The sequence below is a fragment of the Dendrobates tinctorius genome, unplaced genomic scaffold (assembly GCF_039654945.1).
Source record: "Dendrobates tinctorius isolate UK_male_01 unplaced genomic scaffold, ASM3965494v1 ptg000331l, whole genome shotgun sequence".
Classification (NCBI taxonomy): Eukaryota; Metazoa; Chordata; class Amphibia; order Anura; family Dendrobatidae; genus Dendrobates; species Dendrobates tinctorius.
This window is the reverse complement of record NW_027361997.1, coordinates 358,803-502,981: the sequence shown is the minus strand read 5'-3', so window position 1 is coordinate 502,981 and position 144,179 is coordinate 358,803.

Genomic DNA, 144,179 nt, shown 5'->3' with positions numbered 1-144,179 from the left:
ATTCCTCTATTATCTACATATATTTCATGCTCATTCCCCACCTATAAAGCACAGGGAATATAATATACACCTGTTTATATGGGATATGTGTTCATTCCCCTATTATCTACATATATATTCCATGCTCATTCCCCACCTATAAAGCACAGGGAATATAATATACACCTGTTTATATGGGATATGAGCTCATTCCTCTATTATCTACATATATATCATGTTCATTCCTCACCTATAAGGCTCAGGGAATATAATATACACCTGTTTATATGGGATATGTGTTCATTCCTCTATTATCTACATATATTTCATGTTCATTCCCCAGCTATAAAGCTCAGGGAATATAATATACACCTGTTTATATGGGATATGTGTTCATTCCCCTATTATCTACATATATTTCATGTTCATTCCCCACCTATAAAGCACAGGGAATATAATATACACCTGTTTATATGGGATATGTGCTCATTCCCCTATTATCTACATATATTCCATGTTCATTCCCCAGCTATAAAGCTCAGGGAATATAATATACACCTGTTTATATGGGATATGTGTTCATTCCCCTATTATCTACATATATTTCATGCTCATTCCTCACCTATAAAGCACAGGGAATATAATATACACCTGTTTATATGGGATGTGCTCATTCCCCTATTATCTACATATATTACATGTTCATTCCCCACCTATAAAGCACAGGGAATATAATATACACCTGTTTAAATGGGATATATGTTCATTCTCCTATTATCTACATATATTTCATGTTCATTCCTCACCTATAAAGCACAGGGAATATAATATACACCTGTTTATATGGGATATGTGTTCATTCTCCTATTATCTACATATATTTCATGTTCATTCCCCACCTATAAAGCACAGGGAATATAATATACACCTGTTTATATGGGATATGTGTTCATTCCTCTATTATCTACATATATTTCATGTTCAGTCCTCACCTATAAAGCACAGGGAATATAATATACACCTGTATATATGGGATATGTGCTCATTCCTCTATTATCTACATATATTTCATGTTCATTCCTCACCTATAAAGCACAGGGAATATAATATACACCTGTTTATATGGGATATGTGTTCATTCCCCTATTATTTAAATATATATTCCATGCTTATTCCCCACCTATAAAGCGCAGGGAATATAATATACACCTGTTTATATGGGATATGTGTTCATTCCTCTATTATCTACATATATTCCATGTTCATTCCTCACCTATAAAGCACAGGGAATATAATATACTCCTGTTTATATGGGATATGTGCTCATTCCCCTATTATCTACATATATTACATGTTCATTCCCCACCTATAAAGCACAGGGAATATAATATACACCTGTTTATATGGGATATGTGTTCATTCCTCTATTATCTACATATATTTCATATTCTTTCCTCACCTATATAGCACAGGGAATATAATATACACCTGTTTATATTTGATATGTGCTCATTCCTCTATTATCTACATATATTTCATGTTCATTCCCCACCTATATAGCACAGGGAATATAATATACACCTGTTTATATGGGATATGTGCTCATTCCTCTATTATCTACATATATTTCATGTTCATTCCTCACCTATAAAGCACAGGGAATATAATATACACCTGTTTATATGGGATATGTGTTCATTCCCCTATTATCTAAATATATATTCCATGCTTATTCCCCACCTATAAAGCGCAGGGAATATAATATACACCTGTTTATATGGGATATGTGTTCATTCCTCTATTATCTACATATATTCCATGTTCATTCCTCACCTATAAAGCACAGGGAATATAATATACTCCTGTTTATATGGGATATGTGCTCATTCCCCTATTATCTACATATATTACATGTTCATTCCCCACCTATAAAGCACAGGGAATATAATATACACCTGTTTATATGGGATATGTGTTCATTCCTCTATTATCTACATATATTTCATATTCTTTCCTCACCTATATAGCACAGGGAATATAATATACACCTGTTTATATGGGATATGTGTTCATTCCTCTATTATCTACATATATTTCATATTCTTTCCTCACCTATATAGCACAGGGAATATAATATACACCTGTTTATATGGGATATGTGCTCATTCCTCTATTATCTACATATATTTCATGTTCATTCTTCACCTATAAAGCTCAGGAAATATAATATACCCCTGTTTATATGGGATATGTGTTCATTTCCCTATTATCTACATATATTCCATGTTCATTCCCCACCTATAAAGCACAGAGAATATAATATACACCTGTTTATATGGGATATGTGCTCATTCCCCTATTATCTATATATATTTCATGTTCATTCCCCACCTATAAAGCACAGGGAATATAATATACACCTGTTTATATGGGATATGTGTTCATTCCTCTATTATCTACATATATTGCATGTTCATTCCTCACCTATAAAGCTCAGGGAATATAATATACACCTGTTTATATGGGATATGTGCTCATTCCTCTATTATCTACATATATTTCATGCTCATTCCCCACCTATAAAGCACAGGGAATATAATATACACCTGTTTATATGGGATATGTGCTCATTCCACTATTATCTACATATATTTCATGTTCATTCCCCATCTATAAAGCACAGGGAATATAATATACACCTGTATATATGGGATACGTGTTCATTCCTCTATTATCTACATACTGTATATTTCATGTTCATTCCCCACCTATAAAGCTCAGGGAATATAATATACACCTGTTTATATGGGATATGTGTTCATTCCCCTATTATCTAAATATATTTCATATTCATTCCCCACCTATAAAGCTCAGGGAATATAATATACACCTGTATATATGGGATGTGTGTTCATTCCCCTATTATCTACATATATTTCATGTTCATTCCCCACCTATAAAGCACAGGGAATATAATATACACCTGTTTATATGGGATCTGTGTTCATTCCCCTATTATCTACATATATTTCATGTTCAGTCCTCACCTATAAAGCACAGGGAATATAATATACACCTGTATATATGGGATATGTGCTCATTCCTCTATTATCTACATATATTTCATGTTCATTCCTCACCTATAAAGCACAGGGAATATAATATACACCTGTTTATATGGGATATGTGTTCATTCCCCTATTATTTAAATATATATTCCATGCTTATTCCCCACCTATAAAGCGCAGGGAATATAATATACACCTGTTTATATGGGATATGTGTTCATTCCTCTATTATCTACATATATTCCATGTTCATTCCTCACCTATAAAGCACAGGGAATATAATATACTCCTGTTTATATGGGATATGTGCTCATTCCCCTATTATCTACATATATTACATGTTCATTCCCCACCTATAAAGCACAGGGAATATAATATACACCTGTTTATATGGGATATGTGTTCATTCCTCTATTATCTACATATATTTCATATTCTTTCCTCACCTATATAGCACAGGGAATATAATATACACCTGTTTATATTTGATATGTGCTCATTCCTCTATTATCTACATATATTTCATGTTCATTCCCCACCTATATAGCACAGGGAATATAATATACACCTGTTTATATGGGATATGTGCTCATTCCTCTATTATCTACATATATTTCATGTTCATTCCTCACCTATAAAGCACAGGGAATATAATATACACCTGTTTATATGGGATATGTGTTCATTCCCCTATTATCTAAATATATATTCCATGCTTATTCCCCACCTATAAAGCGCAGGGAATATAATATACACCTGTTTATATGGGATATGTGTTCATTCCTCTATTATCTACATATATTCCATGTTCATTCCTCACCTATAAAGCACAGGGAATATAATATACTCCTGTTTATATGGGATATGTGCTCATTCCCCTATTATCTACATATATTACATGTTCATTCCCCACCTATAAAGCACAGGGAATATAATATACACCTGTTTATATGGGATATGTGTTCATTCCTCTATTATCTACATATATTTCATATTCTTTCCTCACCTATATAGCACAGGGAATATAATATACACCTGTTTATATGGGATATGTGTTCATTCCTCTATTATCTACATATATTTCATATTCTTTCCTCACCTATATAGCACAGGGAATATAATATACACCTGTTTATATGGGATATGTGCTCATTCCTCTATTATCTACATATATTTCATGTTCATTCTTCACCTATAAAGCTCAGGAAATATAATATACCCCTGTTTATATGGGATATGTGTTCATTTCCCTATTATCTACATATATTCCATGTTCATTCCCCACCTATAAAGCACAGAGAATATAATATACACCTGTTTATATGGGATATGTGCTCATTCCCCTATTATCTATATATATTTCATGTTCATTCCCCACCTATAAAGCACAGGGAATATAATATACACCTGTTTATATGGGATATGTGTTCATTCCTCTATTATCTACATATATTGCATGTTCATTCCTCACCTATAAAGCTCAGGGAATATAATATACACCTGTTTATATGGGATATGTGCTCATTCCTCTATTATCTACATATATTTCATGCTCATTCCCCACCTATAAAGCACAGGGAATATAATATACACCTGTTTATATGGGATATGTGCTCATTCCACTATTATCTACATATATTTCATGTTCATTCCCCATCTATAAAGCACAGGGAATATAATATACACCTGTATATATGGGATACGTGTTCATTCCTCTATTATCTACATACTGTATATTTCATGTTCATTCCCCACCTATAAAGCTCAGGGAATATAATATACACCTGTTTATATGGGATATGTGTTCATTCCCCTATTATCTAAATATATTTCATATTCATTCCCCACCTATAAAGCTCAGGGAATATAATATACACCTGTATATATGGGATGTGTGTTCATTCCCCTATTATCTACATATATTTCATGTTCATTCCCCACCTATAAAGCACAGGGAATATAATATACACCTGTTTATATGGGATCTGTGTTCATTCCCCTATTATCTACATATATTTCATGTTCATTCCCCACCTATAAAGCACAGGGAATATAATATACACCTGTTTATATGGGATATGTGTTCATTCCCCTATTATCTACATATATTTCATGTTCATTCCCCACCTATAAAGCACAGGTAATATAATATACACCTGTATATATGGGATATGTGTTCATTCCTCTATCATCTACATATATTTTATGTTCATTCCCCACCTATAAAGCACAGGGAATATAATATACACCTGTTTATATGGGATATGTGTTCATTCCCCTATTATCTACATATATTTTATGTTCATTCCCCACCTATAAAGCACAGGGAATATAATATACACCTGTTTATATGGGATATGTGTTCATTCCCCTATTATCTACATATATTTTATGTTCATTCCCCACCTATAAAGCACAGGGAATATAATATACACCTGTTTATATGGGATATGTGTTCATTCCCCTATTATCTACATATATTTTATGCTCATTCCCCACCTATAAAGCTCCGGGAATATAATATACACCTGTATATATGGGATATGTGTTCATTCCCCTATTATCTACATATATTTTATGTTCATTCCCCACCTATAAAGCACATGGAATATAATATACACCTGTTTATATGGGATATGTGTTCATTCCTCTATTATCTACATATATTTCATGTTCATTCCCCTCCTATAAAGCACAGGGAATATAATATACACCAGTTTATATAGGGTATGTGTTCATTCCTCTATTATCTACATATATTTCATGTTCATTCCCCACCTATAAAGCACAGGGAATATAATATACACCTGTTTATATGGGATATGTGTTCATTCCCCTATTATCTACATATATTTCATGTTCATTCTCCATCTATAAAGCACAGGGAATATAATATACAACTGTATATATGGGATCTGTGTTCATTCCCCTAATATCTACATATATTTCATGCTCATTCCCCTCCTATAAAGCACAGGGAATATAATATACACCTGTTTATATGGGATGTGCTTATTCCTCTATTATCTACATATATTACATGTTCATTCCCCACCTATAAAGCACAGGGAATATAATATACACCTGTTTATATAGGGTATGTGTTCATTCCCCTATTATCTACATATATTTTATGTTCATTCCCCACCTATAAAGCACAGGGAATATAATATACACCTGTTTATATGGGATATGTGTTCATTCCTCTATTATCTACATATATTTCATGTTCATTCCCACCTATAAAGCACAGGGAATATAATATACACCTGTTTATATGGGATCTGTGTTCATTCCCCTATTATCTACATATATTTCATGCTCATTCCCCTCCTATAAAGCACAGGGAATATAATATACACCTGTTTATACAGGGTATGTGTTCATTCCTCTATTATCTACATATATTTCATGTTCATTCCCCACCTATAAAGCACAGGGAAAATAATATACACCTGTTTATATGGGATATGTGTTCATTCCCCTATTATCTACATATATTTTATGTTCATTCCCCACCTATAAAGCACAGGGAATATAATATACACCTGTTTATATGGGATATGTGTTCCTTCCTCTATTATCTATATATATTTCATGTTCATTCCCCACCTATAAAGCACATGGAATATAATATACTCCTGTTTATATGGGATATGTGCTCATTCCCCTATTATCGACATATATTTCATGTTCATTCCTCACCTATAAAGCACAGGTAATATAATATACACCTGTTTATATGGGATATGTGCTCATTCCCCTATTATCTACATATATTTCATGATCATTTCCCACCTATAAAGCACAGGGAATATAATATACACCTGTATATATGGGATATGTGTTCATTCCTCTATTATATACATATATTTCATGCTCATTCCCCACCTATAAAGCTCCGGGAATATAATATACACCTATTTATATGGGATATGTGCTCATTCCCCTATTATCTACATATATTTCATGCTCATTCCCCACCTATAAAGCTCCGGGAATATAATATACACCTGTTTATATGGGATATGTGCTCATTCCCCTATTATCTCCATATATTTCATGTTCATTCCTCACCTATAAAGCACAGGGAATATAATATACACCTGTTTATATGGGATATGTATTCATTCCTCTATTATCTACATATATTTCATGCTCATTCCCCACCTATAAAGCTCAGGGAATATAATATACAACTGTTTATATGGGATATGTGTTCATTCCCCTATTATCTACCTATATTCCATGTTCATTCACCACCTATAAAGCTCAGGGAATATAATATACACCTGTTTATATGGGATATGTGTTCATTCCTCTATTATCTACATATATTACATGTTCATTCCCCAGCTATAAAGCTCACGGAATATAATATACAACTGTTTATATGGGATATGTGTTCATTCCTCTATTATCTACATATATTACATGTTCATTCCCCACCTATAAAGCACAGGGAATATTGTATAATATACACCTGTTTATATGGGATATGTGTTCATTCCTCTATTATCTACATATATTCCATGCTCATTCCCCACCTATAAAGCACAGAGAATATAATATACACCTGTTTATATAGGGTATGTGCTCATTCTCCTATTATCTACATATATTCCATGTTCATTCCCCACCTATAAAGCACAGGGAATATAATATACACCTGTATATATGGGATATGTGTTCATTCCTCTATTATCTACATATATTCCATGCTCCTTCCCCACCTATAAAGCACAGAGAATATAATATACACCTGTTTATATGGGATATGTGCTCATTCCTCTATTATCCACATATATTTCATGTTCATTCCTCACCTATAAAGCACAGGGAATATAATATACACCTGTTTATATGGGATATGTGTTCATTCCTCTATTATCTACATATATTTCATGTTCATTCCTCACCTATAAAGCACAGAGAATATAATATACACCTGTTTATATGGGATATGTGCTCATTCCTCTATTATCTACATATATTTCATGTTCATTCCCACCTATAAAGCACAGGGAATATAATATACACCTGTTTATATGGGATCTGTGTTCATTCCCCTATTATCTACATATATTTCATGCTCATTCCCCTCCTATAAAGCACAGGGAATATAATATACACCTGTTTATACAGGGTATGTGTTCATTCCTCTATTATCTACATATATTTCATGTTCATTCCCCACCTATAAAGCACAGGGAAAATAATATACACCTGTTTATATGGGATATGTGTTCATTCCCCTATTATCTACATATATTTTATGTTCATTCCCCACCTATAAAGCACAGGGAATATAATATACACCTGTTTATATGGGATATGTGTTCCTTCCTCTATTATCTATATATATTTCATGTTCATTCCCCACCTATAAAGCACATGGAATATAATATACTCCTGTTTATATGGGATATGTGCTCATTCCCCTATTATCGACATATATTTCATGTTCATTCCTCACCTATAAAGCACAGGTAATATAATATACACCTGTTTATATGGGATATGTGCTCATTCCCCTATTATCTACATATATTTCATGTTCATTTCCCACCTATAAAGCACAGGGAATATAATATACACCTGTATATATGGGATATGTGTTCATTCCTCTATTATATACATATATTTCATGCTCATTCCCCACCTATAAAGCTCCGGGAATATAATATACACCTATTTATATGGGATATGTGCTCATTCCCCTATTATCTACATATATTTCATGCTCATTCCCCACCTATAAAGCTCCGGGAATATAATATACACCTGTTTATATGGGATATGTGCTCATTCCCCTATTATCTACATATATTTCATGTTCATTCCTCACCTATAAAGCACAGGGAATATAATATACACCTGTTTATATGGGATATGTGTTCATTCCTCTATTATCTACATATATTACATGTTCATTCCCCAGCTATAAAGCTCACGGAATATAATATACACCTGTTTATATGGGATATGTGTTCATTCCTCTATTATCTACATATATTACATGTTCATTCCCCACCTATAAAGCACAGGGAATATTGTATAATATACACCTGTTTATATGGGATATGTGTTCATTCCTCTATTATCTACATATATTCCATGCTCATTCCCCACCTATAAAGCACAGAGAATATAATATACACCTGTTTATATAGGGTATGTGCTCATTCCCCTATTATCTACATATATTCCATGTTCATTCCCCACCTATAAAGCACAGGGAATATAATATACACCTGTATATATGGAATATGTGTTCATTCCTCTATTATCTACATATATTCCATGCTCCTTCCCCACCTATAAAGCACAGAGAATATAATATACACCTGTTTATATGGGATATGTGCTCATTCCTCTATTATCCACATATATTTCATGTTCATTCCTCACCTATAAAGCACAGGGAATATAATATATACCTGTTTATATGGGATATGTGCTCATTCTCCTATTATCTAAATATATTTCATGGTCATTCCCCACCTATAAAGCACAGGGAATATAATGTACAACTGTATATATGGGATATGTGTTCATTCCTCTATCTACATATATTTCATGCTAATTCCCCACCTATAAAGCACAGGGAATATAATATACACCTGTTTATATGGGATATGTGTTCATTCCTCTATTATCTACATATATTCCATGCTCATTCCCCACCTATAAAGCACAGGGAATATAATATACACCTGTTTATATGGGATATGTGCTCATTCCTCTATTATCTACATATATTTAATGTTCATTCCTCACCTATAAAGCACAGGGAATATAATATACACCTGTTTATATGGGATATGTGATCATTCCTCTATTATCTACATATATTTCATGTTCATTCATCACCTATAAAGAACAGGGAATATAATATACACCTGTTTATATGGGATATGTGATCATTCCTCTATTATCTACATATATTTCATGTTCATTCCTCACCTATAAAGCACAGGGAATATAATATACACCTGTTTATATGGGATATGTGATCATTCCTCTATTATCTACATATATTTCATGTTCATTCCCCACCTATAAAGCACAGGGAATATAATATATACCTGTTTATATGGGATATGTGATCATTCCTCTATTATCTACATATATTTCATGTTCATTTCCCACCTATAAAGCACAGGGAATATAATATACACCTGTTTATATGGGATATGTGCTCATTCCTCTATTATCTACATATATTTCATGCTCATTCCTCACCTATAAAGCACAGGGAATATAATATACACCTGTATATATGGAATATGTATTCATTCTCCTATTCTCTACATATATTCCATGTTCATTCCCCACCTATAAATCACAGGGAATATAATATACACCTGTATATATGGGATATGTGCTCATTCCTCTATTATCTACATATATTTCATGTTCATTTCCCACCTATAAAGCACAGGGAATATAATATACACCTGTTTATATGGGATATGTGTTCATTCCTCTATTATCTACATATATTCCATGCTCATTCCCCACCTATAATGCACAGAGAATATAATATACTCCTGTTTATATGGGATATGTGTTCATTCCTCTATTATCTACATATATTTCATGTTCATTCCCCACCTATAAAGCACAGGGAATATAATATACACCTGTTTATATGGGATATGTGCTCATTCCCCTATTATCTACATATATTTCATGTTCATTCCCCACCTATAAAGCACAGGGAATATAATATACACCTGTTTAAATGGGATATGTGATCATTCCCCTATTATCTACATATATTACATGTTCATTCCCCACCTATAAAGCACAGGGAATATAATATACACCTGTTTATATGGGATATGTGTTCATTCCCCTATTATCTACATATATTTCATGTTCATTCTCCACCTATAAAGCACAGGGAATATAATATACAGCTTTATATATGGGATCTGTGTTCATTCCCCTATTATCTACATATATTTCATGCTCATTCCACCTCCTATAAAGCACAGGGAATATAATATACACCTGTTTATATAGGGTATGTGCTCATTCCTCTGTTATCTACATATATTTCATGTTCATTCCCCACCCATAAAGCACAGGGAATATAATATACACCTGTTTATATGGGATATGAGTTCATTCCTCTATTATCTACATATATTTCATGTTCATTCCCCAACTATAAAGCACAGGGAATATAATATACACCTGTTTATATGGGATATGTTTTCATTCCGCTATTATCTACATATATTTCATGTTCATTCCCCACCTATAAAGCACAGGGAATATAATATACACCTGTTTATATGGGATATGTGTTCATTCCTCTATTATCTACATATATTTCATGTTCATTCCCCACCTATAAAGCACAGGGAATATAATATACACCTGTTTATATGGGATATGTGTTCATTCCCCTATTATCTACATATATTTCATGTTCATTCTCCACCTATAAAGCACAGGGAATATAATATACAGCTGTATATATGGGATCTGTGTTCATTCCCCTATTATCTACATATATTTCATGCTCATTCCCCTCCTATAAAGCACAGGGAATATAATATACACCTGTTTATATAGGGTATGTGTTCATTCCTCTATTATCTACATATATTTCATGTTCATTCCCCACCTATAAAACACAGGGAATATAATATAAACCTGTTTATATGGGATATGTGTTCATTCCCCTATTATCTACATATATTTCATGTTCATTCTCCATCTATAAAGCACAGGGAATATAATATACACCTGTATATATGGGATCTGTGTTCATTCCCCTATTATCTACATATATTTCATGCTCATTCCCCTCCTATAAAGCACAGGGAATATAATATACACCTGTTTATATAGGATATGTGTTCATTCCCCTATTATCTACATATATTTTAAGTTCATTCCCCACCTACAAAGCACAGGGAATATAATATACACCTGTTTATATGGGATATGTGTTCATTCCTCTATTATCTACATATATTTCATGTTCATTCATCATCTATAAAGCACAGGGAATATAATATACACCTGTATATATGGGATCTGTGTTCATTCCCCTATTATCTACATATATTTCATGCTCATTCCCCTCCTATAAAGCACAGGTAATATAATATACAACTGTTTATATAGGATATGTGCTCATTCCTCTATTATCTACATATATTTCATGTTCATTCCCCACCTATAAAGCACAGGGAATATAATATACACCTGTTTATATGGGATATGTGTTCATTCCCCTATTATCTACATATATTTTATGTTCATTCCCCACCTACAAAGCACAGGGAATATAATATACACCTGTTTATATGGGATATGTGTTCATTCCTCTAATATCTACATATATTTCATGTTCATTCCCCACCTATAAAGCAGAGGGAATATAATATACTCCTGTTTATATGGGATATGTGCTCATTCCTCTATTATCTACATATATTTCATGCTCATTCCTCACCTATAAAGCACAGGGAATATAATATACACCTGTTTATATGGGATGTGCTCATTCCTCTATTATCTACATATATTACATGTTCATTCCCCACCTATAAAGCACAGGGAATATAATATACACCTGTTTATATAGGGTATGTGTTCATTCCTCTATTATCTACATATATTTCATGTTCATTCCCCCTCCTATAAAGCACAGGAAACATAATATACAGCTGTATATATGGGATCTGTGTTCATTCCCCTATTATCTACATATATTTCATGCTCATTCCCCCTCCTATAAAGCACAGGGAATATAATATATACCTGTTTATATAGGGTATGTGCTCATTCCTCTATTATCTACATATATTTCATGTTCATTCCCCACCTATAAAGCACAGGGAATATAATATACACCTGTTTATATGGGATATGAGTTCATTCCTCTATTATCTACATATATTTCATGTTCATTTCCCACCTATAAAGCACAGGGAATATAATATACACCTGTTTATATGGGATATGTTTTCATTCCGCTATTATCTATATATATTTCATGTTCATTCCCCACCTATAAAGCACAGGGAATATAATATACACCTGTTTATATGGGATATGTGTTCATTCCTCTATTATCTACATATATTTCATGTTCATTCCCCACCTATAAAGCACAGGGAATATAATATACACCTGTTTATATGGGATCTGTGTTCATTCCCCTATTATCTACATATATTTCATGCTTATTCCCCTCCTATAAAGCACAGGGAATATAATATACACCTGTTTATATAGGGTATGTGTTCATTCCTCTATTATCTGCATATATTTCATGTTCATTCCCCACCTATAAAACACAGGGAATATAATATAAACCTGTTTATATGGGATATGTGTTCATTCCCCTATTATCTACATATATTTCATGTTCATTCTCCATCTATAAAGCACAGGGAATATAATATACACCTGTATATATGGGATCTGTGTTCATTCCCCTATTATCTACATATATTTCATGCTCATTCCCCTCCTATAAAGCACAGGGAATATAATATACACCTGTTTATATAGGATATGTGTTCATTCCCCTATTATCTACATATATTTTATGTTCATTCCCCACCTACAAAGCACAGGGAATATAATATACACCTGTTTATATGGGATATGTGTTCATTCCTCTATTATCTACATATATTTCATGTTCATTCTCCATCTATAAAGCACAGGGAATATAATATACACCTGTATATATGGGATCTGTGTTCATTCCCCTATTATCTACATATATTTCATGCTCATTCCCCTCCTATAAAGCACAGGGAATATAATATACACCTGTTTATATAGGATATGTGCTCATTCCTCTATTATCTACATATATTTCATGTTCATTCCCCACCTATAAAGCACAGGGAATATAATATACACCTGTTTATATGGGATATGAGTTCATTCCCCTATTATCTACATATATTTTATGTTCATTCCCCACCTACAAAGCACAGAGAATATAATATACACCTGTTTATATGGGATATGTGTTCATTCCTCTAATATCTACATATATTTCATGTTCATTCCCCACCTATAAAGCACAGGGAATATAATATACTCCTGTTTATATGGGATATGTGCTCATTCCTCTATTATCTACATATATTTCATGCTCATTCCTCACCTATAAAGCACAGGGAATATAATATACACCTGTTTATATGGGATGTGCTCATTCCTCTATTATCTACATATATTACATGTTCATTCCCCACCTATAAAGCACAGGGAATATAATATACACCTGTTTATATAGGGTATGTGTTCATTCCTCTATTATCTACATATATTTCATGTTCATTCCCCACTTATAAAGCACAGGGAATATAATATACACCTGTTTATATGGGATATGTGTTCATTCCTCTATTATCTACATATATTTCATGTTCATTCCCCACCAATAAAGCACAGGGAATATAATATACACCTGTTTATATGGGATATGTGTTAATTCCCCTATTATCTACATATATTTTATGTTCATTCCCCACCTATAAAGCACAGGGAATATAATATACACCTGTTTATATGGGATATGTGTTCATTCCTCTATTATCTACATATATTTCATGTTCATTCCCCACCTATAAAGCACAGGGAATATAATATACACCTGTTTATATGGGATATGTGTTCATTCCCCTATTATCTACATATATTTCATGTTCATTCTCCACCTATAAAGCACAGGGAATATAATATACAGCTGTATATATGGGATCTGTGTTCATTCCCCTATTATCTACATATATTTCATGCTCATTCCCCTCCTATTAAGCACAGGGAATATAATATACACCTGTTTATATGGGATATGTGTTCATTCCCCTATTATCTACATATATTTTATGTTCATTCCCCACCTATAAAGCACAGGGAATATAATATACACCTGTATATATGGGATATGTGTTCATTCCCCTATTATCTACATATATTTTATGTTCATTCCCCACCTATCAAGCACAGGGAATATAATATACACCTGTTTATATAGGGTATGTGTTCATTCCTCTATTATCTACATATATTTCATGTTCATTCCCCACCTATAAAGCACAGGGAATATAATATACACCTGTTTATATGGGATATGTGTTCATTCCTCTATTATCTACATATATTTCATGTTCATTCCCCACCTATAAAGCACAGGGAATATAATATACACCTGTTTATATGGGATATGTGTTCATTCCCCTATTATCTACATATATTTTATGTTCATTCCCCACCTATAAAGCACAGGGAATATAATATACACCTGTTTATATGGGATATGTGTTCATTCCCCTATTATCTACATATATTTCATGTTCATTCCCCACCTGTAAAGCACAGGGAATATAATATACACCTGTTTATATGGGATATGTGTTCATTCCCCTATTATCTACATATATTTCATGTTCATTCTCCACCTATAAAGCACAGGGAATATAATATACAGCTGTATATATGGGATCTGTGTTCATTCCCCTATTATCTACATATATTTCATGCTCATTCCCCTCCTATTAAGCACAGGGAATATAATATACACCTGTTTATATGGGATATGTGTTCATTCCCCTATTATCTACATATATTTTATGTTCATTCCTCACCTATCAAGCACAGGGAATATAATATACACCTGTTTATATAGGGTATGTGTTCATTCCTCTATTATCTACATATATTTCATGTTCATTCCCCACCTATAAAGCACAGGGAATATAATATACACCTGTTTATATGGGATATGTGTTCATTCCCCTATTATCTACATATATTTTATGTTCATTCCCCACCTATCAAGCACAGGGAATATAATATACACCTGTTTATATAGGGTATGTGTTCATTCCTCTATTATCTACATATATTTCATGTTCATTCCCCACCTATAAAGCACAGGGAATATAATATACACCTGTTTATATGGGATATGTGTTCATTCCTCTATTATCTACATATATTTCATGTTCATTCCCCACCTATAAAGCACAGGGAATATAATATACACCTGTTTATATGGGATATGTGTTCATTCCCCTATTATCTACATATATTTTATGTTCATTCCCCACCTATCAAGCACAGGGAATATAATATACACCTGTTTATATAGGGTATGTGTTCATTCCTCTATTATCTACATATATTTCATGTTCATTCCCCACCTATAAAGCACAGGGAATATAATATACACCTGTTTATATGGGATATGTGTTCATTCCTCTATTATCTACATATATTTCATGTTCATTCCCCACCTATAAAGCACAGGGAATATAATATACACCTGTTTATATGGGATATGTGTTCATTCCCCTATTATCTACATATATTTTATGTTCATTCCCCACCTATAAAGCACAGGGAATATAATATACACCTGTTTATATGGGATATGTGTTCATTCCTCTATTATCTACATATATTTCATGTTCATTCCCCACCTATAAAGCACAGGGAATATAATATACACCTGTTTATATGGGATATGTGTTCATTCCCCTATTATCTACATATATTTCATGTTCATTCTCCACCTATAAAGCACAGGGAATATAATATACAGCTGTATATATGGGATCTGTGTTCATTCCCCTATTATCTACATATATTTCAAGCTCATTCCCCTCCTATAAAGCACAGGGAATATAATATACACCTATTTATATAGGGTGTGTGTTCATTCTTCTATTATCTACATATATTTCATGTTCATTCCCCACCTATAAAGCACAGGGAATATAATATACACCTGTTTATATGGGATATGTGTTCATTCCCCTATTATCTACATATATTTTATGTTCATTCCCCACCTATAAAGCACAGGGAATATAATATACACCTGTTTATATGGGATATGTGTTCATTCCCCTATTTTCTACATATATTTCATGTTCATTCCTCACCTATAAAGCTCAGGGAATATAATATACACCTGTTTATATGGGATATGTGTTCATTCCTCTATTATCTACATATATTCCATGCTCATTCCCCACCTATAAAGCTCAGGGAATATAATATACACCTGTTTATATGGGATATGTGCTCATTCCCCTGTTATCTACATATATTTCATGTTCATTCCTCACCTATAAAGCACAGGGAATATAATATACACCTGTTTTTATGGGATATGTGTTCATTCCTCTATTATCTACATATATTTCATGTTCATTCCCCACCTATAAAGCACAGGGAATATTATATACACCTGTTTATATAGGGTATGTGTTCATTCCTCTATTATCTACATATATTTCATGTTCATTCCCCACCTATAAAGCACAGGGAATATAATATATACCTGTTTATATGGGATATGTGTTCATTCCCCTATTATCTACATATATTTTATGTTCATTCCCCACCAATAAAGCACAGGGAATATAATATACAGCTGTATATATGGGATCTGTGTTCATTCCCCTATTATCTACATATATTTCATGCTCATTCCCCTCCTATAAAGCACAGTGAATATAATATACACCTGTTTATATAGGGTATGTGTTCATTCCTCTATTATCTACATATATTTCATGCTCATTCCCCTCCTATAAAGCACAGGGAATATAATATACACCTGTTTATATGGGATATGTGCTCATTCCCCTATTATCTATATATAATCCATGTTCATTCCCCACCTATAAAGCTCAGGGAATATAATATACACCTGTTTATATGGGATGTGTGTTCATTCCCCTATTTTCTACATATATTTCATGTTCATTCCTCACCTATAAAGCACAGGGAATATAATATATACCTGTTTATATGGGATAGGTGTTCCTTCCTCTATCATCTACATATATTACATGTTCATTCCCCACCTATAAAGCTCAGGGAATATAATATACACCTGTTTATATGGGATATGTGCTCATTCCCATATTATCTACATATATTTCATGTTCATTCCCCACCTATAAAGCACAGGGAATATAATATACACCTATATATATGGGATATGTGTTCATTCCTCTATTATCTACATATATTTCATGCTCATTCACCACCTATAAAGCTCCGGGAATATAATATACACCTGTTTATATGGGATATGTGCTCATTCCTCTATTATCTACATATATTTCATGCTCATTCCCCAGCTATAAAGCTCCGGGAATATAATATACACCTGTTTATATGGGATATGTGCTCATTCCCCTATATCTACATATATTTCATGTTCATTCCTCACCTATAAAGCACAGGGAATATAATATACACCTGTTTATATAGGGTATGTGCTCATTCCTCTATTATCTACATATATTTCATGTTCATTCCCCACCTATAAAGCACAGGGAATATAATGTACACCTCTTTATAAAGGGTATGTGCTCATTCCTCTATTATCTACATATATTTCATGCTCATTCCCCACCTATAAAGCTCAGGGAATATAATATACACCTGTTTATATGGGATATGTGTTCATTCTATTATCTACATATATTTCTTGCTCATTCCATACCTATAAAGCTCAGGGAATATAATATATACCTGTTTATATGGGATATGTGATAATTCCCCTATTATCTACATATATTCCATGTTCATTTCCTACCTATAAAGCTCAGGGAATATAATATACACCTGTTTATATGGGATATGTGTTCATTCCCCTATTATCTACATATATTTCATGTTCATTCCCCACATATAAAGCTCAGGGAATATAATATACACCTGTTTATATGGGATATGTGCTCATTCCTCTATTATCTACATATATTTCATGTTCATTCCCCACCTATAAAGCACAGGGAATATAATATACACCTGTTTATATGGGATATGTGCTCATTCCCCTATTATCTACATATATTTCATGTTCATTCCCCACCTATAAAGCACAGTGAATATAATATACACCTGTTTATATGGGATATGTGTTCATTCCTCTATTATCTGCATATATTGCATGTTCATTCCTCACCTATAAAGCTCAGGGAATATAATATACACCTGTTTATATGGGATATGTGCTCATTCCTCTATTATCTACATATATTTCATGCTCATTCCCCACCTATAAAGCACAGGGAATATAATATACACCTGTTTATATGGGATAGGTGCTCATTCCTCTATTATCTACATATATTTCATGCTCATTCCCCACCTATAAAGAACAGGGAATATAATATACACCTGTTTATATGGGATATGTGCTCATTCCCCTATTATCTACATATATTTCATGTTCATTCCCCATCTATAAAGCACAGGGAATATAATATACACCTGTATATATGGGATATGTGTTCATTCCTCTATTATCTACATACTGTATATTTCATGTTCATTCCCCACCTATAAAGCTCAGGGAATATAATATACACCTGTTTATATGGGATACTGTATGTGTTCATTCCCCTATTATCTAAATATATTTCATATTCATTCCCCACCTATAAAGCTCAGGGAATATAATATACACCTGTTTATATGGGATATGTGTTCATTCCCCTATTATCTACATATATTTCATGTTCATTCCCCACCTATAAAGCACAGGGAATATAATATACACCTGTTTATATGGGATATGTGCTCATTGTCCTATTATCTACATATATTTCATGTTCATTCCCCACCTATAAAGCACAGGGAATATAATATACACCTGTTTATATGGGATATGTGCTCATTCCCCTATTATCTACATATATTTCATGTTCATTCCCCACCTATAAAGCACAGGGAATATAATATACACCTGTATATATGGGATATGTGTTCATTCCCCTATTATCTACATATATTTCATGTTCATTCCCCACCTATAAAGCACAGGGAATATAATATACACCTGTTTATATGGGATATGTGTTCATTCCCCTATTATCTACATATATTTCATGTTCATTCCCCACCTATAAAGCACAGGGAATATAATATACACCTATTTATATGGGATATGTGTTCATTCCTCTATTATCTACATATATTTCATGTTCATTCCCCACCTATAAAGCACAGGGAATATAATATACACCTGTTTATATGGGATATGTGTTCATTCCCCTATTATCTACATATATTTTATGTTCATTCCCCACCTATAAAGCACATGGAATATAATATATACCTGTTTATATGGGATATGTGTTCATTCCTCTATTATCTACATATATTTCATGTTCATTCCCCACCTATAAAGCACAGGGAATATAATATACAGCTGTATATATGGGATCTGTGTTCATTCCCCTATTATCTACATATATTTCATGCTCATTCCCCTCCTATAAAGCACAGGGAATATAATATACACCTGTTTATATAGGGTATGTGTTCATTCCTCTATTATCTACATATATTTCATGTTCATTCCCCACCTATAAAGCACAGGGAATATAATATACACCTGTTTATATGGGATATGTGTTCATTCCCCTATTATCTACATATATTTCATGTTCATTCTCCACCTATAAAGCACAGGGAATAAAATATACAGCTGTATATATGGGATCTGTGTTCATTCCCCTATTATCTACATATATTTCATGTTCATTCCCCACCTATAAAGCACAGGGAATATAATATACAGCTGTATATATGGGATCTGTGTTCATTCCCCTATTATCTACATATATTTCATGCTCATTCCCCTCCTATGAAGCACAGGGAATATAATATACACCTGTTTATATAGGGTATGTGTTCATTCCTCTATTATCTACATATATTTCATGTTCATTCCCCACCTATAAAGCACAGGGAATATAATATACACCTGTTTATATGGGATATGTGTTCATTCCCCTATTATCTACATATATTTCATGCTCATTCCCCTCCTATAAAGAACAGGGAATATAATATACACCTGTTTATATAGGGTATGTGTTCATTCCTCTATTATCTACATATATTTCATGTTCATTCCCCACCTATAAAACACAGGGAATATAATATAAACCTGTTTATATGGGATATGTGTTCATTCCCCTATTATCTACATATATTTCATGTTCATTCTCCATCTATAAAGCACAGGGAATATAATATACACCTGTATATATGGGATCTGTGTTCATTCCCCTATTATCTACATATATTTCATGCTCATTCCCCTCCTATAAAGCACAGGGAATATAATATACACCTGTTTATATAGGATATGTGCTCATTCCTCTATTATCTACATATATTTCATGTTCATTCCCCACCTATAAAGCACAGGGAATATAATATACACCTGTTTATATGGGATATGTGTTCACTCCCCTATTATCTACATATATTTTATGTTCATTCCCCACCTACAAAGCACAGGGAATATAATATACACCTGTTTATATGGGATATGTGTTCATTCCCCTATTATCTACATATATTTCATGCTCATTCCCCTCCTCTAAAGCACAGGGAATATAATATACACCTTTTTATATAGGGTATGTGTTCATTCCTCTATTATCTACATATATTCCATGCTCATTCCTCACCTATAAAGCACAGGGAATATAATATACACCTGTTTATATGGGATATGTGTTCATTCCCCTATTATCTACAAATATTTCATGTTCATTCCCCACCTATAAAGCACAGGGAATATAATATACACCTGTTTATATGGGATATGTGCTCATTCCTCTATTATCTACATATATTTCATGCTCATTCCTCACCTATAAAGCACAGGGAATATAATATACACCTGTTTATATGGGATGTGCTCATTCCTCTATTATCTACATATATTACATGTTCATTCCCCACCTATAAAGCACAGGGAATATAATATACACCTGTTTATATAGGGTATGTGTTCATTCCTCTATTATCTACATATATTTCATGTTCATTCCCCACCTATAAAGCACAGGGAATATAATATACACCTGTTTATATGGGATATGTGTTCATTCCCCTATTATCTACATATATTTTATGTTCATTCCCCACCTATAAAGCACAGGGAATATAATATACACCTGTTTATATGGGATATGTGTTCATTCCTCTATTATCTACATATATTTCATGTTCATTCCCCACCTATAAAGCACAGGGAATATAATATACACCTGTTTATATAGGGTATGTGTTCATTCCTCTATTATCTACATATATTTCATGTTCATTCCCCACCTATAAAGCACAGGGAATATAATATACACCTGTTTATATAGGGTATTTGTTCATTCCTCTATTATCTACATATATTTCATGCTCATTCCCCTCCTATAAAGCACAGGGAATATAATATACACCTGTTTATATAGGGTATGTGTTCATTCCTCTATTATCTACATATATTTCATGTTCATTCCCCACCTATAAAGCACAGGGAATATAATATACACCTGTTTATATAGGGTATGTGTTCATTCCTCTAATATCTACATATATTTCATGCTCATTCCCCTCCTATAAAGCACAGGGAATATAATATACACCTGTTTATATGGGATCTGTGTTCATTCCCCTATTATCTACATATATTTCATGCTCATTCCCCTCCTATAAAGCACAGGGAATATAATATACACCTGTTTATATAGGGTATATGTTCATTCCTCTATTATCTACATATATTTCACGTTCATTCCCCACCTATAAAGCTCAGTGAATATAATATACACCTGTTTATATGGGATATGTGTTCATTCCCCTATTATCTACATATATTTCATGTTCATTCCCCACATATAAAGCTCAGGGAATATAATATACACCTGTTTATATGGGATATGTGCTCATTCCTCTATTATCTACATATATTTCACGTTCATTCCCCACCTATAAAGCTCAGTGAATATAATATATACCTGTTTATATGGGATATGTGATAATTCCCCTATTATCTACATATATTCCATGTTCATTTCCTACCTATAAAGCTCAGGGAATATAATATACACCTGTTTATATGGGATATGTGTTCATTCCCCTATTATCTACATATATTTCATGTTCATTCCCCACATATAAAGCTCAGGGAATATAATATACACCTGTTTATATGGGATATGTGCTCATTCCTCTATTATCTACATATATTTCATGTTCATTCCCCACCTATAAAGCACAGGGAATATAATATACACCTGTTTATATGGGATATGTGTTCATTCCTCTATTATCTGCATATATTGCATGTTCATTCCTCACCTATAAAGCTCAGGGAATATAATATACACCTGTTTATATGGGATATGTGCTCATTCCTCTATTATCTACATATATTTCATGCTCATTCCCCACCTATAAAGCACAGGGAATATAATATACACCTGTTTATATGGGATAGGTGCTCATTCCTCTATTATCTACATATATTTCATGCTCATTCCCCACCTATAAAGAACAGGGAATATAATATACACCTGTTTATATGGGATATGTGCTCATTCCCCTATTATCTACATATATTTCATGTTCATTCCCCATCTATAAAGCACAGGGAATATAATATACACCTGTATATATGGGATATGTGTTCATTCCTCTATTATCTACATACTGTATATTTCATGTTCATTCCCCACCTATAAAGCTCAGGGAATATAATATACACCTGTTTATATGGGATATGTGTTCATTCCCCTATTATCTAAATATATTTCATATTCATTCCCCACCTATAAAGCTCAGGGAATATAATATACACCTGTTTATATGGGATATGTGTTCATTCCCCTATTATCTACATATATTTCATGTTCATTCCCCACCTATAAAGCACAGGGAATATAATATACACCTGTTTATATGGGATATGTGCTCATTGTCCTATTATCTACATATATTTCATGTTCATTCCCCACCTATAAAGCACAGGGAATATAATATACACCTGTTTATATGGGATATGTGCTCATTCCCCTATTATCTACATATATTTCATGTTCATTCCCCACCTATAAAGCACAGGGAATATAATATACACCTGTATATATGGGATATGTGTTCATTCCCCTATTATCTACATATATTTCATGTTCATTCCCCACCTATAAAGCACAGGGAATATAATATACACCTGTTTATATGGGATATGTGTTCATTCCCCTATTATCTACATATATTTCATGTTCATTCCCCACCTATAAAGCACAGGGAATATAATATACACCTATTTATATGGGATATGTGTTCATTCCTCTATTATCTACATATATTTCATGTTCATTCCCCACCTATAAAGCACAGGGAATATAATATACACCTGTTTATATGGGATATGTGTTCATTCCCCTATTATCTACATATATTTTATGTTCATTCCCCACCTATAAAGCACATGGAATATAATATATACCTGTTTATATGGGATATGTGTTCATTCCTCTATTATCTACATATATTTCATGTTCATTCCCCACCTATAAAGCACAGGGAATATAATATACAGCTGTATATATGGGATCTGTGTTCATTCCCCTATTATCTACATACATTTCATGCTCATTCCCCTCCTATAAAGCACAGGGAATATAATATACACCTGTTTATATAGGGTATGTGTTCATTCCTCTATTATCTACATATATTTCATGTTCATTCCCCACCTATAAAGCACAGGGAATATAATATACACCTGTTTATATGGGATATGTGTTCATTCCCCTATTATCTACATATATTTCATGTTCATTCTCCACCTATAAAGCACAGGGAATAAAATATACAGCTGTATATATGGGATCTGTGTTCATTCCCCTATTATCTACATATATTTCATGTTCATTCCCCACCTATAAAGCACAGGGAATATAATATACAGCTGTATATATGGGATCTGTGTTCATTCCCCTATTATCTACATATATTTCATGCTCATTCCCCTCCTATGAAGCACAGGGAATATAATATACACCTGTTTATATAGGGTATGTGTTCATTCCTCTATTATCTACATATATTTCATGTTCATTCCCCACCTATAAAGCACAGGGAATATAATATACACCTGTTTATATGGGATATGTGTTCATTCCCCTATTATCTACATATATTTCATGCTCATTCCCCTCCTATAAAGAACAGGGAATATAATATACACCTGTTTATATAGGGTATGTGTTCATTCCTCTATTATCTACATATATTTCATGTTCATTCCCCACCTATAAAACACAGGGAATATAATATAAACCTGTTTATATGGGATATGTGTTCATTCCCCTATTATCTACATATATTTCATGTTCATTCTCCATCTATAAAGCACAGGGAATATAATATACACCTGTATATATGGGATCTGTGTTCATTCCCCTATTATCTACATATATTTCATGCTCATTCCCCTCCTATAAAGCACAGGGAATATAATATACACCTGTTTATATAGGATATGTGCTCATTCCTCTATTATCTACATATATTTCATGTTCATTCCCCACCTATAAAGCACAGGGAATATAATATACACCTGTTTATATGGGATATGTGTTCATTCCCCTATTATCTACATATATTTTATGTTCATTCCCCACCTACAAAGCACAGGGAATATAATATACACCTGTTTATATGGGATATGTGTTCATTCCCCTATTATCTACATATATTTCATGCTCAATCCCCTCCTCTAAACCACAGGGAATATAATATACACCTTTTTATATAGGGTATGTGTTCATTCCTCTATTATCTACATATATTCCATGCTCATTCCTCACCTATAAAGCACAGGGAATATAATATACACCTGTTTATATGGGATATGTGTTCATTCCCCTATTATCTACATATATTTCATGTTCATTCCCCACCTATAAAGCACAGGGAATATAATATACACCTGTTTATATGGGATATGTGCTCATTCCTCTATTATCTACATATATTTCATGCTCATTCCTCACCTATAAAGCACAGGGAATATAATATACACCTGTTTATATGGGATGTGCTCATTCCTCTATTATCTACATATATTACATGTTCATTCCCCACCTATAAAGCACAGGGAATACAATATACACCTGTTTATATAGGGTATGTGTTCATTCCTCTATTATCTACATATATTTCATGTTCATTCCCCACCTATAAAGCACAGGGAATATAATATACACCTGTTTATATGGGATATGTGTTCATTCCCCTATTATCTACATATATTTTATGTTCATTCCCCACCTATAAAGCACAGGGAATATAATATACACCTGTTTATATGGGATATGTGTTCATTCCTCTATTATCTACATATATTTCATGTTCATTCCCCACCTATAAAGCACAGGGAATATAATATACACCTGTTTATATAGGGTATGTGTTCATTCCTCTATTATCTACATATATTTCATGTTCATTCCCCACCTATAAAGCACAGGGAATATAATATACACCTGTTTATATAGGGTATGTGTTCATTCCTCTATTATCTACATATATTTCATGCTCATTCCCCTCCTATAAAGCACAGGGAATATAATATACACCTGTTTATATGGGATCTGTGTTCATTCCCCTATTATCTACATATATTTCATGCTCATTCCCCTCCCATAAAGCACAGGGAATATAATATACACCTGTTTATATAGGGTATATGTTCATTCCTCTATTATCTACATATATTTCACATTCATTCCCCACCTATAAAGCTCAGTGAATATAATATACACCTGTTTATATGGGATATGTGTTCATTCCCCTATTTTCTACATATATTTCATGTTCATTCCTCAACTATAAAGCTCAGGAAATATAATATACACCTGTTTATATGGGATATGTGCTCATTCCCCTGTTATCTACATATATTTCATGTTCATTCCTCACCTATAAAGCACAGGGAATATAATATACACCTGTTTTTATGGGATATGTGTTCATTCCTCTATTATCTACATATATTTCATGTTCATTCCCCACCTATAAAGCACAGGGAATATAATATACACCTGTTTATATAGGGTATGTGTTCATTCCTCTATTATCTACATATATTTCATGTTCATTCCCCACCTATAAAGCACAGGGAATATAATATACACCTGTTTATATGGGATATGTGTTCATTCCCCTATTATCTACATATATTTTATGTTCATTCCCCACCTATAAAGCACAGGGAATATAATATACAGCTGTATATATGGGATCTGTGTTCATTCCCCTATTATCTACATATATTTCATGCTCATTCCCCTCCTCTAAAGCACAGGGAATATAATATACACCTGTTTATATAGGGTATGTGTTCATTCCTCTATTATCTACATATATTTCATGCTCATTCCCCTCCTATTAAGCACAGGGAATATAATATACACCTGTTTATATGGGATATGTGCTCATTCCCCTATTATCTACATATAATCCATGTTCATTCCCCACCTATAAAGCTCAGGGAATATAATATACACCTGTTTATATGGGATATGTGTTCATTCCCCTATTTTCTACATATATTTCATGTTCATTCCTCACCTATAAAGCACAGGGAATATAATATATACCTGTTTATATGGGATAGGTGTTCCTTCCTCTATCATCTACATATATTACATGTTCAATCCCCACCTATAAAGCTCAGGGAATATAATATACACCTGTTTATATGGGATATGTGCTCATTCCCCTATTATCTACATATATTTCATGTTCATTCCCCACCTATAAAGCACAGGGAATATAATATACACCTGTATATATGGGATATGTGTTCATTCCTCTATTACCTACATATATTTCATGCTCATTCCCCACCTATAAAGCTCCGGGAATATAATATACACCTGTTTATATGGGATATGTGCTCATTCCCCTATTATCTACATATATTTCATGCTCATTCCCCACCTATAAAGCTCCGGGAATATAATATACACCTGTTTATATGGGATATGTGCTCATTCCCCTATATCTACATATATTTCATGTTCATTCCTCACCTATAAAGCACAGGGAATATAATATACACCTGTTTATATAGGGTATGTGCTCATTCCTCTATTATCTACATATATTTCATGCTCATTCCCCACCTATAAAGCTCAGGGAATATAATATACACCTGTTTATATGGGATATGAGCTCATTCCTCTATTATCTACATATATTTCATGTTCATTCCCCACCTATAAAGCACAGGGAATATAATATACACCTGTTTATATGGGATATGTGTTCATTCCTCTATCATCTACATATATTTCATGCTCATTCCCCACGTATAAAGCTCAGGGAATATAATATACACCTGTTTATATGGGATATGTGATCATTCCCCTATTATCTACATATATTTCATGTTGATTCCCCACCTATAAAGCACAGGGAATATAATATACACCTGTTTATATGGGATAGGTGCTCATTCCCCTATTATCTACATATATTCCATGTTCATTCCCCACCTATAAAGCACAGGGAATATAATGTACACCTCTTTATATAGGGTATGTGCTCATTCCTCTATTATCTACATATATTCCATGTTCATTCCCCACCTATAAAGCTCAGGGAATATAATATACACCTGTTTATATGGGATATGTGTTCATTCTCCTATTATCTATATATATTTCATGTTCATTCCCCACCTATAAAGCACAGGGAATATAATATACACCTGTTTATATGGGATATGTGTTCATTCTATTATCTACATATATTTCATGCTCATTCCCTACCTATAAAGCTCAGGGAATATAATATACACCTGTTAATATGGGATATGTGATCATTCCCCTATTATCTACATATATTCCATGTTCATTCCCTACCTATAAAGCTCAGGGAATATAATATACACCTGTTTATATGGGATATGTGCTCATTCCTCTATTATCTACATATATTTCATGCTCATTCCCCACCTATAAAGCACAGGGAATATAATATACACCTGTTTATATGGGATATGTGCTCATTCCCCTATTATCTACATATATTTCATGTTCATTCCCCACCTATAAAGCTCAGGGAATATAATATACACCTGTTTATATGGGATATTTGTTCATTCCTCTATTATCTACATATATTGCATGTTCATTCCTCACCTATAAAGCTCAGGGAATATAATATACACCTGTTTATATGGGATATGTGCTCATTCCTCTATTATCTACATATATTTCATGTTCATTCCCCACCTATAAAGCACAGGGAATATTATATACACCTGTTTATATGGGATATGTGTTCATTCCTCTATTATCTACATATATTGCATGTTCATTCCTCACCTATAAAGCTCAGGGAATATAATATACAGCTGTTTATATGGGATATGTGCTCATTACTCTATTATCTACATATATTTCATGCTCATTCCCCACCTATAAAGCACAGGGAATATAATATACACCTGTTTATATGGGATATGTGCTCATTCCCCTATTATCTACATATATTTCATGTTCATTCCCCATCTATAAAGCACAGGGAATATAATATACACCTGTATATATGGGATATGTGTTCATTCCTCTATTATCTACATACTGTATATTTCATGTTCATTCCCCACCTATAAAGCTCAGGGAATATAATATACACCTGTTTATATGGGATATGTGTTCATTCTCCTATTATCTAAATATATTTCATATTCATTCCCCACCTATAAAGCTCAGGGAATATAATATACACCTGTTTATATGGGATATGTGTTCATTCCCCTATTATCTACATATATTTCATGTTCATTCCCCACCTATAAAGCACAGGGAATATAATATACACCTGTTTATATGGGATATGTGCTCATTGTCCTATTATCTACATATATTTCATGTTCATTCCCCACCTATAAAGCACAGGGAATATAATATACACCTGTTTATATGGGATATGTGCTCATTCCCCTATTATCTACATATATTTTATGTTCATTCCCCACCTATAAAGCACAGGGAATATAATATACAGCTGTATATATGGGATATGTGCTCATTCCTCTATTATCTACATATATTTCATGCTCATTCCCCACCTATAAAGCACAGGGAATATAATATACACCTGTTTATATGGGATATGTGTTCATTCCTCTATTATCTACATATATTTCATATTCATTGCCCACCTATAAAGCACAGGGAATATAATATACACCTGTTTATATGGGATATGTGATCATTCCTCTATTATCTACATATATTACATGTTCATTCCCCACCTATAAAGCACACGGAATATAATATACACCTGTTTATATGGGATATGTGTTCATTCCCCTATTATCTACATATATTTCATGTTCATTCCCCACCTATAAAGCACAGGGAATATAATATACACCTGTTTATATGGGATATGTGCTCATTCCTCTATTATCTACATATATTTCATGCTCATTCCCCACCTATAAAGCACAGGGAATATAATATACACCTGTTTATATGGAATATGTGTTCATTCCTCTATTATCTACATATATTTCATGTTCATTCTCCATCTATAAAGCACACGGAATATAATATACAACTGTTTATATGGGATATGTGCTCATTCTCCTATTATCTACATATATTTCATGTTCATTCCCCACCTATAAAGCACAGGGAATATAATATACACTTGTTTATATGGGATATGTGCTCATTCCTCTATTATCTACATATATTTCATGCTCATTCCCCACCTATAAAGCACAGGGAATATAATATACACCTGTTTATATGGGATATGTGTTCATTCCTCTATTATCTACATATATTTCATATTCATTCCCCACCTATAAAGCACAGGGAATATAATATACACCTGTTTATATGGGATATGTGATCATTCCTCTATTATGTACATATATTACATGTTCATTCCCCACCTATAAAGCACAGGGAATATAATATACACCTGTTTATATGGGATATGTGATCATTCCTCTATTATCTACATATATTACATGTTCATTCCCCACCTAAAAAGCACAGGGAATATAATATACAACTGTTTATATGGGATATGTGCTCATTCTCCTATTATCTACATATATTTCATGTTCATTCCCCACCTATAAAGCACAGGGAATATAATATACACCTGTTTATATGGGATATGTGCTCATTCCCCTATTATCTACATATATTTCCTATCATTCCCCACCTATAAAGCACAGAGAATATAATATACACCTGTATATATGGGATATGTTCTCATTCCCCCATTATCTACATATATTTCATGTTCATTCCTCACCTATAAAGCACAGGGAATATAATATACACCTGTTTATATGGGATATGTGATCATTCCTCTATTATCTACATATATTACATGTTCATTCCCCACCTATAAAGCACAGGGAATATAATATACACCTCTTTATATGGGATATGTGTTCATTCCTCTATTATCTACATATATTTCATGTTCATTCTCCATCTATAAAGCACACGGAATATAATATACAACTGTTTATATGGGATATGTGCTCATTCTCCTATTATCTACATATATTTCATGTTCATTGCCCACCTATAAAGCACAGGGAATATAATATACACCTGTTTATATGGGATATGTGCTCATTCCTCTATTATCTACATATATTTCATGCTCATTCCCCACCTATAAAGCACAGGGAATATAATATACACCTGTTTATATGGAATATGTGTTCATTCCTCTATTATCTACATATATTACATGTTCATTCCCCACCTATAAAGCACACGGAATATAATATACACCTGTTTATATGGGATATGTGTTCATTCCCCTATTATCTACATATATTTCATGTTAATTCTCCATCTATAAAGCACAGGGAATATAATATACAGCTGTATATATGGGATCTGTGTTCATTCCCCTATTATCTACATATATTTCATGTTCATTCCCCACCTATAAAGCACAGGGAATATAATATACACCTGTTTATATGGGATATGTGCTCATTCCTCTATTATCTACATATATTTCATGCTCATTCCCCACCTATAAAGCACAGGGAATATAATATACACCTGTTTATATAGGGTATGTGCTCATTCCCCTATTATCTACATATATTTCATATTCATTCCCCACCTATAAAGCACAGGGAATATAATATACACCTGTTTATATGGAATATGTGTTCATTCCTCTATTATCTACATATATTTCATGTTCATTCTCCATCTATAAAGCACAGGGAATATAATATACACCTGTTTATATGGGATATGTGATCATTCCTCTATTATGTACATATATTACATGTTCATTCCCCACCTATAAAGCACAGGGAATATAATATACAACTGTTTATATGGGATATGTGCTCATTCTCCTATTATCTACATATATTTCATGTTCATTCCCCACCTATAAAGCACAGGGAATATAATATACACCTGTTTATATGGGATATGTGCTCATTCCCCTATTATCTACATATATTTCCTATCATTCCCCACCTATAAAGCACAGAGAATATAATATACACATGTATATATGGGATCTGTGTTCATTCCCCTATTATCTACATATATTTCATGTTCATTCCCCACCTATAAATCACAGGGAATATAATATACACCTGTTTATATGGGATATGTGCTCATTCCTCTATTATCTACATATATTTCATGCTCATTCCCCACCTATAAAGCACAGGGAATATAATATACACCTGTTTATATAGGGTATGTGCTCATTCCCCTATTATCTACATATATTTCATATTCATTCCCCACCTATAAAGCACAGGGAATATAATATACACCTGTTTATATGGAATATGTGTTCATTCCTCTATTATCTACATATATTTCATGTTCATTCTCCATCTATAAAGCACAGGGAATATAATATACACCTGTTTATATGGGATATGTGTTCATTCCTCTATTATCTACATATATTTCATATTCATTCCCAACCTATAAAGCACAGGGAATATAATATACACCTGTTTATATGGGATATGTGATCATTCCTCTATTATGTACATATATTACATGTTCATTCCCCACCTATAAAGCACAGGGAATATAATATACAACTGTTTATATGGGATATGTGCTCATTCTCCTATTATCTACATATATTTCATGTTCATTCCCCACCTATAAAGCACAGGGAATATAATATACACCTGTTTATATGGGATATGTGCTCATTCCCCTATTATCTACATATATTTCCTATCATTCCCCACCTATAAAGCACAGAGAATATAATATACACATGTATATATGGGATATGTGCTCATTCCCCTATTATCTACATAAATTACATGTTCATTCCCCACCTATAAAGCTCAGGGAATATAATATACACCTGTTTATATGGGATGTGCTCATTCCCCTATTATCTACATATATTTCATGTTCATTCCTCACCTATAAAGCACAGGGAATATAATATACACCTGTTTATATGGGATATGTGATCATTCCTCTATTATCTACATATATTACATGTTCATTCCCCACCTATAAAGCACAGGGAATATAATATACACCTGTTTATATGGGATATGTGATCATTCTCCTATTATCTACATATATTACATGCTCATTCCCCACCTATAAAGCACAGGGAATATAATATACACCTGTTTATATGGGATATGTGCTCATTCCTCTATTATCTACATATATTTCATGCTCATTCCCCACCTATAAAGCACAGAGAATATAATATACACCTGTTTATATGGGATATGTGATCATTCCTCTATTATCTACATATATTACATGTTCATTCCCCACCTAAAAAGCACAGGGAATATAATATACACCTGTTTATATGGGATATGTGATCATTCCTCTATTATCTACATATATTACATGTTCATTCCCCACCTATAAAGCACAGGGAATATAATATACACCTCTTTATATGGGATATGTGTTCATTCCTCTATTATCTACATATATTTCATGTTCATTCTCCATCTATAAAGCACACGGAATATAATATACAACTGTTTATATGGGATATGTGCTCATTCTCCTATTATCTACATATATTTCATGTTCATTGCCCACCTATAAAGCACAGGGAATATAATATACACCTGTTTATATGGGATATGTGCTCATTCCTCTATTATCTACATATATTTCATGCTCATTCCCCACCTATAAAGCACAGGGAATATAATATACACCTGTTTATATGGAATATGTGTTCATTCCTCTATTATCTACATATATTACATGTTCATTCCCCACCTATAAAGCACACGGAATATAATATACACCTGTTTATATGGGATATGTGTTCATTCCCCTATTATCTACATATATTTCATGTTAATTCTCCATCTATAAAGCACAGGGAATATAATATACAGCTGTATATATGGGATCTGTGTTCATTCCCCTATTATCTACATATATTTCATGTTCATTCCCCACCTATAAAGCACAGGGAATATAATATACACCTGTTTATATGGGATATGTGCTCATTCCTCTATTATCTACATATATTTCATGCTCATTCCCCACCTATAAAGCACAGGGAATATAATATACACCTGTTTATATAGGGTATGTGCTCATTCCCCTATTATCTACATATATTTCATATTCATTCCCCACCTATAAAGCACAGGGAATATAATATACACCTGTTTATATGGAATATGTGTTCATTCCTCTATTATCTACATATATTTCATGTTCATTCTCCATCTATAAAGCACAGGGAATATAATATACACCTGTTTATATGGGATATGTGTTCATTCCTCTATTATCTACATATATTTCATATTCATTCCCAACCTATAAAGCACAGGGAATATAATATACACCTGTTTATATGGGATATGTGATCATTCCTCTATTATGTACATATATTACATGTTCATTCCCCACCTATAAAGCACAGGGAATATAATATACAACTGTTTATATGGGATATGTGCTCATTCTCCTATTATCTACATATATTTCATGTTCATTCCCCACCTATAAAGCACAGGGAATATAATATACACCTGTTTATATGGGATATGTGCTCATTCCTCTATTATCTACATATATTTCATGCTCATTCCCCACCTATAAAGCACAGGGAATATAATATACACCTGTTTATATAGGGTATGTGCTCATTCCCCTATTATCTACATATATTTCATATTCATTCCCCACCTATAAAGCACAGGGAATATAATATACACCTGTTTATATGGAATATGTGTTCATTCCTCTATTATCTACATATATTTCATGTTCATTCTCCATCTATAAAGCACAGGGAATATAATATACACCTGTTTATATGGGATATGTGTTCATTCCTCTATTATCTACATATATTTCATATTCATTCCCAACCTATAAAGCACAGGGAATATAATATACACCTGTTTATATGGGATATGTGATCATTCCTCTATTATGTACATATATTACATGTTCATTCCCCACCTATAAAGCACAGGGAATATAATATACAACTGTTTATATGGGATATGTGCTCATTCTCCTATTATCTACATATATTTCATGTTCATTCCCCACCTATAAAGCACAGGGAATATAATATACACCTGTTTATATGGGATATGTGCTCATTCCCCTATTATCTACATATATTTCCTATCATTCCCCACCTATAAAGCACAGAGAATATAATATACACATGTATATATGGGATATGTGCTCATTCCCCTATTATCTACATAAATTACATGTTCATTCCCCACCTATAAAGCTCAGGGAATATAATATACACCTGTTTATATGGGATGTGCTCATTCCCCTATTATCTACATATATTTCATGTTCATTCCTCACCTATAAAGCACAGGGAATATAATATACACCTGTTTATATGGGATATGTGATCATTCCTCTATTATCTACATATATTACATGTTCATTCCCCACCTATAAAGCACAGGGAATATAATATACACCTGTTTATATGGGATATGTGATCATTCTCCTATTATCTACATATATTACATGCTCATTCCCCACCTATAAAGCACAGGGAATATAATATACACCTGTTTATATGGGATATGTGCTCATTCCTCTATTATCTACATATATTTCATGCTCATTCCCCACCTATAAAGCACAGGGAATATAATATACACCTGTTTATATGGGATATGTGTTCATTCCTCTATTATCTACATATATTTCAGATTCATTCCCCACCTATAAAGCACAGGGAATATAATATACACCTGTTTATATGGGATATGTGCTCATTCCTCTATTATCTATATATATTTCATGCTCATTCCCCACCTATAAAGCACAGGGAATATAATATACACCTGTTTATATGGAATATGTGTTCATTCCTCTATTATCTACATATATTTCATGTTCATTCTCCATATATAAAGCACACGGAATATAATATACAACTGTTTATATGGGATATGTGTTCATTCCCCATCTATAAAGCACAGGGGATATAATATACACCTGATTATATGGGATATGTGTTCATTCCCCTATTATCTACATATATTTCATGCTCATTCCCCACCTATAAAGCACAGGGAATATAATATACACCTGTTTATATGGGATATGTGCTCATTCCTCTATTATCTACATATATTTCATGCTCATTCCCCACCTATAAAGCACAGGGAATATAATATACACCTGTTTATATGGGATATGTGTTCATTCCTCTATTATCTACATATATTTCATATTCATTCCCAACCTATAAAGCACAGGGAATATAATATATACCTGTTTATATGGAATATGTGATCATTCCTCTATTATGTACATATATTACATGTTCATTCCCCACCTATAAAGCACAGGGAATATAATATACACCTGTTTATATGGGATATGTGCTCATTCTCCTATTATCTACATATATTTCATGTTCATTCCCCACCTATAAAGCACAGGGAATATAATATACACCTGTTTATATGGGATATGTGCTCATTCCCCTATTATCTACATATATTTCCTATCATTCCCCACCTATAAAGCACAGAGAATATAATATACACCTGTATATATGGGATATGTGCTCATTCCCCTATTATCTACATATATTTCATGCTCATTCATCACCTATAAAGCTCAGGGAATATAATATACACCTGTTTATATGGGATATGTGCTCATTCCCCTATTATCTACATATATTTCATGCTCATTCCTCACCTATAAAGCTCAGGGAATATAATATACACCTGTTTATATGGGATATGTGCTCATTCCCCTATTATCTGCATATATTACATGTTCATTCCCCACCTATAAAGCACAGGGAATATAATATACACCTGTTTATATGGGATATGTGCTCATTCCCCTATTATCTACATATATTACATGTTCATTTCCCACCTATAAAGCACAGGGAATATAATATACACCTGTTTATATGAGATATGTGGTCATTCCCCTATTATCTACATATATTACATGTTCATTCCCCACCTATAAAGCACAGGGAATATAATATACACCTGTTTATATGGGATATGTGTTCATTCCTCTATTATCTACATATATTTCATGTTCATTCTCCATCTATAAAGCACACGGAATATAATATACAACTGTTTATATGGGATATGTGTTCATTCCTCTATTATCTACATATATTTCATGTTCATTCTCCATCTATAAAGCACACGGAATATAATATACACCTGTTTATATGGGATATGTGCTCATTCCTCTATTATCTATATATATTTCATGCTCATTCCCCACCTATAAAGCACAGGGAATATAATATACACCTGTTTATATGGAATATGTGTTCATTCCTCTATTATCTACATATATTTCATGTTCATTCTCCATATATAAAGCACACGGAATATAATATACAACTGTTTATATGGGATATGTGCTCATTCTCCTATTATCTACATATATTTCATGTTCATTCCCCACCTATTAAGCACAGGGAATATAATATACACCTGTTTATATGGGATATGTGCTCATTCCTCTATTATCTACATATATTTCATGCTCATTCCCCACCTATAAAGCACAGGGAATATAATATACACCTGTTTATATGGGATATGTGTTCATTCCTCTATTATCTACATATATTTCATATTCATTCCCAACCTATAAAGCACAGGGAATATAATATACAACTGTTTATATGGGATATGTGCTCATTCCCCTATTATCTACATATATTTCATGCTCATTCCCCACCTATAAAGCACAGGGAATATAATATACACCTGTTTATATGGGATATGTGTTCATTCCTCTATTATCTACATATATTTCATATTCATTCCCCACCTATAAAGCACAGGGAATATAATATACAACTGTTTATATGGGATATGTGCTCATTCCCCTATTATCTACATATATTTCATGCTCATTCATCACCTATAAAGCTCAGGGAATATAATATACACCTGTTTATATGGGATATGTGCTCATTCCCCTATTATCTACATATATTTCATGCTCATTCCTCACCTATAAAGCTCAGGGAATATAATATACACCTGTTTATATGGGATATGTGCTCATTCCCCTATTATCTGCATATATTACATGTTCATTCCCCACCTATAAAGCACAGGGAATATAATATACACCTGTTTATATGGGATATGTGCTCATTCCCCTATTATCTACATATATTACATGTTCATTTCCCACCTATAAAGCACAGGGAATATAATATACACCTGTTTATATGGGATATGTTTTCATTCCCCTATTATCTACATATATTACATGTTCATTCCCCACCTATAAAGCACAGGGAATATAATATACACCTGTTTATATGGGATATGTGTTCATTCCTCTATTATCTACATATATTTCATGTTCATTCTCCATTTATAAAGCACAGGGAATATAATATACAACTGTTTATATGGGATATGTGCTCATTCTCCTATTATCTACATATATTTCATGTTCATTCCCCACCTATAAAGCACAGGGAATATAATATACACCTGTTTATATGGGATATGTGCTCATTCCTCTATTATCTACATATATTTCATGCTCATTCCCCACCTATAAAGCACAGGGAATATAATATACACCTGTTTATATGGGATATGTGTTCATTCCTCTATTATCTACATATATTTCATGTTCATTCTCCATCTATAAAGCACACGGAATATAATATACAACTGTTTATATGGGATATGTGCTCATTCCTCTATTATCTATATATATTTCATATTCATTCCCCACCTATAAATCACAGGGAATATAATATACACCTGTTTATATGGGATATGTGATCATTCCTCTATTATCTACATATATTACATGTTCATTCCCCACCTATAAAGCACACGGAATATAATATACACCTGTTTATATGGGATATGTGTTCATTCCTCTATTATCTACATATATTTCATGTTCATTCTCCATCTATAAAGCACAGGGAATATAATATACAGCTGTATATATGGGATCTGTGTTCATTCCCCTATTATCTACATATATTTCATGTTCATTCCCCACCTATAAAGCACAGGGAATATAATATACACCTGTTTATATGGGATATGTGATCATTCCTCTATTATCTACATATATTACATGTTCATTCCCCACCTATAAAGCACAGGGAATATAATATACAACTGTTTATATGGGATATGTGTTCATTCCTCTATTATCTACATATATTTCATATTCATTCCCCACCTATAAAGCACAGGGAATATAATATACACCTGTTTATAAGGGATATGTGATCATTCCTCTATTATCTACATATATTACATGTTCATTCCCCACCTATAAAGCACACGGAATATAATATACACCTGTTTATATGGGATATGTGTTCATTCCCCTATTATCTACATATATTTCATGTTCATTCTCCATCTATAAAGCACAGGGAATATAATATACAACTGTTTATATGGGATATGTGTTCATTCCCCTATTATCTACATATATTTCATGTTCATTCCCCACCTATAAAGCACAGGGAATATAATATACACCTGTTTATATGGGATATGTGCTCATTCCTCTATTATCTACATATATTTCATGATCATTCCCCACCTATAAAGCACAGGGAATATAATATACACCTGTTTATATGGGATATGTGTTCATTCCTCTATTATCTACATATATTTCATGTTCATTCTCCATCTATAAAGCACACGGAATATAATATACAACTGTTTATATGGGATATGTGCTCATTCTCCTATTATCTACATATATTTCATGTTCATTCCCCACCTATAAAGCACAGGGAATATAATATACACCTGTTTATATGGGATATGTGCTCATTCCTCTATTATCTACATATATTTCATGCTTATTCCCCACCTATAAAGCACAGGGAATATAATATACACCTGTTTATATGGGATATGTGTTCATTCCTCTATTATCTACATATATTTCATATTCATTCCCCACCTATAAAGCACAGGGAATATAATATACACCTGTTTATATGGGATATGTGATCATTCCTCTATTATCTACATATATTACATGTTCATTCCCCACCTATAAAGCACACGGAATATAATATACACCTGTTTATATGGGATATGTGTTCATTCCCCTATTATCTACATATATTTCATGTTCATTCTCCATCTATAAAGCACAGGGAATATAATATACAGCTGTATATATGGGATCTGTGTTCATTCCCCTATTATCTACATATATTTCATGTTCATTCCCCACCTATAAAGCACAGGGAATATAATATACACCTGTTTATATGGGATATGTGTTCATTCCTCTATTATCTACATATATTTCATGCTCATTCCCCACCTATAAAGCACAGGGAATATAATATACACCTGTTTATATGGGATATGTGTTCATTCCTCTATTATCTACATATATTTCATGTTCATTCTCCATCTATAAAGCACACGGAATATAATATACAACTGTTTATATGGGATATGTGCTCATTCTCCTATTATCTACATATATTTCATGTTCATTCCCCACCTATAAAGCACAGGGAATATAATATACACCTGTTTATATGGGATATGTGCTCATTCCTCTATTATCTACATATATTTCATGCTCATTCCCCACCTATAAAGCACAGGGAATATAATATACACCTGTTTATATGGGATATGTGTTCATTCCTCTATTATCTACATATATTTCATATTCATTCCCCACCTATAAAGCACAGGGAATATAATATACACCTGTTTATATGGGATATGTGATCATTCCTCTATTATGTACATATATTACATGTTCATTCCCCACCTATAAAGCACAGGGAATATAATATACACCTGTTTATATGGGATATGTGATCATTCCTCTATTATCTACATATATTACATGTTCATTCCCCACCTATAAAGCACAGGGAATATAATATACAACTGTTTATATGGGATATGTGCTCATTCTCCTATTATCTACATATATTTCATGTTCATTCCCCACCTATAAAGCACAGAGAATATAATATACACCTGTATATATGGGATATGTGCTCATTCCCCTATTATCTACATATATTACATGTTCATTCCCCACCTATAAAGCTCAGGGAATATAATATACACCTGTTTATATGGGATGTGCTCATTCCCCTATTGTCTACATATATTTCATGTTCATTCCTCACCTATAAAGCACAGGGAATATAATATACACCTGTTTATATGGGATATGTGATCATTCCTCTATTATCTACATATATTACATGTTCATTCCCCACCTATAAAGCACAGGGAATATAATATACACCTGTTTATATGGGATATGTGATCATTCTCCTATTATCTACATATATTACATGCTCATTCCCCACCTATAAAGCACAGGGAATATAATATACACCTGTTTATATGGGATATGTGATCATTCTCCTATTATCTACATGTATTTCATGTTCATTCCCCACCTATAAAGCACAGGGAATATAACATACACCTGTTTATATGGGATATGTGCTCATTCCCCTATTATCTACATATATTACATGCTCATTCCCCACCTATAAAGCACAGGGAATATAATATACACCTGTATATATGGGATATGTGTTCATTCCTCTATTATCTACATATATTTCATATTCATTCCCAACCTATAAAGCACAGGGAATATAATATACAACTGTTTATATGGGATATGTGCTCATTCCCCTATTATCTACATATATTTCATGCTCATTCCCCACCTATAAAGCACAGGGAATATAATATACACCTGTTTATATGGGATATGTGTTCATTCCTCTATTATCTACATATATTTCATATTCATTCCCCACCTATAAAGCACAGGGAATATAATATACAACTGTTTATATGGGATATGTGCTCATTCCCCTATTATCTACATATATTTCATGCTCATTCATCACCTATAAAGCTCAGGGAATATAATATACACCTGTTTATATGGGATATGTGCTCATTCCCCTATTATCTACATATATTTCATGCTCATTCCTCACCTATAAAGCTCAGGGAATATAATATACACCTGTTTATATGGGATATGTGCTCATTCCCCTATTATCTGCATATATTACATGTTCATTCCCCACCTATAAAGCACAGGGAATATAATATACACCTGTTTATATGGGATATGTGCTCATTCCCCTATTATCTACATATATTACATGTTCATTTCCCACCTATAAAGCACAGGGAATATAATATACACCTGTTTATATGGGATATGTTTTCATTCCCCTATTATCTACATATATTACATGTTCATTCCCCACCTATAAAGCACAGGGAATATAATATACACCTGTTTATATGGGATATGTGTTCATTCCTCTATTATCTACATATATTTCATGTTCATTCTCCATTTATAAAGCACAGGGAATATAATATACAACTGTTTATATGGGATATGTGCTCATTCTCCTATTATCTACATATATTTCATGTTCATTCCCCACCTATAAAGCACAGGGAATATAATATACACCTGTTTATATGGGATATGTGCTCATTCCTCTATTATCTACATATATTTCATGCTCATTCCCCACCTATAAAGCACAGGGAATATAATATACACCTGTTTATATGGGATATGTGTTCATTCCTCTATTATCTACATATATTTCATGTTCATTCTCCATCTATAAAGCACACGGAATATAATATACAACTGTTTATATGGGATATGTGCTCATTCCTCTATTATCTATATATATTTCATATTCATTCCCCACCTATAAATCACAGGGAATATAATATACACCTGTTTATATGGGATATGTGATCATTCCTCTATTATCTACATATATTACATGTTCATTCCCCACCTATAAAGCACACGGAATATAATATACACCTGTTTATATGGGATATGTGTTCATTCCTCTATTATCTACATATATTTCATGTTCATTCTCCATCTATAAAGCACAGGGAATATAATATACAGCTGTATATATGGGATCTGTGTTCATTCCCCTATTATCTACATATATTTCATGTTCATTCCCCACCTATAAAGCACAGGGAATATAATATACACCTGTTTATATGGGATATGTGATCATTCCTCTATTATCTACATATATTACATGTTCATTCCCCACCTATAAAGCACAGGGAATATAATATACAACTGTTTATATGGGATATGTGTTCATTCCTCTATTATCTACATATATTTCATATTCATTCCCCACCTATAAAGCACAGGGAATATAATATACACCTGTTTATAAGGGATATGTGATCATTCCTCTATTATCTACATATATTACATGTTCATTCCCCACCTATAAAGCACACGGAATATAATATACACCTGTTTATATGGGATATGTGTTCATTCCCCTATTATCTACATATATTTCATGTTCATTCTCCATCTATAAAGCACAGGGAATATAATATACAACTGTTTATATGGGATATGTGTTCATTCCCCTATTATCTACATATATTTCATGTTCATTCCCCACCTATAAAGCACAGGGAATATAATATACACCTGTTTATATGGGATATGTGCTCATTCCTCTATTATCTACATATATTTCATGATCATTCCCCACCTATAAAGCACAGGGAATATAATATACACCTGTTTATATGGGATATGTGTTCATTCCTCTATTATCTACATATATTTCATGTTCATTCTCCATCTATAAAGCACACGGAATATAATATACAACTGTTTATATGGGATATGTGCTCATTCTCCTATTATCTACATATATTTCATGTTCATTCCCCACCTATAAAGCACAGGGAATATAATATACACCTGTTTATATGGGATATGTGCTCATTCCTCTATTATCTACATATATTTCATGCTTATTCCCCACCTATAAAGCACAGGGAATATAATATACACCTGTTTATATGGGATATGTGTTCATTCCTCTATTATCTACATATATTTCATATTCATTCCCCACCTATAAAGCACAGGGAATATAATATACACCTGTTTATATGGGATATGTGATCATTCCTCTATTATCTACATATATTACATGTTCATTCCCCACCTATAAAGCACACGGAATATAATATACACCTGTTTATATGGGATATGTGTTCATTCCCCTATTATCTACATATATTTCATGTTCATTCTCCATCTATAAAGCACAGGGAATATAATATACAGCTGTATATATGGGATCTGTGTTCATTCCCCTATTATCTACATATATTTCATGTTCATTCCCCACCTATAAAGCACAGGGAATATAATATACACCTGTTTATATGGGATATGTGTTCATTCCTCTATTATCTACATATATTTCATGCTCATTCCCCACCTATAAAGCACAGGGAATATAATATACACCTGTTTATATGGGATATGTGTTCATTCCTCTATTATCTACATATATTTCATGTTCATTCTCCATCTATAAAGCACACGGAATATAATATACAACTGTTTATATGGGATATGTGCTCATTCTCCTATTATCTACATATATTTCATGTTCATTCCCCACCTATAAAGCACAGGGAATATAATATACACCTGTTTATATGGGATATGTGCTCATTCCTCTATTATCTACATATATTTCATGCTCATTCCCCACCTATAAAGCACAGGGAATATAATATACACCTGTTTATATGGGATATGTGTTCATTCCTCTATTATCTACATATATTTCATATTCATTCCCCACCTATAAAGCACAGGGAATATAATATACACCTGTTTATATGGGATATGTGATCATTCCTCTATTATGTACATATATTACATGTTCATTCCCCACCTATAAAGCACAGGTAATATAATATACACCTGTTTATATGGGATATGTGATCATTCCTCTATTATCTACATATATTACATGTTCATTCCCCACCTATAAAGCACAGGGAATATAATATACAACTGTTTATATGGGATATGTGCTCATTCTCCTATTATCTACATATATTTCATGTTCATTCCCCACCTATAAAGCACAGAGAATATAATATACACCTGTATATATGGGATATGTGCTCATTCCCCTATTATCTACATATATTACATGTTCATTCCCCACCTATAAAGCTCAGGGAATATAATATACACCTGTTTATATGGGATGTGCTCATTCCCCTATTGTCTACATATATTTCATGTTCATTCCTCACCTATAAAGCACAGGGAATATAATATACACCTGTTTATATGGGATATGTGATCATTCCTCTATTATCTACATATATTACATGTTCATTCCCCACCTATAAAGCACAGGGAATATAATATACACCTGTTTATATGGGATATGTGATCATTCTCCTATTATCTACATATATTACATGCTCATTCCCCACCTATAAAGCACAGGGAATATAATATACACCTGTTTATATGGGATATGTGATCATTCTCCTATTATCTACATGTATTTCATGTTCATTCCCCACCTATAAAGCACAGGGAATATAACATACACCTGTTTATATGGGATATGTGCTCATTCCCCTATTATCTACATATATTACATGCTCATTCCCCACCTATAAAGCACAGGGAATATAATATACACCTGTATATATGGGATATGTGTTCATTCCTCTATTATCTATATATATTACATGTTCATTCCCCACCTATAAAGCTCAGGGAATATAATATACACCTGTTTATATGGGATGTGTGATCATTCCCCTATTATCTACATATATTACATGTTCATTCCCCACCTATAAAGCTCAGGGAATATAATATACACCTGTTTATATGGGATGTGTTCATTCCCCTATTATCTACATGTATTTCATGTTCATTCCTCACCTATAAAGCACAGGGAATATAATATACACCTGTTTATATGGATATGTGTTCATTCTCCTATTATCTACATAGATTCCATGTTCATTCCCCACCTATAAATCACAGGGAATATAATATACACCTGTTTATATGGGATGTGTGATCATTCCCCTATTATCTACATATATTCCATGTTCATTCCCCACCTATAAAGCACAGGGAATATAATATACACCTGTTTATATGGGATGTGTGATCATTCCCCTATTATCTACATATATTACATGTTCATTCCCCACCTATAAAGCACAGGGAATATAATGTACACTTGTTTATATAGGGTATGTGCTCATTCCTCTATTATCTACATATATTTCATGTTCATTCCTCACCTATAAAGCACAGGGAATATAATATACACCTGTTTATATGGGATGTGTGATCATTCCCCTATTATCTACATATATTACATGTTCATTCCCCACCTATAAAGCACAGGGAATATAATATACACTTCTTTATATAGGGTATGTGCTCATTCCCCTATTATCTACATATATTACATGTTCATTCCCCACCTATAAAGCACAGGGAATATAATATACACTTGTTTATATACGGTATGTGCTCATTTCTCTATTATCTACATATATTTCATGTTCATTCCTCACCTATAAAGCACAGGGAATATAATATACACCTGTTTATATGGGATATGTGATCATTCCTCTATTATCTACATATATTTCATGCTCATTATCCACCTATAAAGCACAGGGAATATAATATACACCTGTTTACATGGGATATGTGTTCATTCCCCTATTATCTACATATATTTCATGTTCATTCCCCACCTATAAAGCTCAGGGAATATAATATACAACTGTTTATATGGGATATGTGATCATTCCTCTATTATCTACATATATTTCATGTTCATTCCCCACCTATAAAGCACAGGGAATATAATATACACCTGTTTATATGGGATATGTGTTCATTCCTCTATTATCTACATATATTCCATGTTCATTCCCCACCTATAAAGCACGGGGAATATAATATACACCTGTTTATATGGGATATGTGCTCATTCCTCTATTATCTACATATATTTCATGCTCATTCCCCACCTATAAAGCTCAGGGAATATAATATACACCTGTTTATATGGGATATGTGATCATTCTCCTATTATCTACATATATTTCATGTTCATTCCTCACCTATAAAGCACAGGGAATATAATATACACCTGTTTATATGGGATATATGATCATTCCTCTATTATCTACATATATTTCATGCTCATTCCCCACCTATAAAGCACAGGGAATATAATATACACCTGTTTACATGGGATATGTGTTCATTCCCCTATTATCTACATATATTTCATGTTCATTCCCCACCTATAAAGCTCAGGGAATATAATATACAACTGTTTATATGGGATATGTGATCATTCCTCTATTATCTACATATATTTCATGTTCATTCCCCACCTATAAAGCACAGGGAATATAATATACACCTGTTTATATGGGATATGTGTTCATTCCTCTATTATCTACATATATTTCATGTTCATTCTCCATCTATAAAGCACACGGAATATAATATACAACTGTTTATATGGGATATGTGCTCATTCTCCTATTATCTACATATATTTCATGTTCATTGCCCACCTATAAAACACAGGGAATATAATATACACCTGTTTATATGGGATATGTGCTCATTCCTCTATTATCTACATATATTTCATGCTCATTTCCCACCTATAAAGCACAGGGAATATAATATACAACTGTTTATATGGGATATGTGTTCATTCCTCTATTATCTACATATATTTCATATTCATTACCCACCTATAAAGCACAGGGAATATAATATACACCTGTTTATATGGGATATGTGATCATTCCTTTATTATCTACATATATTACATGTTTATTCCCCACCTATAAAGCACAGGGAATATAATATACAACTGTTTATATGGGATATGTGCTCATTCTCCTATTATCTACATATATTTCATGTTCATTCCCCACCTATAAAGCACAGGGAATATAATATACACCTGTTTATATGGGATATGTGCTCATTCCCCTATTATCTACATATATTTCCTATCATTCCCCACCTATAAAGCACAGAGAATATAATATACACCTGTATATATGGGATATGTGCTCATTCCCCTATTATCTACATATATTACATGTTCATTCCCCACCTATAAAGCTCAGGGAATATAATATACACCTGTTTATATGGGATGTGCTCATTCCCCTATTATCTACATATATTTCATGTTCATTCCTCACCTATAAAGCACAGGGAATATAATATACACCTGTTTATATGGGATATGTGATCATTCCTCTATTATCTACATATATTACATGTTCATATCCCACCTATAAAGCACAGGGAATATAATATACACCTGTTTATATGGGATATGTGATCATTCTTCTATTATCTACATATATTACATGCTCATTCCCCACCTATAAAGCACAGGGAATATAATATACACCTGTTTATATGGGATATGTGATCATTCTCCTATTATCTACATATATTACATGCTCATTCCCCACCTATAAAGCACAGGGAATATAATATACACCTGTTTATATGGGATATGTGATCATTCTTCTATTATCTACATATATTACATGCTCATTCCCCACCTATAAAGCACAGGGAATATAATATACACCTGTTTATATGGGATATGTGCTCATTCCCCTATTATCTACATATATTTCATGCTCATTCCTCACCTATAAAGCTCAGGGAATATAATATACACCTGTTTATATGGGATATGTGCTCATTCCCCTATTATCTACATATATTTCATGCTCATTCCTCACCTATAAAGCTCAGGGAATATAATATACACCTGTTTATATGGGATATGTGCTCATTCCCCTATTATCTGCATATATTACATGTTCATTCCCCACCTATAAAGCACAGGGAATATAATATACACCTGTTTATATGGGATATGTGATCATTCTCCTATTATCTACATATATTACATGTTCATTCCCCACCTATAAAGCACAGGGAATATAATATACACCTGTTTATATGGGATATGTGCTCATTCCCCTATTATCTACATATATTACATGTTCATTTCCCACCTATAAAGCACAGGGAATATAATATACACCTGTTTATATGGGATATGTGCTCATTCCCCTATTATCTACATATATTACATGTTCATTCCCCACCTATAAAGCACAGGGAATATAATACACAACTGTTTATATGGGATATGTGTTCATTCCTCTATTATCTATATATATTTCATATTCATTCCCCACCTATAAAGCACAGGGAATATAATATACACCTGTTTATATGGGATATGTGTTCATTCCCCTATTATCTACATATATATCATGTTCATTCTCCATCTATAAAGCACAGGGAATATAATATACAGCTGTAAATATGGGATCTGTGTTCATTCCCCTATTATCTACATATATTTCATGTTCATTCCCCACCTATAAAGCACAGGGAATATAATATACACCTGTTTATATGGGATATGTGATCATTCCTCTATTATCTACATATATTACATGTTCATTCCCCACCTATAAAGCACAGGGAATATAATTTACAACTGTTTATATGGGATATGTGTTCATTCCTCTATTATCTACATATATTTCATATTCATTCCCCACCTATAAAGCACAGGGAATATAATATACACCTGTTTATATGGGATATGTGTTCATTCCTCTATTATCTACATATATTTCATGTTCATTCTCCATCTATAAAGCACACGGAATATAATATACAACTGTTTATATGGGATATGTGCTCATTCCTCTATTATCTACATATATTTCATGCTCATTCCTCACCTATAAAGCACAGGGAATATAATATACACCTGTTTATATGGGATATGTGTTCATTCCTCTATTATCTATATATATTTCATATTCATTCCCCACCTATAAAGCACAGGGAATATAATATACACCTGTTTATATGGGATATGTGATCATTCCTCTATTATCTACATATATTACATGTTCATTCCCCACCTATAAAGCACACGAATATAATATACACCTGTTTATATGGGATATGTGTTCATTCCCCTATTATCTACATATATTTCATGTTCATTCTCCATCTATAAAGCACAGGGAATATAATATACAGCTGTATATATGGGATCTGTGTTCATTCCCCTATTATCTACATATATTCCATGTTCATTCCCCACCTATAAAGCACGGGGACTATAATATACACCTGTTTATATGGGATATGTGCTCATTCCTCTATTATCTACATATATTTCATGCTCATTCCCCACCTATAAAGCTCAGGGAATATAATATACACCTGTTTATATGGGATATGTGATCATTCTCCTATTATCTACATATATTTCATGTTCATTCCTCACCTATAAAGCACAGGGAATATAATATACACCTGTTTATATGGGATATGTGATCATTCCTCTATTATCTACATATATTTCATGCTCATTCCCCACCTATAAAGCACAGGGAATATAATATACACCTGTTTACATGGGATATGTGTTCATTCCCCTATTATCTACATATATTTCATGTTCATTCCCCACCTATAAAGCTCAGGGAATATAATATACAACTGTTTATATGGGATATGTGATCATTCCTCTATTATCTACATATATTTCATGTTCATTCCCCACCTATAAAGCACAGGGAATATAATATACACCTGTTTATATGGGATATGTGTTCATTCCTCTATTATCTACATATATTTCATGTTCATTCTCCATCTATAAAGCACACGGAATATAATATACAACTGTTTATATGGGATATGTGCTCATTCTCCTATTATCTACATATATTTCATGTTCATTGCCCACCTATAAAACACAGGGAATATAATATACACCTGTTTATATGGGATATGTGCTCATTCCTCTATTATCTACATATATTTCATGCTCATTCCCCACCTATAAAGCACAGGGAATATAATATACAACTGTTTATATGGGATATGTGTTCATTCCTCTATTATCTACATATATTTCATATTCATTCCCCACCTATAAAGCACAGGGAATATAATATACACCTGTTTATATGGGATATGTGATCATTCCTCTATTATCTACATATATTACATGTTCATTCCCCACCTATAAAGCACAGGGAATATAATATACACCTGTTTATATGGGATATGTGATCATTCCTCTATTATCTACATATATTACATGTTCATTCCCAACCTATAAAGCACAGGGAATATAATATACAACTGTTTATATGGGATATGTGCTCATTCTCCTATTATCTACATATATTTCATGTTCATTCCCCACCTATAAAGCACAGGGAATATAATATACACCTGTTTATATGGGATATGTGCTCATTCCCCTATTATCTACATATATTTCCTATCATTTCCCACCTATAAAGCACAGAGAATATAATATACACCTGTATATATGGGATATGTGCTCATTCCCCTATTATCTACATATATTACATGTTCATTCCCCACCTATAAAACTCAGGGAATATAATATACACCTGTTTATATGGGATGTGCTCATTCCCCTATTATCTAAATATATTTCATGTTCATTCCTCACCTATAAAGCACAGGGAATATAATATACACCTGTTTATATGGGATATGTGATCATTCCTCTATTATCTACATATATTACATGTTCATTCCCCACCTATAAAGCACAGGGAATATAATATACACCTGTTTATATGGGATATGTGATCATTCTTCTATTATCTACATATATTACATGCTCATTCCCCACCTATAAAGCACAGGGAATATAATATACACCTGTTTATATGGGATATGTGATCATTCTCCTATTATCTACATATATTTCATGTTCATTCCCCACCTATAAAGCACAGGGAATATAATATACACCTGTTTATATGGGATATGTGCTCATTCCCCTATTATCTACATATATTACATGCTCATTCCTCACCTATAAAGCTCAGGGAATATAATATACACCTGTTTATATGGGATATGTGCTCATTCCCCTATTATCTACATATATTTCATGCTCATTCCTCACCTATAAAGCTCAGGGAATATAATATACACCTGTTTATATGGGATATGTGCTCATTCCCTATTATCTGCATATATTACATGTTCATTCCCCACCTATAAAGCACAGGGAATATAATATACACCTGTTTATATGGGATATGTGATCATTCTCCTATTATCTACATATATTACATGTTCATTCCCCACCTATAAAGCACAGGGAATATAATATACACCTGTTTATATGGGATATGTGCTCATTCCCCTATTATCTACATATATTACATGTTCATTTCCCACCTATAAAGCAAAGGGAATATAATATACACCTGTTTATATGGGATATGTGCTCATTCCCCTATTATCTACATATATTACATGTTCATTCCCCACCTATAAAGCACAGGGAATATAATACACAACTGTTTATATGGGATATGTGTTCATTCCTCTATTATCTATATATATTTCATATTCATTCCCCACCTATAAAGCACAGGGAATATAATATACACCTGTTTATATGGGATATGTGATCATTCCTCTATTATCTACATATATTACATGTTCATTCCCCACCTATAAAGCACACGGAATATAATATACACCTGTTTATATGGGATATGTGTTCATTCCCCTATTATCTACATATATTTCATGTTCATTCTCCATCTATAAAGCAAAGGGAATATAATATACAGCTGTATATATGGGATCTGTGTTCATTCCCCTATTATCTACATATATTTCATGTTCATTCCCCACCTATAAAGAACAGGGAATATAATATACACCTGTTTATATGGGATATGTGATCATTCCTCTATTATCTACATATATTACATGTTCATTCCCCACCTATAAAGCACAGGGAATATAATATACAACTGTTTATATGGGATATGTGTTCATTCCTCTATTATCTACATATATTTCATATTCATTCCCCACCTATAAAGCACAGGGAATATAATATACACCTGTTTATATGGGATATGTGTTCATTCCTCTATTATCTACATATATTTCATGTTCATTCTCCATCTATAAAGCACACGGAATATAATATACAACTTTTTATATGGGATATGTGCTCATTCCTCTATTATCTACATATATTTCATGCTCATTCCCCACCTATAAAGCACAGGGAATATAATATACACCTGTTTATATGGGATATGTGTTCATTCCTCTATTATCTATATATATTTCATATTCATTCCCCACCTATAAAGCACAGGGAATATAATATACACCTGTTTATATGGGATATGTGATCATTCCTCTATTATCTACATATATTACATGTTCATTCCCCACCTATAAAGCACACGGAATATAATATACACCTGTTTATATGGGATATGTGTTCATTCCCCTATTATCTACATATATTTCATGTTCATTCTCCATCTATAAAGCACAGGGAATATAATATACAGCTGTATATATGGGATCTGTGTTCATTCCCCTATTATCTACATATATTTCATGTTCATTCCCCACCTATAAAGCACAGGGAATATAATATACACCTGTTTATATGGGATATGTGATCATTCCTCTATTATCTACATATATTACATGTTCATTCCCCACCTATAAAGCACAGGGAATATAATATACAACTGTTTATATGGGATATGTGTTCATTCCTCTATTATCTACATATATTTCATATTCATTCCCCACCTATAAAGCACAGGGAATATAATATACACCTGTTTATATGGGATATGTGCTCATTCCCCTATTATCTACATATATTACATGCTCATTCCCCACCTATAAAGCACAGGGAATATAATATACACCTGTTTATATGGGATATGTGCTCATTCCCCTATTATCTACATATATTTCATGCTCATTCCTCACCTATAAAGCTCAGGGAATATAATATACACCTGTTTATATGGGATATGTGCTCATTCCCCTATTATCTACATATATTTCATGCTCATTCCTCACCTATAAAGCTCAGGGAATATAATATACACCTGTTTATATGGGATATGTACTCATTCCCCTATTATCTGCATATATTACATGTTCATTCCCCACCTATAAAGCACAGGGAATATAATATACACCTGTTTATATGGGATATGTGATCATTCTCCTATTATCTACATATATTACATGTTCATTCCCCACCTATAAAGCACAGGGAATATAATATACACCTGTTTATATGGGATATGTGCTCATTCCCCTATTATCTACATATATTACATGTTCATTTCCCACCTATAAAGCACAGGGAATATAATATACACCTGTTTATATGGGATATGTGCTCATTCCCCTATTATCTACATATATTACATGTTCATTCCCCACCTATAAAGCACAGGGAATATAATATACACTTGTTTATATAGGGTATGTGCTCATTCCTCTATTATCTACATATATTTCATGTTCATTCCTCACCTATAAAGCACAGGGAATATAATATATACCTGTTTATATGGGATATGTGATCATTCCTCTATTATCTACATATATTTCATGCTCATTCTCCACCTATAAAGCACAGGGAATATAATATACACCTGTTTATATGGGATATGTGCTCATTCCCCTATTATCTACATATATTTCATGCTCATTCCTCACTTATAAAGCTCAGGGAATATAATATACACCTGTTTATATGGGATATGTGCTCATTCCCCTATTATCTACATATATTCCATGTTCATTCCCCACCTATAAAGCACAGGGAATATTATATACACCTGTTTATATGGGATATGTGCTCATTCCCCTATTATCTACATATATTTCATGCTCATTCCTCACCTATAAAGCTCAGGGAATATAATATACACCTGTTTATATGGGATATGTGCTCATTCCCCTATTATCTACATATATTTCATGTTCATTCCCCACCTATAAAGCACAGGGAATATAATATACACCTGTTTAAATGGGATATGTGCTCATTCCCCTATTATCTACATATATTTCATGCTCATTCCCCACCTATAAAGCACAGGGAATATAATACACACCTGTTTATATGGGATGTGTGATCATTCCCCTATATCTACATATATTTCATGTTCATTCCTCACCTATAAAGCACAGGGAATATAATATACACCTGTTTATATGGGATAGGTGCTCATTCCCCTATTATCTACATATATTTCATGCTCATTCCCCACCTATAAAGCTCCGGGAATATAATATACACCTGTTTATATGGGATGTGTGATCAATCCTCTATTATCTACATATATTTCATGCTCATTCCCCACCTATAAAGCACAGGGAATATAATATACACCTGTTTATATGGGATATGTGCTCATTCCCCTATTATCTATATATATTTCATGTTCATTCCCCACTTATAAAGCTCAGGGAATATAATATACACCTGTTTATATGGATATGTGTTCATTCCTCTATTAAATATATATATTACATGTTCATTCCCCACCTATAAAGCTCAGGGAATATAATATACACCTGTTTATATGGGATGTGTGATCATTCCCCTATTATCTACATATATTACATGTTCATTCCCCACCTATAAAGCTCAGGGAATATAATATACACCTGTTTATATGGGATGTGTTCATTCCCCTATTATCTACATGTATTTCATGTTCATTCCTCACCTATAAAGCACAGGGAATATAATATACACCTGTTTATATGGATATGTGTTCATTCTCCTATTATCTACATATATTCCATGTTCATTCCCCACCTATAAAGCACAGGGAATATAATATACACCTGTTTATATGGGATGTGTGATCATTCCCCTATTATCTACATATATTACATGTTCATTCCCCACCTATAAAGCACAGGGAATATAATATACACTTGTTGATATAGGGTATGTGCTCATTCCCATATTATCTACATATATTACATGTTCATTCCCCACCTATAAAGCACAGGGAATATAATATACACTTGTTTATATAGGGTATGTGCTCATTCCTCTATTATCTACATATATTTCATGTTCATTCCTCACCTATAAAGCACAGGGAATATAATATACACCTGTTTATATGGGATATGTGATAATTCCTCTATTATCTACATATATTTCATGCTCATTCTCCACCTATAAAGCACAGGGAATATAATATACACCTGTTTACATGGGATATGTGTTCATTCCCCTATTATCTACATATATTTCATGTTCATTCCCCACCTATAAAGCACAGGGAATATAATATACACCTGTTTATATGGGATATGTGTTCATTCCTCTATTATCTACATATATTCCATGTTCATTCCCCACCTATAAAGCACGGGGAATATAATATACACCTGTTTATATGGGATATGTGATCATTCCTCTATTATCTACATAAATTTCATGTTCATTCCCCACCTATAAAGCACAGGGAATATAATATACACCTGTTTATATGGGATATGTGTTCATTCCTCTATTATCTACATATATTCCATGCTCATTCCCCACCTATAAAGCACGGGGAATATAATATACACCTGTTTATATGGGATATGTGCTCATTCCTCTATTATCTACATATATTTCATGCTCATTCCCTACCTATAAAGCTCAGGGAATATAATATACACCTGTTTATATGGGATATGTGATCATTCTCCTATTATCTACATATATTACATGTTCATTCCCCACCTATAAAACACAGGGAATATAATATACACCTGTTTATATGGGATATGTGCTCATTCTCCTATTATCTACATATATTACATGTTCATTCCCCACCTATAAAGCACAGGGAATATAATATACACCTGTTTATATGGGATATGTGTTAATTCCCCTATTATCTACATATATTACATGCTCATTCCCCACCTATAAAGCACAGGGAATATAATATACACCTGTTTATATGGGATATGTGATCATTCCTCTATTATCTACATATATTACATGTTCATTCCCCACCTATAAAGCACAGGGAATATAATATACACCTGTTTACATGGGATATGTGATCATTCTCCTATTATCTACATATATTACATGCTCATTCCCCACCTATAAAGCACAGGGAATATAATATACACCTGTTTATATGGGATATGTGATCATTCTCCTATTATCTACATATATTTCATGTTCATTCCCCACCTATAAAGCACAGGGATTATAATATACACCTGTTTATATGGGATATGTGCTTATTCCCCTATTAATTACATATATTACATGCTCATTCCCCACCTATAAAGCACAGGGAATATAATATACACCTGTTTATATGGGATATGTGATCATTCTCCTATTATCTACATATATTTCATGTTCATTCCCCACCTATAAAGCACAGGGAATATAATATACACCTGTTTATATGGGATATGTGTTCATTCCTCTATTATCTACATATATTTCATATTCATTCCCAACCTATAAAGCTCAGGGAATATAATATACACCTGTTTATATGGGATATGTGATCATTCTCTTATTATCTACATATATTACATGTTCATTCCCCACCTATAAAACACAGGGAATATAATATACACCTGTTTATATGGGATATGTGCTCATTCTCCTATTATCTACATATATTTCATGTTCATTCCCCACCTATAAAGCACAGGGAATATAATATACACCTGTTTATATGGGATATGTGCTTATTCCCCTATTATCTACATATATTACATGCTCATTCCCCACCTATAAAGCACAGGGAATATAATATACACCTGTTCATATGGGATATGTGATCATTCCTCTATTATCTACATATATTACATGTTCATTCCCCACCTATAAAGCACAGGGAATATAATATACACCTGTTTACATAGGATATGTGATCATTCTCCTATTATCTACATATATTACATGCTCATTCCCCACCTATAAAGCACAGGGAATATAATATACACCTGTTTATATGGGATATGTGATCATTCTCCTATTATCTACATATATTTCATGTTCATTCCCCACCTATAAAGCACAGGGAATATAATATACACCTGTTTATATGGGATATGTGCTTATTCCCCTATTAATTACATATATTACATGCTCATTCCCCACCTATAAAGCACAGGGAATATAATATACACCTGTTTATATGGGATATGTGCTCATTCCCCTATTATCTACATATATTTCATGCTCATTCCTCACCTATAAAGCTCAGGGAATATAATATACACCTGTTTATATGGGATATGTGCTCATTCCCCTATTATCTACATATATTTCATGCTCATTCCTCACCTATAAAGCTCAGGGAATATAATATACACCTGTTTATATGGGATATGTGCTCATTCCCCTATTATCTGCATATATTACATGTTCATTCCCCACCTATAAAGCACAGGGAATATAATATACACCTGTTTATATGGGATGTGTGATCATTCTCCTATTATCTACATATATTACATGCTCATTCCCCACCTATAAAGCACAGGGAATATAATATACACCTGTTTATATGGGATATGTGATCATTCTCCTATTATCTACATATATTTCATGTTCATTCCCCACCTATAAAGCACAGGGAATATAATATACACCTGTTTATATGGGATATGTGCTCATTCCCCTATTATCTACATATATTACATGTTCATTTCCCACCTATAAAGCACAGGGAATATAATATACACCTGTTTATATGGGATATGTGCTCATTCCCCTATTATCTACATATATTACATGTTCATTCCCCACCTATAAAGCACAGGGAATATAATATACACCTGTATATATGGGATATGTGATCATTCTCCTATTATCTACATATATTTCATGCTCATTCCTCACCTATAAAGCTCAGGGAATATAATATACACCTGTTTATATGGGATATGTGCTCATTCCCCTATTATCTGCATATATTACATGTTCATTCCCCACCTATAAAGCACAGGGAATATAATATACACCTGTTTATATGTGATATGTGATCATTCTCCTATTATCTACATATATTACATGCTCATTCCCCACCTATAAAGCACAGGGAATATAATATACACCTGTTTATATGGGATATGTGATCATTCTCCTATTATCTACATATATTTCATGTTCATTCCCCACCTATAAAGCACAGGGAATATAATATACACCTGTTTATATGGGATATGTGCTCATTCCCCTATTATCTACATATATTACATGTTCATTTCCCACCTATAAAGCACAGGGAATATAATATACACCTGTTTATATGGGATATGTGCTCATTCCCCTATTATCTACATATATTACATGTTCATTCCCCACCTATAAAGCACAGGGAATATAATATACACCTGTTTATATGGGATATGTGATCATTCTCCTATTATCTACATATATTTCATGCTCATTCCTCACCTATAAAGCTCAGGGAATATAATATACACCTGTTTATATGGGATATGTGCTCATTCCCCTATTATCGACATATATTTCATGCTCATTCCTCACCTATAAAGCTCAGGGAATATAATATACACCTGTTTATATGGGATATGTGCTCATTCCCCTATTATCTGCATATTTTACATGTTCATTCCCCACCTATAAAGCACAGGGAATATAATATACACCTGTTTATATGGGATATGTGATCATTCTCCTATTATCTACATATATTACATGCTCATTCCCCACCTATAAAGCACAGGGAATATAATATACACCTGTTTATATGGGATATGTGCTCATTCCCCTATTATCTACATATATTACATGTTCATTTCCCACCTATAAAGCACAGGGAATATAATATACACCTGTTTATATGGGATATGTGCTCATTCCCCTATTATCTACATATATTACATGTTCATACCCCACCTATAAAGCACAGGGAATATAATACACAACTGTTTATATGGGATATGTGTTCATTCCTCTATTATCTACATATATTTCATATTCATTCCCCACCTATAAAGCACAGGGAATATAATATGCACCGGTTTATATGGGATATGTGATCATTCCTCTATTATCTACATATATTACATGTTCATTCCCCACCTATAAAGCACAGGGGATATAATATACACCTGTTTATATGGGATATGTGTTCATTCCCCTATTATCTACATATATTTCATGTTCATTCTCCATCTATAAAGCACAGGGAATATAATATACAACTGTTTATATGGGATATGTGTTCATTCCTCTATTATCTACATATATTTCATGTTCATTCCCCACCTATAAAGCACAGGGAATATAATATACACCTGTTTATATGGGATATGTGCTCATTCTCCTATTATCTACATATATTTCATGTTCATTCCCCACCTATAAAGCACAGGGAATATAATATACACCTGTTTATATGGGATATGTGCTCATTCCTCTATTATCTACATATATTTCATGCTCATTCCCCACCTATAAAGCACAGGGAATATAAAATACACCTGTTTATATGGGATATGTGTTCATTCCTCTATTATCTACATATATTTCATGTTCATTCTCCATCTATAAAGCACACGGAATATAATATACAACTGTTTATATGGGATATGTGCTCATTCTCCTATTATCTACATATATTTCATGTTCATTCCCCACCTATAAAGCACAGGGAATATAATATACACCTGTTTATATGGGATATGTGCTCATTCCTCTATTATCTACATATATTTCATGCTCATTCCCCACCTATAAAGCACAGGGAATATAATATACACCTGTTTATATGGGATATGTGATCATTCCTCTATTATCTATATATATTTCATATTCATTCCCCACCTATAAAGCACAGGGAATATAATATACACCTGTTTATATGGGATATGTGATCATTCCTCTATTATCTACATATATTACATGTTCATTCCCCACCTATAAAGCACACGGAATATAATATACACCTGTTTATATGGGATATGTGTTCATTCCCCTATTATCTACATATATTTCATGTTCATTCTCCATCTATAAAGCACAGGGAATATAATATACAGCTGTATATATGGGATCTGTGTTCATTCCCCTATTATCTACATATATTTCATGTTCATTCCCCACCTATAAAGCACAGGGAATATAATATACACCTGTTTATATGGGATATGTGATCATTCCTCTATTATCTACATATATTACATGTTCATTCCCCACCTATAAAGCACAGGGAATATAATATACAACTGTTTATATGGGATATGTGTTCATTCCTCTATTATCTACATATATTTCATATTCATTCCCCACCTATAAAGCACAGGGAATATAATATACACCTGTTTATATGGGATATGTGTTCATTCCTCTATTATCTACATATATTACATGTTCATTCCCCACCTATAAAGCACACGGAATATAATATACACCTGTTTATATGGGATATGTGTTCATTCCCCTATTATCTACATATATTTCATGTTCATTCTCCATCTATAAAGCACAGGGAATATAATATACAACTGTTTATATGGGATATGTGTTCATTCCCCTATTATCTACATATATTTCATGTTCATTCCCCACCTATAAAGCACAGGGAATATAATATACACCTGTTTATATGGGATATGTGCTCATTCCTCTATTATCTACATATATTTCATGCTCATTCCCCACCTATAAAGCACAGGGAATATAATATACACCTGTTTATATGGGATATGTGTTCATTCCTCTATTATCTACATATATTTCATGTTCATTCTCCATCTATAAAGCACACGGAATATAATATACACCTGTTTATATGGGATATGTGATCATTCTCCTATTATCTACATATATTACATGCTCATTCCCCACCTATAAAGCACAGGGAATATAATATACACCTGTTTATATGGGATATGTGATCATTCTCCTCTTATCTACATATATTTCATGTTCATTCCCCACCTATAAAGCACAGGGAATATAATATACACCTGTTTATATGGGATATGTGCTCATTCCCCTATTATCTACATATATTACATGTTCATTTCCCACCTATAAAGCACAGGGCATATAATATACACCTGTTTATATGGGATATGTGCTCATTCCCTTATTATCTACATATATTACATGTTCATTCCCCACCTATAAAGCACAGGGAATATAATACACAACTGTTTATATGGGATATGTGTTCATTCCTCTATTATCTACATATATTTCATATTCATTCCCCACCTATAAAGCACAGGGAATATAATATACACCGGTTTATATGGGATATGTGATCATTCCTCTATTATCTACATATATTACATGTTCATTCCCCACCTATAAAGCACAGGGAATATAATATACACCTGTTTATATGGGATATGTGTTCATTCCCCTATTATCTACATATATTTCATGTTCATTCTCCATCTATAAAGCACAGGGAATATAATATACAACTGTTTATATGGGATATGTGCTCATTCTCCTATTATCTACATATATTTCATGTTCATTCCCCACCTATAAAGCACAGGGAATATAATATACACCTGTTTATATGGGATATGTGCTCATTCCTCTATTATCTACATATATTTCATGCTCATTCCCCACCTATAAAGCACAGGGAATATAATATACACCTGTTTATATGGGATATGTGTTCATTCCTCTATTATCTACATATATTTCATGTTCATTCTCCATGTATAAAGCACACGGAATATAATATACAACTGTTTATATGGGATATGTGCTCATTCTCCTATTATCTACATATATTTCATGTTCATTCCCCACCTATAAAGCACAGGGAATATAATATACACCTGTTTATATGGGATATGTGCTCATTCCTCTATTATCTACATATATTTCATGCTCATTCCCCACCTATAAAGCACAGGGAATATAATATACACCTGTTTATATGGGATATGTGTTCATTCCTCTATTATCTATATATATTTCATATTCATTCCCCACCTATAAAGCACAGGGAATATAATATACACCTGTTTATATGGGATATGTGATCATTCCTCTATTATCTACATATATTACATGTTCATTCCCCACCTATAAAGCACACGGAATGTAATATACACCTGTTTATATGGGATATGTGTTCATTCCCCTATTATCTACATATATTTCATGTTCATTCTCCATCTATAAAGCACAGGGAATATAATATACAGCTGTATATATGGGATCTGTGTTCATTCCCCTATTATCTACATATATTTCATGTTCATTCCCCACCTATAAAGCACAGGGAACATAATATACACCTGTTTATATGGGATATGTGATCATTCCTCTATTATCTACATATATTACATGTTCATTCCCCACCTATAAAGCACAGGGAATATAATATACAACTGTTTATATGGGATATGTGTTCATTCCTCTATTATCTACATATATTTCATATTCATTCCCCACCTATAAAGCACAGGGAATATAATATACACCTGTTTATATGGGATATGTGATCATTCCTCTATTATCTACATATATTACATGTTCATTCCCCACCTATAAAGCACACGGAATATAATATACAGCTGTTTATATGGGACATGTGTTCATTCCCCTATTATCTACATATATTTCATGTTCATTCTCCATCTATAAAGCACAGGGAATATAATATCCAACTGTTTATATGGGATATGTGTTCATTCCCCTATTATCTACATATATTTCATGTTCATTCCCCACCTATAAAGCACAGGGAATATAATATACACCTGTTTATATGGGATATGTGCTCATTCCTCTATTATCTACATATATTTCATGCTCATTCCCCACCTATAAAGCACAGGGAATATAATATACACCTGTTTATATGGGATATGTGTTCATTCCTCTATTATCTACATATATTTCATGTTCATTCTCCATCTATAAAGCACACGGAGTATAATATACAACTGTTTATATGGGATATGTGCTCATTCTCCTATTATCTACATATATTTCATATTCATTCCCCACCTATAAAGCACAGGGAATATAATATACACCTGTTTATATGGGATATGTGCTCATTCTCCTATTATCTACATATATTTCATGCTCATTCCCCACCTATAAAGCTCAGGGAATATAATATACACCTGTTTATATGGGATGTGCTCATTCCCCTATTATCTACATATATTTCATGTCTATTCCTCACCTATAAAGCACAGGGAATATAATATACACCTGTTTATATGGGATATGTGATCATTCCTCTATTATCTACATATATTACATGTTCATTCCCCACCTATAAAGCACAGGGAATATAATATACACCTGTTTATATGGGATATGTGATCATTCTCCTATTATCTACATATATTACATGCTCATTCCCCACCTATAAAGCACAGGGAATATAATGTACACCTGTTTATATGGGATATGTGATCATTCTCCTATTATCTACATATATTTCATGTTCATTCCCCACCTATAAAGCACAGAGAATATAATATACACCTGTTTATATGGGATATGTGCTCATTCCCCTATTATCTACATATATTACATGCTCATTCCCCACCTATAAAGCACAGGGAATATAATATACACCTGTTTATATGGGATATGTGCTCATTCCCCTATTATCTACATATATTTCATGCTCATTCCTCACCTATAAAGCTCAGGGAATATAATATACACCTGTTTATATGGGATATGTGCTCATTCCCCTATTATCTACATATATTTCATGCTCATTCCTCACCTATAAAGCTCAGGGAATATAATATACACCTGTTTATATGGGATATGTGTTCATTCCCCTATTATCTACATATGTTTCATGTTCATTCCCCACCTATAAAGCACAGGGAATATAATATACACCTGTTTATATGGGATATGTGCTCATTCCTCTATTATCTACATATATTTCATGCTCATTCCCCACCTATAAAGCACAGGGAATATAATATACACCTGTTTATATGGGATATGTGTTCATTCCTCTATTATCTACATATATTTCATGTTCATTCTCCATCTATAAAGCACACGGAGTATAATATACAACTGTTTATATGGGATATGTGCTCATTCTCCTATTATCTACATATATTTCATATTCATTCCCCACCTATAAAGCACAGGGAATATAATATACACCTGTTTATATGGGATATGTGCTCATTCTCCTATTATCTACATATATTTCATGCTCATTCCCCACCTATAAAGCTCAGGGAATATAATATACACCTGTTTATATGGGATGTGCTCATTCCCCTATTATCTACATATATTTCATGTTTATTCCTCACCTATAAAGCACAGGGAATATAATATACACCTGTTTATATGGGATATGTGATCATTCCTCTATTATCTACATATATTACATGTTCATTCCCCACCTATAAAGCACAGGGAATATAATATACACCTGTTTATATGGGATATGTGATCATTCTCCTATTATCTACATATATTACATGCTCATTCCCCACCTATAAAGCACAGGGAATATAATGTACACCTGTTTATATGGGATATGTGATCATTCTCCTATTATCTACATATATTTCATGTTCATTCCCCACCTATAAAGCACAGAGAATATAATATACACCTGTTTATATGGGATATGTGCTCATTCCCCTATTATCTACATATATTACATGCTCATTCCCCACCTATAAAGCACAGGGAATATAATATACACCTGTTTATATAGGATATGTGCTCATTCCCCTATTATCTACATATATTTCATGCTCATTCCTCACCTATAAAGCTCAGGGAATATAATATACACCTTTTTATATGGGATATGTGCTCATTCCCCTATTATCTACATATATTTCATGCTCATTCCTCACCTATAAAGCTCAGGGAATATAATATACACCTGTTTATATGGGATATGTGCTCATTCCCCTATTATCTGCATATATTACATGTTCATTCCCCACCTATAAAGCACAGGGAATATAATATACACCTGTTTATATGGGATATGTGATCATTCTCCTATTATCTACATATATTACATGCTCATTCCCCACCTATAAAGCACAGGGAATATAATATACACCTGTTTATATGGGATATGTGATCATTCTCCTATTATCTACATATATTTCATGTTCATTCCCCACGTATAAAGCACAGGGAATATAATATACACCTGTTTATATGGGATATGTGCTCATTCCCCTATTATCTACATATATTACATGTTCATTTCCCACCTATAAAGCACAGGGAATATAATATACACCTGTTTATATGGGATATGTGCTCATTCCCCTATTATCTACATATATTACATGTTCATTCCCCACCTATAAAGCACAGGGAATATAATACACAACTGTTTATATGGGATATGTGTTCATTCCTCTATTATCTACATATATTTCATATTCATTCCCCACCTATAAAGCACAGGGAATATAATATACACCTGTTTATATGGGATATGTGCTCATTCCTCTATTATCTACATATATTTCATGCTCATTCCCCACCTATAAAGCACAGGGAATATAATATACACCTGTTTATATGGGATATGTGTTCATTCCTCTATTATCTACATATATTTCATGTTCATTCTCCATCTATAAAGCACACGGAATATAATATACAACTGTTTATATGGGATATGTGCTCATTCTCCTATTATCTACATATATTTCATGTTCATTCCCCAACTATAAAGCACAGGGAATATAATATACACCTGTTTATATGGGATATGTGCTCATTCCTCTATTATCTACATATATTTCATGCTCATTCCCCACCTATAAAGAACAGGGAATATAATATACACCTGTTTATATGGGATATGTGTTCATTCCTCTATTATCTATATATATTTCATATTCATTCCCCACCTATAAAGCACAGGGAATATAATATACACCTGTTTATATGGGATATGTGATCATTCCTCTATTATCTACATATATTACATGTTCATTCCCCACCTATAAAGCACACGGAATATAATATACACCTGTTTATATGGGATATGTGTTCATTCCCCTATTATCTACATATATTTCATGTTCATTCTCCATCTATAAAGCACAGGGAATATAATATACAGCTGTATATATGGGATCTGTGTTCATTCCCCTATTATCTACATATATTTCATGTTCATTCCCCACCTATAAAGCACAGGGAATATAATATACACCTGTTTATATGGGATATGTGATCATTCCTCTATTATCTACATATATTACATGTTCATTCCCCACCTATAAAGCACAGGGAATATAATATACACCTGTTTTTATGGGATATGTGATCATTCTCCTATTATCTACATATATTTCATGTTCATTCCCCACGTATAAAGCACAGGGAATATAATATACACCTGTTTATATGGGATATGTGCTCATTCCCCTATTATCTACATATATTACATGTTCATTTTCCACCTATAAAGCACAGGGAATATAATATACACCTGTTTACATGGGATATGTGCTCATTCCCCTATTATCTACATATATTACATGTTCATTCCCCACCTATAAAGCACAGGGAATATAATACACAACTGTTTATATGGGATATGTGTTCATTCCTCTATTATCTACATATATTTCATATTCATTCCCCACCTATAAAGCACAGGGAATATAATATACACCTGTTTATATGGGATATGTGCTCATTCCTCTATTATCTACATATATTTCATGCTCATTCCCCACCTATAAAGCACAGGGAATATAATATACACCTGTTTATATGGGATATGTGTTCATTCCTCTATTATCTACATATATTTCATGTTCATTCTCCATCTATAAAGCACACGGAATATAATATACAACTGTTTATATGGGATATGTGCTCATTCTCCTATTATCTACATATATTTCATGTTCATTCCCCAACTATAAAGCACAGGGAATATAATATACACCTGTTTATATGGGATATGTGCTCATTCCTCTATTATCTACATATATTTCATGCTCATTCCCCACCTATAAAGAACAGGGAATATAATATACACCTGTTTATATGGGATATGTGTTCATTCCTCTATTATCTATATATATTTCATATTCATTCCCCACCTATAAAGCACAGGGAATATAATATACACCTGTTTATATGGGATATGTGATCATTCCTCTATTATCTACATATATTACATGTTCATTCCCCACCTATAAAGCACACGGAATATAATATACACCTGTTTATATGGGATATGTGTTCATTCCCCTATTATCTACATATATTTCATGTTCATTCTCCATCTATAAAGCACAGGGAATATAATATACAGCTGTATATATGGTATCTGTGTTCATTCCCCTATTATCTACATATATTTCATGTTCATTCCCCACCTATAAAGCACAGGGAATATAATATACACCTGTTTTTATGGGATATGTGATCATTCCTCTATTATCTACATATATTACATGTTCATTCCCCACCTATAAAGCACAGGGAATATAATATACAACTGTTTATATGGGATATGTGTTCATTCCTCTATTATCTACATATATTTCATATTCATTCCCCACCTATAAAGCACAGGGAATATAATATACACCTGTTTATATGGGATATGTGATCATTCCTCTATTATCTACATATATTACATGTTCATTCCCCACCTATAAAGCACACGGAATATAATATACACCTGTTTATATGGGATATGTGTTCATTCCCCTATTATCTACATATATTTCATGTTCATTCTCCATCTATAAAGCACAGGGAATATAATATACACCTGTTTATATGGGATATGTGTTCATTCCTCTATTATCTACATATATTTCATGTTCATTCTCCATCTATAAAGCACATGGAATATAATATACAACTGTTTATATGGGATATGTGCTCATTCTCCTATTATCTACATATATTTCATGTTCATTCCCCACCTATAACGCACAGGGAATATAATATACACCTGTTTATATGGGATATGTGCTCATTCCTCTATTATCTACATATATTTCATGCTCATTCCCCACCTATAAAGCACAGGGAATATAATATATACCTGTTTATATGGGATATGTGTTCATTCCTCTATTATCTACATATATTTCATATTCATTCCCCACCTATAAAGCACAGGGAATATAATATACACCTGTTTATATGGGATATGTGATCATTCCTCTATTATGTACATATATTACATGTTCATTCCCCACCTATAAAGCACAGGGAATATAATATACAGTTGTTTATATGGGATATGTGATCATTCCTCTATTATCTACATATATTACATGTTCACTCCCCACCTATAAAGCACAGGGAATATAATATACAACTGTTTATATGGGATATGTGCTCATTCTCCTATAATCTACATATATTTCATGTTCATTCCCCACCTATAAAGCACAGGGAATATAATATACACCTGTTTATATGGGATATGTGCTCATTCCCCTATTATCTACATATATTTTCTATCATTCCCCACCTATAAAGCACAGAGAATATAATATACACCTGTATATATGGGATATGTGCTCATTCCCCTATTATCTACATATATTACATGTTCATTCCCCACCTATAAAGCTCAGGGAATATAATATACACCTGTTTATATGGGATGTGCTCATTCCCCTATTATCTACATATATTTCATGTTCATTCCTCACCTATAAAGCACAGGGAATATAATATACACCTGGTTATATGGGATATGTGATCATTCCTCTATTATCTACATATATTACATGTTCATTCCCCACGTATAAAGCACAGGGAATATAATATACAACTGTTTATATGGGATATGTGATCATTCTCCTATTATCTACATATATTACATGCTCATTCCCCACCTATAAAGCACAGGGAATATAATATACACCTGTTTATATGGGATATGTGATCATTCTCCTATTATCTACATATATTTCATGTTCATTCCCCACCTATAAAGCACAGGGAATATAATATACACCTGTTTATATGGGATATGTGCTTATTCCCCTATTAATTACATATATTACATGCTCATTCCCCACCTATAAAGCACAGGGAATATAATATACACCTGTTTATATGGGATATGTGCTCATTCCCCTATTATCTACATATATTTCATGCTCATTCCTCACCTATAAAGCTCAGGGAATATAATATACACCTGTTTATATGGGATATGTGCTCATTCCCCTATTATCTACATATATTTCATGCTCATTCCTCACCTATAAAGCTCAGGGAATATAATATACACCTGTTTATATGGGATATGTGCTCATTCCCCTATTATCTGCATATATTACATGTTCATTCCCCACCTATAAAGCACAGGGAATATAATATACACCTGTTTATATGGGATATGTGATCATTCTCCTATTATCTACATATATTACATGCTCATTCCCCACCTATAAAGCACAGGGAATATAATATACACCTGTTTATATGGGATATGTGATCATTCTCCTATTATCTACATATATTTCATGTTCATTCCCCACCTATAAAGCACAGGGAATATAATACACACCTGTTTATATGGGATATGTGCTCATTCCCCTATTATCTACATATATTACATGTTCATTTCCCACCTATAAAGCACAGGGAATATAATATACACCTGTTTATATGGGATATGTGCTCATTCCCCTATTATCTACATATATTACATGTTCATTCCCCACCTATAAAGCACAGGGAATATAATATACACCTGTATATATGGGATATGTGATCATTCTCCTATTATCTACATATATTTCATGCTCATTCCTCACCTATAAAGCTCAGGGAATATAATATACACCTGTTTATATGGGATATGTGCTCATTCCCCTATTATCTGCATATATTACATGTTCATTCCCCACCTATAAAGCACAGGGAATATAATATACACCTGTTTATATGTGATATGTGATCATTCTCCTATTATCTACATATATTACATGCTCATTCCCCACCTATAAAGCACAGTGAATATAATATACACCTGTTTATATGGGATATGTGATCATTCTCCTATTATCTACATATATTTCATGTTCATTCCCCACCTATAAAGCACAGGGAATATAATATACACCTGTTTATATGGGATATGTGCTCATTCCCCTATTATCTACATATATTACATGTTCATTTCCCACCTATAAAGCACAGGGAATATAATATACACCTGTTTATATGGGATATGTGATCATTCTCCTATTATCTACATATATTTCATGCTCATTCCTCACCTATAAAGCTCAGGGAATATAATATACACCTGTTTATATGGGATATGTGCTCATTCCCCTATTATCTACATATATTTCATGCTCATTCCTCACCTATAAAGCTCAGGGAATATAATATACACCTGTTTATATGGGATATGTGCTCATTCCCCTATTATCTGCATATATTACATGTTCATTCCCCACCTATAAAGCACAGGGAATATAATATACACCTGTTTATATGGGATATGTGATCATTCTCCTATTATCTACATATATTACATGCTCATTCCCCACCTATAAAGCACAGGGAATATAATATACACCTGTTTATATGGGATATGTGATCATTCTCCTATTATCTACATATATTTCATGTTCATTCCCCACCTATAAAGCACAGGGAATATAATATACAGCTGTATATATGGGATATGTGCTCATTCCTCTATTATCTACATATATTTCATGCTCATTCCCCACCTATAAAGCACAGGGAATATAATATACACCTGTTTATATGGGATATGTGTTCATTCCTCTATTATCTACATATATTTCATGTTCATTCACCATCTATAAAGCACACGGAATATAATATACAACTGTTTATATGGGATATGTGCTCATTCTCCTATTATCTACATATATTTCATGTTCATTCCCCAACTATAAAGCACAGGGAATATAATATACACCTGTTTATATGGGATATGTGCTCATTCCTCTATTATCTACATATATTTCATGCTCATTCCCCACCTATAAAGAACAGGGAATATAATATACACCTGTTTATATGGGATATGTGTTCATTCCTCTATTATCTATATATATTTCATATTCATTCCCCACCTATAAAGCACAGGGAATATAATATACACCTGTTTATATGGGATATGTGATCATTCCCCTATTATCTACATATATTACATGTTCATTCCCCACCTATAAAGCACACGGAATATAATATACACCTGTTTATATGGGATATGTGTTCATTCCCCTATTATCTACATATATTTCATGTTCATTCTCCATCTATAAAGCACAGGGAATATAATATACAGCTGTATATATGGGATCTGTGTTCATTCCCCTATTATCTACATATATTTCATGTTCATTCCCCACCTATAAAGCACAGGGAATATAATATACACCTGTTTATATGGGATATGTGATCATTCCTCTATTATCTACATATATTACATGTTCATTCCCCACCTATAAAGCACAGGGAATATAATATACACCTGTTTATATGGGATATGTGATCATTCTCCTATTATCTACATATATTTCATGTTCATTCCCCACGCATAAAGCACAGGGAATATAATATACACCTGTTTATATGGGATATGTGCTCATTCCCCTATTATCTACATATATTACATGTTCATTTCCCACCTAGAAAGCACAGGGAATATAATATACACCTGTTTATATGGGATATGTGCTCATTCCCCTATTATCTACATATATTACATGTTCATTCCCCACCTATAAAGCACAGGGAATATAATACACAACTGTTTATATGGGATATGTGTTCATTCCTCTATTATCTACATATATTTCATATTCATTCCCCACCTATAAAGCACAGGGAATATAATATACACCTGTTTATATGGGATATGTGCTCATTCCTCTATTATCTACATATATTTCATGCTCATTCCCCACCTATAAAGCACAGGGAATATAATATACACCTGTTTATATGGGATATGTGTTCATTCCTCTATTATCTACATATATTTCATGTTCATTCTCCATCTATAAAGCACACGGAATATAATATACAACTGTTTATATGGGATATGTGCTCATTCTCCTATTATCTACATATATTTCATGTTCATTCCCCAACTATAAAGCACAGGGAATATAATATACACCTGTTTATATGGGATATGTGCTCATTCCTCTATTATCTACATATATTTCATGCTCATTCCCCACCTATAAAGAACAGGGAATATAATATACACCTGTTTATATGGGATATGTGTTCATTCCTCTATTATCTATATATATTTCATATTCATTCCCCACCTATAAAGCACAGGGAATATAATATACACCTGTTTATATGGGATATGTGATCATTCCTCTATTATCTACATATATTACATGTTCATTCCCCACCTATAAAGCACACGGAATATAATATACACCTGTTTATATGGGATATGTGTTCATTCCCCTATTATCTACATATATTTCATGTTCATTCTCCATCTATAAAGCACAGGGAATATAATATACAGCTGTATATATGGGATCTGTGTTCATTCCCCTATTATCTACATATATTTCATGTTCATTCCCCACCTATAAAGCACAGGGAATATAATATACACCTGTTTATATGGGATATGTGATCATTCCTCTATTATCTACATATATTACATGTTCATTCCCCACCTATAAAGCACAGGGAATATAATATACAACTGTTTATATGGGATATGTGTTCATTCCTCTATTATCTACATATATTTCATATTCATTCCCCACCTATAAAGCACAGGGAATATAATATACACCTGTTTATATGGGATATGTGATCATTCCTCTATTATCTACATATATTACATGTTCATTCCCCACCTATAAAGCACACGGAATATAATATACACCTGTTTATATGGGATATGTGTTCATTCCCCTATTATCTACATATATTTCATGTTCATTCTCCATCTATAAAGCACAGGGAATATAATATACACCTGTTTATATGGGATATGTGTTCATTCCTCTATTATCTACATATATTTCATGTTCATTCTCCATCTATAAAGCACATGGAATATAATATACAACTGTTTATATGGGATATGTGCTCATTCTCCTATTATCTACATATATTTCATGTTCATTCCCCACCTATAACGCACAGGGAATATAATATACACCTGTTTATATGGGATATGTGCTCATTCCTCTATTATCTACATATATTTCATGCTCATTCCCCACCTATAAAGCACAGGGAATATAATATATACCTGTTTATATGGGATATGTGTTCATTCCTCTATTATCTACATATATTTCATATTCATTCCCCACCTATAAAGCACAGGGAATATAATATACACCTGTTTATATGGGATATGTGATCATTCCTCTATTATGTACATATATTACATGTTCATTCCCCACCTATAAAGCACAGGGAATATAATATACACTTGTTTATATGGGATATGTGATCATTCCTCTATTATCTACATATATTACATGTTCATTCCCCACCTATAAAGCACAGGGAATATAATATACAACTGTTTATATGGGATATGTGCTCATTCTCCTATTATCTACATATATTTCATGTTCATTCCCCACCTATAAAGCACAGGGAATATAATATACACCTGTTTATATGGGATATGTGCTCATTCCCCTATTATCTACATATATTTTCTATCATTCCCCACCTATAAAGCACAGAGAATATAATATACACCTGTATATATGGGATATGTGCTCATTCCCCTATTATCTACATATATTACATGTTCATTCCCCACCTATAAAGCTCAGGGAATATAATATACACCTGTTTATATGGGATGTGCTCATTCCCCTATTATCTACATATATTTCATGTTCATTCCTCACCTATAAAGCACAGGGAATATAATATACACCTGGTTATATGGGATATGTGATCATTCCTCTATTATCTACATATATTACATGTTCATTCCCCACGTATAAAGCACAGGGAATATAATATACAACTGTTTATATGGGATATGTGATCATTCTCCTATTATCTACATATATTACATGCTCATTCCCCACCTATAAAGCACAGGGAATATAATATACACCTGTTTATATGGGATATGTGATCATTCTCCTATTATCTACATATATTTCATGTTCATTCCCCACCTATAAAGCACAGGGAATATAATATACACCTGTTTATATGGGATATGTGCTTATTCCCCTATTAATTACATATATTACATGCTCATTCCCCACCTATAAAGCACAGGGAATATAATATACACCTGTTTATATGGGATATGTGCTCATTCCCCTATTATCTACATTTATTTCATGCTCATTCCTCACCTATAAAGCTCAGGGAATATAATATACACCTGTTTATATGGGATATGTGCTCATTCCCCTATTATCTACATATATTTCATGCTCATTCCTCACCTATAAAGCTCAGGGAATATAATATACACCTGTTTATATGGGATATGTGCTCATTCCCCTATTATCTGCATATATTACATGTTCATTCCCCACCTATAAAGCACAGGGAATATAATATACACCTGTTTATATGGGATATGTGATCATTCTCCTATTATCTACATATATTACATGCTCATTCCCCACCTATAAAGCACAGGGAACATAATATACACCTGTTTATATGGGATATGTGATCATTCTCCTATTATCTACATATATTTCATGTTCATTCCCCACCTATAAAGCACAGGGAATATAATATACACCTGTTTATATGGGATATGTGCTCATTCCCCTATTATCTACATATATTACATGTTCATTTCCCACCTATAAAGCACAGGGAATATAATATACACCTGTTTATATGGGATATGTGCTCATTCCCCTATTATCTACATATATTACATGTTCATTCCCCACCTATAAAGCACAGGGAATATAATATACACCTGTATATATGGGATATGTGATCATTCTCCTATTATCTACATATATTTCATGCTCATTCCTCACCTATAAAGCTCAGGGAATATAATATACACCTGTTTATATGGGATATGTGCTCATTCCCCTATTATCTGCATATATTACATGTTCATTCCCCACCTATAAAGCACAGGGAATATAATATACACCTGTTTATATGTGATATGTGATCATTCTCCTATTATCTACATATATTACATGCTCATTCCCCACCTATAAAGCACAGGGAATATAATATACACCTGTTTATATGGGATATGTGATAATTCTCCTATTATCTACATATATTTCATGTTCATTCCCCACCTATAAAGCACAGGGAATATAATATACACCTGTTTATATGGGATATGTGATCATTCTCCTATTATCTACATATATTTCATGCTCATTCCTCACCTATAAAGCTCAGGGAATATAATATACACCTGTTTATATGGGATATGTGCTCATTCCCCTATTATCTACATATATTTCATGCTCATTCCTCACCTATAAAGCTCAGGGAATATAATATACACCTGTTTATATGGGATATGTGCTCATTCCCCTATTATCTGCATATATTACATGTTCATTCCCCACCTATAAAGCACAGGGAATATAATATACACCTGTTTATATGGGATATGTGATCATTCTCCTATTATCTACATATATTACATGCTCATTCCCCACCTATAAAGCACAGGGAATATAATATACACCTGTTTATATGGGATATGTGATCATTCTCCTATTATCTACATATATTTCATGTTCATTCCCCACCTATAAAGCACAGGGAATATAATATACACCTGTTTATATGGGATATGTGCTCATTCCCCTATTATCTACATATATTACATGTTCATTTCCCACCTATAAAGCACAGGGAATATAATATACACCTGTTTATATGGGATATGTGCTCATTCCCCTATTATCTACATATATTACATGTTCATTCCCCACCTATAAAGCACAGGGAATATAATACACAACTGTTTATATGGGATATGTGTTCATTCCCCTATTATCTACATATATTTCATGTTCATTCTCCATCTATAAAGCACAGGGAATATAATATATAACTGTTTATATGGGATATGTGCTCATTCTCCTATTATCTACATATATTTCATATTCATTCCCCACCTATAAAGCACAGGGAATATAATATACACCTGTTTATATGGGATATGTGTTCATTCCTCTATTATCTACATATATTTCATGTTCATTCTCCATCTATAAAGCACACGGAATATAATATACAACTGTTTATATGGGATATGTGTTCATTCCTCTATTATCTACATATATTTCATGTTCATTCTCCATCTATAAAGCACACGGAATATAATATACAACTGTTTATATGGGATATGTGATCATTCCTCTATTATCTACATATATTACATGTTCATTCCCCACCTATAAAGCACAGGGAATATAATATACAACTGTTTATATGGGATATGTGCTCATTCTCCTATTATCTACATATATTTCATGTTCATTCCCCACCTATAAAGCACAGGGAATATAATATACACCTGTTTATATGGGATATGTGCTCATTCCTCTATTATCTACATATATTTCATGCTCATTCCCCACCTATAAAGCACAGGGAATATAATATACACCTGTTTATATGGGATATGTGATCATTCCTCTATTATCTATATATATTTCATATTCATTCCCCACCTATAAAGCACAGGGAATATAATATACACCTGTTTATATGGGATATGTGATCATTCCTCTATTATCTACATATATTACATGTTCATTCCCCACCTATAAAGCACACGGAATATAATATACACCTGTTTATATGGGATATGTGTTCATTCCCCTATTATCTACATACTGTATATTTCATGTTCATTCTCCATCTATAAAGCACAGGGAATATAATATACAGCTGTATATATGGGATCTGTGTTCATTCCCCTATTATCTACATATATTTCATGTTCATTCCCCACCTATAAAGCACAGGGAATATAATATACACCTATTTATATGGGATATGTGATCATTCCTCTATTATCTACATATATTACATGTTCATTCCCCACCTATAAAGCACAGGGAATATAATATACAACTGTTTATATGGGATATGTGTTCATTCCTCTATTATCTACATATATTTCATATTCATTCCCCACCTATAAAGCACAGGGAATATAATATACACCTGTTTATATGGGATATGTGATCATTCCTCTATTATCTACATATATTACATGTTCATTCCCCACCTATAAAGCACACGGAATATAATATACACCTGTTTATATGGGATATGTGTTCATTCCACTATTATCTACATATATTTCATGTTCATTCTCCATCTATAAAGCACAGGGAATATAATATACAACTGTTTATATGGGATATGTGTTCATTCCCCTATTATCTACATATATTTCATGTTCATTCCCCACCTATAAAGCACAGGGAATATAATATACACCTGTTTATATGGGATATGTGCTCATTCCTCTATTATCTACATATATTTCATGCTCATTCCCCACCTATAAAGCACAGGGAATATAATATACACCTGTTTATATGGGATATGTGTTCATTCCTCTATTATCTACATATATTTCATGTTCATTCTCCATCTATAAAGCACACGGAATATAATATACACCTGTTTATATGGGATATGTGATCATTCTCCTATTATCTACATATATTACATGCTCATTCCCCACCTATAAAGCACAGGGAATATAATATACACCTGTTTATATGGGATATGTGATCATTCTCCTATTATCTACATATATTTCATGTTCATTCCCCACCTATAAAGCACAGGGAATATAATATACACCTGTTTATATGGGATATGTGCTCATTCCCCTATTATCTACATATATTACATGTTCATTTCCCACCTATAAAGCACAGGGAATATAATATACACCTGTTTATATGGGATATGTGCTCATTCCCCTATTATCTACATATATTACATGTTCATTCCCCACCTATAAAGCACAGGGAATATAATACACAACTGTTTATATGGGATATGTGTTCATTCCTCTATTATCTACATATATTTCATATTCATTCCCCACCTATAAAGCACAGGGAATATAATATACACCGGTTTATATGGGATATGTGCTCATTCCTCTATTATCTACATATATTACATGTTCATTCCCCACCTATAAAGCACAGGGAATATAATACACACCTGTTTATATGGGATATGTGTTCATTCCCCTATTATCTACATATATTTCATGTTCATTCTCCATCTATAAAGCACAGGGAATATAATATACAACTGTTTATATGAGATATGTGCTCATTCTCCTATTATCTACATATATTTCATGTTCATTCCCCACCTATAAAGCACAGGGAATATAATATACACCTGTTTATATGGGATATGTGCTCATTCCTCTATTATCTACATATATTTCATGCTCATTCCCCACCTGTAAAGCACAGGGAATATAATATACACCTGTTTATATGGGATATGTGTTCATTCCTCTAATATCTACATATATTTCATGTTCATTCTCCATCTATAAAGCACACGGAATATAATATACAACTGTTTATATGGGATATGTGCTCATTCTCCTATTATCTACATATATTTCATGTTCATTCCCCACCTATAAAGCACAGGGAATATAATATACACCTGTTTATATGGGATATGTGCTCATTCCTCTATTATCTACATATATTTCATGCTCATTCCCCACCTATAAAGCACAGGGAATATAATATACACCTGTTTATATGGGATATGTGATCATTCCTCTATTATCTACATATATTACATGTTCATTCCCCACCTATAAAGCACAAGGAATATAATATACACCTGTTTATATGGGATATGTGTTCATTCCCCTATTATCTACATATATTTCATGTTCATTCTCCATCTATAAAGCACAGGGAATATAATATACAGCTGTATATATGGGATCTGTGTTCATTCCCCTATTATCTACATATATTTCATGTTCATTCCCCACCTATAAAGCACAAGGAATATAATATACACCTGTTTATATGGGATATGTGATCATTCCTCTATTATCTACATATATTACATGTTCATTCCCCACCTATAAAGCACAGGGAATATAATATACAACTGTTTATATGGGATATGTGTTCATTCCTCTATTATCTACATATATTTCATATTCATTCCCCACCTATAAAGCACAGGGAATATAATATACACCTGTTTATATGGGATATGTGATCATTCCTCTATTATCTACATATATTACATGTTCATTCCCCACCTATAAAGCACACGGAATATAATATACACCTGTTTATATGGGACATGTGTTCATTCCCCTATTATCTACATATATTTCATGTTCATTCTCCATCTATAAAGCACAGGGAATATAATATACAACTGTTTATATGGGATATGTGTTCATTCCCCTATTATCTACATATATTTCATGTTCATTCCCCACCTATAAAGCACAGGGAATATAATATACACCTGTTTATATGGGATATGTGCTCATTCCTCTATTATCTACATATATTTCATGCTCATTCCCCACCTATAAAGCACAGGGAATATAATATACACCTGTTTATATGGGATATGTGCTCATTCCTCTATTATCTACATATATTTCATGTTCATTCTCCATCTATAAAGCACACGGAATATAATATACAACTGTTTATATGGGATATGTGCTCATTCTCCTATTATCTACATATATTTCATATTCATTCCCCACCTATAAAGCACAGGGAATATAATATACACCTGTTTATATGGGATATGTGCTCATTCTCCTATTATCTACATATATTTCATGCTCATTCCCCACCTATAAAGCTCAGGGAATATAATATACACCTGTTTATATGGGATGTGCTCATTCCCCTATTATCTACATATATTTCATGTTTATTCCTCACCTATAAAGCACAGGGAATATAATATACACCTGTTTATATGGGATATGTGATCATTCCTCTATTATCTACATATATTACATGTTCATTCCCCACCTATAAAGCACAGGGAATATAATATACACCTGTTTATATGGGATATGTGATCATTCTCCTATTATCTACATATATTACATGCTCATTCCCCACCTATAAAGCACAGGGAATATAATGTACACCTGTTTATATGGGATATGTGATCATTCTCCTATTATCTACATATATTTCATGTTCATTCCCCACCTATAAAGCACAGGGAATATAATATACACCTGTTTATATGGGATATGTGCTCATTCCCCTATTATCTACATATATTACATGCTCATTCCCCACCCATAAAGCACAGGGAATATAATATACACCTGTTTATATGGGATATGTGCTCATTCCCCTATAATCTACATATATTTCATGCTCATTCCTCACCTATAAAGCTCAGGGAATATAATATACACCTGTTTATATGGGATATGTGCTCATTCCCCTATTATCTACATATATTTCATGCTCATTCCTCACCTATAAAGCTCAGGGAATATAATATACACCTGTTTATATGGGATATGTGCTCATTCCCCTATTATCTGCATATATTACATGTTCATTCCCCACCTATAAAGCACAGGGAATATAATATACACCTGTTTATATGGGATATGTGATCATTCTCCTATTATCTACATATATTACATGCTCATTCCCCACCTATAAAGCACAGGGAATATAATATACACCTGTTTATATGGGATATGTGATCATTCTCCTATTATCTACATATATTTCATGTTCATTCCCCACCTATAAAGCACAGGGAATATAATATACACCTGTTTATATGGGATATGTGCTCATTCCCCTATTATCTACATATATTACATGTTCATTTCCCACCTATAAAGCACAGGGAATATAATATACACCTGTTTATATGGGATATGTGCTCATTCCCCTATTATCTACATATATTACATGTTCATTCCCCACCTATAAAGCACAGGGAATATAATACACAACTGTTTATATGGGATATGTGTTCATTCCTCTATTATCTACATATATTTCATATTCATTCCCCACCTATAAAGCACAGGGAATATAATATACACCGGTTTATATGGGATATGTGATCATTCCTCTATTATCTACATATATTACATGTTCATTCCCCACCTATAAAGCACAGGGAATATAATATACACCTGTTTATATGGGATATGTGTTCATTCCCCTATTATCTACATATATTTCATGTTCATTCTCCATCTATAAAGCACAGGGAATATAATATACAACTGTTTATATGGGATATGTGCTCATTCTCCTATTATCTACATATATTTCATGTTCATTCCCCACCTATAAAGCACAGGGAATATAATATACACCTGTTTATATGGGATATGTGCTCATTCCTCTATTATCTACATATATTTCATGCTCATTCCCCACCTATAAAGCACAGGGAATATAATATACACCTGTTTATATGGGATATGTGTTCATTCCTCTATTATCTACATATATTTCATGTTCATTCTCCATCTATAAAGCACACGGAATATAATATACAACTGTTTATATGGGATATGTGCTCATTCTCCTATTATCTACATATATTTCATGTTCATTCCCCACCTATAAAGCACAGGGAATATAATATACACCTGTTTATATGGGATATGTGCTCATTCCTCTATTATCTACATATATTTCATGCTCATTCCCCACCTATAAAGCACAGGGAATATAATATACACCTGTTTATATGGGATATGTGCTCATTCCCCTATTATCTACATATATTACATGTTCATTTCCCACCTATAAAGCACAGGGAATATAATATACACCTGTTTATATGGGATATGTGCTCATTCCCCTATTATCTACATATATTACATGTTCATTCCCCACCTATAAAGCACAGGGAATATAATACACAACTGTTTATATGGGATATGTGTTCATTCCTCTATTATCTACATATATTTCATATTCTTTCCCCACCTATAAAGCACAGGGAATATAATATACACCGGTTTATATGGGATATGTGATCATTCCTCTATTATCTACATATATTACATGTTCATTCCCCACCTATAAAGCACAGGGAATATAATATACACCTGTTTATATGGGATATGTGTTCATTCCCCTATTATCTACATATATTTCATGTTCATTCTCCATCTATAAAGCACAGGGAATATAATATACAACTGTTTATATGGGATATGTGCTCATTCTCCTACTATCTACATATATTTCATGTTCATTCCCCACCTATAAAGCACAGGGAATATAATATACACCTGTTTATATGGGATATGTGCTCATTCCTCTATTATCTACATATATTTCATGCTCATTCCCCACCTATAAAGCACAGGGAATATAATATACACCTGTTTATATGGGATATGTGTTCATTCCTCTATTATCTACATATATTTCATGTTCATTCTCCATCTATAAAGCACACGGAATATAATATACAACTGTTTATATGGGATATGTGCTCATTCTCCTATTATCTACATATATTTCATATTCATTCCCCACCTATAAAGCACAGGGAATATAATATACACCTGTTTATATGGGATATGTGATCATTCCTCTATTATCTACATATATTACATGTTCATTCCCCACCTATAAAGCACACGGAATATAATATACACCTGTTTATATGGGATATGTGTTCATTCCTCTATTATCTATATATATTTCATATTCATTCCCCACCTATAAAGCACAGGGAATATAATATACACCTGTTTATATGGGATATGTGATCATTCCTCTATTATCTACATATATTACATGTTCATTCCCCACCTATAAAGCACACGGAATATAATATACACCTGTTTATATGGGATATGTGTTCATTCCCCTATTATCTACATATATTTCATGTTCATTCTCCATCTATAAAGCACAGGGAATATAATATACAGCTGTATATATGGGATCTGTGTTCATTCCCCTATTATCTACATATATTTCATGTTCATTCCCCACCTATAAAGCACAGGGAATATAATATACACCTGTTTATATGGGATATGTGATCATTCCTCTATTATCTACATATATTACATGTTCATTCCCCACCTATAAAGCACAGGGAATATAATATACAATTGTTTATATGGGATATGTGTTCATTCCTCTATTATCTACATATATTTCATATTCATTCCCCACCTATAAAGCACAGGGAATATAATATACACCTGTTTATATGGGATATGTGATCATTCCTCTATTATCTACATATATTACATGTTCATTCCCCACCTATAAAGCACACGGAATATAATATACACCTGTTTATATGGGATATGTGTTCATTCCCCTATTATCTACATATATTTCATGTTCATTCTCCATCTATAAAGCACAGGGAATATAATATACACCTGTTTATATGGGATATGTGTTCATTCCTCTATTATCTACATATATTTCATGTTCATTCTCCATCTATAAAGCACATGGAATATAATATACAACTGTTTATATGGGATATGTGCTCATTCTCCTATTATCTACATATATTTCATGTTCATTCCCCACCTATAACGCACAGGGAATATAATATACACCTGTTTATATGGGATATGTGCTCATTCCTCTATTATCTACATATATTTCATGCTCATTCCCCACCTATAAAGCACAGGGAATATAATATATACCTGTTTATATGGGATATGTGTTCATTCCTCTATTATCTACATATATTTCATATTCATTCCCCACCTATAAAGCACAGGGAATATAATATACACCTGTTTATATGGGATATGTGATCATTCCTCTATTATGTACATATATTACATGTTCATTCCCCACCTATAAAGCACAGGGAATATAATATACACTTGTTTATATGGGATATGTGATCATTCCTCTATTATCTACATATATTACATGTTCATTCCCCACCTATAAAGCACAGGGAATATAATATACAACTGTTTTTATGGGATATGTGCTCATTCTCCTATTATCTACATATATTTCATGTTCATTCCCCACCTATAAAGCACAGGGAATATAATATACACCTGTTTATATGGGATATGTGCTCATTCCCCTATTATCTACATATATTTCCTATCATTCCCCACCTATAAAGCACAGAGAATATAATATACACCTGTATATATGGGATATGTGCTCATTCCCCTATTATCTACATATATTACATGTTCATTCCCCACCTATAAAGCTCAGGGAATATAATATACACCTGTTTATATGGGATGTGCTCATTCCCCTATTATCTACATATATTTCATGTTCATTCCTCACCTATAAAGCACAGGGAATATAATATACACCTGGTTATATGGGATATGTGATCATTCCTCTATTATCTACATATATTACATGTTCATTCCCCACGTATAAAGCACAGGGAATATAATATACACCTGTTTATATGGGATATGTGATCATTCTCCTATTATCTACATATATTACATGCTCATTCCCCACCTATAAAGCACAGGGAATATAATATACACCTGTTTATATGGGATATGTGATCATTCTCCTATTATCTACATATATTTCATGTTCATTCCCCACCTATAAAGCACAGGGAATATAATATACACCTGTTTATATGGGATATGTGCTTATTCCCCTATTAATTACATATATTACATGCTCATTCCCCACCTATAAAGCACAGGGAATATAATATACACCTGTTTATATGGGATATGTGCTCATTCCCCTATTATCTACATATATTTCATGCTCATTCCTCACCTATAAAGCTCAGGGAATATAATATACACCTGTTTATATGGGATATGTGCTCATTCCCCTATTATCTACATATATTTCATGCTCATTCCTCACCTATAAAGCACAGGGAATATAATATACACCTGTTTATATGGGATATGTGCTCATTCCCCTATTATCTGCATATATTACATGTTCATTCCCCACCTATAAAGCACAGGGAATATAATATACACCTGTTTATATGGGATATGTGATCATTCTCCTATTATCTACATATATTACATGCTCATTCCCCACCTATAAAGCACAGGGAATATAATATACACCTGTTTATATGGGATATGTGATCATTCTCCTATTATCTACATATATTTCATGTTCATTCCCCACCTATAAAGCACAGGGAATATAATATACACCTGTTTATATGGGATATGAGCTCATTCCCCTATTATCTACATATATTACATGTTCATTTCCCACCTATAAAGCACAGGGAATATAATATACACCTGTTTATATGGGATATGTGCTCATTCCCCTATTATCTACATATATTACATGTTCATTCCCCACCTATAGAGCACAGGGAATATAATATACACCTGTATATATGGGATATGTGATCATTCTCCCATTATCTACATATATTTCATGCTCATTCCTCACCTATAAAGCTCAGGGAATATAATATACACCTGTTTATATGGGATATGTGCTCATTCCCCTATTATCTGCATATATTACATGTTCATTCCCCACCTATAAAGCACAGGGAATATAATATACACCTGTTTATATGTGATATGTGATCATTCTCCTATTATCTACATATATTACATGCTCATTCCCCACCTATAAAGCACAGGGAATATAATATACACCTGTTTATATGGGATATGTGCTCATTCCCCTATTATCTACATATATTACATGTTCATTTCCCACCTATAAAGCACAGGGAATATAATATACACCTGTTTATATGGGATATGTGCTCATTCCCCTATTATCTACATATATTACATGTTCATTCCCCACCTATAAAGCACAGGGAATATAATATACACCTGTTTATATGGGATATGTGATCATTCTCCTATTATCTACATATATTTCATGCTCATTCCTCACCTATAAAGCTCAGGGAATATAATATACACCTGTTTATATGGGATATGTGCTCATTCCCCTATTATCTACATATATTTCATGCTCATTCCTCACCTATAAAGCTCAGGGAATATAATATACACCTGTTTATATGGGATATGTGCTCATTCCCCTATTATCTGCATATATTACATGTTCATTCCCCACCTATAAAGCACAGGGAATATAATATACACCTGTTTATATGGGATATGTGATCATTCTCCTATTATCTACATATATTACATGCTCATTCCCCACCTATAAAGCACAGGGAATATAATATACACCTGTTTATATGGGATATGTGATCATTCTCCTATTATCTACATATATTTCATGTTCATTCCCCACCTATAAAGCACAGGGAATATAATATACACCTGTTTATATGGGATATGTGCTCATTCCCCTATTATCTACATATATTACATGTTCATTTCCCACCTATAAAGCACAGGGAATATAATATACACCTGTTTATATGGGATATGTGCTCATTCCCCTATTATCTACATATATTACATGTTCATTCCCCACCTATAAAGCACAGGGAATATAATACACAACTGTTTATATGGGATATGTGTTCATTCCTCTATTATCTACATATATTTCATATTCATTCCCCACCTATAAAGCACAGGGAATATAATATACACCGGTTTATATGGGATATGTGATCATTCCTCTATTATCTACATATATTACATGTTCATTCCCCACCTATAAAGCACAGGGGATATAATATACACCTGTTTATATGGGATATGTGTTCATTCCCCTATTATCTACATATATTTCATGTTCATTCTCCATCTATAAAGCACAGGGAATATAATATACAACTGTTTATATGGGATATGTGCTCATTCTCCTATTATCTACATATATTTCATGTTCATTCCCCACCTATAAAGCACAGGGAATATAATATACACCTGTTTATATGGGATATGTGCTCATTCCTCTATTATCTACATATATTTCATGCTCATTCCCCACCTATAAAGCACAGGGAATATAATATACACCTGTTTATATGGGATATGTGTTCATTCCTCTATTATCTACATATATTTCATGTTCATTCTCCATCTATAAAGCACACGGAATATAATATACAACTGTTTATATGGGATATGTGCTCATTCTCCTATTATCTACATATATTTCATGTTCATTCCCCACCTATAAAGCACAGGGAATATAATATACACCTGTTTATATGGGATATGTGCTCATTCCTCTATTATCTACATATATTTCATGCTCATTCCCCACCTATAAAGCACAGGGAATATAATATACACCTGTTTATATGGGATATGTGATCATTCCTCTATTATCTATATATATTTCATATTCATTCCCCACCTATAAAGCACAGGGAATATAATATACACCTGTTTATATGGGATATGTGATCATTCCTCTATTATCTACATATATTACATGTTCATTCCCCACCTATAAAGCACACGGAATATAATATACACCTGTTTATATGGGATATGTGTTCATTCCCCTATTATCTACATATATTTCATGTTCATTCTCCATCTATAAAGCACAGGGAATATAATATACAGCTGTATATATGGGATCTGTGTTCATTCCCCTATTATCTACATATATTTCATGTTCATTCCCCACCTATAAAGCACAGGGAATATAATATACACCTGTTTATATGGGATATGTGATCATTCCTCTATTATCTACATATATTACATGTTCATTCCCCACCTATAAAGCACAGGGAATATAATATACAACTCTTTATATGGGATATGTGTTCATTCCTCTATTATCTACATATATTTCATATTCATTCCCCACCTATAAAGCACAGGGAATATAATATACACCTGTTTATATGGGATATGTGATCATTCCTCTATTATCTACATATATTACATGTTCATTCCCCACCTATAAAGCACACGGAATATAATATACACCTGTTTATATGGGATATGTGTTCATTCCCCTATTATCTACATATATTTCATGCTCATTCTCCATCTATAAAGCACAGGGAATATAATATACAACTGTTTATATGGGATATGTGTTCATTCCCCTATTATCTACATATATTTCATTTTCATTCCCCACCTATAAAGCACAGGGAATATAATATACACCTGTTTATATGGGATATGTGCTCATTCCTCTATTATCTACATATATTTCATGCTCATTCCCCACCTATAAAGCACAGGGAATATAATATACACCTGTTTATATGGGATATGTGTTCATTCCTCTATTATCTACATATATATCAGGTTCATTCTCCATCTATAAAGCACACGGAATATAATATACACCTGTTTATATGGGATATGTGATCATTCTCCTATTATCTACATATATTACATGCACATTCCCCACCTATAAAGCACAGGGAATATAATATACACCTGTTTATATGGGATATGTGATCATTCTCCTATTATCTACATATATTTCATGTTCATTCCCCACCTATAAAGCACAGGGAATATAATATACACCTGTTTATATGGGATATGTGCTCATTCCCCTATTATCTACATATATTACATGTTCATTTCCCACCTATAAAGCACAGGGAATATAATATACACCTGTTTATATGGGATATGTGATCATTCCTCTATTATCTACATATATTACATGTTCATTCCCCACCTATAAAGCTCAGGGAATATAATATACACCTGTTTATATGGATATGTGTTCATTCCTCTATTATCTACATATATTTCATATTCATTCCCCACCTATAAAGCACAGGGAATATAATATACACCTGTTTATATGGGATATGTGATCATTCTCCTATTATCTACATATATTTCATGTTCATTCCCCACCTATAAAGCACAGGGAATATAATATACACCTGTTTATATGGGATATGTGCTCATTCCCCTATTATCTACATATATTACATGTTCATTTCCCACCTATAAAGCACAGGGAATATAATATACACCTGTTTATATGGGATATGTGATCATTCCTCTATTATCTACATATATTACATGTTCATTCCCCACCTATAAAGCTCAGGGAATATAATATACACCTGTTTATATGGATATGTGTTCATTCCTCTATTATCTACATATATTTCATATTCATTCCCCACCTATAAAGCACAGGGAATATAATATACACCGGTTTATATGGGATATGTGATCATTCCTCTATTATCTACATATATTACATGTTCATTCCCCACCTATAAAGCACAGGGAATATAATATACACCTGTTTATATGGGATATGTGTTCATTCCCCTATTATCTACATATATTTCATGTTCATTCTCCATCTATAAAGCACAGGGAATATAATATACAACTGTTTGTATGGGATATGTGCTCATTCTCCTATTATCTACATATATTTCATGTTCATTCCCCACCTATAAAGCACAGGGAATATAATATACACCTGTTTATATGGGATATGTGCTCATTCCTCTATTATCTACATATATTTCATGCTCATTCCCCACCTATAAAGCACAGGGAATATAATATACACCTGTTTATATGGGATATGTGTTCATTCCTCTATTATCTACATATATTTCATGTTCATTCTCCATCTATAAAGCACACGGAATATAATATACAACTGTTTATATGGGATATGTGCTCATTCTCCTATTATCTACATATATTTCATGTTCATTCCCCACCTATAAAGCACAGGGAATATAATATACACCTGTTTATATGGGATATGTGCTCATTCCTCTATTATCTACATATATTTCATGCTCATTCCCCACCTATAAAGCACAGGGAATATAATATACACCTGTTTATATGGGATATGTGTTCATTCCTCTATTATCTATATATATTTCATATTCATTCCCCACCTATAAAGCACAGGGAATATAATATACACCTGTTTATATGGGATATGTGATCATTCCTCTATTATCTACATATATTACATGTTCATTCCCCACCTATAAAGCACACGGAATATAATATACACCTGTTTATATGGGACATGTGTTCATTCCCCTATTATCTACATATATTTCATGTTCATTCTCCATCTATAAAGCACAGGGAATATAATATACAACTGTTTATATGGGATATGTGTTCATTCCCCTATTATCTACATATATTTCATGTTCATTCCCCACCTATAAAGCACAGGGAATATAATATACACCTGTTTATATGGGATATGTGCTCATTCCTCTATTATCTACATATATTTCATGCTCATTCCCCACCTATAAAGCACAGGGAATATAATATACACCTGTTTATATGGGATATGTGCTCATTCCTCTATTATCTACATATATTTCATGTTCATTCTCCATCTATAAAGCACACGGAATATAATATACAACTGTTTATATGGGATATGTGCTCATTCTCCTATTATCTACATATATTTCATATTCATTCCCCACCTATAAAGCACAGGGAATATAATATACACCTGTTTATATGGGATATGTGCTCATTCTCCTATTATCTACATATATTTCATGCTCATTCCCCACCTATAAAGCTCAGGGAATATAATATACACCTGTTTATATGGGATGTGCTCATTCCCCTATTATCTACATATATTTCATGTTTATTCCTCACCTATAAAGCACAGGGAATATAATATACACCTGTTTATATGGGATATGTGATCATTCCTCTATTATCTACATATATTACATGTTCATTCCCCACCTATAAAGCACAGGGAATATAATATACACCTGTTTATATGGGATATGTGATCATTCTCCTATTATCTACATATATTACATGCTCATTCCCCACCTATAAAGCACAGGGAATATAATGTACACCTGTTTATATGGGATATGTGATCATTCTCCTATTATCTACATATATTTCATGTTCATTCCCCAACTATAAAGCACAGGGAATATAATATACACCTGTTTATATGGGATATGTGCTCATTCCCCTATTATCTACATATATTACATGCTCATTCCCCACCTATAAAGCACAGGGAATATAATATACACCTGTTTATATGGGATATGTGCTCATTCCCCTATTATCTACATAAATTTCATGCTCATTCCTCACCTATAAAGCTCAGGGAATATAATATACACCTGTTTATATGGGATATGTGCTCATTCCCCTATTATCTACATATATTTCATGCTCATTCCTCACCTATAAAGCTCAAGGAATATAATATACACCTGTTTATATGGGATATGTGCTCATTCCCCTATTATCTGCATATATTACATGTTCATTCCCCACCTATAAAGCACAGGGAATATAATATACACCTGTTTATATGGGATATGTGATCATTCTCCTATTATCTACATATATTACATGCTCATTCCCCACCTATAAAGCACAGGGAATATAATATACACCTGTTTATATGGGATATGTGATCATTCTCCTATTATCTACATATATTTCATGTTCATTCCCCACCTATAAAGCACAGGGAATATAATATACACCTGTTTATATGGGATATGTGCTCATTCCCCTATTATCTACATATATTACATGTTCATTTCCCACCTATAAAGCACAGGGAATATAATATACACCTGTTTATATGGGATATGTGCTCATTCCCCTATTATCTACATATATTACATGTTCATTCCCCACCTATAAAGCACAGGGAATATAATACACAACTGTTTATATGGGATATGTGTTCATTCCTCTATTATCTACATATATTTCATATTCATTCCCCACCTATAAAGCACAGGGAATATAATATACACCGGTTTATATGGGATATGTGATCATTCCTCTATTATCTACATATATTACATGTTCATTCCCCACCTATAAAGCACAGGGAATATAATATACACCTGTTTATATGGGATATGTGTTCATTCCCCTATTATCTACATATATTTCATGTTCATTCTCCATCTATAAAGCACAGGGAATATAATATACAACTGTTTATATGGGATATGTGCTCATTCTCCTATTATCTACATATATTTCATGTTCATTCCCCACCTATAAAGCACAGGGAATATAATATACACCTGTTTATATGGGATATGTGCTCATTCCTCTATTATCTACATATATTTCATGCTCATTCCCCACCTATAAAGCACAGGGAATATAATATACACCTGTTTAAATGGGATATGTGTTCATTCCTCTATTATCTACATATATTTCATGTTCATTCTCCATCTATAAAGCACACGGAATATAATATACAACTGTTTATATGGGATATGTGCTCATTCTCCTATTATCTACATATATTTCATGTTCATTCCCCACCTATAAAGCACAGGGAATATAATATACACCTGTTTATATGGGATATGTGCTCATTCCTCTATTATCTACATATATTTCATGCTCATTCCCCACCTATAAAGCACAGGGAATATAATATACACCTGTTTATATGGGATATGTGTTCATTCCTCTATTATCTATATATATTTCATATTCATTCCCCACCTATAAAGCACAGGGAATATAATATACACCTGTTTATATGGGATATGTGATCATTCCGCTATTATCTACATATATTACATGTTCATTCCCCACCTATAAAGCACACGGAATATAATATACACCTGTTTATATGGGATATGTGTTCATTCCCCTATTATCTACATATATTTCATGTTCATTCTCCATCTATAAAGCACAGGGAATATAATATACAGCTGTATATATGGGATCTGTGTTCATTCCCCTATTATCTACATATATTTCATGTTCATTCCCCACCTATAAAGCACAGGGAATATAATATACACCTGTTTATATGGGATATGTGATCATTCCTCTATTATCTACATATATTACATGTTCATTCCCCACCTATAAAGCACAGGGAATATAATATACAACTGTTTATATGGGATATGTGTTCATTCCTCTATTATCTACATATATTTCATATTCATTCCCCACCTATAAAGCACAGGGAATATAATATACACCTGTTTATATGGGATATGTGATCATTCCTCTATTATCTACATATATTACATGTTCATTCCCCACCTATAAAGCACACGGAATATAATATACACCTGTTTATATGGGATATGTGTTCATTCCCCTATTATCTACATATATTTCATGTTCATTCTCCATCTATAAAGCACAGGGAATATAATATACACCTGTTTATATGGGATATGTGTTCATTCCTCTATTATCTACATATATTTCATGTTCATTCTCCATCTATAAAGCACATGGAATATAATATACAACTGTTTATATGGGATATGTGCTCATTCTCCTATTATCTACATATATTTCATGTTGATTCCCCACCTATAACGCACAGGGAATATAATATACACCTGTTTATATGGGATATGTGCTCATTCCTCTATTATCTACATATATTTCATGCTCATTCCCCACCTATAAAGCACAGGGAATATAATATATACCTGTTTATATGGGATATGTGTTCATTCCTCTATTATCTACATATATTTCATATTCATTCCCCACCTATAAAGCACAGGGAATATAATATACACCTGTTTATATGGGATATGTGATCATTCCTCTATTATGTACATATATTACATGTTCATTCCCCACCTATAAAGCACAGGGAATATAATATACACTTGTTTATATGGGATATGTGATCATTCCTCTATTATCTACATATATTACATGTTCATTCCCCACCTATAAAGCACAGGGAATATAATATACAACTGTTTATATGGGATATGTGCTCATTCTCCTATTATCTACATATATTTCATGTTCATTCCCCACCTATAAAGCACAGGGAATATAATATACACCTGTTTATATGGGATATGTGCTCATTCCCCTATTATCTACATATATTTCCTATCATTCCCCACCTATAAAGCACAGAGAATATAATATACACCTGTATATATGGGATATGTGCTCATTCCCCTATTATCTACATATATTACATGTTCATTCCCCACCTATAAAGCTCAGGGAATATAATATACACCTGTTTATATGGGATGTGCTCATTCCCCTATTATCTACATATATTTCATGTTCATTCCTCACCTATAAAGCACAGGGAATATAATATACACCTGGTTATATGGGATATGTGATCATTCCTCTATTATCTACATATATTACATGTTCATTCCCCAAGTATAAAGCACAGGGAATATAATATACACCTGTTTATATGGGATAAGTGATCATTCTCCTATTATCTACATATATTACATGCTCATTCCCCACCTATAAAGCACAGGGAATATAATATACACCTGTTTATATGGGATATGTGATCATTCCGCTATTATCTACATATATTTCATGTTCATTCCCCACCTATAAAGCACAGGGAATATAATATACACCTGTTTATATGGGATATGTGTTCATTCCACTATTATCTACATATATTTCATGTTCATTCCCCACCTATAAAGCTCAGGGAATATAATATACACCTGTTTATATGGGATATGTGCTCATTCCCATATTATCTACATATATTTCATGCTCATTCCTCACCTATAAAGCTCAGGGAATATAATATACACCTGTTTATATGGGATATGTGCTCATTCCCCTATTATCTACATATATGTCATGCTCATTCCTCACCTATAAAGCTCAGGGAATATAATATACACCTGTTTATATGGGATATGTGCTCATTCCCCTATTATCTGCATATATTACATGTTCATTCCCCACCTATAAAGCACAGGGAATATAATATACACCTGTTTATATGGGATATGTGATCATTCTCCTATTATCTACATATATTACATGTTCATTTCCCACCTATAAAGCACAGGGAATATAATATACACCTGTTTATATGGGATATGTGATCATTCTCCTATTATCTACATATATTTCATGTTCATTCCTCACCTATAAAGCACAGGGAATATAATATACACCTGTTTATATGGGATATGTGCTCATTCCCCTATTATCTACATATATTACATGCTCATTCCCCACCTATAAAGCACAGGGAATATAATATACACCTGTTTATATGGGATATGTGCTCATTCCCCTATTATCTACATATATTTCATGCTCATTCCTCACCTATAAAGCTCAGGGAATATAATATACACCTGTTTATATGGGATATGTGCTCATTCCCCTATTATCTACATATATTCCATGTTCATTCCCCACCTATAAAGCACAGGGAATATTATATACACCTGTTTATATGGGATATGTGCTCATTCCCCTATTATCTACATATATTTCATGCTCATTCCTCACCTATAAAGCTCAGGGAATATAATATACACCTGTTTATATGGGATATGTGTTCATTCCCCTATTATCTACATATATTTCATGTTCATTCCCCACCTATAAAGCACAGGGAATATAATATACACCTGTTTATATGGGATATGTGCTCATTCCCCTATTATCTACATATATTTCATGCTCATTCCCCACCTATAAAGCACAGGGAATATAATACACACCTGTTTATATGGGATGTGTGATCATTCCCCTATATCTACATATATTTCATGTTCATTCCTCACCTATAAAGCACAGGGAATATAATATACACCTGTTTATATGGGATAGGTGCTCATTCCCCTATTATCTACATATATTTCATGCTCATTCCCCACCTATAAAGCACAGGGAATATAATATAGACCTGTTTATATGGGATATGTGATCATTCCCCTATATCTACATATATTTCATGTTCATTCCCCACTTATAAAGCTCATGGAATATAATATACACCTGTTTATATGGATATGTGTTCATTCCTCTATTATCTATATATATTACATGTTCATTCCCCACCTATAAAGCTCAGGGAATATAATATACACCTGTTTATATGGGATGTGTGATCATTCCCCTATTATCTACATATATTACATGTTCATTCCCCACCTATAAAGCTCAGGGAATATAATATACACCTGTTTATATGGGATGTGTTCATTCCCCTATTATCTACATGTATTTCATGTTCATTCCTCACCTATAAAGCACAGGGAATATAATATACACCTGTTTATATGGATATGTGTTCATTCTCCTATTATCTACATATATTCCATGTTCATTCCCCACCTATAAAGCACAGGGAATATAATATACACCTGTTTATATGGGATGTGTGATCATTCCCCTATTATCTACATATATTACATGTTCATTCCCCACCTATAAAGCACAGGGAATATAATATACACTTGTTTATATAGGGTATGTGCTCATTCCCCTATTATCTACATATATTACATGTTCATTCCCCACCTATAAAGCACAGGGAATATAATATACACTTGTTTATATAGGGTATGTGCTCATTCCTCTATTATCTACATATATTTCATGCTCATTCCTCACCTATAAAGCACAGGGAATATAATATACACCTGTTTATATGGGATGTGTGATCATTCCCCTATTATCTACATATATTACATGTTCATTCCCCACCTATAAAGCACAGGGAATATAATATACACTTGTTTATATAGGGTATGTGCTCATTCCCCTATTATCTACATATATTACATGTTCATTCCCCACCTATAAAGCACAGGGAATATAATATACACTTGTTTATATAGGGAATGTGCTCATTCCTCTATTATCTACATATATTTCATGTTCATTCCTCACCTATAAAGCACAGGGAATATAATATACACCTGTTTATATGGGATATGTGATCATTCCTCTATTATCTACATATATTTCATACTCATTCTCCACCTATAAAGCACAGGGAATATAATATACACCTGTTTACATGGGATATGTGTTCATTCCCCTATTATCTACATATATTTCATGTTCATTCCCCACCTATAAAGCACAGGGAATATAATATACACCTGTTTATATGGGATATGTGTTCATTCCTCTATTATCTACATATATTCCATGTTCATTCCCCACCTATAAAGCGCGGGGAATATAATATACACCTGTTTATATGGGATATGTGATCATTCCTCTATTATCTACATATATTTCATGTTCATTCCCCACCTATAAAGCACAGGGAATATAATATACACCTGTTTATATGGGATATGTGTTCATTCCTCTATTATCTACATATATTCCATGCTCATTCCCCACCTATAAAGCACGGGGAATATAATATACACCTGTATATATGGGATATGTGCTCATTCCTCTATTATCTACATATATTTCATGCTCATTGCCCACCTATAAAGCTCATGGAATATAATATACACCTGTTTATATGGGATATGTGATCATTCTCCTATTATCTACATATATTACATGTTCATTCCCCACCTATAAAACACAGGGAATATAATATACACCTGTTTATATGGGATATGTGTTCATTCCTCTATTATCTACATATATTTCATATTCATTCCCCACCTATAAAGCTCAGGGAATATAATATACACCTGTTTATATGGGATATGTGATCATTCTCCTATTATCTACATATATTACATGTTCATTCCCCACCTATAAAACACAGGGAATATAATATACACCTGTTTATATGGGATATGTGTTCATTCCTCTATTATCTACATATATTTCATGTTCATTCCCCACCTATAAAGCACAGGGAATATAATATACACCTGTTTATATGGGACATGTGCTCATTCCCCTATTATCTACATATATTCCATGCTCATTCCCCACCTATAAAGCACAGGGAATATAATATACACCTGTATATATGGAATATGTGTTCATTCCCCTATTATCTACATATATTTCATGTTCATTCCCCACCTATAAAGCACAGGGAATATAATATACACCTGTATATATGGAATATGTGTTCATGCCCCTATTATCTACATATATTACATGTTCATTCCCCACCTATAAAGCTCAGGGAATATAATATACACCTGTTTATATGGGATATGTGTTCATTCCTCTATTATCTACATATATTACATGTTCATTCCCCACCTATAAAGCACAGGGAATATAATATACACCTGTATATATGGGATATGTGTTCATTCCTCTATCATCTACATATATTTTATGTTCATTCCCCACCTATAAAGCACAGGGAATATAATATACACCTGTTTATATGGGATATGTGATCATTCCTCTATTATCTACATATATTTCATGTTCATTCCCCACCTATAAAGCACAGGGAATATAATATACACCTGTTTATATGGGATATGTGTTCATTCCTCTATTATCTACATATATTCCATGTTCATTCCCCACCTATAAAGCACGGGGAATATAATATACACCTGTTTATATGGGATATGTGCTCATTCCTCTATTATCTACATATATTTCATGCTCATTCCCCACCTATAAAGCTCAGGGAATATAATATACACCTGTTTATATGGGATATGTGTTCATTCTCCTATTATCTACATATATTCCATGTTCATTCCCCACCTATAAAGCTCCGGGAATATAATATACACCTGTTTATATGGGATATGTGCTCATTCCTCTATTATCTACATATATTTCATGCTCATTCCCCACCTATAAAGCTCAGGGAATATAATATACACCTGTTTATATGGGATAAGTGATCATTCTCCTATTATCTACATATATCTCATGTTCATTCCTCACCTATAAAGCACAGGGAATATAATATACACCTGTTTATATGGGATATGTGATCATTCCTCTATTATCTACATATATTTCATGCTCATTCCCCACCTATAAAGCACAGGGAATATAATATACACCTGTTTACATGGGATATGTGTTCATTCCCCTATTATCTACATATATTTCATGTTCATTCCCCACCTATAAAGCTCAGGGAATATAATATACAACTGTTTATATGGGATATGTGATCATTCCTCTATTATCTACATATATTTCATGTTCATTCCCCACCTATAAAGCACAGGGAATATAATATACCCCTGTTTATATGGGATATGTGCTCATTCCTCTATTATCTACATATATTTTATGTTCATTCCCCACCTATAAAGCACAGGGAATATAATATACACCTGTTTATATGGGATATGTGATCATTCCTCTATTATCTACATATATTTCATGCTCATTCTCCACCTATAAAGCACAGGGAATATAATATACACCTGTTTACATGGGATATGTGTTCATTCCCCTATTATCTACATATATTTCATGTTCATTCCCCACCTATAAAGCTCAGGGAATATAATATACAACTGTTTATATGGGATATGTGATCATTCCTCTATTATCTACATATATTTCATGTTCATTCCCCACCTATAAAGCACAGGGAATATAATATACACCTGTTTATATGGGATATGTGCTCATTCCTCTATTATCTACATATATTCCATGTTCATTCCCCACCTATAAAGCACAGGGAATATAATATACAACTGTTTATATGGGATATGTGTTCATTCCTCTATTATCTACATATATTTCATGTTCATTCCCCACCTATAAAGCACAGGGAATATAATATACAACTGTTTATATGGGATATGTGTTCATTCCTCTATTATCTACATATATTCCATGTTCATTCCCCACCTATAAAGCACGGGGAATATAATATACACCTGTTTATATGGGATATGTGCTCATTCCTCTATTATCTACATATATTTCATGCTCATTCCCCACCTATAAAGCTCAGGGAATATAATATACACCTGTTTATATGGGATATGTGTTCATTCTCCTATTATCTACATATATTCCATGTTCATTCCCCACCTATAAAGCTCCGGGAATATAATATACACCTGTTTATATGGGATATGTGCTCATTCCTCTATTATCTACATATATTTCATGCTCATTCCCCACCTATAAACCTCAGGGAATATAATATACACCTGTTTATATGGGATATGTGATCATTCTCCTATTATCTACATATATTTCATGTTCATTCCTCACCTATAAAGCACAGGGAATATAATATACACATGTTTATATGGGATATGTGATCATTCCTCTATTATCTACATATATTTCATGCTCATTCCCCACCTATAAAGCACAGGGAATATAATATACACCTGTTTACATGGGATATGTGTTCATTCCCCTATTATCTACATATATTTCATGTTCATTCCCCACCTATAAAGCTCAGGGAATATAATATACAACTGTTTATATGGGATATGTGATCATTCCTCTATTATCTACATATATTTCATGTTCATTCCCCACCTATAAAGCATAGGGAATATAATATACACCTGTTTATATGGGATATGTGTTCATTCCTCTATTATCTACATATATTCCATGCTCATTCCCCACCTATAAAGCACGGGGAATATAATATACACCTGTTTATATGGGATATGTGCTCATTCCTCTATTATCTACATATATTTCATGCTCATTCCTCACCTATAAAGCACAGGGAATATAATATACACCTGTTTATATGGGATATGTGTTCATTCCTCTATTATCTACATATATTCCATGCTCATTCCCTACCTATAAAGCACGGGGAATATAATATACACCTGTTTATATGGGATATGTGCTCAATCCTCTATTATCTACATATATTTCATGCTCATTCCCCACCTATAAAGCTCAGGGAATATAATATACACCTGTTTATATGGGATATGTGATCATTCTCCTATTATCTACATATATTACATGTTCATTCCCCACCTATAAAACACAGGGAATATAATATACACCTGTTTATATGGGATATGTGTTCATTCCTCTATTATCTACATATATTTCATATTCATTCCCCACCTATAAAGCTCAGGGAATATAATATACACCTGTTTATATGGGATATGTGATCATTCTCCTATTATCTACATATATTACATGTTCATTCCCCACCTATAAAACACAGGGAATATAATATACACCTGTTTATATGGGATATGTGTTCATTCCTCTATTATCTACATATATTTCATGTTCATTCCCCACCTATAAAGCACAGGGAATATAATATACACCTGTTTATATGGGACATGTGCTCATTCCCCTATTATCTACATATATTCCATGCTCATTCCCCACCTATAAAGCACAGGGAATATAATATACACCTGTATATATGGAATATGTGTTCATGCCCCTATTATCTACATATATTTCATGTTCATTCCCCACCTATAAAGCACAGGGAATATAATATACACCTGTATATATGGAATATGTGTTCATGCCCCTATTATCTACATATATTACATGTTCATTCCCCACCTATAAAGCTCAGGGAATATAATACACACCTGTTTATATGGGATATGTGTTCATTCCTCTATTATCTACATATATTACATGTTCATTCCCCACCTATAAAGCACAGGGAATATAATATACACCTGTTTATATGGGATATGTGTTCATTTCTCTATCATCTACATATATTTTATGTTCATTCTCCACCTATAAAGCACAGGGAATATAATATACACCTGTTTATATGGGATATGTGTTCATTCCTCTATTATCTACATATATTCCATGCTCATTCCCTACCTATAAAGCACGGGGAATATAATATACACCTGTTTATATGGGATATGTGCTCATTCCTCTATTATCTACATATATTTCATGCTCATTCCGCACCTATAAAGCTCAGGGAATATAATATACACCTGTTTATATGGGATATGTGATCATTCTCCTATTATCTACATATATTACATGTTCATTCCCCACCTATAAAACACAGGGAATATAATATACACCTGTTTATATGGGATATGTGTTCATTTCTCTATTATCTACATATATTTCATATTCATTCCCCACCTATAAAGCTCAGGGAATATAATATACACCTGTTTATATGGGATATGTGATCATTCTCCTATTATCTACATATATTACATGTTCATTCCCCACCTATAAAACACAGGGAATATAATATACACCTGTTTATATGGGATATGTGTTCATTCCTCTATTATCTACATATATTACATGTTCATTCCCCACCTATAAAACACAGGGAATATAATATACACCTGTATATATGGAATATGTGTTCATGCCCCTATTATCTACATATATTTCATGTTCATTCCCCACCTATAAAGCACAGGGAATATAATATACACCTGTATATATGGAATATGTGTTCATGCCCCTATTATCTACATATATTACATGTTCATTCCCCACCTATAAAGCTCAGGGAATATAATACACACCTGTTTATATGGGATATGTGTTCATTCCTCTATTATCTACATATATTACATGTTCATTCCCCACCTATAAAGCACAGGGAATATAATATACACCTGTTTATATGGGATATGTGTTCATTTCTCTATCATCTACATATATTTTATGTTCATTCTCCACCTATAAAGCACAGGGAATATAATATACACCTGTTTATATGGTATATGTGTTCATTCCCCTATTATCTACATATATTTCATGTTCATTCCCCACCTATAAAGCACAGGGAATATAATATACACCTGTTTATATGGGATATATGTTCATTCCTCTATTATCTACATATGTTACATGCTCATTCCCCACCTATAAAGCACAGGGAATATAATATACACCTGTATATATGGGATATGTGTTCATTCCTCTATCATCTACATATATTTTATGTTCATTCTCCACCTATAAAGCACAGGGAATATAATATACAACTGTTTATATGGGATATGTGTTCATTCCTCTATTATCTACATATATTTCATGTTCATTCCCCACCTATAAAGCACAGGGAATATAATATACACCTGTTTATATGGGATATGTGATTATTCCTCTATTATCTACATATATTTCATGTTCATTCCCCACCTATAAAGCACAGGGAATATAATATACACCTGTTTATATGGGATATGTGCTCATTCCTCTATTATCTACATATATTCCATGTTCATTCCCCACCTATAAAGCACAGGGAATATAATATACACCTGTTTATATGGGATATGTGATTATTCCTCTATTATCTACATATATTTCATGTTCATTCCCCACCCATAAAGCTCAGGGAATATAATATACTCCTGTTTATAAGGGATATGTGCTCATTCCTCTATTATGTACATACATTACATGTTCATTCCCCACCTATAAAGCACAGGGAATATAATATACTCCTGTTTATATGGGATATGTGATCATTCCCCTATTATCTACATATATTACATGCTCATTCCCCTCCTATAAAGCACAGGGAATATAATATACATCTGTTTATATGGGATATGTGTTCATTCCCCTATTATCTACATATATTTCATGTTCATTCCCCACCTATAAAGCACAGGGAATATAATATACACCTGTTTATATGGGATGTGTTCATTCCTCTATTATCTACATATATTTCATGTTCATTCCCCTCCTATAAAGCACAGGGAATATAATATCCACCTGTTTATATGGGATATGTGTTCATTCCCCTATTATCTACATATATTACATGTTCATTCCCCACCTTTAAAGCACAGGGAATATAATATACACCTGTTTATATGGGATATGTGATCATTCCTCTATTATCTACATATATTACATGTTCATTCCCCACCTATAAAGCACAGGGAATATAATATACACCTGTTTATATGGGATATGTGTTCATTCCTCTATTATCTACATATATATCATGTTCATTCCTCACCTATAAAGCACAGGGAATATAATATACACCTGTTTATATGGGATATGTGTTCATTCCTCTATTATCTACATATATTCCATGCTCATTCCCCACCTATAAAGCACGGGGAATATAATATACACCTGTTTATATGGGATATGTGCTCATTCCCCTATTATCTACATATATTACATGCTCATTCCCCACCTATAAAGCACAGGGAATATAATATACACCTGTTTATATGGGATATGTGCTCATTCCCCTATTATCTACATATATTTCATGCTCATTCCTCACCTATAAAGCTCAGGGAATATAATATACACCTGTTTATATGGGATATGTGCTCATTCCCCTATTATCTACATATATTCCATGTTCATTCCCCACCTATAAAGCACAGGGAATATTATATACACCTGTTTATATGGGATATGTGCTCATTCCCCTATTATCTACATATATTTCATGCTCATTTCTCACCTATAAAGCTCAGGGAATATAATATACACCTGTTTATATGGGATATGTGTTCATTCCCCTATTATCTACATATATTTCATGTTCATTCCCCACCTATAAAGCACAGGGAATATAATATACACCTGTTTATATGGGATATGTGCTCATTCCCCTATTATCTACATATATTTCATGCTCATTCCCCACCTATAAAGCACAGGGAATATAATACACACCTGTTTATATGGGATGTGTGATCATTCCCCTATATCTACATATATTTCATGTTCATTCCTCACCTATAAAGCACAGGGAATATAATATACACCTGTTTATATGGGATAGGTGCTCATTCCCCTATTATCTACATATATTTCATGCTCATTCCCCACCTATAAAGCACAGGGAATATAATATAGACCTGTTTATATGGGATGTGTGATCATTCCCCTATATCTACATATATTTCATGTTCATTCCCCACTTATAAAGCTCAGGGAATATAATATACACCTGTTTATATGGATATGTGTTCATTCCTCTATTATCTATATATATTACATGTTCATTCCCCACCTATAAAGCTCAGGGAATATAATATACACCTGTTTATATGGGATGTGTGATCATTCCCCTATTATCTACATATATTACATGTTCATTCCCCACCTATAAAGCTCAGGGAATATAATATACACCTGTTTATATGGGATGTGTTCATTCCCCTATTATCTACATGTATTTCATGTTCATTCCTCACCTATAAAGCACAGGGAATATAATATACACCTGTTTATATGGATATGTGTTCATTCTCCTATTATCTACATATATTCCATGTTCATTCCCCACCTATAAAGCACAGGGAATATAATATACACCTGTTTATATGGGATGTGTGATCATTCCCCTATTATCTACATATATTACATGTTCATTCCCCACCTATAAAGCACAGGGAATATAATATACACTTGTTTATATAGGGTATGTGCTCATTCCCCTATTATCTACATATATTACATGTTCATTCCCCACCTATAAAGCACAGGGAATATAATATACACTTGTTTATATAGGGTATGTGCTCATTCCTCTATTATCTACATATATTTCATGTTCATTCCTCACCTATAAAGCACAGGGAATATAATATACACCTGTTTATATGGGATGTGTGATCATTCCCCTATTATCTACATATATTACATGTTCATTCCCCACCTATAAAGCACAGGGAATATAATATACACTTGTTTATATAGGGTATGTGCTCATTCCCCTATTATCTACATATATTACATGTTCATTCCCCACCTATAAAGCACAGGGAATATAATATACACTTGTTTATATAGGGAATGTGCTCATTCCTCTATTATCTACATATATTTCATGTTCATTCCTCACCTATAAAGCACAGGGAATATAATATACACCTGTTTATATGGGATATGTGATCATTCCTCTATTATCTACATATATTTCATGCTCATTCTCCACCTATAAAGCACAGGGAATATAATATACACCTGTTTACATGGGATATGTGTTCATTCCCCTATTATCTACATATATTTCATGTTCATTCCCCACCTATAAAGCACAGGGAATATAATATACACCTGTTTATATGGGATATGTGTTCATTCCTCTATTATCTACATATATTCCATGTTCATTCCCCACCTATAAAGCACGGGGAATATAATATACACCTGTTTATATGGGATATGTGATCATTCCTCTATTATCTACATATATTTCATGTTCATTCCCCACCTATAAAGCACAGGGAATATAATATACACCTGTTTATATGGGATATGTGTTCATTCCTCTATTATCTACATATATTCCATGCTCATTCCCCACCTATAAAGCACGGGGAATATAATATACACCTGTTTATATGGGATATGTGCTCATTCCTCTATTATCTACATATATTTCATGCTCATTCCCCACCTATAAAGCTCAGGGAATATAATATACACCTGTTTATTTGGGATATGTGATCATTCTCCTATTATCTACATATATTACATGTTCATTCCCCACCTATAAAACACAGGGAATATAATATACACCTGTTTATATGGGATATGTGTTCATTCCTCTATTATCTACATATATTTCATATTCATTCCCCACCTATAAAGCTCAGGGAATATAATATACACCTGTTTATATGGGATATGTGATCATTCTCCTATTATCTACATATATTACATGTTCATTCCCCACCTATAAAACACAGGGAATATAATATACACCTGTTTATATGGGATATGTGTTCATTCCTCTATTATCTACATATATTTCATGTTCATTCCCCACCTATAAAGCACAGGGAATATAATATACACCTGTTTATATGGGACATGTGCTCATTCCCCTATTATCTACATATATTCCATGCTCATTCCCCACCTATAAAGCACAGGGAATATAATATACACCTGTATATATGGAATATGTGTTCATGCCCCTATTATCTACATATATTTCATGTTCATTCCCCACCTATAAAGCTCAGGGAATATAATATACACCTGTTTATATGGGATATGTGTTCATTCCTCTATCATCTACATATATTTTATGCTCATTCCCCACCTATAAAGCACAGGAAATATAATATACACCTGTATATATGGAATATGTGTTCATGCCTCTATTATCTACATATATTACATGTTCATTCCCCACCTATAAAGCTCAGGGAATATAATATACACCTGTTTATATGGGATATGTGTTCATTCCTCTATCATCTACATATATTTTATGTTCATTCCCCACCTATAAAGCACAGGGAATATAATATACACCTGTTTATATGGGATATGTGATCATTCCTCTATTATCTACATATATTACATGTTCATTCCCCACCTATAAAGCACAGGGAATATAATATACACCTGTATATATGGGATATGTGTTCATTCCTCTATCATCTACATATATTTTATGTTCATTCCCCACCTATAAAGCACAGGGAATATAATATACACCTGTTTATATGGGATATGTGATCATTCCTCTATTATCTACATATATTTCATGCTCATTCTCCACCTATAAAGCACAGGGAATATAATATACACCTGTTTACATGGGATATGTGTTTATTCCCCTATTATCTACATATATTTCATGTTCATTCCCCACCTATAAAGCTCAGGGAATATAATATACAACTGTTTATATGGGATATGTGATCATTCCTCTATTATCTACATATATTTCATGTTCATTCCCCACCTATAAAGCACAGGGAATATAATATACACCTGTTTATATGGGATATGTGTTCATTCCTCTATTATCTACATATATTCCATGTTCATTCCCCACCTATAAAGCACGGGGAATATAATATACACCTGTTTATATGGGATATGTGCTCATTCCTCTATTATCTACATATATTTCATGCTCATTCCCCACCTATAAAGCTCAGGGAATATAATATACACCTGTTTATATGGGATATGTGTTCATTCTCCTATTATCTACATATATTCCATGTTCATTCCCCACCTATAAAGCTCCGGGAATATAATATACACCTGTTTATATGGGATATGTGCTCATTCCTCTATTATCTACATATATTTCATGCTCATTCCCCACCTATAAAGCTCAGGGAATATAATATACACCTGTTTATATGGGATAAGTGATCATTCTCCTATTATCTACATATATTTCATGTTCATTCCTCACCTATAAAGCACAGGGAATATAATATACACCTGTTTATATGGGATATGTGATCATTCCTCTATTATCTACATATATTTCATGCTCATTCCCCACCTATAAAGCACAGGGAATATAATATACACCTGTTTACATGGGATATGTGTTCATTCCCCTATTATCTACATATATTTCATGTTCATTCCCCACCTATAAAGCTCAGGGAATATAATATACAACTGTTTATATGGGATATGTGATCATTCCTCTATTATCTACATATATTTCATGTTCATTCCCCACCTATAAAGCACAGGGAATATAATATACATCTGTTTATATGGGATATGTGTTCATTCCTCTATTATCTACATATATTCCATGTTCATTCCCCACCTATAAAGCACGGGGAATATAATATACACCTGTTTATATGGGATATGTGCTCATTCCTCTATTATCTACATATATTTCATGCTCATTCCCCACCTATAAAGCTCAGGGAATATAATATACACCTGTTTATATGGGATATGTGTTCATTCTCCTATTATCTACATATATTCCATGTTCATTCCCCACCTAAAAAAGCTCCGGGAATATAATATACACCTGTTTATATGGGATATGTGCTCATTCCTCTATTATCTACATATATTTCATGCTCATTCCCCACCTATAAAGCTCAGGGAATATAATATACACCTGTTTATATGGGATATGTGATCATTCTCCTATTATCTACATATATTTCATGTTCATTCCTCACCTATAAAGCACAGGGAATATAATATACACCTGTTTATATGGGATATGTGATCATTCCTCTATTATCTACATATATTTCATGCTCATTCCCCACCTATAAAGCACAGGGAATATAATATACACCTGTTTACATGGGATATGTGTTCATTCCCCTATTATCTACATATATTTCATGTTCATTCCCCACCTATAAAGCTCAGGGAATATAATATACAACTGTTTATATGGGATATGTGATCATTCCTCTATTATCTACATATATTTCATGTTCATTCCCCACCTATAAAGCATAGGGAATATAATATACACCTGTTTATATGGGATATGTGTTCATTCCTCTATTATCTACATATATTCCATGCTCATTCCCCACCTATAAAGCACGGGGAATATAATATACACCTGTTTATATGGGATATGTGCTCATTCCTCTATTATCTACATATATTTCATGCTCATTCCTCACCTATAAAGCACAGGGAATATAATATACACCTGTTTATATGGGATATGTGTTCATTCCTCTATTATCTACATATATTCCATGCTCATTCCCTACCTATAAAGCACGGGGAATATAATATACACCTGTTTATATGGGATATGTGCTCATTCCTCTATTATCTACATATATTTCATGCTCATTCCCCACCTATAAAGCTCAGGGAATATAATATACACCTGTTTATATGGGATATGTGATCATTCTCCTATTATCTACATATATTACATGTTCATTCCCCACCTATAAAACACAGGGAATATAATATACACCTGTTTATATGGGATATGTGTTCATTCCTCTATTATCTACATATATTTCATATTCATTCCCCACCTATAAAGCTCAGGGAATATAATATACACCTGTTTATATGGGATATGTGCTCATTCTTCTATTATCTACATATATTCCATGTTCATTCCCCACCTATAAAGCACAGGGAATATAATATACACCTGTTTATATGGGATATGTGATCATTCTCCTATTATCTACATATATTACATGTTCATTCCCCACCTATAAAACACAGGGAATATAATATACACCTGTTTATATGGGATATGTGTTCATTCCTCTATTATCTACATATATTTCATGTTCATTCCCCACCTATAAAGCACAGGGAATATAATATAGACCTGTTTATATGGGACATGTGCTCATTCCCCTATTATCTACATATATTCCATGCTCATTCCCCACCTATAAAGCACAGGGAATATAATATACACCTGTATATATGGAATATGTGTTCATGCCCCTATTATCTACATATATTTCATGTTCATTCCCCACCTATAAAGCACAGGGAATATAATATACACCTGTATATATGGAATATGTGTTCATGCCCCTATTATCTACATATATTACATGTTCATTCCCCACCTATAAAGCTCAGGGAATATAATACACACCTGTTTATATGGGATATGTGTTCATTCCTCTATTATCTACATATATTACATGTTCATTCCCCACCTATAAAGCACAGGGAATATAATATACACCTGTTTATATGGGATATGTGTTCATTCCTCTATCATCTACATATATTTTATGTTCATTCTCCACCTATAAAGCACAGGGAATATAATATACACCTGTTTATATGGGATATGTGTTCATTCACCTATTATCTACATATATTTCATGTTCATTCCCCACCTATAAAGCACAGGGAATATAATATACACCTGTTTACATGTGATATGTGTTTATTCCCCTATTATCTACATATATTTCATGTTCATTCCCCACCTATAAAGCTCAGGGAATATAATATACACCTGTTTATATGGGATGTGTTCATTCCCCTATTATCTACATGTATTTCATGTTCATTCCTCACCTATAAAGCACAGGGAATATAATATACACCTGTTTATATGGATATGTGTTCATTCTCCTATTATCTACATATATTCCATGTTCATTCCCCACCTATAAAGCACAGGGAATATAATATACACCTGTTTATATGGGATGTGTGATCATTCCCCTATTATCTACATATATTACATGTTCATTCCCCACCTATAAAGCACAGGGAATATAATATACACTTGTTTATATAGGGTATGTGCTCATTCCCCTATTATCTACATATATTACATGTTCATTCCCCACCTATAAAGCACAGGGAATATAATATACACTTGTTTATATAGGGTATGTGCTCATTCCTCTATTATCTACATATATTTCATGTTCATTCCTCACCTATAAAGCACAGGGAATATAATATACACCTGTTTATATGGGATGTGTGATCATTCCCCTATTATCTACATATATTACATGTTCATTCCCCACCTATAAAGCACAGGGAATATAATATACACTTGTTTATATAGGGTATGTGCTCATTCCCCTATTATCTACATATATTACATGTTCATTCCCCACCTATAAAGCACAGGGAATATAATATACACTTGTTTATATAGGGAATGTGCTCATTCCTCTATTATCTACATATATTTCATGTTCATTCCTCACCTATAAAGCACAGGGAATATAATATACACCTGTTTATATGGGATATGTGATCATTCCTCTATTATCTACATATATTTCATGCTCATTCTCCACCTATAAAGCACAGGGAATATAATATACACCTGTTTACATGGGATATGTGTTCATTCCCCTATTATCTACATATATTTCATGTTCATTCCCCACCTATAAAGCACAGGGAATATAATATACACCTGTTTATATGGGATATGTGTTCATTCCTCTATTATCTACATATATTCCATGTTCATTCCCCACCTATAAAGCACGGGGAATATAATATACACCTGTTTATATGGGATATGTGATCATTCCTCTATTATCTACATATATTTCATGTTCATTCCCCACCTATAAAGCACAGGGAATATAATATACACCTGTTTATATGGGATATGTGTTCATTCCTCTATTATCTACATATATTCCATGCTCATTCCCCACCTATAAAGCACGGGGAATATAATATACACCTGTTTATATGGGATATGTGCTCATTCCTCTATTATCTACATATATTTCATGCTCATTCCCCACCTATAAAGCTCAGGGAATATAATATACACCTGTTTATATGGGATATGTGATCATTCTCCTATTATCTACATATATTACATGTTCATTCCCCACCTATAAAACACAGGGAATATAATATACACCTGTTTATATGGGATATGTGTTCATTCCTCTATTATCTACATATATTTCATATTCATTCCCCACCTATAAAGCTCAGGGAATATAATATACACCTGTTTATATGGGATATGTGATCATTCTCCTATTATCTACATATATTACATGTTCATTCCCCACCTATAAAACACAGGGAATATAATATACACCTGTTTATATGGGATATGTGTTCATTCCTCTATTATCTACATATATTTCATGTTCATTCCCCACCTATAAAGCACAGGGAATATAATATACACCTGCTTATATGGGACATGTGCTCATTCCCCTATTATCTACATATATTCCATGCTCATTCCCCACCTATAAAGCACAGGGAATATAATATACACCTGTATATATGGAATATGTGTTCATGCCCCTATTATCTACATATATTTCATGTTCATTCCCCACCTATAAAGCTCAGGGAATATAATATACACCTGTTTATATGGGATATGTGTTCATTCCTCTATCATCTACATATATTTTATGCTCATTCCCCACCTATAAAGCACAGGAAATATAATATACACCTGTATATATGGAATATGTGTTCATGCCCCTATTATCTACATATATTACATGTTCATTCCCCACCTATAAAGCTCAGGGAATATAATATACACCTGTTTATATGGGATATGTGTTCATTCCTCTATCATCTACATATATTGTATGTTCATTCCCCACCTATAAAGCACAGGGAATATAATATACACCTGTTTATATGGGATATGTGATCATTCCTCTATTATCTACATATATTTCATGCTCATTCTCCACCTATAAAGCACAGGGAATATAATATACACCTGTTTACATGGGATATGTGTTTATTCCCCTATTATCTACATATATTTCATGTTCATTCCCCACCTATAAAGCTCAGGGAATATAATATACAACTGTTTATATAGGATATGTGATCATTCCTCTATTATCTACATATATTTCATGTTCATTCCCCACCTATAAAGCACAGGGAATATAATATACACCTGATTATATGGGATATGTGTTCATTCCTCTATTATCTACATATATTCCATGTTCATTCCCCACCTATAAAGCACGGGGAATATAATATACACCTGTTTACATGGGATATGTGTTCATTCCCCTATTATCTACATATATTTCATGTTCATTCCCCACCTATAAAGCTCAGGGAATATAATATACAACTGTTTATATGGGATATGTGATCATTCCTCTATTATCTACATATATTTCATGTTCATTCCCCACCTATAAAGCACAGGGAATATAATATACACCTGTTTATATGGGATATGTGTTCATTCCTCTATTATCTACATATATTCCATGTTCATTCCCCACCTATAAAGCACGGGGAATATAATATACACCTGTTTATATGGGATATGTGCTCATTCCTCTATTATCTACATATATTTCATGCTCATTCCCCACCTATAAAGCTCAGGGAATATAATATACACCTGTTTATATGGGATATGTGTTCATTCTCCTATTATCTACATATATTCCATGTTCATTCCCCACCTAAAAAAGCTCCGGGAATATAATATACACCTGTTTATATGGGATATGTGCTCATTCCTCTATTATCTACATATATTTCATGCTCATTCCCCACCTATAAAGCTCAGGGAATATAATATACACCTGTTTATATGGGATATGTGATCATTCTCCTATTATCTACATATATTTCATGTTCATTCCTCACCTATAAAGCACAGGGAATATAATATACACCTGTTTACATGGGATATGTGTTCATTCCCCTATTATCTACATATATTTCATGTTCATTCCCCACCTATAAAGCTCAGGGAATATAATATACAACTGTTTATATGGGATATGTGATCATTCCTCTATTATCTACATATATTTCATGTTCATTCCCCACCTATAAAGCATAGGGAATATAATATACACCTGTTTATATGGGATATGTGTTCATTCCTCTATTATCTACATATATTCCATGCTCATTCCCCACCTATAAAGCACGGGGAATATAATATACACCTGTTTATATGGGATATGTGCTCATTCCTCTATTATCTACATATATTTCATGCTCATTCCTCACCTATAAAGCACAGGGAATATAATATACACCTGTTTATATGGGATATGTGTTCATTCCTCTATTATCTCCATATATTCCATGCTCATTCCCTACCTATAAAGCACGGGGAATATAATATACACCTGTTTATATGGGATATGTGCTCATTCCTCTATTATCTACATATATTTCATGCTCATTCCCCACCTATAAAGCTCAGGGAATATAATATACACCTGTTTATATGGGATATGTGATCATTCTCCTATTATCTACATATATTACATGTTCATTCCCCACCTATAAAACACAGGGAATATAATATACACCTGTTTATATGGGATATGTGTTCATTCCTCTATTATCTACATATATTTCATATTCATTCCCCACCTATAAAGCTCAGGGAATATAATATACACCTGTTTATATGGGATATGTGCTCATTCTTCTATTATCTACATATATTCCATGTTCATTCCCCACCTATAAAGCACAGGGAATATAATATACACCTGTTTATATGGGATATGTGATCATTCTCCTATTATCTACATATATTACATGTTCATTCCCCACCTATAAAACACAGGGAATATAATATACACCTGTTTATATGGGATATGTGTTCATTCCTCTATTATCTACATATATTTCATGTTCATTCCCCACCTATAAAGCACAGGGAATATAATATAGACCTGTTTATATGGGACATGTGATCATTCTCCTATTATCTACATATATTACATGTTCATTCCCCACCTATAAAACACAGGGAATATAATATACACCTGTATATATGGAATATGTGTTCATGCCCCTATTATCTACATATATTTCATGTTCATTCCCCACCTATAAAGCACAGGGAATATAATATACACCTGTATATATGGAATATGTGTTCATGCCCCTATTATCTACATATATTACATGTTCATTCCCCACCTATAAAGCTCAGGGAATATAATATACACCTGTTTATATGGGATATGTGTTCATTCCTCTATTATCTACATATATTCCATGCTCATTCCCCACCTATAAAGCACAGGGAATATAATATACACCTGTATATATGGAATATGTGTTCATGCCCCTATTATCTACATATATTTCATGTTCATTCCCCACCTATAAAGCACAGGGAATATAATATACACCTGTATATATGGAATATGTGTTCATGCCCCTATTATCTACATATATTACATGTTCATTCCCCACCTATAAAGCTCAGGGAATATAATACACACCTGTTTATATGGGATATGTGTTCATTCCTCTATTATCTACATATATTACATGTTCATTCCCCACCTATAAAGCACAGGGAATATAATATACACCTGTTTATATGGGATATGTGTTCATTCCTCTATCATCTACATATATTTTATGTTCATTCTCCACCTATAAAGCACAGGGAATATAATATACACCTGTTTATATGGGATATGTGTTCATTCCCCTATTATCTACATATATTTCATGTTCATTCCCCACCTATAAAGCACAGGGAATATAATATACACCTGTTTACATGGGATATGTGTTTATTCCCCTATTATCTACATATATTTCATGTTCATTCCCCACCTATAAAGCTCAGGGAATATAATATACAACTGTTTATATGGGATATGTGATCATTCCTCTATTATCTACATATATTTCATGTTCATTCCCCACCTATAAAGCACAGGGAATATAATATACACCTGTTTATATGGGATATGTGTTCATTCCTCTATTATCTACATATATTCCATGTTCATTCCCCACCTATAAAGCACGGGGAATATAATATACACCTGTTTATATGGGATATGTGCTCATTCCTCTATTATCTACATATATTTCATGCTCATTCCCCACCTATAAAGCTCAGGGAATATAATATACACCTGTTTATATGGGATATGTGTTCATTCTCCTATTATCTACATATATTCCATGTTCATTCCCCACCTATAAAGCTCCGGGAATATAATATACACCTGTTTATATGGGATATGTGCTCATTCCTCTATTATCTACATATATTTCATGCTCATTCCCCACCTATAAAACACAGGGAATATAATATACACCTGTTTATATGGGATATGTGATCATTCCTCTATTATCTACATATATTTCATGCTCATTCCCCACCTATAAAGCACAGGGAATATAATATACACCTGTTTACATGGGATATGTGTTCATTCCCCTATTATCTACATATATTTCATGTTCATTCCCCACCTATAAAGCTCAGGGAATATAATATACAACTTTTTATATGGGATATGTGATCATTCCTCTATTATCTACATATATTTCATGTTCATTCCCCACCTATAAAGCACAGGGAATATAATATACACCTGTTTATATGGGATATGTGATCATTCCTCTATTACCTACATATATTTCATGCTCATTCTCCACCTATAAAGCACAGGGAATATAATATACACCTGTTTATATGGGATATGTGTTCATTCCTCTATTATCTACATATATTCCATGTTCATTCCCCACCTATAAAGCACGGGGAATATAATATACACCTGTTTATATGGGATATGTGCTCATTCCTCTATTATCTACATATATTTCATGCTCATTCCCCACCTATAAAGCTCAGGGAATATAATATACACCTGTTTATATGGGATATGTGTTCATTCTCCTATTATCTACATATATTCCATGTTCATTCCCCACCTATAAAGCTCCGGGAATATAATATACACCTGTTTATATGGGATATGTGCTCATTCCTCTATTATCTACATATATTTCATGCTCATTCCCCACCTATAAAGCTCAGGGAATATAATATACACCTGTTTATATGGGATATGTGATCATTCTCCTATTATCTACATATATTTCATGTTCATTCCTCACCTATAAAGCACAGGGAATATAATATACACCTGTTTATATGGGATATGTGATCATTCCTCTATTATCTACATATATTTCATGCTCATTCCCCACCTATAAAGCACAGGGAATATAATATACACCTGTTTACATGGGATATGTGTTCATTCCCCTATTATCTACATATATTTCATGTTCATTCCCCACCTATAAAGCTCAGGGAATATAATATACAACTGTTTATATGGGATATGTGATCATTCCTCTATTATCTACATATATTTCATGTTCATTCCCCACCTATAAAGCATAGGGAATATAATATACACCTGTTTATATGGGATATGTGTTCATTCCTCTATTATCTACATATAATCCATGCTCATTCCCCACCTATAAAGCACGGGGAATATAATATACACCTGTTTATATGGGATATGTGCTCATTCCTCTATTATCTACATATATTTCATGCTCATTCCTCACCTATAAAGCACAGGGAATATAATATACACCTGTTTATATGGGATATGTGTTCATTCCTCTATTATCTACATATATTCCATGCTCATTCCCTACCTATAAAGCACGGGGAATATAATATACACCTGTTTATATGGGATATGTGCTCATTCCTCTATTATCTACATATATTTCATGCTCATTCCCCACCTATAATGCTCAGGGAATATAATATACACCTGTTTATATAGGATATGTGATCATTCTCCTATTATCTACATATATTACATGTTCATTCCCCACCTATAAAACACAGGGAATATAATATACACCTGTTTATATGGGATATGTGTTCATTCCTCTATTATCTACATATATTTCATATTCATTCCCCACCTATAAAGCTCAGGGAATATAATATACACCTGTTTATATGGGATATGTGCTCATTCTTCTATTATCTACATATATTCCATGTTCATTCCCCACCTATAAAGCACAGGGAATATAATATACACCTGTTTATATGGGATATGTGATCATTCTCCTATTATCTACATATATTACATGTTCATTCCCCACCTATAAAACACAGGGAATATAATATACACCTGTTTATATGGGACATGTGCTCATTCCCCTATTATCTACATATATTCCATGCTCATTCCCCACCTATAAAGCACAGGGAATATAATATACACCTGTATATATGGAATATGTGTTCATGCCCCTATTATCTACATATATTTCATGTTCATTCCCCACCTATAAAGCACAGGGAATATAATATACACCTGTATATATGGAATATGTGTTCATGCCCCTATTATCTACATATATTACATGTTCATTCCCCACCTATAAAGCTCAGGGAATATAATACACACCTGTTTATATGGGACATGTGTTCATTCCTCTATTATCTACATATATTACATGTTCATTCCCCACCTATAAAGCACAGGGAATATAATATACACCTGTTTATATGGGATATGTGTTCATTCCTCAATCATCTACATATATTTTATGTTCATTCTCCACCTATAAAGCACAGGGAATATAATATACACCTGTTTATATGGGATATGTGTTCATTCCCCTATTATCTACATATATTTCATGTTCATTCCCCACCTATAAAGCACAGGGAATATAATATACACCTGTTTATATGGGATATGTGTTCATTCCTCTATTATCTACATATGTTACATGCTCATTCCCCACCTATAAAGCACAGGGAATATAATATACACCTGTATATATGGGATATGTGTTCATTCCTCTATCATCTACATATATTTTATGTTCATTCTCCACCTATAAAGCACAGGGAATATAATATACACCTGTTTATATGGGATATGTGTTCATTCCTCTATTATCTACATATATTTCATGTTCATTCCCCACCTATAAAGCACAGGGAATATAATATACACCTGTTTATATGGGATATGTGATTATTCCTCTATTATCTACATATATTTCATGTTCATTCCCCACCTATAAAGCACAGGGAATATAATATACACCTGTTTATATGGGATATGTGCTAATTCCTCTATTATCTACATATATTCCATGTTCATTCCCCACCTATAAAGCACAGGGAATATAATATACACCTGTTTATATGGGATATGTGATTATTCCTCTATTATCTACATATATTTCATGTTCATTCCCCACCCATACAGCTCAGGGAATATAATATACTCCTGTTTATAAGGGATATGTGCTCATTCCTCTATTATGTACATACATTACATGTTCATTCCCCACCTATAAAGCACAGGGAATATAATATACTCCTGTTTATATGGGATATGTGATCATTCCCCTATTATCTACATATATTACATGCTCATTCCCCTCCTATAAAGCACAGGGAATATAATATACATCTGTTTATATGGGATATGTGTTCATTCCCCTATTATCTACATATATTTCATGTTCATTCCCCACCTATAAAGCACAGGGAATATAATATACACCTGTTTATATGGGATGTGTTCATTCCTCTATTATCTACATATATTTCATGTTCATTCCCCTCCTATAAAGCACAGGGAATATAATATCCACCTGTTTATATGGGATATGTGTTCATTCCCCTATTATCTACATATATTACATGTTCATTCCCCACCTATAAAGCACAGGGAATATAATATACACCTGTTTATATGGGATATGTGATCATTCCTCTATTATCTACATATATTACATGTTCATTCCCCACCTATAAAGCACAGGGAATATAATATACACCTGTTTATATGGGATATGTGTTCATTCCTCTATTATCTACATATATATCATGTTCATTCCTCACCTATAAAGCACAGGGAATATAATATACACCTGTTTATATGGGATATGTGTTCATTCCTCTATTATCTACATATATTCCATGCTCATTCCCCACCTATAAAGCACGGGGAATATAATATACACCTGTTTATATGGGATATGTGCTCATTCCCCTATTATCTACATATATTTCATGCTCATTCCTCACCTATAAAGCTCAGGGAATATAATATACACCTGTTTATATGGGATATGTGCTCATTCCCCTATTATCTACATATATTCCATGTTCATTCCCCACCTATAAAGCACAGGGAATATTATATACACCTGTTTATATGGGATATGTGCTCATTCCCCTATTATCTACATATATTTCATGCTCATTCCTCACCTATAAAGCTCAGGGAATATAATATACACCTGTTTATATGGGATATGTGTTCATTCCCCTATTATCTACATATATTTCATGTTCATTCCCCACCTATAAAGCACAGGGAATATAATATACACCTGTTTATATGGGATATGTGCTCATTCCCCTATTATCTACATATATTTCATGCTCATTCCCCACCTATAAAGCACAGGGAATATAATACACACCTGTTTATATGGGATGTGTGATCATTCCCCTATATCTACATATATTTCATGTTCATTCCTCACCTATAAAGCACAGGGAATATAATATACACCTGTTTATATGGGATAGGTGCTCATTCCCCTATTATCTACATATATTTCATGCTCATTCCCCACCTATAAAGCACAGGGAATATAATATAGACCTGTTTATATGGGATGTGTGATCATTCCCCTATATCTACATATATTTCATGTTCATTCCCCACTTATAAAGCTCAGGGAATATAATATACACCTGTTTATATGGATATGTGTTCATTCCTCTATTATCTATATATATTACATGTTCATTCCCCACCTATAAAGCTCAGGGAATATAATATACACCTGTTTATATGGGATGTGTGATCATTCCCCTATTATCTACATATATTACATGTTCATTCCCCACCTATAAAGCTCAGGGAATATAATATACACCTGTTTATATGGGATGTGTTCATTCCCCTATTATCTACATATATTTCATGTTCATTCCTCACCTATAAAGCACAGGGAATATAATATACACCTGTTTATATGGATATGTGTTCATTCTCCTATTATCTACATATATTCCATGTTCATTCCCCACCTATAAAGCACAGGGAATATAATATACACCTGTTTATATGGGATGTGTGATCATTCCCCTATTATCTACATATATTACATGTTCATTCCCCACCTATAAAGCACAGGGAATATAATATACACTTGTTTATATAGGGTATGTGCTCATTCCCCTATTATCTACATATATTACATGTTCATTCCCCACCTATAAAGCACAGGGAATATAATATACACTTGTTTATATAGGGTATGTGCTCATTCCTCTATTATCTACATATATTTCATGTTCATTCCTCACCTATAAAGCACAGGGAATATAATATACACCTGTTTATATGGGATGTGTGATCATTCCCCTATTATCTACATATATTACATGTTCATTCCCCACCTATAAAGCACTGGGAATATAATATACACTTGTTTATATAGGGTATGTGCTCATTCCCCTATTATCTACATATATTTCATGCTCATTCCTCACCTATAAAGCTCAGGGAATATAATATACACCTGTTTATATGGGATATGTGCTCATTCCCCTATTATCTACATATATTCCATGTTCATTCCCCACCTATAAAGCACAGGGAATATTATATACACCTGTTTATATGGGATATGTGTTCATGCCCCTATTATCTACATATATTTCATGTTCATTCCCCACCTATAAAGCACAGGGAATATAATATTCACCTGTATATATGGAATATGTGTTCATGCCCCTATTATCTACATATATTACATGTTCATTCCCCACCTATAAAGCTCAGGGAATATAATACACACCTGTTTATATGGGATATGTGTTCATTCCTCTATTATCTACATATATTACATGTTCATTCCCCACCTATAAAGCACAGGGAATATAATATACACCTGTTTATATGGGATATGTGTTCATTCCTCTATCATCTACATATATTTTATGTTCATTCTCCACCTATAAAGCACAGGGAATATAATATACACCTGTTTATATGGGATATGTGTTCATTCCCCTATTATCTACATATATTTCATGTTCATTCCCCACCTATAAAGCACAGGGAATATAATATACACCTGTTTATATGGGATATGTGTTCATTCCTCTATTATCTACATATGTTACATGCTCATTCCCCACCTATAAAGCACAGGGAATATAATATACACCTGTATATATGGGATATGTGTTCATTCCTCTATCATCTACATATATTTTATGTTCATTCTCCACCTATAAAGCACAGGGAATATAATATACATCTGTTTATATGGGATATGTGTTCATTCCTCTATTATCTACATATATTTCATGTTCATTCCCCACCTATAAAGCACAGGGAATATAATATACACCTGTTTATATGGGATATGTGATTATTCCTCTATTATCTACATATATTTCATGTTCATTCCCCACCTATAAAGCACAGGGAATATAATATACACCTGTTTATATGGGATATGTGCTCATTCCTCTATTATCTACATATATTCCATGTTCATTCCCCACCTATAAAGCACAGGGAATATAATATACACCTGTTTATATGGGATATGTGATTATTCCTCTATTATCTACATATATTTCATGTTCATTCCCCACCCATAAAGCTCAGGGAATATAATATACTCCTGTTTATAAGGGATATGTGCTCATTCCTCTATTATGTACATACATTACATGTTCATTCCCCACCTATAAAGCACAGGGAATATAATATACTCCTGTTTATATGGGATATGTGATCATTCCCCTATTATCTACATATATTACATGCTCATTCCCCTCCTATAAAGCACAGGGAATATAATATACATCTGTTTATATGGGATATGTGTTCATTCCCCTATTATCTACATATATTTCATGTTCATTCCCCACCTATAAAGCACAGGGAATATAATATCCACCTGTTTATATGGGATATGTGTTCATTCCCCTATTATCTACATATATTACATGTTCATTCCCCACCTATAAAGCACAGGGAATATAATATACACCTGTTTATATGGGATATGTGATCATTCCTCTATTATCTACATATATTACATGTTCATTCCCCACCTATAAAGCACAGGGAATATAATATACACCTGTTTATATGGGATATGTGTTCATTCCTCTATTATCTACATATATATCATGTTCATTCCTCACCTATAAAGCACAGGGAATATAATATACACCTGTTTATATGGGATATGTGTTCATTCCTCTATTATCTACATATATTCCATGCTCATTCCCCACCTATAAAGCACGGGGAATATAATATACACCTGTTTATATGGGATATGTGCTCATTCCCCTATTATCTACATATATTTTATGTTCATTCTCCACCTATAAAGCACAGGGAATATAATATACACCTGTTTATATGGGATATGTGTTCATTCCTCTATTATCTACATATATTTCATGTTCATTCCCCACCTATAAAGCACAGGGAATATAATATACACCTGTTTATATGGGATATGTGATTATTCCTCTATTATCTACATATATTTCATGTTCATTCCCCACCTATAAAGCACAGGGAATATAATATACACCTGTTTATATGGGATATGTGCTAATTCCTCTATTATCTACATATATTCCATGTTCATTCCCCACCTATAAAGCACAGGGAATATAATATACACCTGTTTATATGGGATATGTGATTATTCCTCTATTATCTACATATATTTCATGTTCATTCCCCACCCATACAGCTCAGGGAATATAATATACTCCTGTTTATAAGGGATATGTGCTCATTCCTCTATTATGTACATACATTACATGTTCATTCCCCACCTATAAAGCACAGGGAATATAATATACTCCTGTTTATATGGGATATGTGATCATTCCCCTATTATCTACATATATTACATGCTCATTCCCCTCCTATAAAGCACAGGGAATATAATATACATCTGTTTATATGGGATATGTGTTCATTCCCCTATTATCTACATATATTTCATGTTCATTCCCCACCTATAAAGCACAGGGAATATAATATACACCTGTTTATATGGGATGTGTTCATTCCTCTATTATCTACATATATTTCATGTTCATTCCCCTCCTATAAAGCACAGGGAATATAATATCCACCTGTTTATATGGGATATGTGTTCATTCCCCTATTATCTACATATATTACATGTTCATTCCCCACCTATAAAGCACAGGGAATATAATATACACCTGTTTATATGGGATATGTGATCATTCCTCTATTATCTACATATATTACATGTTCATTCCCCACCTATAAAGCACAGGGAATATAATATACACCTGTTTATATGGGATATGTGTTCATTCCTCTATTATCTACATATATATCATGTTCATTCCTCACCTATAAAGCACAGGGAATATAATATACACCTGTTTATATGGGATATGTGTTCATTCCTCTATTATCTACATATATTCCATGCTCATTCCCCACCTATAAAGCACGGGGAATATAATATACACCTGTTTATATGGGATATGTGCTCATTCCCCTATTATCTACATATATTTCATGCTCATTCCTCACCTATAAAGCTCAGGGAATATAATATACACCTGTTTATATGGGATATGTGCTCATTCCCCTATTATCTACATATATTCCATGTTCATTCCCCACCTATAAAGCACAGGGAATATTATATACACCTGTTTATATGGGATATGTGCTCATTCCCCTATTATCTACATATATTTCATGCTCATTCCTCACCTATAAAGCTCAGGGAATATAATATACACCTGTTTATATGGGATATGTGTTCATTCCCCTATTATCTACATATATTTCATGTTCATTCCCCACCTATAAAGCACAGGGAATATAATATACACCTGTTTATATGGGATATGTGCTCATTCCCCTATTATCTACATATATTTCATGCTCATTCCCCACCTATAAAGCACAGGGAATATAATACACACCTGTTTATATGGGATGTGTGATCATTCCCCTATATCTACATATATTTCATGTTCATTCCTCACCTATAAAGCACAGGGAATATAATATACACCTGTTTATATGGGATAGGTGCTCATTCCCCTATTATCTACATATATTTCATGCTCATTCCCCACCTATAAAGCACAGGGAATATAATATAGACCTGTTTATATGGGATGTGTGATCATTCCCCTATATCTACATATATTTCATGTTCATTCCCCACTTATAAAGCTCAGGGAATATAATATACACCTGTTTATATGGATATGTGTTCATTCCTCTATTATCTATATATATTACATGTTCATTCCCCACCTATAAAGCTCAGGGAATATAATATACACCTGTTTATATGGGATGTGTGATCATTCCCCTATTATCTACATATATTACATGTTCATTCCCCACCTATAAAGCTCAGGGAATATAATATACACCTGTTTATATGGGATGTGTTCATTCCCCTATTATCTACATATATTTCATGTTCATTCCTCACCTATAAAGCACAGGGAATATAATATACACCTGTTTATATGGATATGTGTTCATTCTCCTATTATCTACATATATTCCATGTTCATTCCCCACCTATAAAGCACAGGGAATATAATATACACCTGTTTATATGGGATGTGTGATCATTCCCCTATTATCTACATATATTACATGTTCATTCCCCACCTATAAAGCACAGGGAATATAATATACACTTGTTTATATAGGGTATGTGCTCATTCCCCTATTATCTACATATATTACATGTTCATTCCCCACCTATAAAGCACAGGGAATATAATATACACTTGTTTATATAGGGTATGTGCTCATTCCTCTATTATCTACATATATTTCATGTTCATTCCTCACCTATAAAGCACAGGGAATATAATATACACCTGTTTATATGGGATGTGTGATCATTCCCCTATTATCTACATATATTACATGTTCATTCCCCACCTATAAAGCACTGGGAATATAATATACACTTGTTTATATAGGGTATGTGCTCATTCCCCTATTATCTACATATATTTCATGCTCATTCCTCACCTATAAAGCTCAGGGAATATAATATACACCTGTTTATATGGGATATGTGCTCATTCCCCTATTATCTACATATATTCCATGTTCATTCCCCACCTATAAAGCACAGGGAATATTATATACACCTGTTTATATGGGATATGTGTTCATGCCCCTATTATCTACATATATTTCATGTTCATTCCCCACCTATAAAGCACAGGGAATATAATATTCACCTGTATATATGGAATATGTGTTCATGCCCCTATTATCTACATATATTACATGTTCATTCCCCACCTATAAAGCTCAGGGAATATAATACACACCTGTTTATATGGGATATGTGTTCATTCCTCTATTATCTACATATATTACATGTTCATTCCCCACCTATAAAGCACAGGGAATATAATATACACCTGTTTATATGGGATATGTGTTCATTCCTCTATCATCTACATATATTTTATGTTCATTCTCCACCTATAAAGCACAGGGAATATAATATACACCTGTTTATATGGGATATGTGTTCATTCCCCTATTATCTACATATATTTCATGTTCATTCCCCACCTATAAAGCACAGGGAATATAATATACACCTGTTTATATGGGATATGTGTTCATTCCTCTATTATCTACATATGTTACATGCTCATTCCCCACCTATAAAGCACAGGGAATATAATATACACCTGTATATATGGGATATGTGTTCATTCCTCTATCATCTACATATATTTTATGTTCATTCTCCACCTATAAAGCACAGGGAATATAATATACATCTGTTTATATGGGATATGTGTTCATTCCTCTATTATCTACATATATTTCATGTTCATTCCCCACCTATAAAGCACAGGGAATATAATATACACCTGTTTATATGGGATATGTGATTATTCCTCTATTATCTACATATATTTCATGTTCATTCCCCACCTATAAAGCACAGGGAATATAATATACACCTGTTTATATGGGATATGTGCTCATTCCTCTATTATCTACATATATTCCATGTTCATTCCCCACCTATAAAGCACAGGGAATATAATATACACCTGTTTATATGGGATATGTGATTATTCCTCTATTATCTACATATATTTCATGTTCATTCCCCACCCATAAAGCTCAGGGAATATAATATACTCCTGTTTATAAGGGATATGTGCTCATTCCTCTATTATGTACATACATTACATGTTCATTCCCCACCTATAAAGCACAGGGAATATAATATACTCCTGTTTATATGGGATATGTGATCATTCCCCTATTATCTACATATATTACATGCTCATTCCCCTCCTATAAAGCACAGGGAATATAATATACATCTGTTTATATGGGATATGTGTTCATTCCCCTATTATCTACATATATTTCATGTTCATTCCCCACCTATAAAGCACAGGGAATATAATATCCACCTGTTTATATGGGATATGTGTTCATTCCCCTATTATCTACATATATTACATGTTCATTCCCCACCTATAAAGCACAGGGAATATAATATACACCTGTTTATATGGGATATGTGATCATTCCTCTATTATCTACATATATTACATGTTCATTCCCCACCTATAAAGCACAGGGAATATAATATACACCTGTTTATATGGGATATGTGTTCATTCCTCTATTATCTACATATATATCATGTTCATTCCTCACCTATAAAGCACAGGGAATATAATATACACCTGTTTATATGGGATATGTGTTCATTCCTCTATTATCTACATATATTCCATGCTCATTCCCCACCTATAAAGCACGGGGAATATTATATACACCTGTTTATATGGGATATGTGCTCATTCCCCTATTATCTACATATATTTCATGCTCATTCCTCACCTATAAAGCTCAGGGAATATAATATACACCTGTTTATATGGGATATGTGTTCATTCCCCTATTATCTACATATATTTCATGTTCATTCCCCACCTATAAAGCACAGGGAATATAATATACACCTGTTTATATGGGATATGTGCTCATTCCCCTATTATCTACATATATTTCATGCTCATTCCCCACCTATAAAGCACAGGGAATATAATACACACCTGTTTATATGGGATGTGTGATCATTCCCCTATATCTACATATATTTCATGTTCATTCCTCACCTATAAAGCACAGGGAATATAATATACACCTGTTTATATGGGATAGGTGCTCATTCCCCTATTATCTACATATATTTCATGCTCATTCCCCACCTATAAAGCACAGGGAATATAATATAGACCTGTTTATATGGGATGTGTGATCATTCCCCTATATCTACATATATTTCATGTTCATTCCCCACTTATAAAGCTCAGGGAATATAATATACACCTGTTTATATGGGATATGTGTTCATTCCTCTATTATCTACATATATTTCATGCTCATTCCCCACCTATAAAGCACAGGGAATATAATATACACCTGTTTATATGGGATAGGTGCTCATTCCCCTATTATCTACATATATTTCATGCTCATTCCCCACCTATAAAGCACAGGGAATATAATATAGACCTGTTTATATGGGATGTGTGATCATTCCCCTATATCTACATATATTTCATGTTCATTCCCCACTTATAAAGCTCAGGGAATATAATATACACCTGTTTATATGGGATATGTGTTCATTCCTCTATTATCTACATATATTTCATGCTCATTCCCCACCTATAAAGCTCAGGGAATATAATATACACCTGTTTATATGGGATAGGTGCTCATTCCCCTATTATCTACATATATTTCATGCTCATTCCCCACCTATAAAGCTCAGGGAATATAATATACACCTGTTTATATGGGATATGTGATCATTCTCCTATTATCTACATATATTACATGTTCATTCCCCACCTATAAAACACAGGGAATATAATATACACCTGTTTATATGGGATATGTGTTCATTCCTCTATTATCTACATATATTTCATGTTCATTCCCCACCTATAAAGCACAGGGAATATAATATACACCTGTTTATATGGGACATGTGCTCATTCCCCTATTATCTACATATATTCCATGCTCATTCCCCACCTATAAAGCACAGGGAATATAATATACACCTGTATGTATGGAATATGTGTTCATGCCCCTATTATCTACATATATTTCATGTTCATTCCCCACCTATAAAGCACAGGGAATATAATATACACCTGTATATATGGAATATGTGTTCATGCCCCTATTATCTACATATATTACATGTTCATTCCCCACCTATAAAGCTCAGGGAATATAATATACACCTGTTTATATGGGATATGTGTTCATTCCTCTATTATCTACATATATTACATGTTCATTCCCCACCTATAAAGCACAGGGAATATAATATACACCTGTATATATGGGATATGTGTTCATTCCTCTATCATCTACATATATTTTATGTTCATTCCCCACCTATAAAGCACAGGGAATATAATATACACCTGTTTATATGGGATATGTGATCATTCCTCTATTATCTACATATATTTCATGCTCATTCTCCACCTATAAAGCACAGGGAATATAATATACACCTGTTTACATGGGATATGTGTTTATTCCCCTATTATCTACATATATTTCATGTTCATTCCCCACCTATAAAGCTCAGGGAATATAATATACAACTGTTTATATGGGATATGTGATCATTCCTCTATTATCTACATATATTTCATGTTCATTCCCCACCTATAAAGCACAGGGAATATAATATACACCTGTTTATATGGGATATGTGTTCATTCCTCTATTATCTACATATATTCCATGTTCATTCCCCACCTATAAAGCACGGGGAATATAATATACACCTGTTTATATGGGATATGTGCTCATTCCTCTATTATCTACATATATTTCATGCTCATTCCCCACCTATAAAGCTCAGGGAATATAATATACACCTGTTTATATGGGATATGTGTTCATTCTCCTATTATCTACATATATTCCATGTTCATTCCCCACCTATAAAGCTCCGGGAATATAATATACACCTGTTTATATGGGATATGTGCTCATTCCTCTATTATCTACATATATTTCATGCTCATTCCCCACCTATAAAGCTCAGGGAATATAATATACACCTGTTTATATGGGATAAGTGATCATTCTCCTATTATCTACATATATTTCATGTTCATTCCTCACCTATAAAGCACAGGGAATATAATATACACCTGTTTATATGGGATATGTGATCATTCCTCTATTATCTACATATATTTCATGCTCATTCCCCACCTATAAAGCACAGGGAATATAATATACACCTGTTTACATGGGATATGTGTTCATTCCCCTATTATCTACATATATTTCATGTTCATTCCCCACCTATAAAGCTCAGGGAATATAATATACAACTGTTTATATGGGATATGTGATCATTCCTCTATTATCTACATATATTTCATGTTCATTCCCCACCTATAAAGCACAGGGAATATAATATACCCCTGTTTATATGGGATATGTGCTCATTCCTCTATTATCTACATATATTTTATGTTCATTCCCCACCTATAAAGCACAGGGAATATAATATAGACCTGTTTATATGGGATATGTGATCATTCCTCTATTACCTACATATATTTCATGCTCATTCTCCACCTATAAAGCACAGGGAATATAATATACACCTGTTTACATGGGATATGTGTTCATTCCCCTATTATCTACATATATTTCATGTTCATTCCCCACCTATAAAGCTCAGGGAATATAATATACAACTGTTTATATGGGATATGTGATCATTCCTCTATTATCTACATATATTTCATGTTCATTCCCCACCTATAAAGCACAGGGAATATAATATACACCTGTTTATATGGGATATGTGTTCATTTCTCTATTATCTACATATATTCCATGTTCATTCCCCACCTATAAAGCACGGGGAATATAATATACACCTGTTTATATGGGATATGTGCTCATTCCTCTATTATCTACATATATTTCATGCTCATTCCCCACCTATAAAGCTCAGGGAATATAATATACACCTGTTTATATGGGATATGTGTTCATTCTCCTATTATCTACATATATTCCATGTTCATTCCCCACCTATAAAGCTCCGGGAATATAATATACACCTGTTTATATGGGATATGTGCTCATTCCTCTATTATCTACATATATTTCATGCTCATTCCCCACCTATAAAGCTCAGGGAATATAATATACACCTGTTTATATGGGATATGTGATCATTCTCCTATTATCTACATATATTTCATGTTCATTCCTCACCTATAAAGCACAGGGAATATAATATACACCTGTTTATATGGGATATGTGATCATTCCTCTATTATCTACATATATTTCATGCTCATTCCCCACCTATAAAGCACAGGGAATATAATATACACCTGTTTACATGGGATATGTGTTCATTCCCCTATTATCTACATATATTTCATGTTCATTCCCCACCTATAAAGCTCAGGGAATATAATATACAACTGTTTATATGGGATATGTGATCATTCCTCTATAATCTACATATATTTCATGTTCATTCCCCACCTATAAAGCATAGGGAATATAATATACACCTGTTTATATGGGATATGTGTTCATTCCTCTATTATCTACATATATTCCATGCTCATTCCCCACCTATAAAGCACGGGGAATATAATATACACCTGTTTATATGGGATATGTGCTCATTCCTCTATTATCTACATATATTTCATGCTCATTCCTCACCTATAAAGCACAGGGAATATAATATACACCTGTTTATATGGGATATGTGTTCATTCCTCTATTATCTACATATATTCCATGCTCATTCCCTACCTATAAAGCACGGGGAATATAATATACACCTGTTTATATGGGATATGTGCTCATTCCTCTATTATCTACATATATTTCATGCTCATTCCCCACCTATAAAGCTCAGGGAATATAATATACACCTGTTTATATGGGATATGTGATCATTCTCCTATTATCTACATATATTACATGTTCATTCCCCACCTATAAAACACAGGGAATATAATATACACCTGTTTATATGGGATATGTGTTCATTCCTCTATTATCTACATATATTTCATATTCATTCCCCACCTATAAAGCTCAGGGAATATAATATACACCTGTTTATATGGGATATGTGCTCATTCTTCTATTATCTACATATATTCCATGTTCATTCCCCACCTATAAAGCACAGGGAATATAATATACACCTGTTTATATGGGATATGTGATCATTCTCCTATTATCTACATATATTACATGTTCATTCCCCACCTATAAAACACAGGGAATATAATATACACCTGTTTATATGGGATATGTGTTCATTCCTCTATTATCTACATATATTTCATGTTCATTCCCCACCTATAAAGCACAGGGAATATAATATACACCTGTTTATATGGGACATGTGCTCATTCCCCTATTATCTACATATATTCCATGCTCATTCCCCACCTATAAAGCACAGGGAATATAATATACACCTGTATATATGGAATATGTGTTCATGCCCCTATTATCTACATATATTTCATGTTCATTCCCCACCTATAAAGCACAGGGAATATAATATACACCTGTATATATGGAATATGTGTTCATGCCCCTATTATCTACATATATTACATGTTCATTCCCCACCTATAAAGCTCAGGGAATATAATACACACCTGTTTATATGGGATATGTGTTCATTCCTCTATTATCTACATATATTACATGTTCATTCCCCACCTATAAAGCACAGGGAATATAATATACACCTGTTTATATGGGATATGTGTTCATTCCTCTATCATCTACATATATTTTATGTTCATTCTCCACCTATAAAGCACAGGGAATATAATATACACCTGTTTATATGGGATATGTGTTCATTCCCCTATTATCTACATATATTTCATGTTCATTCCCCACCTATAAAGCACAGGGAATATAATATACACCTGTTTACATGGGATATGTGTTTATTCCCCTATTATCTACATATATTTCATGTTCATTCCCCACCTATAAAGCTCAGGGAATATAATATACAACTGTTTATATGGGATATGTGATCATTCCTCTATTATCTACATATATTTCATGTTCATTCCCCACCTATAAAGCACAGGGAATATAATATACACCTGTTTATATGGGATATGTGTTCATTCCTCTATTATCTACATATATTCCATGTTCATTCCCCACCTATAAAGCACGGGGAATATAATATACACCTGTTTATATGGGATATGTGCTCATTCCTCTATTATCTACATATATTTCATGCTCATTCCCCACCTATAAAGCTCAGGGAATATACTATACACCTGTTTATATGGGATATGTGTTCATTCTCCTATTATCTACATATATTCCATGTTCATTCCCCACCTATAAAGCTCCGGGAATATAATATACACCTGTTTATATGGGATATGTGCTCATTCCTCTATTATCTACATATATTTCATGCTCATTCCCCACCTATAAAGCTCAGGGAATATAATATACACCTGTTTATATGGGATAAGTGATCATTCTCCTATTATCTACATATATTTCATGTTCATTCCTCACCTATAAAGCACAGGGAATATAATATACACCTGTTTATATGGGATATGTGATCATTCCTCTATTATCTACATATATTTCATGCTCATTCCCCACCTATAAAGCACAGGGAATATAATATACACCTGTTTACATGGGATATGTGTTCATTCCCCTATTATCTACATATATTTCATGTTCATTCCCCACCTATAAAGCTCAGGGAATATAATATACAACTGTTTATATGGGATATGTGATCATTCCTCTATTATCTACATATATTTCATGTTCATTCCACACCTATAAAGCACAGGGAATATAATATACCCCTGTTTATATGGGATATGTGCTCATTCCTCTATTATCTACATATATTTTATGTTCATTCCCCACCTATAAAGCACAGGGAATATAATATACACCTGTTTATATGGGATATGTGATCATTCCTCTATTACCTACATATATTTCATGCTCATTCTCCACCTATAAAGCACAGGGAATATAATATACACCTGTTTACATGGGATATGTGTTCATTCCCCTATTATCTACATATATTTCATGTTCATTCCCCACCTATAAAGCACAGGGAATATAATATACACCTGTTTATATGGGATATGTGTTCATTCCTCTATTATCTACATATATTCCATGTTCATTCCCCACCTATAAAGCACGGGGAATATAATATACACCTGTTTATATGGGATATGTGTTCATTCCTCTATTATCTACATATATATCATGTTCATTCCTCACCTATAAAGCACAGGGAATATAATATACACCTGTTTATATGGGATATGTGTTCATTCCTCTATTATCTACATATATTCCATGCTCATTCCCCACCTATAAAGCACGGGGAATATAATATACTCTTGTTTATATGGGATATGTGCTCATTCCTCTATTATCTACATATAGTTCATATTCATTCCCCACCTATAAAGCACAGGGAATATAATATACACCTGTTTATATGGGATATGTGTTCATTCCTCTATTATCTACATATATATCATGTTCATTCCTCACCTATAAAGCACAGGGAATATAATATACACCTGTTTATATGGGATATGTGTTCATTTCTCTATTATCTACATATATTCCATGTTCATTCCCCACCTATAAAGCACGGGGAATATAATATACACTTGTTTATATGGGATATGTGTTCATTCCTCTATTATCTACATATATTTCATGTTCATTCCCCACCTATAAAGCACGGGGAATATAATATACACCTGTTTATATGGGATATGTGTTCATTCCTCTATTATCTACATATATTCCATGTTCATTCCCCACCTATAAAGCACGGGGAATATAATATACACCTGTTTATATGGGATATGTGTTCATTCCTCTATTATCTACATATATTCCATGTTCATTCCCCACCTATAAAGCACGGGGAATATAATATACACCTGTTTATATAGGGTATGTGTTCATTCCCCTATTATCTACATATATTCCATGTTCATTCCCCACCTATAAAGCACAGGGAATATAATATACACCTGTTTATATGGGATATGTGATCATTCTCCTATTATCTACATATATTTCATGTTCATTCCCCACCTATAAAGCACAGGGAATATAATATACACCTGTTTATATGGGATATGTGTTCATTCCTCTATTATCTACATATATTTCATGTTCATTCCCCACCTATAAAGCACAGGGAATATAATATACACCTGTATATATGGGATATGTGATCATTCTTCTATTATCTACATATATTCCATGTTCATTCCCCACCTATAAAGCACGGGGAATATAATATACACCTGTTTATATAGGGTATGTGTTCATTCCCCTATTATCTACATATATTCCATGTTCATTCCCCACCTATAAAGCACAGGGAATATAATATACACCTGTTTATATGGGATATGTGTTCATTCCTCTATTATCTACATATATTTCATGTTCATTCCCCACCTATAAAGCACAGGGAATATAATATACACCTGTTTATATGGGATATGTGTTCATTCCTCTATTATCTACATATATTTCATGTTCATTCCCCACCTATAAAGCACGGGGAATATAATATACACCTGTTTATATGGGATATGTGATCATTCTCCTATTATCTACATATATTTCATGTTCATTCCCCACCTATAAAGCACAGGGAATATAATATACACCTGTTTATATGGGATATGTGTTCATTCCTCTATTATCTACATATATTTCATGTTCATTCCCCACCTATAAAGCACAGGGAATATAATATACACCTGTTTATATGGGATATGTGTTCATTCCTCTATTATCTACATATATTTCATGTTCATTCCCCACCTATAAAGCACGGGGAATATAATATACACCTGTTTATATGGGATATGTGATCATTCTCCTATTATCTACATATATTTCATGTTCATTCCCCACCTATAAAGCACAGGGAATATAATATACACCTGTTTATATGGGATATGTGTTCATTCCTCTATTATCTACATATATTCCATGTTCATTCCCCACCTATAAAGCACAGGGAATATAATATACACCTGTTTATATGGGATATGTGTTCATTCCTCTATTATCTACATATATTACATGCTCATTCCCCACCTATAAAGCTCAGGGAATATAATATACACCTGTTTATATGGGATATGTGATCATTCTCCTATTATCTACATATATTACATGCTCATTCCCCACCTATAAAGCACAGGGAATATAATATACACCTGTTTATATGGGATATGTGATCATTCTCCTATTATCTACATATATTTCATGTTCATTCCCCACCTATAAAGCACAGGGAATATAATATACACCTGTTTATATGGGATATGTGTTCATTCCTCTATTATCTACATATATTTCATGTTGATTCCCCACCTATAAAGCACAGGGAATATAATATACACCTGTATATATAGGATATGTGATCATTCCTCTATTATCTACATATATTCCATGTTCATTCCCCACCTATAAAGCACGGGGAATATAATATACACCTGTTTATATGGGATATGTGATCATTCTCCTATTATCTACATATATTTCATGTTCATTCCCCACCTATAAAGCACAGGGAATATAATATACACCTGTATATATGGGATATGTGATCATTCCTCTATTATCTACATATATTTCATGTTCATTCCCCACCTATAAAGCACAGGGAATATAATATACACCTGTATATATGGGATATGTGATCATTCCTCTATTATCTACATATATTCCATGTTCATTCCCCACCTATAAAGCACAGGGAATATAATATACACCTGTTTATATGGGATATGTGATCATTCTCCTATTATCTACATATATTTCATGTTCATTCCCCACCTATAAAGCACAGGGAATATAATATACACCTGTATATATGGGATATGTGATCATTCCTCTATTATCTACATATATTTCATGTTCATTCCCCACCTATAAAGCACAGGGAATATAACATACACCTGTTTATATGGGATATGTGTTCATTCCTCTATTATCTACATATATTTCATGTTCATTCCCCACCTATAAAGCACAGGGAATATAATATACACCTGTTTATATGGGATATGTGTTCATTCCTCTATTATCTACATATATTTCATGTTCATTCTCCATCTATAAAGCACAGGGAATATAATATACACCTGTTTATATGGGATATGTGCTCATTCCTCTATTATCTACATATATTTCATGTTCATTCTCCATCTATAAAGCACAGGGAATATAATATACACCTGTTTATATGGGATATGTGATCATTCCCCTATTATCTACATATATTCCATGTTCATTCCCCACCTATAAAGCACAGGGAATATAATATATACCTGTTTATATGGGATATGTGTTCATTCCCCTATTATCTACATATATTCCATGTTCATTCCCCACCTATAAAGCACAGAGAATATAATATACACCTGTTTATATGGGATATGTGATCATTCCTCTATTATCTACATATATTTCATGTTCATTCTCCATCTATAAAGCACAGGGAATATAATATACACCTGTTTATATGGGATATGTGCTCATTCCTCTATTATCTACATATATTTCATGTTCATTCCCCACCTATAAAGCACACGGAATATAATATACACCTGTTTATATGGGATATGTGCTCATTCCTCTATTATCTACATATATTTCATGTTCATTCTCCATCTATAAAGCACAGGGAATATAATATACACCTGTTTATATGGGATATGTGTTCATTCCTCTATTATCTACATGTATTACATGTTCATTCCCCACCTATAAAGCACACGGAATATAATATACACCTGTTTATATGGGATATGTGATCATTCCTCTATTATCTACATATATTTCATGTTCATTCTCCATCTATAAAGCACAGGGAATATAATATACACCTGTTTATATGGGATATGTGTTCATTCCTCTATTATCTACATATATTTCATGTTCATTCCCCACCTATAAAGCACAGGGAATATAATATACACCTGTTTATATGGGATATGTGCTCATTCCTCTATCTACATATATTTCATGTTCATTCCCCACCTATAAAGCACAGGGAATATAATATACACCTGTTTATATGGGATATGTGTTCATTCCTCTATTATCTACATATATTTCATGTTCATTCCCCACCTATAAAGCACAGGGAATATAATATACACCTGTTTATATGGGATATGTGCTCATTCCTCTATCTACATATATTTCATGTTCATTCCCCACCTATAAAGCACAGGGAATATAATATACACCTGTTTATATGGGATATGTGTTCATTCCTCTATTATCTACATATATTTCATGTTCATTCCCCACCTATAAAGCACAGGGAATATAATATACACCTGTTTATATGGGATATGTGTTCATTCCTCTATTATCTACATATATTTCATGTTCATTCCCCACCTATAAAGCACAGGGAATATAATATACACCTGTATATATGGGATATGTGATCATTCCTCTATTATCTACATATATTCCATGTTCATTCCCCACCTATAAAGCACAGGGAATATAATATATACCTGTTTATATGGGATAGGTGTTCATTCCCCTATTATCTACATATATTCCATGTTCATTCCCCACCTATAAAGCACAGGGAATATAATATACACCTGTTTATATGGGATATGTGTTCATTCCCCTATTATCTACATACATTCCATGTTCATTCCCCACCTATAAAGCACAGAGAATATAATATACACCTGTTTATATGGGATATGTGATCATTCCTCTATTATCTACATATATTTCATGTTCATTCTCCATCTATAAAGCACAGGGAATATAATATACACCTGTTTATATGGGATATGTGCTCATTCCTCTATTATCTACATATATTTCATGTTCATTCCCCACCTATAAAGCACACGGAATATAATATACACCTGTTTATATGGGATATGTGCTCATTCCTCTATTATCTACATATATTTCATGTTCATTCTCCATCTATAAAGCACAGGGAATATAATATACACCTGTTTATATGGGATATGTGTTCATTCCTCTATTATCTACATGTATTACATGTTCATTCCCCACCTATAAAGCACACGGAATATAATATACACCTGTTTATATGGGATATGTGATCATTCCTCTATTATCTACATATATTTCATGTTCATTCTCCATCTATAAAGCACAGGGAATATAATATACACCTGTTTATATGGGATATGTGTTCATTCCTCTATTATCTACATATATTTCATGTTCATTCCCCACCTATAAAGCACAGGGAATATAATATACACCTGTTTATATGGGATATGTGCTCATTCCTCTATCTACATATATTTCATGTTCATTCCCCACCTATAAAGCACAGGGAATATAATATACACCTGTTTATATGGGATATGTGTTCATTCCTCTATTATCTACATATATTTCATGTTCATTCCCCACCTATAAAGCACAGGGAATATAATATACACCTGTTTATATGGGATATGTGCTCATTCCTCTATCTACATATATTTCATGTTCATTCCCCACCTATAAAGCACAGGGAATATAATATACACCTGTTTATATGGGATATGTGTTCATTCCTCTATTATCTACATATATTTCATGTTCATTCCCCACCTATAAAGCACAGGGAATATAATATACACCTGTTTATATGGGATATGTGTTCATTACTCTATTATCTACATATATTTCATGTTCATTCCCCACCTATAAAGCACAGGGAATATAATATACACCTGTACATATGGGATATGTGATCATTCCTCTATTATCTACATATATTCCATGTTCATTCCCCACCTATAAAGCACAGGGAATATAATATATACCTGTTTATATGGGATAGGTGTTCATTCCCCTATTATCTACATATATTCCATGTTCATTCCCCACCTATAAAGCACAGGGAATATAATATACACCTGTTTATATGGGATATGTGTTCATTCCCCTATTATCTACATATATTCCATGTTCATTCCCCACCTATAAAGCACAGAGAATATAATATACACCTGTTTATATGGGATATGTGATCATTCCTCTATTATCTACATATATTTCATGTTCATTCTCCATCTATAAAGCACAGGGAATATAATATACACCTGTTTATATGGGATATGTGCTCATTCCTCTATTATCTACATATATTTCATGTTCATTCCCCACCTATAAAGCACACGGAATATAATATACACCTGTTTATATGGGATATGTGCTCATTCCTCTATTATCTACATATATTTCATGTTCATTCTCCATCTATAAAGCACAGGGAATATAATATACACCTGTTTATATGGGATATGTGTTCATTCCTCTATTATCTACATGTATTACATGTTCATTCCCCACCTATAAAGCACACGGAATATAATATACACCTGTTTATATGGGATATGTGATCATTCCTCTATTATCTACATATATTTCATGTTCATTCTCCATCTATAAAGCACAGGGAATATAATATACACCTGTTTATATGGGATATGTGTTCATTCCTCTATTATCTACATATATTTCATGTTCATTCCCCACCTATAAAGCACAGGGAATATAATATACACCTGTTTATATGGGATATGTGCTCATTCCTCTATCTACATATATTTCATGTTCATTCCCCACCTATAAAGCACAGGGAATATAATATACACCTGTTTATATGGGATATGTGTTCATTCCTCTATTATCTACATATATTTCATGTTCATTCCCCACCTATAAAGCACAGGGAATATAATATACACCTGTTTATATGGGATATGTGCTCATTCCTCTATCTACATATATTTCATGTTCATTCCCCACCTATAAAGCACAGGGAATATAATATACACCTGTTTATATGGGATATGTGTTCATTCCTCTATTATCTACATATATTTCATGTTCATTCCCCACCTATAAAGCACAGGGAATATAATATACACCTGTTTATATGGGATATGTGTTCATTCCTCTATTATCTACATATATTTCATGTTCATTCCCCACCTATAAAGCACAGGGAATATAATATACACCTGTTTATATGGGATATGTGATCATTCCTCTATTATCTACATATATTCCATGTTCATTCCCCACCTATAAAGCACAGGGAATATAATATATACCTGTTTATATGGGATAGGTGTTCATTCCCCTATTATCTACATATATTCCATGTTCATTCCCCACCTATAAAGCACAGGGAATATAATATACACCTGTTTATATGGGATATGTGTTCATTCCCCTATTATCTACATATATTCCATGTTCATTCCCCACCTATAAAGCACAGGGAATATAATATACACCTGTTTATATGGGATATGTGATCATTCCTCTATTATCTACATATATTTCATGTTCATTCTCCATCTATAAAGCACAGGGAATATAATATACACCTGTTTATATGGGATATGTGCTCATTCCTCTATTATCTACATATATTTCATGTTCATTCCCCACCTATAAAGCACACGGAATATAATATACACCTGTTTATATGGGATATGTGCTCATTCCTCTATTATCTACATATATTTCATGTTCATTCTCCATCTATAAAGCACAGGGAATATAATATACACCTGTTTATATGGGATATGTGTTCATTCCTCTATTATCTACATGTATTACATGTTCATTCCCCACCTATAAAGCACACGGAATATAATATACACCTGTTTATATGGGATATGTGATCATTCCTCTATTATCTACATATATTTCATGTTCATTCTCCATCTATAAAGCACAGGGAATATAATATACACCTGTTTATATGGGATATGTGCTCATTCCTCTATCTACATATATTTCATGTTCATTCCCCACCTATAAAGCACAGGGAATATAATATACACCTGTTTATATGGGATGTGTTCATTCCTCTATTATCTACATATATTTCATGTTCATTCCCCACCTATAAAGCACAGGGAATATAATATACACCTGTTTATATGGGATATGTGCTCATTCCTCTATCTACATATATTTCATGTTCATTCCCCACCTATAAAGCACAGGGAATATAATATACACCTGTTTATATGGGATGTGTTCATTCCTCTATTATCTACATATATTTCATGTTCATTCCCCACCTATAAAGCACAGGGAATATAATATACACCTGTTTATATGGGATATGTGCTCATTCCTCTATCTACATATATTTCATGTTCATTCCCCACCTATAAAGCACAGGGAATATAATATACACCTGTTTATATGGGATGTGTTCAGTCCTCTATTATCTACATATATTTCATGTTCATTCCTCACCTATAAAGCACAGAGAATATAATATACACCTGTTTATATGGGATATGTGCTCATTCCTCTATTATCTACATATATTTTATATTCATTCCCCACCTATAAAGCACAGGGAATATAATATACACCTGTTTATATGGGATATGTGTTCATTCCTCTATTATCTACATATATTACATGTTCATTCCCCACCTATAAAGCACAGGGAATATAATATACACCTGTTTATATGGGATATGTGCTCATTCCTCTATCTACATATATTTCATGTTCATTCCCCACCTATAAAGCACAGGGAATATAATATACACCTGTATATATGGGATATGTGTTCATGCCCCTATTCTCTACATATATTTCATGTTCATTCCCCACCTATAAAGCACAGGGAATATAATATACACCTGTTTATATGGGATATGTGATCATTCCTCTATTATCTACATATATTTCATGTTCATTCCCCACCTATAAAGCACAGGGAATATAATATACACCTGTATATATGGGATATGTGTTCATGCCCCTATTCTCTACATATATTTCATGTTCATTCCCCACCTATAAAGCACAGGGAATATAATATACACCTGTTTATATGGAATATGTGTTCATTCTCCTATTATCTACATATATTTTATGTTCATTCCCCACCTATAAAGCACAGGGAATATAATATACACATGTTTATATGGGATATGTGTTCATTCTCCTATTATCTACATATATTTCATGTTCATTCCCCACCTATAAAGCACAGGGAATATAATATACACATGTTTATATGGGATATGTGTTCATTCTCCTATTATCTACATATATTTCATGTTCATTCCCCACCTATAAAGCACAGGG